Below are 144,179 nucleotides of genomic sequence, written 5' to 3'. Positions count from 1 at the left end.
AGTAAAAAACAAAACAAAATAGGAACAGATACAGCCTCCATGTTAACAATAATCATAATCATAATCATAGAGTGTTGGAAGAGACCCCTTGGGCCATTTAGTCCAACCCCCTTCTGCCTTTGTGTACCAAAAGCACAAGAAAAGTACCCCTGACAGATGGCCACCCAGCCTCAGTGTTTATTATTATTATTATTATTATTATTATTATTATTATTATTATTATTATTATTATTAATGTCACAAGTACCACCTGCCAGCAGTAAAGAACTGGTGGGAACACAAACCTGCAAAGGTCGTGGAAAATGAGCATGCAAAAATATTGTGGGACTTTCAAATCCAGACTGACAAAGTTTTGGAACACAACACACCAGACCTCACGGTTGTGGAAAATAAAAAAAGTATGGATTATTGATGTTGCCATACCAGGTGAGAGTCAGATTGACGAAAAACAACAGGAAAAACTCAGCCGCTATCAGGACCTCAAGAACCAACTGCAAAGGCTCTGGTATAAACCAGTGCAGGTGGTCCCTGTGGTGAGTTGCACACTGGGTGCTGTGCCAAAAGATCTCAGCCGGCGTTTGGAAACAATAAACATTGACAAAATTATGATCTGTCAACTGCAAAAGGCCTTACTGGAATCTGCACGGATCATCCGAAAATACATCACACAGTCCTAAACACTTGGGAAGTGTTCGACTTGTGATTTTGTGATACGAAATCCGGCATATAGATCTTGCTTGCTTTGTTATACTATGTCTTTGTGTCAATAAATAAATAATGAAGAGGGTTGGAAGAGACCCCTTGGGCCATTTAGTCCACCCCCCCTCCTGCCTTTGTCCACTAAAAGCACAAGCAAAGCACCCCTGACAGATGGTCACCCAGCCTCAATGTTAGTAATAATAATAGTAATAGTAATAATAATAATAATAATAATAATAATAATACTTCGAACAATATGAAGTGTTCGACTTGTGATTTTGTGATATGAAATCCAGCATATCTATCTTGTTTGCTGTATCATACAACGTCGTTGTGTCAATAATAATAATAAAAAGGGTTGGAAGAGACGTCTTGGGCCATTTAGTCCAACCCCCTTCTGCCTTTGTGCATCAAAAGCACAAGCAAAGCCCCCCTTAATAATTAATTAAATAATAATTAAAATACCTTTGTAAACACAAGCAAAGCTTTAGAAGGCAGGCACAGGGCGAGGGAGGAGGCGGGAATGGCTCATGCAGCAAGAGGGAGGAAGCAGGAAAGGCTCCAAAAACTTGTGCAGTGAGAGGGAGGAGACGGGAAAGGCTCCAAAGGCTTGTGCAGTGAGAGGGAGAAAGTAGGAAATGCTCCAAAAGCTTGTGTAGGGAAAGGGAGGATGCGGGAAAGGTGGCAGCAGCACACACCTTCCTCGGAAGAGGAGGAGGGAGTCACCACCACGGGGGCCGAATAAATGCCTTCGAGTGGCCTCAGGCCATAGTTTGCAGACCCCTGGTCAGAATGATGAGTTTCTTCAATACACTTTTATTGACCTTTCTTTGTAAAGTTGCAAGGCCCTAATATAGTAAAATGATTAAAACTGGAAAGCTCTAGTCCCATTAAATGATTGAATACTGAAAATACATACCTAGGATTGTTGTCAAAATCTTTTGTCCAGTTCGGTCTACTTAAAATCAAAATTAGAGGAGGAAGTGTTGCTTAACTCAGTTTTCCATCAACCAGTCCTAGCAGCAGGGCTCAGTGGTGAATCATGAAGAAAGCAAGTGAGTGCCAAAGTTTCTCTCCTCTCATGTCCCAGTATAAGGGAAATTGAGACCTCTATTTGACAATACTGTGAGTGTATTCGCACACTTCAAGTCACTTATAAACATGTCTTCAAGTCACTTATAAACATATAGTGACCTTATGAATTACTCAGAGAATAACTATTCATTACTTTGAAATATAGCCCATGGCACTTGGTGTTCCTTGGTGGTCTTCATGAAAATACTGATCAGGTTTGAACTTGCTTAGCTTCCAATATCAGATAAATCTAGTGCATTTGAGATGTTAGCTGCTGTGATAAAGGGATGCTTTTGTTCATGACAGAGCATGTTGTCAGTAAGCTGGTTTTAACATGTATTGTCTATGTAAAAGTCATGTTAAACTCAAAACAATAGATTAATGGTGATAGATATGGAACGTTAGCATTCACATGTGGATATTATCACCTCATACACCATGCTGAGAGAAAGGCAGGATATTTTTAAAAGTTTTTTTAAAAGAAAGAAAAAAGGTTTAGGGTTGGGAAATGTACTGCAGGTTGCAATCAACATATTAAAGTAGCTATCCACAGTGCTGTACCTTGAGGGCACGGCTGAGCACCTTGAATTAAAATACACACCTCAAAATCAGCATTGGCCAAGGAACTGTTCTAGGACCATATGTGGTCATCATAACTGTTCTTGCTTCCAAATCCCTTGCAATCTCTTTTATTTCCCCACCCACTCCCAAAGGAAAAAAAAAATAGAAAGACAAGTTTGAATTGGAACCTTCCAGGTTGTAGATCACCTTTTAAACAGATTTCAATGTCTCTCTTCACTGTAAAATAGATATATACCCGCTTGACTGTCTGTCTGTCTATCCCTGCATTCATCTATCTATTGATATTCTGATTCCTTTTTTTAATGCTCCATTCAGCCTGTGAAAGATTTCAGGAACAGAAAATTGTCTCCTTCACCCAGCACAGTTACCCTCTGAGTTCACTGGAGAAAAAAATAAATAAAAAAACCATGTGATCTTGGTATGTTGGGTGGGGACTTATGTGATTTGTCCTCAAAAAAAGTAATATTTTCAACCACTGAATATGGATTCCAAACAGATTAGGGCTGTATATATTAGCTTGTCCATATGTGTGTATTTATTGCTGCTTGACTATAGCACCAAACCCCTCGATATGAATTGTGTTAGAATAGAATACATGAACACAAGTTAGGACCTCATCACATTAGCCACCAGATTTGCCATGGATCATGGTAAATCCAGCAGAGCTTGGCATGAGGCATGGGGAACCCATTGTCCCATACCCCGCATCGCCTGGCTTCCTCCTTATTCCATCCCACGGGGGGGGGGGGGGGGGTGGAATGTCTGCTGCCCAGCTTTTCTACATTGTTGCCAATGCAATACGGGAAGCCTCCTGTGCTAAATTCAGTGGCGGAAGTGTACGACGCTCCCTCTTCACTTTTACCATGGCATGGGATCGGAGCCAGCAGGCTCTGTGCTGCAAGTGAAATATGACCATCATAGACTGCCGAATTTTCCCCATCTGATGAGGTGGCAAGATTGATATAACATATTTGCCGGTTTCACTCTGACCCTTAGCACACAAGGTCCATATGCTAAGTTCCCTGAGCTCTGTAGGAGGTTCCAAACAACATTTATATGAAGATGAGTATATCCCTTTGCCAAAGCAGGGTTCATGATCACATACAAGTATCTATGTGCCTCCAAACAAACATCACAGAAACCTCTTGTAGATTTCCCTCTCAACCAGGGAGATCAATGTCATTAGAGATGATGATGGTACATGGAGACACATCTCTCTTATTCACCTAGATAATGTCTGAATAAGGCTTAAGGGATAATGAATGAAAAAACTAACTTTTTCTGCAATGTCAATTCAGTCACAATATTTTTCAATGGAAACTATTCATGCATTGCATCAAATGCCATGACATAAAACCTCAAGGGATTAACATGTCATTGTGCCTGCATTAGCCCTGAGCTGTGACTAGAATTTAACTATAGAAAGATCATTTTAATGCTAAGAAACAGGAAAAACGTGTTTCCATCAACCATCTCTTTGGAAAGACAGTGCACTAAATGCAGGAGGAGCTGAATCTCTGAATATTGTTCAAGACTGTGGTAAATTGCCCTGCAGCCCTACTGGTCATTTCCACCTGCCTATGCTATATTATGATCTTGACTACCTTAACACAAAGATTTCATTTATCAACCCACCCTACTGGTATTTTTTAATGCGCTGCCTGGGTAATTGCCACCCAACCCCTGAAATGACAAGACCACACAATATGGGATTAACTATGGGCAACATTTTATTAATGTTACCTAATTAACCATTTTGTGACTTGCAAAACATTTAAGGGGCATGAATTTGGTGTGGATTAAGCCAAGACAGTGGTATTCTACGACCTACTCCTTGGCTAACATGGACAAAACACCTGGGGTTCCCAATGTAATAAACTGCACCATTTCCAGGCTGACTACTCAGTGAAACATAACTGAGAATTCTGCACCAACTCAAAAGGATTTATTGAGGCCCTGACAGATGGCCATCCAGCCTCTGCTTAAAAGCCTCCAAAGAAGGAGCCCCCACCACTGTCCGGGGCAGAGGGTTCCACTGCTGAACAGCTCTCACAGTGAGGAAGTTCTTCCTGATGTTCAGATGAAATCTCCTTTCCTGTAGTTTGTAGCCATTGTTCCGCATCCTAGTCTCCAGGGCAGCAGAAAACAATCTTGCTCCCTCTGCCCTATGACTTCCCCTTACATATTTATACATAGCTATCATGTCTCCTCTCAGCCTTCTCTTCTGCAGGCTAAACATGCCTAGTTCTTTAAGCTGCTCCTCATAGGGCTTGTTCTCCAGATCCTTGATCATTTTAGTTGTCCTCCTCTGGACACATTCCAGCTTGTCAATATCTCCCTTCAATTGTGGTGCCCAGAATTGGACACAGTATTCCAGGTGTGGCCTGACAAAGGCAGAATAGAGAGGGAGCATGACTTCCCTGGATCTAGACACTATACTCCTATTGATGCAGGCCAAAATTCCATTGGCTTTTTTAGCAGCTGCATCACATTGTTGGCTCATGTTTAACTTGTTGTCCACAAGGACTCCAAGATCTTTTTTACATGTACTGTTGTCGAGCCAGTATCTTCAGCAGGATGTTTGTGATTATCAACCAAATTTGTTTTTTTAATGATAACTTAATGATCACTGTTAATAATGATGATTTAAAGCTTTCCTTTATTGTATCCTGTTCCTGTTCACTCAGTGGCATACCCCACCCATTCATACACCAAATATGTACATATTTTTCAATTAATAAAAACCATGTTAGTCTGAAATATAATTTATGCAGTTTGACACAGTTTAACTGCCATGGCTTGATGTTATCGAATAATGGGAGTTGCAGTTTTAAAGGTTCTTTAACCTTCTCTTCTAAAGAGTGCCGGTATCACTCCAAATTATAAATCTCAGGGTTCCATAGCATTGAGACATGGCAGTTATAATGGTGTCAAACTGCATCAATTCTACTATATAGATGCACCCTTCGTATACAAAAACTTATGCTAACAACTACTTTCTCTCAGTTGTTCTCTAAGCCAGTATTTCTCAAACTCTGCTCCTCCAGGTGTTTTGGACTTCAGCTCCCAGAAATCCCAGCCATCTTACCTGCTGTTAGGAATTGTGGGAGCTGAAATCCAAAACATCTGGAGGAGCACAGTTTGAGAAACTCTGCTCTAAGCAGCTACAATATCCAATTGCTCTCAGATGATGTACTACTCCAGGCATCTGATGAAGTCAGCCACTGTCTACAAAAGCTTGTGCCAACGAAAACCCGTCAATCTCTAAGATTTCAGAAGCTTTTTTTCTGCAACAGAATTGAACAACTTATACCAATGGACACAAAATATCCTTGCTGACATCCCATCTGTTCCATGCACAGGTGCTATGGCCAATAGGTCACCTGGTGGCCAATCATTCTCGTGATGAAACTTTTTTTTTTTTTTGCTTAGGCTGGGTTAGCCTTCAGCCAAGTGACACACAGCCCACCTCTGAGGCTATAGTCAAAGTCTGAGCAGCCTGGTAGGACTTGCAATAATTTTGCTCTTCTGCCATAACTTTTGAGAACCAAGGTCTGCCTCCATTTCATGATGAGATAACTGTCTTCATGATGTTATAATATGTGGAGACATACAATATAGCAACCAATGCATTGTAAAAACTTAACGTTAACGATTTTTCAAAAGAAGGAAGGATGGAAAGATTTCCATACAGAGCTTTTCCAAAAGTAGTAGGGCTGCATGTAACTCAGTAGTTCTACCACCTTTGGTTAATCTTATTCTCAGGTAAGTGTTCATAAGAATATGCCCTGAACTCTGTTTCATTTTAGTATAGCAGGAAAAAAGCATTATTTTTATATTTCTTAAAAATTAACTCCTTCTGTTATCTAGTATTTGCAGTACAGACCGTCCTAATACTTCAAAGGTGTCCTCTGCGTCAGTATACAAAAACATCTTGTGTGTTGAAGCTGATGCTGTGCCTTGGGGGCATAATTGTATGCTTTTGGAAATTGAGACTGTTGTATTCTCTTGGCATCATTTTCAGTGTCTCGTAACGTTGTGGCAGCTCTGACATAAAGTGTGTCTGATCTCTTTTACCCTTCAGCACTGGAAAAGTTCAATTTATGCCTTTGCAGTTTCCCTGTTCCCTGATTGCTGTGCTGCCTTTTTCCTCCACCTGCACACAGAGATGACCCTTCCAGACACAGGTTTTTAACACACTTGACTATCACAGCTACTGCTGCACTCTGACTCAGAAGAGATTAGGAAATCAATTATTTACGCTACCTGTTGCATATAACAGAAGGCAACAAAGCTGTATGTCTGCTGTTGCTGTAAACATATTGGTCTATCTATGACAGCTCATAATGTTAGCATAGCTTGAGAATCTGATGATCTGTTCACATAGTTTCCTTTCACACATTGCACAGCATGGCACGAAATTTCAGCTTGTGTGCAAATAGATGGATGAAGGATTTCCTTATGTCCATACACCTTATGCATGCAATTCATGTATCTCCTTCTGGAACAGGTGGTTTAGAGGAGCCCATGACAGTACACAATATAGGCAGGCCCTGAGTCACAAACATCTGACTTACAAAAAAATTCATAGTTAAGAACGGGGGTGAGACAAGAGGAAGTGAGAGAAATCAACCCCCAGGAAAGAAAATTCTCTCCTGAAAGAGTTATCATGGGGAAAAGGTGTCTCCACTGAAACTTTATCACCAATCCTTGTTTCCACAACAAGCCAAGTTGGAACAGAAAGTGAGGTGAAATATTCTGTACAGGGGCACAGACAGCAAAAAAACAAAAAAACAAAAACACACCACAGGTGGGTGTTAACCCTTCCTTATGCTATCCAAAGCTTACACACACACACACACACACACACAGACAGAGAGAGAGAGAGAGAGAGATCTGGAGTTACACTTAAAAATGTACTCGATCTGACTTACATATAAATTCAGCTTAAGAACAAACCTGCAGAACCTAACTTGCTTGTTACTTGGGGACTGCCTGTATAAGAACACTGCAAGACATCTTAAAATTAATCAATAAACATCAAATGGGGAGAAATCCAGTTAAACCATCAACTCAAAAGTTATGCAAAACGCAACAAAAGCAGCTTTCCTGAAGCTTTACAAAAAGGGGCCTGATAAAACGTCAATAGAAGACAGAAAAAGGAAAAAGGGGACCAAGCCTTAGTAATAAGGCTTTTCTCCTGTACTCAGCGGCCTTGTTGTTTTTGATAACAGGTAAATGAGAAGGTCCTCTGCTAATGTCCTTAGAATGCATTTTTGCTGGTATAAAAGAAAACAACCCTCCAGGAAATTTGGGATCAAAACATTTAAAAAAAATTTTTTTTTTCTTTTCAGGAGCAACTTGAGAAACCGCATGTCACTTCTGATGTGAGAAAATTTACCATCTGCAAAGATGTTGCCCAGGGGACGCCCGGATGTTTTGATGTTTTACCATTCTTGTGGGAGGCTTATCTCATGTTCCCACATGGGGAGCTGGAGCTGACAGAGGGAGCTCATCCGCACTGTCCCTGGATTTGATCTGGCAACCTTCAGGTCAGTAACCCAACCTTCAGGTCAGCAGTCCTGCCAGCACAAGAGTTTAACCCATTGCGTCACAGGGGACTCCATTTAAAGATTAAAGCCAACACTTTAAAGTGAATGTTGTAAAACACTGGAAGCTGATACAGTATGAGCAGACTACCCAGCCATATTAATATAAGGGAGGCAGTATTCTGCATAAGCTGAAGCTCCTACATTGTCTTTTGTTTTAGTTCGTTTTTAAGGAATTTACCAACATTCACAATTTTTTTCTGCACAGCTGAGCTGGAAAGTCCATGGAATGAGGGAAAAACACAAAACTAAAAGATTTCCCCAGTGTTCAAATACCTACAAATCTTGCCAAGGAAACCCGTGATAGGTTTATTGTTGGATTTCCTTTATTTTGGTGCCTAGATAAAACATGGCTTTTTATAAAAGTCTTTGGAGTGTAATGAATTTATTTTACTGGATACAAGTACAGTGGGGGGGGGGGGGAGTATTTAGTCAGATACCAATTGTACAAGTTCTCCCACTTAAAAACATGTGAGAGGCCTGTAATTGACATCATAGGTTGACCTCAACTATGAGAGACAACATGAGAAAACACATCCAGAAAATCACATTGTCTGATTTTTCATGAATTTATTTGCAAATTATGGTGGAAAATAAGTATTTGGTCCATTAAAACATAGAGTAAAATCCAGAATGGATTCACTGACTAGTGGACATGGAAGTGACTGACCATCCATTACTTCGAATAGTTTGATTCCGAACTGTTCTGCTAGTTCTGGAACAACTTCTTATCATTTAGTGTACATTTCATTTACAACTCAATATTCTGTTGATTCCAGAAAAGTTAATCATGGAAAGAATAATTTTGTTCTGTGCCTACAAACACCTCTAATTTACAACATCAGACACAATCATTGCATCTTGTGTTCTATTGTCATGCTTGGTTTATGTATTCTACATGACAATTTTAGTAATACAGAATGAAGGAACATGTTCTGAACTTATAGAATTAATTTTTTCCAGTTAAAATATGCTCATGTAGGAAATATGCCATAACAGACAATATTGCTTATCATATCACTGCTCATCATAATACACACTCTAGTGTAAGCTTCCTAGAAGAAGTGTTACCCTGGGGAACATTTCTATTATAGAGAGATTTCTTTCTAAAGCTTAGCAAATAGTAGATGTTCAGAGCTTGGAAAATGTAGTATTGTGATTTAAACTCCCAGGGTTCTTGCTGACTGGAAGATTGTCCACATAATGAATTTTCCAAGCTCTGCTTAAGGACCAATAGTGATCATGTAGCACAGGGGCATATGGCATCTCCTTAAATGATCTTGAGCAGTGCTTTCTGGCTATGCAGACCAACTACCTATCATAGGAACTGATTGAAGACCACTAGAAGTCATGTTGCAGTTCTCACAATTTGCTGTTTAGCTTCTGTGCACACAGAATACTAGATTAGATAGTTTTGATATGAACCAGCTTGGCTCCTCTGCTGATATTAAGCTTGCTTACAAATTGCAAGATCTAGAAATTGCATACAGGGCATAAAAGTAGGGAAGGATGTAGTTATGAGTTGTCAAACCAGGACCATACCACGGTGCAAGTTTCCATGTCAAAAGTCTGGGACCTAGCTGCAGCAGCTGCTGCTGCTTCTTATGTTTATTATTATTATGTTTATTTATACCCTGCTTTTTCTCTACACAAGGAGACATGTTAGTGTGTGTGTTCTGGTGGATTGAGAGATGTATCATAACATTTAGCCATGGTGTAGCTAGGAAAGATTTCTTCCATGTACACACTCCAGCAGGACTCATATTCCTCCTTCAGTCCACTTCTCCTCTGCCTATAATGCCCAGAGGACAATGGGAAATGGCTGAGAAGCATCTGGGACAAAACAACAAAATCATCTTACAGTATCTTTAAAGGACTCCTAAGAAGTTCTGGAAGATGTCTTCATTATTGGGTATCAAGCTATATTTCCACAAACAGATGCTTTTTAGTTGTCCCCAGTTCTTCATCAGCCACTATATGGCAACAAAGGAGGGATGCTGAAGAAAGATGCATTGCTTGAACATTTTGGTCACTCTCTTTCTCCCTCTTTTGGCTAAGATCAATAATGCATTCCTAGTAATTCAGAATGGCTGTTTGCCATGCCTAAGTACAGCTAGTAAAGGTAAAGGTTTCCCCTGACGTTAAGTCCAGTCATGTCTGACTCTGGGGGTTGGTGCTCATCTCCATTTCTAAGCCGAAGAACCGGCGTCATAGTAGACACCTCCAAGGTCATGTGGCCGGCATGACTGCATGGAGCGCCGTACAACTAATTTAATGAAATGTTGCTTGCTCTTCCAATGTAAGGAAATGAAAAAGCTAAGTTGCAAAGATGTCTTACTCTTTGACTTTAGTGGATTTTTATTAAGTGATGTTCACCTAGGGAAAATATGCACAGGTTTTTTGGGGTTTTTTACATCTGGAGTTTTTCTTTTGGAAAGCCAATTCATATGTACAATGCCCTCTGCCCATATTTATGTTGTATTCATATGAGTGTGCAGTACATAAACATGGATGTCAAAACATTTCATTAACTATTATTCAGAAAATTAAAACTGCTATTTATATTATTTTAGAGTGGAAGTCAGCCTTTCTCTAATTTCTCATTGGAGGCATTCATTTTCTGAAGGAATAATGAATTAATGAAAAGGAAACTCATTTGGTGACTTCTCAAGCCCAATGATCTGTGTTTTAAAATATCAAGTGATTTTTTTCCAGTTCTTTTTTATTGTTATTATTGTTTAAGAAAAGCTACAATTATATAAACATATTCTATACATTTCCCCCTCTTTTATTTACATTCACCCCTGTGCTCCCCTTCTCCAGAGCCATCTCTTCTTCTGTAGTCCCACCAAAAGTTCAATTCTCAATTTGGAGGTAAATTCCTGTCTTCTTTTTCCAATAATTTTTCTAGAAATTTTCTCCAGATACTTTCGAAATCATTTTTCCCCATAATCCCTTCTTTACTTTTAAATTTGATGTTAGCTTGTCATTCAGTGCCATTCTCCAAACTTCTTTATACCATTCATTAATTTGTATTTTCATTTCTTCTTTCCAATATTTTGCAATTAGTAATCTAGCTGCTGTTAATAGCATGTCTATTAAAATTTTTTCCCTCTTTGAATATCTGGCCATTTATAGGGTTCTCCAAGTTTATCAATTAATGACTGAACTGTTCAGAAAAGAAAATCTGTAAGTGACCAAAGCAATAAGTAGCATCCCAGTTTTAGCAGCTTTCTGTGTCACTTAGCTCAGGTCTGTCTGCCAGTAACTTTGTACTGAAAGAAGAAAATACTGCAAAGCCCTTTCAGACTCAGATCCATCAAGTGTACCTTTGCCCTTTCAAATTTTTATGTTGTAATGATATAATAGAAACCGTGTTTAATCATCAAGATTGACATCTTAGAATGGAAAGACTTGTAAAAACTAATAAAGAGACAAGGTTCTTTTGTTGTTGTTGGTAGCTCAAATCAAGTCCAAAAATGTAGTTAGCTTTCAGCAGTGTTTGCAGTCAATCTGATGTCACTTCCCACCAGACATCTGCTTCAGAATTAATTTTGCTCCCATCTCTTTCTCATCGGTAAATCGCGTATGTTGTATCATAGTCCTTTTGAATTGCTTTGAGTTTCAGCCACCTATTTAATTTTTGAGTAGCACATGACAGGCCCTGAAACAAATACTAGGGCTGACTCTACACAAGGGCTGTATTATAGCTCCATTGCATTGTATCGGCTCCCCGGTTTGACAACTTTGCAGACACACAGGTATTTTTTTTTAATCCAAACTGATTCTAGAATACTCATTATCAAGCCACATTGGTGCAAGGGGACATTTATATTATATGTGTGTGCTAGCTATAATATTATATTATATCAGGTCATAGGACTACAGGAAATATGGGTGAGCGTTGTTTCCTGCAACACATATACATATTATTCACATATTCATTAATCAAGTAGCCATTGCTTGCCCTTTGTTCTGATTGCCCACTTATGCTTCTATAAGATAAAGCCAATATAGATGATGGAAGTGAAATGTTGACCAGTGAATTGGTATACATATGTGAAGGTTCACATACAAACACACACAAAGGAAAAAAGAGGCAACATCTTTGTTTCTATTGGCATTTTTTTTTAGATGCCAATACAAACAAGGGGGCTTTTCTTCTGTGGAAGCAACAAACAGGTGGTGGGAATAATTGAATAACCATCTGACCGAGGTGACCACCCACCAACCTAGGCTTCTTATCCCTATCTGATTTCACCGTAATCTCCATTTGGGGGGTCAAACTGCATTCTTCCCCAAAACATAAGTAAACCAGAAGATTTATTTCTTTAAAATGGTCAAAATCCTCCGGCATCAAAATATGCATTTTCACATCAGAAGTAGAAGAACAGTGTGCATTCCTACAGGACCTAGAGCAAAGTAAGGGCGCATTATTTAGCCTGAATCTGTTCAGCCTTGATTATACACTGGACATTTGCCAGCAAAGTCTTTGACTTTTGGCCTATAATGAGAGAGATAAGCATTAACCTGAGATCAGTGGGACTTACTGTATACTATGAAGAAATAACAAAAAATGATTTGGCATTTTTACGTTCCTTAGCTCTAGCTAAAATGAAGTCAGTGCCTATCTAATTATTTCAGTTCAGCAGGGTCAAAGTCCTTGTTTCTCTACAGAATAAGTTCTGTGAAACACACCAAGCAGATGAGGAAAATGGATTCTAAAGACATTATTATTCCAACTTAGTGCTTTCCATACCATGCCGGACTACGAATTCCAGAAACCCTATTGCCAAGATAGGTGATTAAGATGTCTAAAAGTTATATTACAGGATGTCTGGATCTAAGCATACGTAATATATTTGACACGCAGTGGGGGTTATCTTTAGCATCCCCATCCTCTGTACAACAAAAGTATTTTCAGTAATAATCATGAAATGAACCAAATAATAATGGCTAGAAAAGAAACACAAACAGTGAACATTATCTTTTACTGAACTTTGTATATACAGTGATGCCAATAAATATAAATAAATGAATAAACCATAAACTTGTCTTTGCAATTTCTTCCTTGCCTTTTTTCAATAGTCAGCCTTTGCCTCTTTCTCTTTCTTTCTTTTTTTCTTTCTTTCTTGCTTTCTTTCTTTCTTTCTAATAATATGGTGTTATTTACATATCTAAATGTTTTTCTTCCAATTTTCATATCTCCTCCAAGTTTAATTCAGTTTTCCGTGAGATATTTAGAATATGAATTAAATAGGGTGATAAATGCAGCTATTCCTGACCCCCACCCTTACAAACAATTCTGTTTTTCTATACTGCATTCTGACTTGACACTGGCCTAATTTACTGAACATAAACTATACACCAAGACAAATAATTTCTTTAAAAGTGATTCATTGCTCTTCATGAGCTACAGAAGCAAAAGTTTCATGAAAATATATGCAATACACACTGATTTTTTTCTGAAATTCTCTGGTGCAATCCATTATCCAGTATATGTTTGCAGTGTGATCACAAGTTCTACCTCCTTTGCTAAACTTAGCTCGGATATCAAGCAAGCCATACTTATAGGCCTACTGTGTGAGAGAATAGCCATAGAAATGCAAAATGCAAGTATCTCATTACATTCCAATAATCCTTCCATCATTCATATAGTCACCCATTCAGCCAACACTTTCCCTTGCATTTTTGCCCTAATGACTACACTGGGAAACACAATTATCATTGAATTAGATCTATCACTGGGCCCCTGGTGGTGGCGCAGTGTGTTAAAGCGCTGAGCTGCCGAACTTTCAGACTGAAAGGTCCCAGGTTCAAATCCCGGGAGCGGAATGAGCACACGCTGTTAGCCCCAGCTCCTGCCAACCTAGCAGTTCGAAAACATGCAAATGTAAGTAGATCAATAGGTGCCACTCCGGCGGGAAGGTAACGGTGCTCCATGCAGTCATGCCGGCCACATGACCTTAGAGGTGTCTACAGACAATGCCGGCTCTTTGGCTTAGAAATGGAGATGAGCACCAACCCCCAGAGTCAGACATGACTGGACTTAACGTCAGGGGAAAACCTTTACCTTTACCTTAGATCTGTCACTTTGTCACGCCCTGGCAGCGGAGCACTAAGAACCGACACATGGAGGCCAATAACAATCTAATATCTTTATTAAGGAAATATTATAGTAGGATAAAAACAAATAGAAAATGTAGTCCAACAATAGACCTTTCTGGGAAGGTCAAATATAGTCCAGAAATATATTGTCCAGTATATAATATTAGAGTCCAAAGTTATAATTCCAGAACCGAAACACACTCCACTTCAAAGCAGTTAGAGTGGGGAAAGTGTCCAGGAGTTTTTCTGAAGTTAATGTAAGTCCAAGGCAGGGAGTTGGAGACAAGACTGGATACTTGGCTCAAGATGCAAGGCTGGAAAACACGGCGAGATAGGTCATGAAACACGGCAAGGCAAGGCACGAAGGAACTGGAGGTTGCAGACTCAAACACAGTCCACACTTGGCTGGAACCGAAGTTAATCCTTAAGCTGATCTGTTGACTCCGCAACGCATTCACCAGTGCGGGGAACTTTTAAAGAACTTTAATCTTCCTGCAGAGCAGGTGTCCAGAGTTTCCTTTCCCAAGGGAAAAAGAAGCGAAACACATCTTCGTCCAGATGCGTTTCCTCCCTGAAAGCTCCCAGGGGAAACTAGCTAATTAACGTCCTGTCTGGTTGCTAATCTCGTGCTTCTCCTCGTTTGTTCCCTTTGGAAACGGCTCGCCTGATAGAACTCCCTTCTCGCAAAGGGGGGAGAAGCGCTGGGAAGAACTGGTTCAAGGTCTGTTTTAATGAGTTCTTGGCAAGAATTGTCCACAACAGGCATCTGGAATGGCTCCGTCTCCTGCTGAGGCGGCAAAAAACCCATGTTTTCATCATCATGATCCATGATGGTGCTGGGGTCAGAACTCCGAGGCCCATGGGGCATCACACACTTGTTTTTTTTTTGTTTACTAACTATTGGCATCTGAATCCAAAAATGACCCCAGTTTTAAGGTACAGAATACTCTCCCTTTGTGCCCAAAATCATACAAAATGTACATACAAAGGAAAATAAAGAAAAAAATACTTGACTATACTGTTTATTTAAAGATTTTTTTATTCACATAAAGGCTATATATTTTTACTGTAAGGCAAATTGTGTACAAGTGGTACAGTTCTGCTACCAAACTGTTGTGATGGAGTCTTCAAGTAGAGAGCCTACTAGTTGTATTGAAGAGGCAGGAAAACTGCTCGTGAGCAAGACTCTGATGAGGAGCAACAAAGGAAGAGAATCCGGGAAATACTTATGGAGCCCTCTGATGATGATACCTTTGAGGATTTTGAAGGGGATTGTGGGACTGGGAGTCAGGAGGATGGGATGTCAGACTCTAGGAGTGAGGTGATGGATTGGACTAAGGTTCAAGAGATCCAGGAGATTCTTGAGGAGCCCACAAGCAGTGGTACATTTGAGGGATGGCACGGAGAAGATACAGATGGATCCTGGGGAGTTATGGGTTCGGATAGAAGGTGGTCTGGCTGGAGAGATCATAGAAGGGCTGCAGCTGGAGGTGGGGCATTGGGTGACTCCAGCTCTGATGTGGATTTGCAGCAACCAGCTGTGGATGGGGCGTTGGCTGGCTCAAGTTCAGAGGAGGACTTGTAGATAAAAGTAAGTTTGTTGCTAATATAACTTTGCAATCAGCAGGGTGTTTTGTTGGGCGCTTTTCGGGATCTCTGTTTCAGAAGACGTGTTTGGAAGACTGCATTGGGATGTGTTAACCCGGGTTTTTAGTGGCAACGGGGGCTAGCAATGTGTGGGTTTGCATTGGATTGTCTTGTGTTGGTTTTAGCTGCCGGCTTGCCTCCGTCGCTTTGGCTCTTTGTGTTTACCTTGGACTGGAATTCGGTGACTGTGACTTCTTCCTGACGACCTGGACTGGAATTTGGTGACTGTGACTTCTCCCTGACGACTTGGACTGGAACTCAACACCTGTGACTTCTCCCTAATGACGCTGACCAGACATGGCAGCTGTGACTTCTCCTTTACGACGTGGTTTTGCTTTAGCAATGTTTTGGGGCATTGTGTGGTCGTTGGTCACTGGGTTACTGCTGGTAGCTTTCATGTGTTTGTTTAGTTCCAACCAGCAGGTTTCCAGCCCTTTTAACTAAGTTTGTTTTAATCTGGATTATTTCTCAGGATAATCCAGATTATATCCCAAGTTTGGGTCTTTTGAGTTCTTTTTGGACATTGTTACCTCACACTGAAGAGAAAGTGTTTTGAGGCTCCTTTTGGTTGTTTCTTAGGCTCTTTTGTGTTGTTTTTGCAATAAACTGAGTTGTTTATATTGGCTGGCGTCTGACTCGTAACACAAACATACATATTAAGGTAAAATTTGTGCTTATATTATGCCCCATTTTACATTGTCCTCCACCCTAATCTATGCTGTCTGATTGTGCACTTTTTCCATCAGCCTTACCCTCAAAACTGATTTGCACCAGTCCATCCATGTAAACCCAGGAATTGACAGTTATTTCAGGTTTATTGGTTGGTTTGATAGGTGTTTTATATTTTGTTATAATGTTCCTGTTTTATTCTGTTTTGTGCTATTGTCTATTAACTATGTTGATTGGACCCGTCCCCATGTAAGCCACCTTGAGTCCTTTTGGGGAGATGGAGGTGGGGTACAAAAATAAAGTAGTAGTAGTAGTTGTTGTTGTTGTTGTTATTGCTTCACTACTCTTTCTAGCAAAGTTTTCACATGCAGTCTTGATGCTAAGAGTTATGAATAATAATAATAATAATAACTTTATTTTTATACCCCGCCTCTATCTCCCCGGAGGGGACTCAGGGCGGCTTACATGGGGCCAAGCCCAAATAAAAACAGTAGCAGTATAAAACACAGCAATAGACAACAACTTGCACAATAAAAAAAAAATTAAACATTAGCCAATAAAAAACAAGAACTAATAAAAACATGGATTAAAACTGAGAGATTGTAAAAGTAGACTGGGTAAGGTGCACCATATAAATATTGTAAACACAAGGTGACTGATAAAGTGCTGCAAATTCTGGAAGTGCAAATTGGGATGGGAATAGACCCTGTGTCTATATCGAGTTGACAAAGGTAAAAGGTGCAAACCGGTACAAGAATGGTCACAGATACAGATTGCTTCTGGATTAGCAATCTTTATCTAAAGGCTTGAGTAAAGAGCCAGGTTTTCAAGCTCTTTCTGAATGCTACCAGGGTGGGGGCTTGCCTGATTTCCCTGGGGAGCGAGTTCCAGAGCCGGGGGGCCACCACGGAGAAGGCTCTCTCTCTCGTCCCCACCTACCGTGCTTGTGACGGAGGTGGGAGCGAGAGGAGGGCCTCCCCCGACGAACGAAGAGATTGTGCAGGTTCGTAGGGGGAGAGGCGATCACTAAGATAGGAGGGTCCCAAACCGTTCAGGGCTTTGTAGGTGATCACTTGCACCTTGAATTGGGTCCGGAAGGTGAACGGCAGCCAGTGGAGCTCCTTAAGCAGGAGGGTTGACCGCTCCCTATAATTTGCTCCAGTTAGAAGCAAGGCTGCCAAACGTTGAACTAGTTGGAGTTTCCGGGCCGTCTTCAAGGGCAGCCCCACGTAGAGTGCATTGCAATAGTCCAGTCTAGAGGTAACTAAGGCATGGACCACCGTGGCCAGATCAGACTTCACGAGGTAAGGTCGCAGTTGGCGCACAAGTTTTAATTGTGCAAAGGCCCTCCCGGCCACGGCCGACACCTGAGCATCAAGCGTCAGTGCTGAGTCCAGGAGGACCCCCAAACTGCGGACCTGCGCCTTCAGGGGGAGTGCGACCCCGTCAAGCACAGGTAGCCACCCAATACCCCGATCGGACATACGACTGACCTGGAGGACCTCTGTCTTGTCGGGATTAAGCTTCAGCTTATTCGCCCTCATCCAGCCCATCACAGCTGCCAAGCACTGGTTCAGTATCTGGGGGGCTTCCTTGGAGTTCGGTGGAAAGGAGTAGTAGAGTTGAGTGTCATCTGCGTAGAGATGGCACCGAACTCCAAAACTCCGGATGACCTCTCCCAGCGGTTTCATGTAGATGTTAAAAAGCATGGGGGACAGAATGGAACCTTGCGGGACCCCACAGGTCAAAGGCCAGGGGTCCGAGCAGGTGTCCCCCAGCTTCACCAACTGGGAACGGCCCTCCAGGAAGGACTGAAGCCACGACAGAGCCATGCCCCCAAGGCCCATCCCGGAGAGCCGTCCCAGAAGGATACCATGGTCGATGGTATCGAAAGCCGCTGAGATGTCCAAGAGAACCAGCAGGGTCACACTCCCCCTGTCCAGCTCCCTGCGGAGCCTTTTTGAATAGTCTCAAATCTGGTGCCAAATCATTAAACTCAGGCTGATTACATCCCTTACAAACAGAGTCATCTACAATTTCAGAATCTTAATTGCCAATTGTGAGGGAAGTAAGGTTGAACACAGTGAAAGCCACCCACTGCATGATGATCAGCCTCCTCCTATTAGTCTTAAATCAAGGAAAAGTTTTATGAGAACCACCACTCCTCTAAATGTTCCTCCAGCAACAGCAAGAATATCCCTGTGGGTAGCAAAATCAAACAATTCCAACTGGATACTCCCCCCCCCCCTCGAGGGTCTTCCTTCAGGGGCAAACCAAGAATGGGCAACTTGGAAGTCCCCGAAGAGACTCAGAAGTGGAGTTGGCAGATCAAAAGACAATCTGGCAAAATGGCACTACCTAGAAGAATCCTCCACCTTGTGCAACTGTGCAATAACATCTGTATGCTTGCTCACAATGTCCTGTCTCATTCACAGAGGAAGAACTGTTTAAAGTTACAGACAATGCAATCGCTGTTGCCCATTTTTGGTCTAAAACTATTTAGCTATTTGTGATTCCTTTATTTTATCAGTTTTTAACTTATTTATTTATGCAATGCTTTTGACACAGAATAAAATATAAAAATCATGTAGGCATGTTGCACCATGACAACTACTGAACTATGATGTGTACACAGAATTCCAAGTAAGATCTCACCAGGCAGAGCTGCCCTGTTATTTCCTGAAATCTAGATGACACTAGTGTTGATGTAGTCCAGAACTGCACTGGCTTTTTGGAATGTTGCATCACACTTTTGACTGAGGCTTAGCTTTTGATTCAGCTTTATTACTTCTGCTGAGATAAACATTTTTTCTAATTGATAAAATTCACACCCTTTCTGTTGGTTAGAGGAGGAATCTTGTCAATTAGTAAATATATTATTTCAATAAAAAGTAATTAGAAGCTTGCCTTCTTCTCTCATCTTCAAAAGAAAAGATTATTTGGGAATATATTTTCCAGCCTACTTAATTGCTTCCTTTGAGAGCACTGATTAGCCTTTTCTGACAGTTTAAATAGTGGAAGGGGGCTGAGATGGGTGTTATTTGGTGTTCACTAAGTGTGTATCACTGAGTCATTCCCACTTTCACATCAACATATCTCTCCCCTGCATCCTTTGACTAGTCTGTGCATGTGTGTGTGTGTATTGCAAGGTTTCAGCAACTTTCAGCAAAGCCCTAGAGGAATTAGTTCAAAATTGGCCAGCCTGGGAGACATTCAATTACAAATTGCTTTCAAATAGCAAAGCTGCTTATTCTAGCAAATGCATGTTTATGGCTGTTTTGCCTCACATGAGCTGAAGAAAGTGTATATGCAATCCAGCAGCTCCTCTTTCCTGAGAGAAGCTATCTGCTCTAAAAATTTCTAAGAAAATAATTGTAGTTCTTTGCCCACTTGAGCTATGGTTTCATTGGAATGTCTTCCGTTTCCCCTGGGGGTCAGGTCAGTCATCTCCGTAAAAACAAAGAGAAATAAAGAAACAATACCAAGAAGTAAATGTGGGGACAAAGGTAATAAAAGTCCCAGTTAGATGCACATGTGCACATACAGAGGCCATTCTGATTTGCAAATGATGACCATATTTACTTTCCAATGCCTACTCATTAAACCAAGGAAGGTAAACATAAGATATGCCATCTGAGAAATCCATGTGCTCTGTCAGATGAATTTCTCTACTAGAGGGGTACTATGGCCAAAAACAAAAAACAAAAACAAAACCACAAACAACCATGTAGTTTGAGCCTGAATACAGTGGGATCTTAAACATTAAGGGGGAAACACAAACATGGAATAATAACTTCAAACAATTGTAACACAGTCAAAATACTAGCATAAAAATTCAACACAGAAAGCCCTGGCCAAATGGAAAAGATTTTAGCTGAACTTATAACAATGTGATGAACTAATGTCCCTTGGAAGGGAAATCTAAAGATGGGGTGCCCCAACCTTTCTAGAGATTATAGGTGATGAGATATTTGAAGCCAGTTTAATAGTCTGTATAAGTTCATCTGAACCAGAGCAAATCTTGGATGTAATTCTCCCAAGCCACATTGATCTCTTTAACTTAAAGAGTACATAGGCAATAGTATGTTAACAATAGCATACTATTGACTTCCGGTGAGCCATGATGGCAGCGGCAGAACAGGTTTGCTGAGGGCTCCCGGCAAACCACCGCTTTCACACGATAGGGTTTGAGCTTTTAGCTCCCCAACAAATAATAAAAATAATAAAAGATAGGAAGGTGCACTCAATGGATGGCACATTTAGAGATTATTATACCAGTTTGTATAAAAAAAGAGAAGATAGACCCAAATAAAATATCCCAATTTTGGGGGGAACTTCAACTTCAAAAAAATCAGATCAACAAAGAGAACTATTAAACAAAAATATAACCATAGAGGAAATTAGGAAAGCAATAAAAACGATGAAACCTAATAATGCCCCTGGATCGGATGGATTCCCAGTTAGATTTTATAAAGTATTAGAGGATGAACTTTTACCATAGCTTCAAAAAATAATGAATGCAGCTTTAAAAAATAGAATAATTCCAGAATTGTCGTCCCATGCAGATATAATTGCTATCCCAAAAGTAGATGGTGATCCCACAGACGTAAGGAATTACAGACCTATATCTTTAGTGAACTCAGATTATAAAATTTTCACAACCATTCTGGCTAATAGATTTAAGGAATTTTTAAAGAATTGGATTGGCCCAGAACAAAAAGGTTTTCTCCCAGGAAGAAACATAAACGATAACGTCAGATGCATAGTAGATATTATTGAATACTATGAATTACACCATGAAAAAGAGATTGCCTTGCTTGCTGCAAATGCAGAAAAGGTGTTCGACAATTTGAATTGGACCTTTTTAAAATTATTACTGAAAGAAGTTGATATTGGATTTCACTTTCTAAATGCAATAGAGGCTATTTACAATAAACAAGATGCCAAAATAACGATTAATGGACAACAAACCAAGGAACGAGACAGGGTTGCCCTCTTTCACCTCTTATTTTTATTTTTGCTCTGGAAATACTTATTAGTAATATTCAAAAAGATAATGAATTAAAAAGAACTAAAATATGAGATCAAGAATACAAAATTCATGCATTTGCTGACGATATAATCTGTATTATTGAGGAACCCAGATATCAAATAACTAAATGGATCACTAAAATCAAGAATTTTGGAAACTTAGCAGGATTAAATATAAACAAACAGAAAATGAAAATATTGACTAAAAATATTACTAAGAAGAATCAAGAAAAACTTCAAGAAATTTCTGGAATAAAAGTGGTACCAAAACTAAAGTATCTAGGAATTTGGTTAATGGCAAAAAATGCCCAACTGCTGAAAAATAACTATCAAGAAAAATGGAGGGAAATTCAAAAAGACCTACAACAATGGCAATTTGTGAACATCTCCTTTCTAGGACACATAGCAGTGATCAAGATGAATATACTACCCAAATTATTATATCTATTTCAAAATTTACCTATAATTAGAAACCAGAATTTTTTTAACGATTGGAATAAGTAATTATCTAAATTCATTTGGAAAATAAAAAACCGAGAATTAAATTTAATGTGATGACCGATTCCAAAAACAGAGGGGGCTTCAGCCTCCCAAACCTAAGACTTTATTATGAAGCTTGCGCCCTGAAATGGGTTAAAGACTGGGCCACCCTAGCTAATGAAAATATTCTAACACTAGAGGGTTTTGATCTGCGTATAATTTGGTATGCTTACCAATGGTATGAGAAAAGATTAGTGGAAAAGAATTTTGGTAACCATTTTATCAGATCATCATTAATTAAAATTTGGGAGAAATATAAGAGAAATTTATACAATAAAACCCCATTATGGATTTTGCCATTGGAGGCAAATCAAAGGCCTATACTGGGATGGAAAAAATAGCCAAGTTACAAGGATGTATTAAAAAAACCAATGGAGATTATAATTTAAAAACTCAGGAGGAGATAAAATTCAAATACAAAAACCTTTCCTGGTTTCAGTATGCACAGATCAAAGAGCAATTTAATAGGGATAAACAAGTAGGCTTTTGTGAGGAGGAAGGAATATGGGATAAACTATTATTAATAAACAGGAAGGAAATATCAAAGATCTATAATGTGCTGTTAGATTGGTCCACCGAATCGGAGTTAGTGAAACAGTGTATGATTAATTGGGCAAGAAATATTGGGCGACCATTAAAACTTTCAGAATGGGAACAAATCTGGAACAAGAATAATGTACAAAAATTATCAAAAGAATTGCTGGAAATGTAGACTACAAGAAGGATCTTTCTACCATTTATGGTGGTCATGTGGGAAAATACAAAAAAATTGGAAAACGATTCATGAAGAGACACAAAAAATATTAATCAAAAAATTTTCGATGAAGGCAGAATACTATTTATTAGGGATCCTAGACCCATCATTAGAGTTGGAGACAAATGATGATAAATTATTTACATTTATCTCAACAGCTGCCAGAATGACTTTAGCAAAACGTTGGAAATTAGAACAGATCCCGCAGATTGAACACTGGTTGGAAAAACTGGAAGAAATAAAGAACATGGACAAATTGACCTTTTATTTGAAAGAAATTAGAGGTAAACCTATAAGAAAGACAAATTGGGAAAAACTGGACATATATATTAACAAAAGGATTGAAATAAAAGATGAACCAGGACAATAAAAGGATTACAAATTACAAAAATTCTACCCAAAGGGGAAAGAAGTTCAACCTATCCCCCTCCCTCCCTTTCCGTCATCCCTTATGTATTGGTACCATTCTTCCTTTTCCTTCCCTCCCCCCCCCCCACTCCCTTTCCCCCTCCCCATTAATACCCTCACGGTTACCCTCACTTGTAAACCCCGCTTTTAAACATGTATGTCTTGTAAACACCAAATCTTTAATAATTTTTTTTTAAAAAAAACAATAGCATACTATTGCCTATGTACTCTGTTATATAGATATCTCTGCTCTTTAAGTTAAAACCAATATTCTGAATTCTGCTTAGAATTTGTCCCAGAAGCTTTTCTAAAACTGTCAAGATATGGACCTTCTCAGTGACTGCTCCCAGAATATCAAGCTCCCTCCCTAGGGAGGCCAGACTGAGCAAATCCTTCATCTCCTTCCACATTCTTGTGTCCTCCAGTTTTTAGAAATGGAATGAGATTGTGTTTTAACGATATGCAATTTTGTTTTATGCTTTATAAAGTTTTTAATGACATTTAATGCTTTTCAAGTTTATAAATGGTTTAATTCTCTTTTATATAACTTTTTTTTATTTCTACTTTATTTTGTTTGTGGGTTTGTTTGTTTTTCAGTCTTACTTATAAATATGTTGTAAGCTGCCTTCGGTCTTATTATTTTAGATATGCAGGATATAAATGAAATTTTATCATAATAAACCCGATAATAAAGATGCTGCTGTGTTTTCTATTAAATGCAGTTAATGAATAGTTCTCAGAGGCAGTTATGCATCTTTAAATCCGGTTGGTTCCATGCACTTCTGAAATCATTACAAATTAAGAGTGCATAACTTTGACTGACTGGTACTTCATAACTCTTCTACATTCTACCCAGAGCTTAACACGCTGTTGATGCTCAATAAATGGTAAAACAATAGAAGAGGCTCATAAAGAACAAAAATTGATGCTGTTGAAATGAGGGAGCATCCCAAACTGCAACCCATGAATGGTTCATAATAGCAGCAGTTTCTAATATTAGCTTTGTGAGGTGGTTGAGTCTTAGTGTATTAAATGAGGTCATTTGTAAATGTGGCTTTGAGTTCATAATTTCTGTTTGAACCTGGAATGTCATGCTTAAATCCTGGAAAAGTGACATCCTCCTTTGAAAATGGTCCACTTTGAAACACCCAACTTTGTTGTGATTCCAGACGAACGGCAAGAGATCTGTGTTACACCCAGGAAAGCAGAAAAATTGGGTAGAAAGTCACAAATAATGTGGTGTGGTGACTATGTAGATTTGATTATAGTGGCAAGCAAGACTACAAATTGTCATGCAAATGGGTGGTTGTGCATTTTCCGGACTGTATGGCCATGTTCCGTCAGCATTCTCTCCTGAGGTTTTGCCCATGTTCCGTCCCCCAGGACGATGGTTTGCCTTACTTATTGGTCGTTTGTTTGTTTTCCCTCCTTTGCATTTTGTTTCGGCCTCTGGCTGCAAAAGCCCAGGAAAGGTGGCTTGAAGTCTGCAAGAGCTGGCTGCAGTTTTCTTTGCAGTGATTGGTCAAAGAGTGCAACATCTTAGGACCGCCCTTTTTACCAGGGTCTAGTCTCCATTTTGGAGTTTCATTCTGGCTATAGTCTTCCAACGTGCTGGAGCTGTGCAAAGCTAACTGGGACAAATCATCCTCAAAACCAGGCCAATCTAAGCCTATCCAAATTAGATAAGTATTGAATTATACTGATCTGGAATAGGAATTCTAGTTAGAGGAGCAGGGTTATTCTGTCGCTTCTAGAACTAATCTTTGCTGTAAAGATAGGGAAGGAAAGAGTTTCTCCTTCTAATATAGGCAGCGTGATTAGGGTATAGTGGTTTTATAATCACTTTTGCCTTCTGGAACCAGGGATAATTCTGCAACTAAAACCTATGGAAATTTGTTTCATTTTCTGCAACTTTAAGATCTGTGCCAGGTTTACAACCTTGTATGAATAAACATCCTTTTTTGAAGTTATCCAGACTCAGTCGTTCAATATCTATAGGACAGCTTATAGGGATTTGCAGTTCGCCCGGATAAAGGACAGCACGTTTCAGTTTTATAGTTTTTTATTGTCCGGCGGACGGCACAGTTTTGAGGTCGATCAGCGGTTTTTCCGCTTCAGCTAGCTTGCACGGCTTTATAGTTTTTTATAGTTTAGGAAGTTTTAGTATAGGCTGCGGCTTTTCCGCCTGAGCTCAGTCTGCATACCTAAAGACTCTACCAGCGTCTGAGGCAGTGGAGCCCGCTCTCAGACCTGAAGGAGTCAAATAGTGGGGCTCTATTTCCTTGCTATTTGGCTCGCGTGTGCGCACGTGGCCCAGTGGCTTTCTGGGTTTGCACAGGCTGTGCAGTTCCCAGCAACGTCCAGGGCTCCCTCGGCGGTAGACCTCGAGCCGCGGAGCACCAGCGACAGTTCTTTGGCTGGCTCTGAGGCGTGAAGCCCACCAGAACCAGGCTAGAACCTGGACAGGCCTGGCAACGCTGCTGCGAGTTCGGCCGGAGCACTCGGCCGGCTTCGACCTGCCTCATCGTCCTGCGGTGGTGACCTGCCTCATGGTCCGGCGGTGGTGACCTGCCTCATCGTCCTGCGGTGGTGACCTGCCTCATCGCCTGGCGGTGGTGACCTGCCTCATCGTCCTGCGGTGGTGACCTGCCTCATCGTCCTGCGGTGGTGACCTGCCTCATCGTCCTGCGGTGGTGACCTGCCTCATCGTCCTGCGGTGGTGACCTGCCTCATCGTCCTGCGGTGGTGACCTGCCTCATCGTCCTGCGGTGGTGACCTGCCTCATCGTCCTGCGGTGGTGACCTGCTTCATCGACCTGCGGTGGTGACCTCCCTTCACAGCGGGGAGGAGGCGTCTCTTCTCTCCTCCTTTCCAAAGCCAGCCTCGGTGCTCCTTCGGCGGCAGGCCTCGAGCCGCAGAGCACGAGGTGCTTGAAAATTTGGCGAAGTCGCCATTTTGGCAGTTTACGTCACTCGGGCAAGGGAGGTATCAAGTGGCAAGTTGCTGTCAGTTGGCATTTTGCAGCTTGCCCACTAAAATCTGGCGCCAAAGGTCACAATCTTTGTAAAGTATAGTTACTTAGTGATATATATTGCTATGGTTAAGTGTTGTGCATTGTATTATATGTTGTATTTGCTTTTGTTGTAAATTTACTTGCTATTAAGAATACATAATGTCTATGCAATTTCAAGACGATACAGATGGTATACCTCCTTCTGAGGCTGAAAGTAGGAATGAAAGGCCCCAAAGGATAAAGCACCCTTCAGCCAAGATGCTAGCCCATCTAATAGATGAAAAGGAGCTCCTCCATGTGAGGTTAGGTTCGGCATGGGAGCGAATTGTAACATTGATGGACAGAATTGAGAGCTTGGGTATTACAAGGGTGCCATCCATATTACAGACAGACCTTGAAGAGACCTTCGGTCTCTGGAGGGGTTTGGTGTCTAAGATAGTCCAGGTCCTCGAGCGCATTAACGCCAAGGATTCAGAGTTAGAAATAGTGAGTGTCTTAGCTGACACTAATGAGAAAGAAAATAAGGTGAGGGCAATTCTAGATGCCTTGGAATTTAGTTCTCCACCTGTTAATCTAAGGTCTGAGCCAAAAGGAAATCAGTCTTCCTTATGCAGCCATGAGACCAATCTTTTAAAATCACCTGCTGTGGCACTTAGTCTTAAGTCCAACCGCTCTAGCCAGGTATCTAAACTAAGGGAGTGTGCATCATCTAAACATAGCCACACTAGCAAGTCTTCTGCTGCTGGGAGTGCCATCTCTTCCCTAGCTGCCTTGCACATTAAGGAGGCTGCACGTCTGGAGCTAAAGAGCAAGGTAGCGGGGGCGGAGGCTGATGCTAAGGCAGCTGATCTCACCCTTCCCTTTAAAGAAGAAGAGCAACGACTGCAAATAGAACAGGCCCGTAGACAAAGCGAAATGCAAATGGAACAGGCCCGTAGACAAAGCGAAATGCAAATGGAACAGGCCCAAAGACAAAGCGAAATGCAAATGGAACAGGCCCAAAGACAAAGCGAAATGCAAATAGAACAGGCCCGTAGACAAAGCGAAATGCAAATAGAACAGGCTCGTATAGAGATGCTTAGAATAAAGATGGATGCCGCAGCCAAAAGGGTAAGGGCTGAGACTTTGGCCAAGGCCCTAATTGAGCCACTCACAGAAGAAAATGTAAGCCAGTTACCAATACAGGATCCTTCTGCCAAAGTGTTTGCGCACCTTGGCAGCATGAACAGCCAGTTTTCGGATGAGGAACAGGGAGACTTCTCTCCTTACCCAGAGCAGGGCCCCAAAGTCACTTTTGAATTTCCTGCAGAGCAGAGCGTCATAGCGGGGAGCTCACCCTTGCTCGAGCTACCTGTGCCTCCTGCTAAAACCCTAGGTCAGTCAATCAGGGCCTCAAGGCCGAGTGCTAGTTGGCCCCTACAGACAGCTGCACAGGGAACCATCGATTCGTCAGTGGTCGATGTCATCCCTCCAAGAGGCCAAAGGTTGACGCAAGGTACACGGTGGGAGTCCACTCCACAACAGCAAACTCCTCAATTGTTCCCTTCGACGCCAGAGTCCCAGCTTGTCTCCATCATCAGAAGCCCCAGAAGAGATCTTAAGGACAAGGGTGTCGAAAAGTTTTCGGACAAGCCTGAGGAATTTCTTCTCTGGAAGGCCACCTTCCAGAGAGCAATCAGAGACTTAAAGTTATTGCCTGAGGAAGAACTGACTCTTCTGGCTGCATGGTTGGGCCCAGCCTCATCCTCACAAGTTAAGAAGATCTACGCAGCCCACGTAGCCGATCCCGACAAAGCCCTGGAAAAGGCCTGGGCCAGGTTGCAGCAGAGGTATGGGGCCAGCACAGAGATTGAAGCATCTCTTATGGACAAGCTCCAAAGGTTCCCAGCTTTAAAACTCAAAGACTTCAAACTCTTGTGGGACCTTAGCGATCTCCTTACGGAATTAGAGTCGGCCAAGGAGAATCCAGAACTGCCCGGTTTGAAGTGCCTCGATCAGCACCTGTCCCAGAGGCAGATCTTGACCAAGCTGCCCTTCACTTTGCAAGAACGCTGGGGACAGGAGGTCTTCAACTACAAGGAGGCCCACTCCCAGGCATACCCTCCATTTTCTCATTTGGTCCAGTTCATCACCAGGGCAGCCAGAGAAAGGAATGATCCACAGACGGGCCTCCCCACCTTATACCAAGGGACCCAGCCAGAGAAGGCACCTAAAGTGGAGAAAAAACCATCCAGAGAGGCCAAAAGACCGGTTAGTGTTAAGGCTGTTGAAACTCAGCACAGGGCCAACGAATCCAAGTCAGAGGTGAAGGAGGTGCTCTGCCCCATTCACCAAAAGCCTCACAGTTTGGCCAACTGCCGGGAATTTGGCAAGAAGCCTTATAAAGAAAGACAACAGATTGTACAGAAGCTGGGCATATGTTTTAGGTGCTGTGGAGCAACTCTTCACTTTGCATCCAACTGCAAAGAGGACGTCAAATGCGCAAGGTGTAACAGCCTTAAGCATTGCACCGCGATGCACAACTCTGACGCTGTCTCCCGCGCCAAAGGGGACACGTCTTCCAAAGAAGGGTCATCTACTGAAGCCACCAACATGCAGGCCGCGTCACGGATGCAGGAGGATGCTCCATCGGTCGCCTGTACTGAACTATGCTCTGACGTGCACCAGTTCAGAGTCTGCCATCCCATCTGCCTAGCAGATGTATATCCAGCCAAGAGCCCTTGGCTTAGAAAGAGACTCTACGTGGCTTTGGATTCACAAAGCGACGCCTCCCTGGCGACTCCAGAGTTTTTCCAACTGTTTGACATAAAAACCCAGACGGTCGACTACACCATGTCCACCTGTGTAGGGAAGAAGAAGTTGCAGGGTCGCATAGCATCCGGCTTTGTTGTTTCCTCTTGTGACCAGAAGAGACAGTTCAAGTTGCCAGACCTGATTGAGTGTTCCTCCATCCCTCGGAACAAAAAACAGATTGTAACTAGAGAAGTTGTGGAGGCTCATCCACACTTGCGAAGGCTGAAGAACGCCTTACCTGCTTTCCGTCCAGATGTGAACATTGCCCTTCTGCTTGGTGCGGACTGTCCGAACTTGTTCTGTGTGAACGACCAAGTTAAAGGACCTCCAGGTGCACCTATCGCACAACAATTGCCATTAGGCTGGACAGTCATAGGCCCAGTGTGCATAAACAAGATGCACCCACCATCGTCGTTGGACTCCAATCAAGCACAGGTGCTTAAAGGTGGACGTCCTACACTTGTGCGCAGTTGCCTAAGTCATATCTCGGTCTACTGCCAAGCAATAACTCCAGAGTATTCCTCCATCTTCAAAGTCTCTGAGAGAGACGAAGCCACAGCGCTCTCGAAAGATGAGCAAAGGTTTTCGGACATTATGAATGCTCAAGTCTCACGAAGTGCAGAGGTGAAAGCCTGCAAGATGACCACAGAAATCAAGATGGGCCAAAGATCTTGCCTGGAACCACACCGTTTTGAATGTTTTTCGGAGTGGCACAGTCTTCTTAGAGCAGTTGCTAGGCTTATACATCGTTTAGCTTGCAAAGATAGTGAGCCTTTACAGGTCCAGGATATGATAAAGGCTAAGAGCGTCATATTCAAGTCAGTGCAGAGATCTGTTTTCAAGCAGGAAATAGCTAGGCTAGAGCAAGGGCTCAACATCCCTAATCAAAGTCTTCTAAATGAGTTAAACCCATTTCTAGACAAGGAGGGTATTTTGAGAGTTGGAGGAAGGTTGGCCAAGGCTAAACTCAAGGTGTTTGGTCCTTGGGAAATTGTTACCAGAAAAACCAGGGGTGGTGTTGTAAATAATAAAAGATGGGCGGTTTTGTTTACTTGTTTGTCAAAACGAACTGTCTATATTGAAGATGTAGAGGGAATGGACACTTCATCATTCATAAATGCCTTGAAAAAGTTTATAGCCCTCAGAGGGCCAATTAAGTCAATTTGGTCGGACTGTGGCACCAATTTTGCATGTGCAGACCTTAGCCAGCCACTTCTGGAAGAGGTGGAAGGCCGAATACTTAAGCCAGCTTCCAACCAGAAGACTCTGGCAAACCCCAAAGGACAATGTCAAGGTGGGAAACCTTGTGTTGCTAAAGGACAAAGACTTGCCCCGCTATGCCCGGCCTATGGGCATTATACTAAAGACCTTTCCTTGCCCTGATGGTAAGGTTAGAAAAGTTCAGGTAAAGGCTCATAGTAAGGACAAAATGTCTGTCCTAGACAGACCAACCAGCAATCTCGGGTTGCTTGTCCAAAGTGTGTAAGTTTTATACTGTTTTATTGTTGTATATACAAAGGTGTTTGTATGTTTTTGATTGGTAAATTCCCACATCCTGGGAATTTAAGCGGGGAGTGTTCCGTCCCCCAGGACGATGGTTTGCCTTACTTATTGGTCGTTTGTTTGTTTTCCCTCCTTTGCATTTTGTTTCGGCCTCTGGCTGCAAAAGCCCAGGAAAGGTGGCTTGAAGTCTGCAAGAGCTGGCTGCAGTTTTCTTTGCAGTGATTGGTCAAAGAGTGCAACATCTTAGGACCGCCCTTTTTACCAGGGTCTAGTCTCCATTTTGGAGTTTCATTCTGGCTATAGTCTTCCAACGTGCTGGAGCTGTGCAAAGCTAACTGGGACAAATCATCCTCAAAACCAGGCCAATCTAAGCCTATCCAAATTAGATAAGTATTGAATTATACTGATCTGGAATAGGAATTCTAGTTAGAGGAGCAGGGTTATTCTGTCGCTTCTAGAACTAATCTTTGCTGTAAAGATAGGGAAGGAAAGAGTTTCTCCTTCTAATATAGGCAGCGTGATTAGGGTATAGTGGTTTTATAATCACTTTTGCCTTCTGGAACCAGGGATAATTCTGCAACTAAAACCTATGGAAATTTGTTTCATTTTCTGCAACTTTAAGATCTGTGCCAGGTTTACAACCTTGTATGAATAAACATCCTTTTTTGAAGTTATCCAGACTCAGTCGTTCAATATCTATAGGACAGCTTATAGGGATTTGCAGTTCGCCCGGATAAAGGACAGCACGTTTCAGTTTTATAGTTTTTTATTGTCCGGCGGACGGCACAGCCCACATCTATGGCAGGCATCCTCAGAGGTTGTGAGGTATATTGGAAACTAAGCAAGGGAGGTTTATATATCTGTGGAAGGTCCAGAAAGAACTCTTGTCTGTTGGAGGCCAGTGTGAATGTTGTAATTAATCACCTTGATTAGCATTAATGGCCTTGCAAGCTTCATTCCTGCCTGGGGGAATCCTTTGTTCTGAGGTGTTAGCTGCCCCTGATTGATTCATGAATCAGCACAGAAAATACACAACAACCCAATGATTCCAGCCATGAAAGCCTTTGACAACACAATGTCATGCAAATGTACTGTCTCTAGCGTCAGTACAAGAATTTCCAGAAAGATGGAGTGAGAGAAATGTTTTCCTAGAAAGATGCTTTCCCTAGGTCATCAGAAAGCTTTTCAGTAAGGAATATTAACTGCAGAGAGGATGGTTAATCCTGCACTGTGGAAATGTTTTTTCTAAACCACATTGGGATTTTTGATTAGTTTACTTTCATAGCCGAGGACAATAGTGTCTCCTGTTTGAGGCCAGGGTGAGATTACTAATTGATCTGGAAGGATCATTTGTAATTGTGAACTACAGTGGCATTCCTGTGGATGAGAGCACTCATATGAACCACTGGTTTTAAAAAGAAGCATGTCTGTGTTGAATTCTTTCCTTCTGCTCCTGTACAACAGGGTTTTTTTCCCCTCCATGCTGCCAGTCTGCATTTTGTATGATCTGATTGTGGCTCTCTCTTGTCTTAGCTACAGGCTTTTGAAAGTTGCTCTCAAAAACTGGATTTTTCCCCCCAGTTCCAGCATGAAAAGCTGACCGAGTGTCTTGAAATTGTCTGGGAGACAAAGAGGGTGACAGCTGAGAAGATTTCTGTGCCTGAGCCCTGAACTGAGGAATTTAGCAAAGTCGTTTTGCTTTCGAAAGCTATTACATCAAATCCTGAAAATGTACAGTGAACAAAGAGGAATAAACCAACTTTGATGGGAAGAGTATCTGCTTTGTGAGATTGTATATGGTGTAGTTTTATGTGCAACTAGTAAAAGAAAAGTGCCTTGGCACTTCCAAGATCACCTGATTGTCTGAAGCAGGAACTTTGGTGAGCTCGTCACATTTTTTTATCAGGTGGACTGAAAGAGAAAGTGATAGACATGTATGTATTGCTCTGAGAGCACCTGATATTTCAACTTCCTTGAAGCTGAAAGCTTGTCAGTCTGATCAGTTCACAAACAGGAGACGAGTAAGAGCCTCATCTAAGCTGCTCTAAGTTTTCTATTTGTGTGGGATAAAGCATTATAAATAAAACAAATAAATATTAGGTGCTCTGGAGGATAACCAGAGTTAATAAGATAGCTAACTATAATGAGAATGCAAAACAAGAAATCCCATAAATTGCTAGAGTAAAAACAACAGCAACAGCACATGAATACAATATGAAATTTAAATATTTGCCTGAGCATCAAACCTTGAATAATAAACAGTTGCAGTGGTAATAAATAGAAAGAAAAAAGCACAACCAGATCATAATGGCTAGGGTTTTTTAAAGTGTAGGAGCAATTCAACTGATTTTAGGGAAGGCAGCTGTATTCTATATAACTTGAAGATAATAAAGATGATAATGACAAACATTTCTTAGAGATCTTTTTCAAGATGAACTAAAGACAACTTACAACAATATTAAAAATACCAAAGTTGCATCTCTCTCTAAAAAAGTTAAAGTCTGCTTGTCTTTTTGTCTGTCTGTACCAAAAGACTATTGCTAGGTGAGAATCCATTGGCCTTTTATGATGTCACTGGATTGGCTGTTGATAGGCAAATGGGCCCTCTGTGATGTCAGTGGGAAAGAAAGGTGACATGTGTATGTGGGGAAGGAAAGAAGGGAGGGAGGGAGGGATGGAGGAGCCACAAGGAGAACTTGTTGTCATGGAGACATTGTGAGGTAGGCCCTCTCAGAGCTAGAGAAAGAGGAGGGGAAGGAAGGAAGGAAGGAAGGAAGGAAGGAAGGAAGGAGCTGGTGTTGTCCATAGACACCTCAAAGTCATGTGGCTGGCACCTTCCCACCAGTGCCGTTACCTTCCTGCCAGACAGTACCTATTGATCTACTTGCATTTGCATGTTAGGTTGCTGCTAGGTTGACAGACGCTGGGACTAACAGCGGGAGCTCATCCCTCTCCCTGGATTCAAACTGCCGACCTTTTCAGTCAGCAAGTTCAGCAGCTCAGTGGTTTAATCTGCTGTGCCATTGGGGGCTCCAAAGGAAGGAAGTGGAAGAAAGAAAAAGGAGAGAAGAAAAGAAGAGAGAGAAGGGAAAAGGGGAACGAAACTATACAATTCAGTTGATTCAATAAAACTGGCTATGATAAATAATCAAATGCCTGAAGGTCTTGGCCTGGTGTCAAAACAATTGCAGTGTTGGAACCTGGTGATCCTCACTGGAGAATCATAGATTCATAGAATCATAGAGTTGGAAGAGACCTCATGGGCCATCCAGTCCAACCCCCTGCCAAGAAGCAGGAAAATCGTATTCAAAGCACCACTATCTGTGCCTGAGCCCTGAACTGATGCTCCACAATCAGGGAAGTCACTACAGTTCCACTGTTGGGGGCTCACCATCATCATCACTCCATTGTTTCTGAGTCCCAATAGATCCAAATGATTTCATTCAAAAATCCTTTTACAATCACAGTTGATTCCATAACATCCTTAGACTCAATGTATAAAACAGACAGTAGACTTCACTAAATACTTTTCTACTGGGTGACTGAAATTCCTTAGCTATTAGCTGTGTTTTGCTGTCCAGATGTCATGTTACCTAGTTAGTTGAATTGCATCAAAAGTATGGGCCCATGAAACCCTTATATTCATTTTCACATTCAGCTGACCTAGAAGCAGTTGCCAGACTTTGCCAATCTGTAACACTACAACGGCCCACCCCATGACAACACAAGGACCTGTTTCTGTTACATCACAATGGCCCATCCCCTGAAATCCCAAAGCATGGGATAGCTTTGGCCTGGTCTCTTGGTTTAATACCATAGTTTTGTACCTTCAAAAAGTCATTTCCACTGCATAGAGAAGCTTCCACCACTTACCAAGTTCAAGGATTTTCCATGAGAGAGCCAGCAATTCCCAGGATCCTTTCTGATTTGACATTTGAATTCCTCCCTGGGCCAGCCCATGAGTGGCCTTCACCCTAAAGTCTACCTTCATAGCCTGTCAAAACCAAATGGAAGTATTTTCAAAGTCTATATATGTCATTTGTCCAATGGCATTGAATGTTTGCCATTATATGTGCATTGTGATCCACTCTGAGTCCCCTTCGGGGTGAGAAGGGCAGAATATAAATACTGCAAATAAATAAATAAATAAATAAAGTGCTGCAATCAGATCAGTGAAAATAAAAATCACTGCATATTATTGGTCATGGGGTGCATTGAGAGAAGCTGTTCCTGTTGGCCCCCAGAGACTCCTCCAGTTCCTCTCTAATGTAAATTCTATATACCCAATAGTTTAACTGTTACTCCACAGTGAAAAAAATACCCTGGACATAATTCCCCAGCACTCAGATCTATGAAGGAAGATCAGGGAGGGCATCAGTAGTCATAAGTATGATGGCAGAGCTCTGCTATCATAATTACAATCATCATGCAAGATCTTGGCCATCCTTTTCATTTGGATGTGTTTCTTACTTGAACATTTAAATAAAAAAAACAGTTGAATGCAGTAATCTAAAATTGGATAAATTCTAAATCTAATTGCTATTCCCAATCAGAGTAGCCCCAACACTGATGTAAGATCCCCAAAATTCACTAACTTTACTTTACCGCTGAACTGCTGAACTTGCTGACCAAAAGCTAGGGGGTTTGAATTTGGGGAGTGGGGTGAACTCCAGCTGTTAGCCCCAGGTTCTGCCAACCTAACAGTTTGAAAACATGCAAATGTGAATAGATCAATAGCTACTGATCTGGCGGGAAGGTAATGGCACCCCATGCAGTGATGCTGGCAACATGACCTTGGAGGTGTCTATGGACAATGGCAGCTCTTTGACTTAGAAATGGAGATGAGCACCAATCCCCAGAGTCAGACACAACTAGACTTAATGTCAAGGGGAAACCTTTACTTTTACCTAGAATTTTTATTCAGGCATATGTTTTTGTTGTTTTTGCATAGCCATAGAATAGTCTCTCTCAGATGTTTAACCATTTGTCAATGGACAAAGAAAAGCTGGAGGACCTATGAGAAGGTTTGTCTGTCCCTCTTCCACATGTAAAAAGATCACCAATCTGGATTAAGCATGTTAATGTAATAGTGTTTTTAAAAAGGAAACATCTATCAATTTCTTCTGCTTTCTAAGAAAAGAAAGAACATGTTTGTTTGTTTTACTATAAAACACATTGCACTGTTGCTGACTTAATAATAACAGTTATGGCAACTTTTCAATCTGATCATATATGGCTTTATGCCTATATTTACAAGAAAAGAAAAAGCAAGATGCAAATCATGGATAGGGATGTAGAGAACACACTCTCTTTCACATGCAAACCTTTTCTCAGTGAGAAACAGTGTCTTAAAATTTTGAAACACATTGTCAAAAAACTGGCAATTATAGCCGATAATTTATATATATATTTATTTATTACTTCTTGGGCCGAAAATAACATGACAGGTGGTTTATTTTCCCACTCTCAATTTCTCTGCAATTTGCAAACTGCCTCTGCACAAAGCGGGTCGTTTTCCCCTTTGTTAAGCAAAGCACAACACAGAAAACCCAGCCAGGATTATTGACTAAAAGGACACAAACAACGCAACTTTTACATCTCTAAAAGGGCAGGGGAAAAGGCAGCAGCAACTGGAATTCATGTAAACATCATTTGTGTAATTTACACAAAAATCACTTTACGGATGCAAATATTGCTTCAAATATGTGAAAACCCCTCTGACATATCACTAGGCATAGGGAGAAAAAAAATCCAGTTTTCTATTTGTCTTGTAAGGATGGAATGCACAAGGATTAACATCCTTAATCCTGATAGATGGCAAGAAGGCTAATCAGTTTAGATTTGCGTAGTACATACTAAGAAAGTGTAGCAATCAGTGTTTGGAATTGCAAACTATTTTCACTCTGCTTTCAATCAATGAATTAGGGGTCCATCTAGATGGGCTACTTACTGCAGGATGGGTCTGGAGTGGCAATATTCTGGCCCCAGAGATGGATTAATTGCCTGTTTCCATCCTGCTACAATGGTGGGACGTTCTAACAGGGCCAAACCTGGTTTAGCCCCACTGAATGACCATTTTCACCTGTGTAATTTTTCTCTCACTGTTGAGTCAGCCACAGCAATTCAAAGAGCTCTTGGCCATCACTCAGCCCAATTGCCCATGTCATCAAAGACACCCATATGATTTGAAGAGGGGAGAGGGTTAAACATTACCAAAGGTACCATACTTCTCTCCACTCCACATGAAACCACCTGTCTGTTTTCCTTATATGTCAGTGTCTAGGTTTCCCTATTTTCATGTAAATTTGCAATGATCCTATATTGGCCTCTCCAGATAAACAAACACAAAATGAACAGGCAAAAATTACACATCCAGGAAAATTTCAATGTATATGTATACAATAATAGGAATATAACTGTCTTCAGGAAAGAGTGTACTGGAGCCAACTAATATTAATGAAATTTTGTGTTTAGTAGAGGAAGCTAAAATACAATGCTTTGCCATCATAAGTTTAATTTCATGGACAGAGTCTGAGAGAAAGGGGAATAAAAATTATTGGATCGCTCTGGAAATGCTTCTAAAATTCGAGTAGTATATGAAGAGTATATTCTCTTATAGTATAACCAGTGGTTGTCAACCTTCCTAATGCCATGACCCTTTAATAGGGACCCCCAACCATAAAATTATTTTTGTTGCTACTTCATAACTGTAATTTTGCTACTGTTATGAATCGTAATGTAAATATCTGATATGCAGGATGTATTTTCATTCACTGGACCAAATTTGGCACAAATACTTGATACGACCAAATTTGAATACTGGTGGGGTTTGTGGGCGGATTGATTTTGTCATTTGGGAGTTGTAGTTGCTTGGATTTATAGTTAACCTAGCATTCTGAACTCCACCAACAATGGAACTGAACCAAACTTGGCACACAGAACTTCCATGATCAACAGAAAATACTGGAAGGGTTTGGTGGGCATTGACCTTGGTTTTGGAATTGTAGTTCACCTACATCCAGAGAGCACTGTGGAGTCAAACAATGATGGATCTGGACCAAACTTGGCACAAATACTCAATATGCCCAAATGTGAATACTGGTGGAGTTTGGGAAAAATAGACCTTGACATTTAGGAGTTGTAGTCACTGGGATTTATAGTTCGCCTACAATCAAAGAGCATTCTGAACCCACCAACGATAGAATTGAGCCAAACCTCCCACACAGAACCCTCATGACAGGCGGAGAGATCTTCAGCCTTCTCTGACAAAGGGGTTCCTAAGACCTTCAGAAATATGTGTTTTCTGATGGTCTTTGGCGACCCCTCTGACACCGCCCTCATGACCCCCTCTTGAGTCCCGACCCCCAGGTTGAGAACCACTGGTATAGACAGTAACTAAGCACTTGTTCAGCTGTTGCACCTGTGCCTCAATGACAGGGCCTGAGTTCAAAATCTTTCTCTCCCCACTCCAAAGCTATACTACACATAAATAGTACCATATATGTCTCCATCAACAGAGGCATGGGGCCCTATTGTCAGTGCCATGCCTTCCTGAGGCTGCTTGCTCTAGCACAGAGGTCAGAAAGTTACTTTTAAATAAATATTTAGTTGTGTTTATAATACAGTGGCTCCAGTGAATAAATACCATTGCAGTTGCCAGTTTCTCAGAGGAAACCAATGTAATCTCTTTTAGTATTTTTTTACAGTTCGAATAGTACAAACTGTTGACTTGTGGTGCAAAAATGTTCCTCAACTCCTACTCCACCATTACTTCAGGACCCACCATAGAGCAAAATAAGGTCACACTTGAATCATGATATTTCTCCTTCGCTACTACGTTTCTAAAATCTAGATCAGATCTTTATAATTAAACAAATAAAATAAAATAAATAGCAATGAGAGTCACATTGAAAAAGTAGCAATGGGAGCCTTATTCAATTACAATAATAACTTGATCCCTTTGTTGCTGCAAGTCATTTCTGACTTCTTCTTCTTTTATTTTTTACCTGCCTTTCTTTGTGGTTCAATGCAGATTACTGAATAATTAAAACACACAAACATTGTAAAAATACTACAATACACATATTAGAATGTATTTCTATAAAATACATTTTAAAATACACAAAACAGAGATTAAACAAAGGACACACATTTAAAATTCATGCTTAAAGACTGGCTGGGTAGGCCTGCTGGAAGAGAGGTATTTCCATTGTTTTTAAATTCTGACAGCTCATCGTTCCACAGTCTTGAGGCAACCGATGAAAATGTCCTCTGGGTGGTGGTTGTCAGTTGAGTTCTGATAGGCTGGAGAAGATGCCCCCCAGAGGACCTAAGCAGATTGTATGGGAGAATTTGATCCTGTAAGCAGGGGAGGTTCAACCATGAGGCAAATTAGGCAGTTGCCTGTGGCGCCATCCTTTAGGGGGTGCAGTTGAGACACTCCCGCGTGTGCGCGCATGCGTGAATGCATGAGCGCTCACCCCACCTCCTCCTCCCAGGGTCGCTCCACTCGCCTTCAGCCTGGGCCTGCCTTTAGGCCTTTGGCCGTGGGCCCGCCTTAGGCCGTGGGCCCGCCTTCGGCGTGGGCCCTCCTTCAGGCATGGGTCCGCCTTTGACCTGTGGCTGCCTTTGGGGCCTAGCCCAAGGCTAGGCCTGTCTCTGGGGCCAGGCCCACCTCCGGGGCCAGGCCCACCTTAGCCCACACCTATGGCAGACACCCTCAGAGGTTGTGAGGTCTGTTGGAAGCTAGGTAAGTGGGGTTTATATATCTGTGGAAAGTCCAGGGTGTGAGAAAGAGCTCTTGTCTGTTTGAAGCTAGTGTGAATGTTGCAATTGGCCAGCTTGATTAGCATTTAATGGCCTTGCAGATTCAAAGCCTGGCTGCTTACTCCCTGGGGGCATCCTTGGTTGCGAGGTGTTAGCTGGCCCTGATTGTTTCCTGTCTGGATTTCCTCTGTTTTCAGAGTGTTGTTCTTTATTTACTGTCCTGATTTTAGAGTTTTTTTTTAATACCGGGGGCCAGATTCCCTTTTGGTGGCCTTTTAATTATCTACCTTGATATTCTGGGTTATATGGCTGTGTGGAAGGACCCTCACACAGCCATATAACCCATAATATCAAAGCAGAATAACCACACAATATCTGCTTTGAACTGGGTTATCTGAGTCCACACTATTCTAAATCCCAGTTCAATGTTTGGTGCTAAATTCGCAAATATAGTAATTCCTACATAACATTACCATGTATTGAACTGCTTTTTCTGTTGATTTGTTGTAAAACATGATGTTTTGGTGCTTAATTTGTAAAATCATAATGTAATTTGATGTTTAAAAGTCTTTTCCTTAATCCCTCCTTATTATCCAACATTTTCGCTTATCCGGTACTTTTATTTTTCACTGATTGGTTTGGGGAGCGGGGGGGGGGGGGAATTCTGTTCGCTTACACTTGAAAATTACCTAGGGCCGGCTCTGCCTGTAAGTAACCTGGACCCAAACTATGTAGGACTTTAAAAATCAAAAGCAACACTTTGTACTTTGCTCGGAAACTAATTGGCAGCCAGTGGAGTGACTTTAGGATAGGTGTAATATGCTTACTCTTAGATGTTCCTATAACCAACCTGGCTGCCATATTTTGAACCAGTTGGAGTTTCTGAACTCTGTACAAGGGTTGCCCAATATAAAGCACATTGCAGATGTCCAACCTGCGCATGCACTACTATCTCCAGGTCCTCCAAATCTAGGAAGGGGAGCAGCTGGTGTATATAGTGAACTTAACATTGGCAAGATTTGGTCTATCTTTGCTTTCATCTGAAGTTGAAACAGTGAGACCTGACCAGTGGATTTCCATAGCTGAGTGGAGATTTGATCCCTGGTCTGCAGAGTTGTAGTCCAGCACCAAACCATAATACCACACTGACTCCATTTATGCCTTTCTTATTTGAAAGATGAATTAATTACAAGATACCATTTTTAAGTTGCTTATTTCAAAACTTGTTAATATTTTGGAATGATATTAACATGCAAACCCATGGAATAAGGAGTGTGTCTGGTTGAGGTGGAGAACCTGTGTGTCTCCTGATATGGATGGATTCCATCTCAGTCAACACTAATTTGATCAAAGATCAAGGTGAATAGAAATTACACCCCAACATCTGGGAGAAAAACTAGTCTAGAGTAATCATATTTACAATATGGTTATGATTTCAGTTTAGATTATGGCACAGGACATGAGAAAGAACATTTAATTGGGTTCACAATGGAATAGTTTGTTTGAACCTATCCTCCACCAATAATCACTAAGGGTTTGTAAGTAACCAGTGACAGCTTCTAAAACAAGATTTCTGCTATAGTTTGTCCTCTGATAAGAGCAGAACCAAGATAACTTGTCTCTTCCCTGTTCTTTTTGCACCATTTTCAATTATGTATATTCTAAATATAAATGGAATTATAAACACTAAACTAACATGTGTGGTGGTGCCCTTCAGGGGACTGTGCCATCTTCAAAAAAATCTTTTTATGTCTGTATAACAACCAGAACTCCAGCTTGGGCTCATATTCAATTCCTATCCTTTTCCCATTGGCAAGTATTATTTTTAGAAAATGATTATTGAACTTCAGAGACACAAAAACTGTTTCTTTTGTGAGTGTTATCATGGCTGTATTTCCAGCTGACAACCCAGAGCCTCAAATCAGAGAGAGACAGGTGGTGTGTGTGTGTGTGTGTGTGTGTGTGTGTGTGTGTGTGTGTGTGTGTTTGTAGTGGTGGTACCATTGCAGAGAAGGGTGCCTACTATGTACTTAGTTTGATGTGGTGGGAGGGAGCAGTGTAAACTCAGATTCAAAGGGATGCTATGGGTTTCCCTGTAGGACTAGAAATTCTCAGCTAACACCTTCTGTTCCCCAGCGAACAGCTGAGACATGGTAGGTTTGGACTGCTAATAGGAATGTCTTTGCTTTCTGAAAGGCATTGTCTGTCTTTTACAATACAGACATATTAGTCTGCCCATTCTTGCAGCTTAATAAAGTCTGGTAAATAGGTTGCCTTGAACACAGGTTTTTATTTGGGTTCAGTAAAGCATTTTTGTTCTATGAGGGGCTGCCGAGAACCTGGCAATTGTCTGGAGAGAAACCCATCTCAGGGCATGTTCTTTTCCTCTTCAATGATGTTTTGAAATATCAAAGAGTAAATCTCATGCCCGGAAACACTGCATTTCAGTTTTTGCTGCTCCTTGCTAGATGTGTTTGTTGGTCTGTTGGAAGCAAAAATAAAAAGATTATGATTTATTACCTGTTTGAAATACAAAAATTAATCTTCAACATCCCAATGAAGTCGTTGTCATTGTTCTACTTTATTTATTAGGCATGATAATGACACACACCGCTGCTTTATATATGTTTTAACACAGGGACTGCTAACAGCAACAAAAATGTGAATGGGATTGTGGAGGTGCACAAATCAGCACATCCCATGATTGGTATGAGGACATGCCTTCTTCTGTCTTCAGAACTGGAGCATGGCAAAAGCAGCTCTACACATTGTGGAAAGAAAAAAATATTTTCCTCTATTGCCTGACTCAGTGTACTGTAGTGAATGTACAGATGGAGATTCACCACTTGCCAGACTTGCTATAGAGAGCTGCTGCCCACCACAGCCATTCTGTGTCTGGTGGAGAGCAGGAGAAGATGGGAGGAGTATTTGGCTATGGACCTATGGCCAAACAGAAAATTATCATCTGCTGAGGCCACTCGCCCCATTATGTATGCAGCACATACTGGTTAAAACAAAATACTATCTAACGGTGGTTCTCAACCTGGAGTCCCCAGATGTTTTTGGCCTTCAACTCCCAGAAATCCTAACAGCTGGTAAATTGGCTGGGATTTCTGGGAGTTGTAGGCCAAAAACATCTGGGGACCCCAGATAGAGAACCACTGATCTAATGCCTAAAAGAGCCCAAGGAAGCCTCTCATATTTTATTATTGGTCAAAGAGAACTTTCCCTAAACATTTGCCACAAATTAAGCAATAAGTATATCATAACGAAAATGTCACCATGTTTACAGCACAGTTTAGCCAACTATGTGATGACTTAAGATTGAGTATAATTATCTTAATGATTTTGCAACGTCATCACTTAACCACTATGCCTGTTCTGGAAATTTTGATCTTTCTAGTTATGACACAGTGGTGTTACATAAGGATATTTCTATCCCATGGCGAGAAGGAAATAGACTCCATGCAATTCCTTCATCCAGCCTCTCAAACACTTCAACGTATTGAAGCTGTAGAAGCTCACATTCTTACACTGAATTACAGTGTAAGATGGGAAAGTGTTACCATTATATTACATAAATACCAGGGTTTTTTTCACCTGGTATAAAGTAGAAAGACTTTCCCACCATTCTCAAATTTTACAAAAGATTGATATCAAACAAAGACGCATGGAGATCAAACCAGCTGCTTCAGAAATTACAAAGTGTTTCTAAGGGAGGAAAATAAAATAAGATATAAACAAGTTAAAACAAAGTGCTAGAGTGAGAAGATGACAATCAAGAACTAAGGCAAAGTGTGCACACTGAAAACTTGGAATTAAAGAGCACCTCCAGGTTTCTAAATGTGATATCTGTCAGTGCTTTTCTCCTTGAACTCTACAACCTTCAGACAGTTAACAGTATCCCAAGAATATAAACAACAATGTTCTTCCTGTATATTGCATTCAGTCAGATGTTTTGGTGTCAAGTGAGATATAAATGATCAAAATCTAAGGACGAGATGTCAGAGAAGATTAGATAAGGAGGAATTGTTAGATAAAATTAGAGGCTGAAAATGAGATTAACTGAGATAAAGGGGAAGCACTTTATCATGAAGAGTAATGGCCATAGCTCCCCAGTCCATTAACTTGAATGAATGACAGGGTGTGTTCAAACAGGAATCTGTGAAGTACCATTTAAAAGTTTCTATGAACTATAAACTTATATGCAATGAAGGGATGAAGTAAAAAAAAAAGAAGAAGCAATAAAAGAAACTTTATGTTTGTGATGTCTCATGGGCCATGTAGTCCTGTTCCTAGTATTATTGTGACAGATGAAGAGGAAAACTTGGATTTCCCACCGTTTCAGCCAGAATTGGAGCCCGTGCACCTGCAGGATATTTGCCCTCCAGAAGTCAGCCAAACAAGCCTTGAGCAGAAATCTCCCCCATTTTCTCGCCGGGATTATTATAATCAACAAAGAGGCGCTCGCGAGGCGACTCGCCGGAACGCCAGGATAGCTGCCAGACAATTAGCTGATTAAGTCTGTTTCCCTTGGGAAACTTTAAGGAGTCAAACATCTGGACACAGAATGGCTTTCGTTTCTTGTTCCCCAGAGAAAGTGCTCTTTGGCGGGAAAACAAGATCCTATTTAGGTGTTTGCTCTCGAAGAAAACCTTGCGGAGTCAATTCGTCAGCTCGTGGAGTGAGATCGTGTGTAGACTTCGTACTCCAGTTCCCAGCTCCTGAATCAAGTTCCCAGCCTTGCCTTGTTCCACGGATTTCTATGGACTCAGTTCTTGTTCCACGATTGCCTTGTTTCAAGTTGGACCTTGCCAAGTCTCAAGTCTTGCCTTGCCTTGCGTTTTAAACCACGGACCCTGTTCCTCGGATTCCAGCCTTGTTTTCCTTTCCTTCGGATTTACCTTAAGCCTCAAAGACTATGGGCAGTTCCCCACACTATTGCTTGCCAAATAGTGTGTGTTTCGGTGAAGTGGATTATAACTTTGGACTTTAATATCATATATTGGACATTGTTTTCCTGGACTATATTTGACCTTTCCTGAAAGGTCTACTTCTGAACTATATTCTACACTTGTTTTTATTGACTTTATATATTTCCTTAATAAAGATATTAGATAGATTCTGGCCTCTGCGTATGGTTATTGGTGCTCTGCAGCCTGGGTCCTGACAGTTTGACTCCGCCACCTTAAGCACCAATTAACCTAGGCCAGAATGTCTACTGGAACCGGGGCGGAAGCCCAACCACTCAGCTATACCATCGCCAAGGATGAAGTGGACAGAATCCGTGATATGCTCCATACGCAGGAGGGAGAAATACGGGGTTTGAAGGAACGCGGAACCCGTCTCCCTGCCCTGGCGTTACCAACCAAGTTTTCTGGAGAAGCTTCCAAGGTCCATGTTTTCCGTCGCCAATGCCAGGCATATCTAGAAGCCCGTCAAGCCGAGTTTCCCCAAGAAGACATCAAGGTGGCGTGGATCTACAGTCTCCTAGACGGGCCAGCGGCCAATTGGGCGACGGCGCTATTTGATGAAGCCTCTCCACATCTAAGTTCCGCGCAAAACTTCCTGAATCACCTTAAGGCGACTTGGGGAATCGAGGACAATTTAGAGGCGGCCAGCCACAAACTCCGGCGCCTTTTCCAAGGGGACAGGCCTTTGTCCCAGTACATAGCCGAGTTCCGAGTGCTGGCCCAAAACACCGGCTGGAATGACGTAGCCCTCAGGGGACAGTTTCGGGAGGGTCTCAACATCGAGATGTTGGAAGAAATCTCCAAGGTGGATCCTCCAAACTCTCTTGAAAGACTTATTGACCAATGTTTACGAGCCGAAGTCATGCTTGCCAACAGAAAACAGTGGCTCCGAGGCCAGAGTGGAAGAGCAGGAGTAAAACCTCCCGCTCCCGTCGGCATCCAACCACGTCCAATGTGGATATCCCCGCCACCAGCCCCATACCCCAGAGGAAGCGAGGAGGAGCCGATGCAGTTGGGCAATGTGCGCCCCAGATTAGATGTTGCCGAGAAGGCCCGCCGCCAACGTTTAAACCTCTGTTGGTACTGCGGGAACGGGGGCCACTTTGCCAGAGAGTGTCCAGCCAAAAGAAAGCCCGCCACCCGTTTGGCGGCGGCGTCCTCCGTGGAGACGGAGACAGCCGAGGAGGCAGGCGCAAAGCCGGCGGGGGAAGCCAGCGACCGGGCGTAGAGAGGCTCGCCAACCCGGTCAGAAACCCCACTCAAGAGCCGCCAACCGGGGTCCTATTTCTCCTAGTGGTCACCTTGTGGTCAGCGAAAAAAGGACCCGCCATGATCCATGCCATGATAGACTCAGGAGCAACAAACAATTTCATCGATAGAGAGTATGCCAGCTCTCTGGGATTACAATATCACGATTTCAAGAACGCCCGGGTGGTGCAAGCCATAGATGGCCGCCCCCTAAAGACAGGTCCAGTAAGCCAATGGTCTGAACCCACCAGAATGTGGATAAGGAAACACATGGAAGAGATTTCCTTCTTTGTGACCGAGGTTCCTCACTTCCCTGTGATTTTGGGAATTCCATGGCTGACACTCCACGACCCAAACATCTCCTGGACCAACAGAGAACTGCAGTTTGCTTCTAAATATTGCCAAAACCATTGTCTTGTAGCCAAGGTCTGCCATGCCACAGACGCTGAACCTATCATCACCTTGCCCAAGAAATACTCGGACTTTTGGGATGTTTTCAATGAAAAGGAAGCCGAGAAACTACCCCCGCATAGGCCCTATGATTGTGCCATTGACTTGGTGGAGGGGGCCCCGATTCCGCGAGGACACCTCTACTCCCTGACTGAACCAGAGCAAGAAGCTCTCAGGGAGTTCATAGAGTCAAACCTCCGCAAGGGGTTCATCAGACCCTCTCAATCCCCAGCTGCTTCCCCAGTAATGTTTGTGAAAAAGAAGTCAGGGGACCTACGCTTGGTTGTGGACTATAGAGCAATGAACAATATCACTAAGCGGAACCGCTATCCCCTGCCTTTGATCTCGGACCTATTAGACCGGCTTCGAGGGGCCAAGGTCTACACCAAGCTGGATCTTCGGGGGGCTTACAATCTAGTTCGCATCAGGGAGGGGGACGAGTGGAAAACCGCCTTCCAGACTAAATTCGGATTATTCGAGTCCCTAGTCATGAATTACGGTTTATGTGGAGCTCCCTCAACGTTCCAGCATTTTGTCAATGATATCTTTCAGGATTATCTAGATCGGTTCTTGATCATCTACTTGGACGATTTTTTGGTGTTTTCTAGATCACAATCAGAACATGAGAACCACGTCAGAATGGTGTTACAACGATTGCGGGATCATGGACTATATGCCAAGTTGGAAAAATGCGCTTTTGATCTACAAGAGGTAGATTTCCTGGGATACCGTGTCTCGCCACTAGGGCTCTCCATGGACCCGGCAAAGGTTTCAGCAGTATTGGAATGGCGGGCGCCAACCAACAAGAAAGAGGTGCAGCGTTTCTTGGGGTTCGCGAACTACTACCGCAAGTTCATTCCAGACTTTGCCCGCTGGTCTGACCCAATCACCAGCTGCATCCGTGGAAAACAGCCCTTCCGCTGGACGGAGCAAGCAGAGGAAGGGTTCCAGCAACTAAAAAAGTTATTCACATCCCAGCCAATTCTACAGCACCCTGATCCTAAAACCCCTTTTGTTGTACAGGCTGACGCCTCCGATGTGGCAATCGGGGCTGTACTCATGCAACCAGTGGGAGAACATCTTCACCCTTGTGCCTTTTACTCCCGTCAACTAACAGCCCCAGAGAGAAATTACACTATTTGGGAAAAAGAACTTTTGGCCATGAAGGCAGCCTTTGAAAATTGGAGACATTGGTTAGAAGGGGCCAAATTTCACATTGAAGTTCATACTGACCATCGTAATTTAGAACATCTAAGAACTGCCCGCAAGTTAAATCAAAGACAGCAGCGCTGGGCTTTGTTTTTTGAGCGTTTTGACTTCCAGATCAATTATGTAACCCCTGCTCAGACCAAGCAAGCAGATGCTCTTTCACGGAAACCAGAGTATGCTGCAGGGCGCAGAGAAACCTTCGAATCTCAATTGCTACAGCCTGAAAACTTTGCCACGCTCACAGTGGGAAACACCAAATCCACTACAGTTGAACCAACTCCCTCTACTCCAGGACCCCTTTGTGCTCAAGAAATTAGAGCCAGTCAACAAGCAGACGCCTGGGCTCAAGATCAAATTCGCCAAGAACTACGTTTCCCTTTCTCACTTAAGGATGGGTTATTATGCTACAGAAATCATGTCTACATCCCCCCAGGACCAGGCAGAGAAAAGGCACTTCGTCTGTGTCATGACTGCAAGCCAGCAGGGCATTTTGGACTATTTAAAACCATGCATTTGATCCTACGAGACTTTTGGTGGCCCAAGATCCGCAAGGATGTAGAGAAATATGTCAATACCTGCCCAGTATGTCAGCGTTCCAAGACAAGAAGAGAGAAACCCTCAGGACTATTGCATCCCCTACCTACTCCATCTCGTCCATGGGAGATAATTTCCGCGGATTTTATCACTGATCTACCACCCTCCCTTGGATTCACCACGATCCTAGTGGTGGTGGACCTTTTTACCAAGTTAGCCCATTTCATTCCCTGCGATGGCCTCCCCACGGCCAAAGAGACTGCAGATTTATTTCTGCAGCATGTTTTCAGACTACATGGATTGCCCAAGAGTTTAGTCACAGACCGTGGATCTCAATTCACCTCTCGTTTCTGGAAGGCACTACAAAAACTATTGGGCATAGACTCTCGTTTATCTTCAGCTCATCATCCCCAAACGGATGGGCAAACTGAGCGCACCAATGCCACTTTGGAACAATACCTTCGCTGTTATGTAAACTACCAGCAGGACAACTGGGCTTCCCTGTTACCTCTGTCAGAGTTTGCCTACAACAACGGTGTCCAGGCTTCAACCAAAGAAACCCCGTTCTTTGCAAACTACGGCTTCCACCCACGTTTCTTTCCTCCTGTCATTGAAACCTCAGAAGTCCCTGCAGCGGAGGACTGGCTGCAGGAACTCACAGCGGTGCAACAACTATTGCTCCAGCAACTGGACCAAGCCAAGGAGGACTATAAACGCCACGCTGACCATCATCGCCAGCCGGGCCCCGAAATCAAGGTAGGAGATCGGGTTCTTCTGTCCACTCGCTTTTTGCCCTCCCACCGTCCCTGCCGGAAGCTAGATGCCCGTTTCATTGGTCCCTATCCAGTGGTGGCGCAACTTAACCCCGTGACTTTCAAACTCCAACTTCCGCGCTCTATGCGCATTCATCCAGTGTTTCATTGCTCCCTGCTCCTTCCGGCAGATGGTGTGCGCCCTGATGCAGACCGGCCGGCCCCCACTCCTGTTTTGGTGGATGGGGAGGAGGAATTCGAGGTTCGGGACATTTTGGATTCTCGCTTCCACCGCCGCCGCCTTCAATATCTCATTGACTGGGTGGGTTTTGGGCCCGAAGAACGCTCTTGGGAAGACGCTTCTACAGTCCATGCCCCCGACCTAGTCTGCCGCTTCCATCAGGCCTACCCTGCCAAGCTGCGACCCCGCGACTCGAGGAGAGTGGCCATGTTTGAGGGGGGCCTTGAGGGCGGGGATAGTGTGATGTCTCATAGGCCATGTAGTCCTGTTCCTAGTATTATTGTGACAGATGAAGAGGAAAACTTGGATTTCCCACCGTTTCAGCCAGAATTGGAGCCCGTGCACCTGCAGGATATTTGCCCTCCAGAAGTCAGCCAAACAAGCCTTGAGCAGAAATCTCCCCCATTTTCTCGCCGGGATTATTATAATCAACAAAGAGGCGCTCGCGAGGCGACTCGCCGGAGCGCCAGGATAGCTGCCAGACAATTAGCTGATTAAGTCTGTTTCCCTTGGGAAACTTAAAGGAATCAAACATCTGGACACAGAATGGCTTTCGTTTCTTGTTCCCCAGAGAAAGTGCTCTTTGGCGGGAAAACAAGATCCTATTTAGGTGTTTGCTCTCGAAGAAAACCTTGCGGAGTCAATTCGTCAGCTCGTGGAGTGAGATCGTGTGTAGACTTCGTACTCCAGTTCCCAGCTCCTGAATCAAGTTCCCAGCCTTGCCTTGTTCCACGGATTTCTATGGACTCAGTTCTTGTTCCACGATTGCCTTGTTTCAAGTTGGACCTTGCCAAGTCTCAAGTCTTGCCTTGCCTTGCGTTTTAAACCACGGACCCTGTTCCTCGGATTCCAGCCTTGTTTTCCTTTCCTTCGGATTTACTTTAAGCCTCAAAGACTATGGGCAGTTCCCCACACTATTGCTTGCCAAATAGTGTGTGTTTCGGTGAAGTGGATTATAACTTTGGACTTTAATATCATATATTGGACATTGTTTTCCTGGACTATATTTGACCTTTCCTGAAAAGTCTACTTCTGAACTATATTCTACACTTGTTTTTATTGACTTTATATATTTCCTTAATAAAGATATTAGATAGATTCTGGCCTCTGCGTATGGTTATTGGTGCTCTGCAGCCTGGGTCCTGACAATGTTGTTGTTTTGTGCCTTCCAATCATTTCTAACTTATGGTGATTCTAAGATGAATCTACTTTAGTGTACTCTTGAAAATGTTTATTTGGTGAAGTAAAAGGTTTGCATTGCTTTGGAGGCTGAGAAAGTGTGACTTGCCCTACAAGACTCAGTGAGTTTCTGTGGTTGAAACAGGATTTGAACCCTTATCTCCCAGAGCCTATTCTAACATTCAAACCACCATACAGTGCTGGCTCTCAATTACATTAGTGTATTTCAGTACAGTTATACCTTGACTTAAGAGTTTAATTCATTCTATGACCGAGGTCATAACTCAAAATGCTCTTATCTCAAAGCAAATTTCCCACTGAAATGCTGTCAATCTATTCTGGGCCCCTGGGGAACCCCCCCCATCTTTTAATTACACATTTTAAAATAAGAAAACAAGAAAGTGTACATTATAAATAACAACTAATAACTAATGTATAAATACATGTTCATATGGAACAATAAAAAAGATCAACTTTAAAATGGTAGAAGCATAAAATTATGTCAAGGAAGCACAAAGGGAAGGAAGGCTGAAGGAAGGAAGATAGACACTTTTGAATTGTGGTGTTGGAAGAAAATTCAGATAATGCCTTGGACTGCAAGAAGATCAAACCAGTCCATACTCCAGGGTTAGGGTTAGGGTTAGGGTGACTGCTCACTGGAGGGAAGGATATTAGAGGCAAAGATGAAGTACTTTGTCCATATAATGAGAAGACAGGAAAGCTTGGAGAAGAGAATGATGCTGGGGAAAATAGAAGGAAAAAGGAAGAGGGGCAACCAAGGGCAAGATGGATGGATGGTATCTTTGAAGTGACTGGCTTGACCTTGAAGGAGCTGGGGGTAGCCACGGCTGACAGGGAGCTCTAGTGTGGGCTGGTCCATGAAGTCACGAAGAGTCAGAAGCAACTGAATGAATAAACAACAACAAGCACAAAGCACAAAGTGAAGAAGCAGAAGCATCATTTTCTTCATACTGCACTCATTCAAGCCTCCCTCCCTCTCTTGCTCTTTCCTCTTCTCTCCCTTCATGAAACCAAACTTACTAGGAATAAAAAACACACAAAATCAACTAACCCAAAGTTCCTCAAAGCAGACAGCAATCTTCCAAAGCAGTCAGCAGCATGGAGGCACGAGGCATGGAGACTGCTCTCTTGAAGGCCTATACTCTCACACTAGCGCTCCTTCTGGCACTAGCTCTTAACTCAAATTCTTGCTTGTATTTCAAATCAAACCCAAGCCAATCAATGGCTCTTAACTCAAAATGCTCTTAAGTTGGGATGTTCTTAAGTCAAGGCTCCACTGTATATGTTTTTGTAGACTATAGTCCACATGATTCTCGTCCCTTTTCCATTTTATGCACACAATAATAGGACTGCACTGATGCCAAACTTTTAAGAGCTTCCACAGAACTGTACAATTACAGAGAAGCATTTGTTGCACTTTTTTTTTTACTTCCTATGAATTTTACAAGGAATGGCTGAGGGAAATGGGAGATGAGGAGAGGAGTGAAACGCTGCAGAAGCGCTGCCTAAAATCAAGTCAGGTCTTGTGATGGATGAAATACATCTGACAATTAGTGCTGACAGAGTAAATTTAACTTTGCAGGGAAAGAAGAGTGACGTTTAATTATGCTATATGTGAACTGGCTTCTCAGAAGAGAATTCCCTCTCTGTCTCTCAGTGTTGATCTTTTATGAAACATTATCAACAATATTTTCTTTTTCTCCCCTGCGAAACAGGTTACATCTTTCCTGCTGTTTCTCCAGTATTTATGATGCTGATAGTTATCCTCTTTCCTGCGAGTTTTAAAAGAGAGAGAGAGAGAGAGATTGGAAGATGGAGAGGTACTTGGCAGCAGCTGTTAACCCACCTGCAGTGACAGCTTCTGTTTCATTTCATCTACTGAATCCTCAAGCCACCAGACTAATGTTTACTTGTTCACAATTAAAGGCACCACATGGTCTCCTGAGATCCACGGAGAAAGGAATGTCAGAGGCTTTTCAGCAGGAAGTCTAAGCAGCGTTCCTTGTTCTAATATTGGATCTCCGCTTAGCCAACAAATGCCCTGGAATGCTTACTTGACTCATGGCAGGGCAGGAGTGATGAGCCTTTGACTTGAAAATGCAAGGAGCTGCTCAAGAATAACACCTGCTTCTGGGCCCACACAGTTCTGACATATGGACATACAACACCCTTCCATGTACATCCTCATAAAAACCTATTGTTGTAAAAGCTGCTTTGGAGCATAAAACAAAAGTTACCAGATTAACCTAAAATACGTTCAATTATACAAACAATTTGAAATAAAATGTGCTTGTGAGCATGTTCCTACTTCCATCATTCTTCACTATAAATGGATAATGGATGGCAACATAATGTAACACAGAGATTTTGGACTACCACCAATAAAACTCATGTTTTCACTCTTCATATATAACAGACAAACAAGACACCCCTTCCTGACAAAATCTGAGGGAACAGGGATTTAAAATTGTAATCTGTTAATTAGCTGAGCATCCATCCATCAGTACTTACATTTTCACCTTTCTCACTTGCCTTTGCTATGAAAAATTATTTTTAAATATAATTCATTCCCATCCTATAATGTAGTATTTAAAAGTGGGACATGTTTTAATGCAACATGGTTGTAGGGCAATAGACTCAGGCAGCAGATGTTGGGAGTCATCAACAGTTGTTACTACAACTTTGTTACTCCAACCCTATGTATTAAAGAGCAAAGTTGTGTGTGTCAGACAGGCTGTTCGGCACCTGTTATACTAGCTTCTCACTTTTATGTATGCTGAAGTCCTCCATTAATCCCATTGCCAGTATTGATAAGGCTCACTTGTCAATCTAGTTGGAACAGGATTGGAGAAGTCCACCACCTTACCTCAGGAGAACCCTGAAGTTAGGTGCTGAATACGCTTCTCTCATAACTAACTAGCAACTACCCATATATCTTCTTTCACTAAATCCCCTTTATGGTAATATTCAAATCTACCTTTGTCTTCTTTTCCAGATACCCAAGTGCCAGCCCCCATTTGTTTACAATTTCTTCATTATTTCCTTCTGTGCTACTATTTGTCAGCTGAACTTGCTTTTCTCAATAGCTTTTCAATAGACATTAATACTTAAATTTAAATGTTCATATAGTAGATATAAGAGCATTCAAATTGAGGTTGGTGGTTTGAATCTGCAGGACGGGGTGAATTCCTGTTGTTTGCCCCAGCTTCTGCCAACTTAGCAGTTTGAAAATATGCAAATGTGAGTAGATCAATAGGTACCACTCCAGTGGGAAGGTAACGGCGCTCCATGCAGTCATACTGGTCATATGACCTTGGAGGTATCTTCGGATTATAAATGGAGATGAGCACCATCCCCCAGAGTCGGACTTGACTAGACTTAATGTCAAGGGGAAACCTTTACTTTTACCTAATAGAAAATATATACTAGTTGTGCAGATGTGTCAGCATGCAGATAAGCCATCATATATCAATTTTGATATTGATATGTTCATTCATTTGTTCAGTCAAGAAGGCACTAAAAAGTCTATACATAGAGTATTAAATTTAGTAATGGAAATCTAAGGTGATCAACATGTGTAACATTAACATTTCCCACAAATGTCAGTCAGAGATCTATTTCTTGGATCTAAAGTTAAGGCATAATAGAAAAGCTGAGGCCACAGAAGATTTGAGAGCAGATCCAGTCAGTACCCTCCCCTGTGAAGCTTCTGTCTTTTGTGTGGCAGGAGCTTGGATGTAGGATTGCTCATCCTGTAACCACTGAGACGGCTCCTGTACCAGAGTAAAATGTCATGGAGTCACTCTGAATATCTCTGAACTGAAACTAGCTGTTCCCCACAGTATTCTCAAATGAAATGGCAAACACTGCAAGGAAATGCACTCTGCAGAAAGAATATCTACTATAATTTTATTTGTGATAAATGATAAAGGCTACCAGCTCTTCTACTTCGAGGCAAAGGCTAAGCCTCAGAGAAGTCTTTAGAATGAAATCTTTCTGGTAGCATATGACATTATGGAACATTAATCTAAATTTTAAAAGTACTGTATGTACATATTATATATACCAGTAAGTTTCTTTTTAAAAAAATCAATGTTGTACTATGACAGAACAGTTTGACAAAGTATGTACCATTGGGCACATTCAACATTCAACACCCCCCCCCCCCCCCGAAGGCTCACAATAAGATATGGGGGCAGGGTGTTAGATATTTTATTACCTCAAAATGTCCTATGGAAAATGTGGATGAACTCTGCATCGGATTTTTCATGTTTCCCAAAAAGCCTTTTGACCCTCAATGTCTCTAAGGCAGTGGTTCTCAGCCTGTGGATCCCAGATGTTTTTGGCCTACAACTCCCAGAAACCCTAGCCAGTTTACCAGCTGTTAGAATTTCTGAGAGTTGAAGGCCAAAACATCTGGGAAGCCACAGGTTGAGAATGACTGCTCTAAGGGATGGGGGCATTTCCATTATGTTGGAGTGGGATCTAGACCAATTTAGGCTGGGTGAGACCTTTTTAAAAACATGCTTCTAAGCTTTCACATCACACATGCCAAATTTTGGACATGAAAGCCCAGATCAAATTGAAAGAAGTGTGAGAGTAGGATTCACTATTATCCATGGTTTCATGTATCCACATGGATGGAATGAGTTGTGTTGGAATATATCCTCAGTGGATGCAGGTTCATACTGTATGAACATTAATGTAGGAGGGAAAATATTGCAACTTTGACTAAACTGGAATGGAACAAGAATGCAGGTGGGACTCTTGAAACACAGTGAAAATGAGGCAGAGATTTCCAGTGCTCAATATGGATACATCAGCTAATACAGTACTAGTAGCTAGAGATAATAGACTGAGAGGAAATTTAAGTTAGTCACTTGATTGCCAAGTCTAAGTTAAAACTTGGAGTCTTGAAATATCATGCGTGAAATTATTTCCTGTTATCTTTGAATTTTTATGAAGGAATTTGTTTCAGCCAATTGCCACATGCTATGTTCAAAGCTTTCTTTGTAAGCAGCCACACCGCTTAGGAATTCTGGTTTATTGTTGAGAAAGAATACAGTTGCAATGGAAGCAGGCAATACTATAAAATTACATATGTTAGATGTTCATTTTCTCTCGACTAAGGGAAAGGCTAAAAAGATGTCTATAAGGGAACGTTAACAGCTGCTCGTTTCTCTCAGTGGACAAACAGATTAAGATGAATTCCTCCGGCACTCCTAATGAGTATATATAAAGAAAGAATTTCAGGAAATGGTGGCATCTGTCATAGTTGATGCATAGCGGAGAACCTCCACTTTCAAATTAGACTGGAATTGTTGAATTTTAATAAGGGTTCCCCCCCCCCCCCACAAATATATGTTATGCATGCAGAAAAAAACCCATATATCCAGTTGGAGATTGATGTGGCTTGTTTTTAATGCTCCCTCATGTCAGTTATCAAACTCTTTCATGACATTTAGAAAGCTCATTTTTCTGAGTGTTTGTTCTCCAAGATGTCAACAAATAAAACTAGCTTGGTCATAAAAAGTTTCAGGGCAAACCAGGGTATACCATGAGAAATTAAGTTGCCTCTTAGAGAACAATTTATATAGGATATACATGCACACACTTACTGGATTGTGCATAATACAGTTCATTAACCACCCTTCAGGCTGACTAATTGTGCCAGATGGTATAATTTTTAGGCGTACTTGGTTTTCCATTAATTATCTTATCCTAATATTCACCTGGTAGGATGGGGACAAGAGAGATGCATTTCCTCATTTAAAGATGGCTTAGAATGAAAAGGTTGAATGAAAGTTAAAGTACATTTTGAAAAGTAAAACTCTTGATACATTATAATAAGTTCAGATTATTTAGTCTGGACTAATTCCCATCAAAATTAGTAGGTCTTAGTTTGTTTATGATTAATGCATTTTTAAAAAAAGAATCATAACTAAATGTAATTACATCATTGTTCACCCTGCACATTTTTGTTGCTTAAAAGTGATTCCATGAGTCTATATGACCCACCCTACTTCTAGAGCTGACACTTTAAAATATTGTTAGGACTATGTGGCTTATAGTGGCATCTAGCCCTTAGGTTCTCCCTGGATTGCCTTGAAGTTTGAAGATATCAACAAAAATATGCAACTTTTGTCAGTGTTTTATATTATTTGGGTCATTTCTTAAGTGAAAATGAATAAGTGTTTGCAGGAATCATGTCCCATCTGTGTTTAACCAGCAGCAATTAAGACACCTGCTTTAGATTGAGGGCTATTAATAGAGTCTGAGTAAGTCTTATGTTAGTGTTGTGTGTTATAGTAGTGTTGTTAAAGTGTTGTATGCAGGTGTGTTGTTAAAGTGTTGTGATGGTGTTGTAAAGTGCAGTGTTGTAGTGTGTGCTGTGATGGTGGCAAAGATGTTATTGCTGCTGAAGAGCTACTGAAGTGAAACCGAAGAGAGGTTTGAAGACGGAGAGTCCAGAGACCACAGAGGTTAAAGCTTCAAGATAAGAAAGCTTTGCCTTGCTGCTGATAAAAGCAAAGGACTGTGTTTTGTATGTTTTGTTTATATAAATCTTTCTTTACCAAAGGACAGTTTTGTTTTGGAGTTATTCTCCTTGGACGAGGGTGCAACTTCCGCAGAAGGGGTTGAGAGTTTGGAACCCAATTGGCTAGCTGCGACAACTTTTAATGAATTTAATTAATGTTATTTAATTTAATTTATGTTTAATGTTATTAACAATGTTTATGAACATTGTTATATCCTGCTTTATATTTGAGGATTTTTCTGTAGTGCACAATATAATAGAACACTTTCAAATAGGAATAATTTCAAAAAATCCTAAAAAGTGTTTTAACCTTTTCACATTTTTAAAAAGACGATGTAAAGCTAGTTTAACCAAATTAAAATAATGTAAGCTATTACAAATATACCAATTGGATAAAACTAATTAGGTCCCCAAAGTTTTAATAAAGAAGTCATAACTTGGCACAGGAAGGACATCAGTTTTGTTGCCAATGAGGACTCTAAGGGCAGGGTATTCCATAAATAGCATTCCACAGCAAAGAAGGCCCATGGTCATGTCTTCCCACAGTACATTATCCCCACCAGTAGGATGTGAAGGAAGATACTGACAATCCAACCTTGGCTTTTGGCTGAAAAAAATGCCTCAAGATGGCATATTTGAGTTGTGAGGACCATACTGCTGCCCATTAAAATCGGCATAGGTCTACATTCCTAAGTATCAAGGCAGGTTACACAATCTTCATGTTTTATATAATTTAAAAATCTGGATTCTCCTTCTCAACATGCTTAAAGTATCAGTGGGAAAGAGAAGAGCCATAAAGTGAGACTTAGGCTTGTGCACAGATTTAATTTGGCCAGTTCCCTTTGGGTAATCCGGCTGGTCCGGCTTGTTCGGCTGGCTGTAACGGCAAGGGCTCAGCCTCCATGTTTTCTTTGGTCTCAACAGAACAGCAGCTGCCTTCAGTTACAAGTGGAGTGTGAGAGGGAGGCAGTTGCTAGAAGGAAAAATGTGAGGAAGGGATGGGGGAGGCACCACTCCAGTGCCTGCAAAATCAAGCAGAAAGAGAGGGCTTTTTAAAGGAAGCCCAGGTAGGATAGCTCTTCCTTCCTTGGGGAGTGGGGAAGCCTCCTTAAAATGCCTTGGAAAACTGCCTGCTGCAGGGAGAGGTGCCCATGCCTGCAGCTCCTGTCTCTAGTAGAAACATCTCTAACTAAGCATTAAACTTGGTCTCCTCTACAGACAGAAGGGAAAGGATTGCAGAAAGAGTAGTATCTTAACTCTGATACTTTTAATCCGGGTCTTAAAGAAGGATATAAGTACAAACGATGCCTAAAATGATGTGAAGGGGAGCCTGGGAAGTCCCCCCATAATGGGCCTAATAGAAAATGAATCTTTTGGCTTTCCAGATCAAAAACAGATTTCTGTTCTCCTGAATTTGGGAAGCTTCCAAAAAATGGATCCCCCCCACAGAAATTCGGGACACGGAAATGGATAATTGTTTACCCAAATTGCACAAGCCTAATGAGAATGCCAAATAATTGTCATGACTTCCCAGCATTCTGCAGTATTCCTCAGTAAGAATCTCTCAGTATAGAAATAGCATCATACACTGAGGCAATTTGAACAGAGTTAATTTTCTCATGTATGATGAGTATGTTTATGTTAAGTATTCAATAAAAAGAAGGCTAGAAGGATAGCAAGAATATATTGGTGGAAATGAAAAGGTTAAATAAATGTTTGAAAAGGGAAAAGACAAGAGACAAAAAGGGAAGCCAGTCAATTAGGAAAAACTGGACTATGAAGATAGGCAAAAATATAACTTAAGGATATGTGGTTTAATTGGATGGTTCTTTCATCAATGTCAAGAATAAATATCTTTACCTCTATTGTGTGAACAGTTTTTGGATTCAATTAATCACCTAATGGTCAATGTAATGGTGATAAGTTTCTTTGAATTTACTAAACTGGTCTTTGGGCCAAAAACATTCAGTCTGCTCCACGGGCTGTGGCTGAAATCCTATCAGCTTTGTAGAACTTTCCAAAGCTTGCCTTTGAGAATCTCAAGTCATATTACACCATGATGAAGCAGCAAAGTAGGAAACCATAGAGAAGAGGAAGATAGAATCAACAAAAAAATAGCAAGATGCAACAAAGAGCACAGGAGTAGTGAAAAGACCCAACCAGAAAATATATGAGGAGTTCCACAAACAATACTCTCATAATAAAGTTTCTATTATTCATAAAATAGTTACTAATACCTACAGATTTTCTAATACCTCATTTAAAGTTATTAATCAGGCAGTCTCATCCTTAAGCTATTGATAATGAAAAGGGAGAGGAAAACACATAGAGAAAGGAGGTAAAAGAGAAAGAGAGGGGGGAGAATTTAAATGTAACCCACACTTGCTCCTTCATGGTTGGCATTCATCAGACTGGCACCAAAATTGATATCCATTTGATTAATTTCACCTCTTATTCAGTCACAATGACAAGATCCTTATCAAGTCTTCCCTCCCTGATAGGTGGGTATGCCCAATCGTAGTTGTAATATCTTCACTGTTCTCCATCAGTTTCTCTTTCTAGTTCCAGTAGCAATCTAAGCCGAGTTCAGTTGCCTGTTGCTACTTGTCCTAGCAGCTAACCTCATCATTTTGGAGCATTAGGCTCCAATTTGTGATAGACAGAAGAACTGGAAACAGAAAGTGTGTGTCGATGCAATAGGTACCTCTTCCACGCAACTCTCCAGTAGAGAATCCTATTACTAATAATGGTCCTGAAGCTGTTAATACTTCTTTCTTCCAGCCGCGAACCAAAGTCGAGAGCATTGGACCAAAAGATTAAACACTGCCTGCTTGTGCAGTTCAGAAGTCACATCATCAGAAAACACATGCATTAAAATACTATTGGCCAATTTGAAGCAGTTGAAGGAAAGAAAGGCTTTCATCTCTGCAGTTAGGTGGTGGGAAAATCTTGAACATGATGGCCAAAAATGATTTGGGTTTGGGAAAGAATTACTCTTTTTTGATAAAAAGCAAAAGAGAGTAAAGAAGCCAGTATCAAGGCAAGAATAACAGTTAATTTAAAACATTCTGAGAAAATGGATGGACTACTTCCAATTTGCAGAAATTTTATAGATTTTAAAAATTATAGAAATTTAAGGATTTCTTTATCTATAAAATGTCTGCAACTGTTGGCTATGGGGAGAGAAGGGTTGTTTTAACTGAGAAGGGAAGTGAGGGAGAGAAGAATTGTGTTACTGGTTTCATTGGAAACTGTATTACATGGGTGGAAAACTGCAGAAGATCTGGAGTTTGCCCTCATTGCATCTTTTCACACAACCAAATCACCACCGGGCATACCTGCCCCCTTCTATGAACCTGAAATGGCTAATTTGGGATGGGCAAATATGATGCAAAAGGAATATTTTATAAAAGAGCCATATTCCTGCAGTAGATTTTGGAAGCACAGTTTTCCATCTTGTGTAATTAAAAAAAAATCCCATGGATCACCCTCTGCTACATAATACAAATAACCACAATGTACACTTATTACCTTCCTAATATATGGCACTTTTATGATATTAGTAATCCCCGAACTCAATAGAGAGACAGAAGGGTCTCTCAGGAAGAGTACTGTGAAGTGAAGACTGCATTAAATGTATCTTGTTTAAGAGGAAATCAAGGGCCTCTTGATTTAATATACATTTGCTATCATTATTCTAGAAAATATTGGAAATGGCAACATGTTCTACCTTAAGAAACATGTCTTAAATCATAAGTAAGATAATTGCTTATTGGGTAAATCTAAATCTAAAGGATAACAGAGAAAATCAAGATTCCAAGGTTTGCAAGAGATATAAATTAAGGGACTATTTATAAGGATAACAGAGAAGATCAAGATTCCAAGGTTTGCAAGATATATAAATTAAGGGACTAGAATATATAAGATAAAAAAGTCAAATAACTGATTTCAAATAGAGGGGTCACTTATTTCAAAATAGTCTACATAATGTGGATTATGAATATGACTTGTGATATATTGTTGCTATTCTATGATGATATCATTAAGCTAGCTGTTTATATGGGCATCTGTGGGGTAGTCGTGATACAGTAGAGTCTCACTTATCCAACATAAACAGACCAGCAGAACGTTGGATAAGCTAAAATGTTGGATAATAAGGCGGGATTAAGGAAAAGCTGATTAAATGTCAAATGGGGAAGGGGGGATGGGAGGTATGGGGGGTATGGGTTAAAAGGGAGAAAGGGGAGGGATGGGAGGAGCGGGAGGGAACAGTTAAGAATAGAGAAGGAACATTGGTTAAAATCATGAGGAGACTGTTAAAAGATCAAACCAAATATGATGGATGAACTAAATGTTATGTCAGTAAATACAAATGGTCTTTCAACACCGATTAAGAGACACAAATTATCCAAATTGTTAAAAGAAAATCAAGTACATTTAGCGTTATTACAGGAAACACACACAAAAAAAAGGATAAATCAAAATTGATAAATGATAGAAACTGGGAACTACAGTTTGAATCGAGGGGTACGAGCAAATCCAGAGGGGTAGCCATACTTATAAAGGACAACCTAAATTTTGAATTAGAAAAGGTCATTAAAGACATTGAAGGTAGATTTATAATGATAATTGGTAAAATAAACAACACCCAGGTATCCATAGCAAGCGTGTATGCCCCTAATCAGAGACAAGCCAATTTCATAAACAAAATCTGTGCAAAAATAGGAAAACATGCGGTAGGAGATATAGTAGTAGGTGGGGACTGGAACCTTCAATTGCACAAAAAAATGAAGAACAAAGTAACAGGGAAGTCAGGAGGGAATTGCAAAATAAATTTCAGAAAGTGGAACCTAATAGAGGCTAATAATAGAATAGGGGAAAATTTGGACATCCCCACTTTTTTCTCACATAGACATTCAACCTTCACTACTATAGATTATTTTCTGGTAGGAATTAATAATGTAATGCCAATAAAAGAAATACAAGTGGGCAAACAATGGCCAGGAGATCATGCACCTCTATATTTAAAATTGGGAAGTTATAACAGAAACACAGTAAAAAAATGGAGATTCATCCAAAAGTCTCCTATAAAGAGACAGATAGAAAAGAGATAAAAGACTAAATTATTCAATATTTCAGTCTGAATAGAACCCCGGGAATGAATGAAAATATAGTTTGGGATGCCTTTAAGGCAGTAATCAGAGGAAAATGTATCACAATTGAGAAGTGCATAAATAAATAAAGGAATCTGTAAAGGCAGTAACAAAAATAATTAAAAAATTTGAAAAGATTTCAGGTCTCGCCATCAATATTGAAAAATCAGAAATTTTACATAAAAACCTAAATTGGAAGGAGCTGAAAGAAGTTCAATCTATCCTAGGGGTGAAATTGGGGGAAAAGAAGTTAAAATATCTAGGTATTTACATCCCAAAAAACCTAAATAATATAATTCAGACAAATTATAACCAATTATGGAAAAAAGTAAGTAAACAAATTAACGAATTGAAAAAATGGAACTGGGACATTACAACTAGGTTAAAAGCATACAAAATGATGATACTACCTAAATTCTTGCATCTATTCCAAACTCTTCCATTTAGTATCCCCCCTAAAATAATTAAAAAATGGGATAATTCAATAAAAACATGGATAATTGGCTCTAGCAAAAATAGAATTTCAAATTTAATATTCTTCAGTCCACAGGAAAATGGAGGCTGGGGAGCACCTTGCCTCCAAAACTATTTTGAAGCTTGCCAATTGGTCAGGCTACTCGAACTTGACATTGGCGAGCCCAAAAGGTGGGCTAGATTAGAGAAATTAACAAATGGATGGGAATATGGATCATGTTTAATGGGGAAAATAGGAAAAAAAATTAAAAAACTTAAAAGGAGGTCCTTTGACCTCAACAATGACATGCTGGGGAAAATGGCAAGATAAACTAACAATAAATAAAATAGATATGTTCCCAATAGGTTCCATAGAGAATAGAAATCCCCAGTTATATGTTAAAGAAATTGAAACAACACGGCATAACAAAGATCCAGGACATACTAAAACCTGACAGAACAGTAATGCAATGGGAGGAGCTAAAAGATAAATGCGGTCACAGAAATTGGTTATTATGGAGAGGGTTATCTAAAAGGTTAACAGAATGGAAAAGCAAGGAAATCCCAGAGACAGATCTTGATAAAATAATAAAATGGAAAGCAGATAAAGATAAAGGAACCATGGGATACATTTACCCTGGGGTATTTGAGTCCTTAGGATATGAATACACCATGCCTGGAACAACATCTGCAATTGGCCACCTTGATTAGCATTGAATGGCCTTGCAGCTTCAAAGCCTGGCTATTTCCTGAATTAGAATTACAAAGAGTTAAGTGTCAGGGTAGAGTCACTGGGTAGATCAGGCATGGGCCAACTTAGGCCCTCCCTCCAGGTATTTTGGACTTCAACTTCCACAATTCCGGACAGGCTTCCTTTTCCCTTTGCCTTTCCTTTTCGACTTAAGCGGCTGAGGGAGAAAAGGAAAGTTCCTGAGGCTGTTAAGAATGGTAGTTACCAACTTTCTACTAATTTACACTGCAATGTACACTGCCAGGAGGGGCGAGATGTGGCTGGTGCAGGCCAGAAGCGGTGCTTGATAGGAAAAGTCTGTGCTGGCTGTATCTCGCCCCTCCCAGTGAGCACCCGGTACACGCTCAGTGCGCAGAGAGACTCACTGCGCGATGCTAGGTAGCAATGTGCAGGGGCCTCTCCATATGCCAAGTGCTTGCTGGGAGGGGCGGGACATAGCCAGTGCAGACTTTTCCTGTCAGGCACAGCGCCCAGCCTGCATCAGCCACGTCTTGCCCTTATCAGTGAGCGCCTGGTGCATGGACAGGCTTGCTGTGTGTTGCTACCTAACATCGTGCAGTGAGCCTTTCTGCGTACTGAGTACTGACTGGGAGGGATGAGACGTGGCCGGCGGAGACCTTTCCAGTTGTGCACAGCATCCAGCCTGCACCAGCCATGTCTCACCCTTACCGGCAAGTGCCTGGCATGTGGAGAAGCCCGCAGTGCATTTCTGCCTAGCAACGCGCAGCGGACCTCTCTGTGCACTGGGAGCTCGCCAGGAAGGACGAGATGTGACTGGCACAAACTTTTCCTATCCAGCCAGCATCTGGCCTGCACCAGTCATGTCTCACCACTTCTGGCTAGTGCCCAGCAAGTGGAGAGGCCCGCTGTGCGAGAAACATCTGTGGACCTCAACAGGTGTTGGATAATGCAGAATGTCGGATGAGCGGAGATCGGTTAAACAAAACTCTACTGTACTTCAAAGTCCCCTGCCCCCATCATTAACATCTATCTCATTTTGAATAAACCCAAAATAAAATTTCACTCCAGTTTCATATTTTTCAAGTATGACATACACACTTCTGCATTTTATTGTCTGAGTACACTGCGTGCTCACACAAGAAACCAAAATTACTACAATTTTGTCTTGCTTTCAATAAACCAGTATGCTGGTCCATCTGCGGATCAATCCAAGGGCAAGGGAGAGCAACTGTTTGCATAATAGTTTATTTATCTGCTAAACCCATCATAGATTTTCAACCCATTGTGTTTTTATTATAGTATCAAAACCCAGCATGACTCAGCATTCTCACATGTCTTTCTCTGAAGAAGCCAGAGACATAACCTATGGTTTATTCCAACCCAGAGGTATGTAACTGTATTTGCAGGAGCAAATTATTGCCCCATGTCACTCTGACGGTCTTCATACATGGCCAGACTTTAGTACAGCTGATAAATCACCAGCAGCAATAAGATCTACCAACCAAAAGGTTGCCAGTTTGAAGCCCGGGTCAGGGTGAGCACCTGACTATCAGCCCAGCTCACTGTTTATCTAAGCAGTTCAAAAACAGCTTTGAGCTGTAAGCAGAAAAATTAGGTACTGTTAAAAAGCAGGGGACGTACTTTATGACACCATAAAAGAGAAAGACCAGAAAATGCCTGGCGGCTAAAAGGAAGGAGGAAGTCCTGATGGCTCTTTGTTATACAGGATGGAGTGACAGCACCCCCTGTGCCTGGATTAGAGCACAACCTTCATGGCGGCAAAACTGGATGTCGACACAACATATCTCCTTAATGCTGGCTTCCCAGTGACAAAGGACTCTTGCCACACCCTGGACTCTCCACAGATATATATTCTTTCCTTTCCTTACCTAGTTTATTCCATACCTCACAACCTCTGAGGATGCCTGCCATAGATGTGGGCGAAACGTCAGGAGAGAATACTTCTGGAACATGGCCACACAGCCTGAAAGACATACAACAACCCTGTGATCCCGGCCATGAAAGCCTTCGACAACACACCTCTACGGGGAGAAATTGTTCCAAGACACACGGAGATTGAAAAAACTAAGGACCAGGAAAGCACATCTGCTGTGCTCCCTGACCTTCTTTCTACGCTGCAGAGACACAGATACCATCCCACAATTTCTTGCAGCCAAAAGGACCTTCAAAACACCACAGGCTCATCATATTTACAACCGCCTGGAACGCAACCTCTTAAGAGAGAGAATCCACACCATCCGCAAAGAACTTGCGAACACAGACAAACACAGAACTTGCAAACACAGCACCTCCATATCAACATCAGCCAAAAGATGAATACCCAGGACTGGGATAAAATAGACAGCCTCACCTACAAAAAAAATGGAGAAAGAAATGGATCTCCACACCAAGAGACAAAAACAAAAATTTGACAAATGCCGTAAGCAACAGCCAAAACCAGAACTGGATAAATCACGGACCATCATCAACCTGACTGACAGACAACTCACTGAAGACCAAGTATCCATTCTAGCAAAAGGAGGAAATTTTGCGGTCACCACCACCAGGATCCCACTGAACTGAAACTGGCCCCACAGTTTACAGAAAACCTACACACAAAGATTCATAAAAACTCCAACCATCACCCAAGTCAAAAAAGAAGCACAATCAAAGCCCTGACAGGCCGTGCACAAAGAATCTGTGAACCTCACCTCCTCCAAGGTGAACTAAACCACCTAAACTGGGCTCTACAGGCCAATGGATACTCCACCACAGACATCAGAAGAGCTGTAAGGCCAAAAACTATGAGAGTAAAGACAAAGATCCACTCAGAGGAAAGGTGTTCTTACCATACATCAAGGGAACCACTGACCGCATAGGCAAACTGATGAAGAAGCACAACCTACAAACTATCTACAGACCCACAAAGAAAATCCAACAAATGCTATGGTCAGTGAAGGACAAGAGGGATCCTCTCTCCTCTGAAGGAGTCTACCGGATACCATGCAGCTGTGGACAAGTCTACATAGGGACCATCAAACGCATCGCCCAAACAAGAGTCAAAGAACATGAAAGGCACTGCAGACTAATTCAACCAGAGAAATCAGGCATAGCAGAGCACTTGATGAACCAGCCTGGACACAGTATATTATTTGAGAACACAGAAATGCTGGACCACTTCAATAACTATCATGTCAGACTACACAGAGAAGCCATTGAAATCCACAAGCATGTGGACAACTTTAACAGAAAGGAAGAAACCATGAAAATGAACAAAATCTGACTACCAGTATTAAAAAACTCTAAAAATCAAAACAGTAGATCCAACACTCTGAGGGCAAAGGACAGCTAATGACTGAACAAAGGATGCCCCCAGGCAAGAGACAAAACCTTTCCAATGCTAATTAGGGTGATTAACTGAAACATTAATGCTGGCTTCCCAGTGACAAAGGACTCTTGCCACACCCTGGACTCTCCACAGATATATATTCTTTCCTTTCCTTACCTTGTTTATTTCATACCTCACAACCTCTGAGGTTGCCTGCCATAGATGTGGGCGAAACGTCAGGAGAGAATACTTCTGAAACATGGCCACACTGCCCGAAAGACATACAACAACCCTGTGATCCCGGCCATGAAAGCCTTCGACAACATACCTCGAGAAATCAGATCTGACCATGGTGGTCCATGCCTTAGTTGCCTTTAGACTGGATTATTGCAATGCGCTCTACATGGGGCTGCCTTTGAAGACGGCCCGGAAATTACAATTAGTACAATGCTCGGCAGCCAGGTTTCTAACAGGAGCAAATTACAGGGCGCGTTCAACGTCACTGTTTAAGGAGCTCCACTGGCTGTTGTTTATTTTCCGAGCCCAATTCAAGGTGCAGGTCATTACCTACAAAGCCCTAAACGGTTTGAGACCCATCTACCTTCGAGACCGCATTTCCCCCTATGAATCCTCATGATCTCTTCGCTCGTCGGGGGAGGCCCTCCTCTCGCTTCCACCACCCTCGCAGTCGCGGTTGGTGGGGACGAGAGAGAGGGCCTTCTCCCTCGTGGCCCCCCGGCTTTGGAACTCGCTCCCCAGGGAGATTAGGCAGGCCCTTACCCTCCTTTCCTTTCGGAAGAGCCTGAAAACCTGGCTCTTCCAGAAGGCCTTTGATGATTGATCCTTGTAGGATCTACTTACTTGCCTACTAAGCAATTGTCAGGACCCTGGCTGCAGAGCACCAATAACCTTACACAGAGGCCAGTCTCTATCTAATATCTTTATTTAAGAAATATATAAAATCAATAAAAACAAGTGAAGAATATAGTTCAGAAGCAGACCTTTCAGATGAGGTCAAATATAGTCCAGAAATGTATTGTCCAATATAAGATATTAGAGTTCAAAGTTTTAATCCACTTGACCGAAACACACACTTTGCCAAGCAATAGTGTGGGGAAATAACAGAGTCTTTAAAGTCCAATGAAGCTTGACAACAAGGCTGGAAATAAACTTGATTCTTGGCTAGATCCGTGACTGAAGACGAGGCAAACATGAAGCATGAAACAGAGTCCGTGGTAAAACCGTGAGACGGGGCAAGGCTTGAAGCTTGATCCGGGAAGCAAGGAACTGGGATTACGAAGTCCACACACGATCTCTCTCCTCAAGCTGATCAATTGACTCCGCAAAGAATCCCTCGCGCCAAACACCTATATTGGGTCTCGTTTTCCCGCCAACAGAACTCTTTCCCTAGAGAACGAGAAGCGAAACCCAACTCTGTCCAGATGCATGACTCCTTAGAATTTCCCAAGGGAAGCAGACCTAATCAGCCATTTGTTTGGCAGCGATTCTCAGGCTTCTCCGATTAGCCTCCCTGACTCCTCTATCTTTAGAATAATTTTCCCTCCTGGGAAACGGGGGGGAGTTCTGCCCAAGGCCTGTTTGGCTGAATTCTTGAGGGCAAACATCAACATCCTGCAGGTGAAGAGACTCCGGCTCTTGCTGAACCGGCGAAAACCCCATGTTTTCCTCTTCGTCTGCCACAATAGTACTAGGAACAGGACTACAAGGCCCATGAGTCATCACAGCAATAGACCCTCAAGTATGCTTTCTCAGGATTACACTTAGCACTTTAATTACTACACCAGCTGTGTAATTACCCCTCCCTGATGACTTGACGTTTTTTCTGCACCTTGGCCCAGATCTTTGGATCCAACTCATAATTTTAACATTTTATTTTGTATATTGACCTTTTATGACTGTTTTTATCCATGTTGATGTTTTATTGTTGGTTGATTTGCTTGTTGTTTTGATTTTGATTTTGTGCTGTTGTGTCTGGGCATGGCCCCATGTAAGCTGCCCCGAGTCCTTTCGGGGAGATGGGGCGGGGTATAAGAATAAAGTTGTTGTTATTATTATTATTATTATTATTATTATTATTATTATTATTATTATTATCTCCTTTCTGTCTAAATAAAGCATTGTTGTTGTTGTTGTTGTTGTTGTTGTTATTATTATTATTATTATTATTATTATTATTATTATTATTATACATTGGCCATCCTGGAAATGAAATTATGTCATTTCCATTTTAGTTTCAGTTCAGAATTGGTTGAATATATTTGTTTTGTCGTGTATGGGGGAAGAAGAGATCTGGTAAAGGTAAGAGGGGTGCTCACTGGGACAATTTGAAGTCTTTGATTTTAGGTATCCCTATTCAGAGGACCTTATTCCTGATTTGTTTATGTATTACTGTTGGCATTGAATGTTTGCCATTGTGTATTTTGTAGTGAGCTGTCCTGAGTCCCTTTGGGGAGATAGGGTGTGCTATAAATAAAGTTTCATTTCATTTCATTTCATGCAGAGCACAAAATGAAGATTGGCCATGAGTGTACCACATGGACCACTCCTCCCCATCTCTGTCCTAAACCTGGGCTGCTTGAATTTTTTCCACTCATAACCCCTTTCTGTCTGATAATTTTTTATGAAGTCCCAGGTGTGTGTGTGTGTGTGTGTGTGTGTGTGTGTGTGTGTGTGTATATATATATGAAATCAAATCAAACCTTTATTGATAATAAACATATTTTTCAAGTTTTTTGAAACAGGCTAATTTCCCTTTTTATGGAGTAGAGCTCAAGCCTTTTCTGCAGAGTCCACTGTAAACATTGCATGGGGCTGCTAACAGATGTATGTAAAAGGGTGGCATTCAGGAATCTTTTACTCTTGCCAAAATTTTAGTGCCTCAACATTGATCTAAAGGGACCCCATTTGGGGTTGGGATCAACGATTTAAGCAGCAGTATTACATTGTTACCTGCTCCTGCTTATAGTGGGAATAATTGGAAGCATGTATGATCACTGAAAGTATAGGTTCTCTAGAATGTGTACATTCGAACATTTAAAAGCTGAGAACCATTCAAGAGCTATACGTGACATTTGAAGTCGAAAATTATGTGAGATTCATGATGGGGTTCATTGGGGCTGGAATTGAGGCTGGAATGAATAGTATTAGTAGAAAATTGCAAAGGGAATTAGTAATTTTCTTTAATTTAACTCTATTACCATTAAGGATTGCAAATAATTTACAATGGTCTGCATTTTAGCTTTAAAATGTCAGAACAGGAGCTTTCCCAAGCAGTAGTGACTGAAGGTGCAGAGGTCCAAGCGTCGGGACCTGAAGAGTTCCAAGTGTGCTGCATTCAAGCAATGGGAAAATATATCTAACCAACATTGAAGAGAAGAGTACAGAACTCAGTATCTAAACTAATGATGCTTGAGGAGTCCCATTATTGTGAATGATAACATGAACTTCTTACACTACTATTCACTGACTTCTGCATTGCCCAAATATTATGGCACAGTTCTCAAAGCATGTTTCAAAACTCATTTAAAGGTGTATTTTGAAGTAAAATACACATAGATGCATGTGTCCTGAAGGTATATGTTCAAAGGTATATTTAAGACTGGATTTGTACATTTTTAAAAAGACACAGGGATATAGGATAAAGTAGACTTGGGGGTTTTCTACACCAATGGAAAAAACCCAGACTCACATTAATTCCACCACTTGCTTTCTGCATGACACATGGGGAATTCCAGTGAGTATCCCAGGTTTTCTGACATTAACCTGACTTTGCCAGATTTTAGACAAAGTTGGGAATACTCTGGAGTTTGAAGGAATCCCCGGGGTATCCTGGGGCTTCCTGGCTGTCTGGACAGCTGCATTAGGTCTGTTTTGGCCCTATCCTTGGTCCAGATGGAAACTTCTACCATCCCCCTTTCTTTGCACTGATCAATGAAAGGGAAGGAGATTACTCATCCTTGTGTTGCCACAGACACACAGCTCTATGCAAGTGTTTTTCCATTGTGGTCATGTTTACTGATGTCAGAATAGGGAGCCTGTGCAACCAACAAGAAGATTTTATTTTTTCATGTCAGGAGCAACTTGTGTTAATGGCAAGTGTTAATGGCTTTAATTATGTTTTAATTGTATTTTAATGTGTATTTAAATGACTTCCTTCGTATTTGTTTTAAAGGCATTGAATTATTGCCACATTGTTAAGCCACCCTGAGTCCCCCCTGGGGTGAGAAAGGCAGGGTAAAAATATAGTAAGTAAGTAAGTAAATAAATAAATAAATAAACTTGGGAAACTGCAAGTCACTTCTGGTGTGAGAGAATTGGCTGTCTGCAAGGATATTGTCCAGGCAGTGCCTGGATGAATGGATCTGTTACCATCCTTGTGGGAGGCTTCTCTTATTTCCTACATGGGGAGCTGGAGCTGACTGAGGGAGCTTACCCATGCTCCCCAGGTTCGAATGGCTGACCTGTCAATCAGCAGTCCTGGCAGCACAAGAGTTGTGCCACGAGGGGCTCCACAACAACAAGATGAAAGTTGATTTACCCAATCCTTGTTGATGACATATGTTATGAATCAAAAAACATGATTACAATAGCCTGGTGCCTACACAAATATCTATGGCTGATGGGGAGCAATTGAATAACATGGAGTACAAGGTGATGGCTCAGCAGGGCTGATGTGGTCTTAGCACAGCTGTATAGTTTGGATAAATATAAATAATAACTTAATTTTTATACCCTGCCTCCATTTCACCGAAGGGACTCGGGGCTGCTTACATGGGGCCAAGCCCAAATAAAAAAAGAAAAACAAAATAAAAAAGGCACAGTACACAAATGGTTAACAAAGGGCTCCGGCTGTGGCGCAGGCTGGAGAGCAGCTGCAATGAATCACTGCAATGAATCACTCTGACCAGGAGGTCATGAGTTCGAGGCCCACTCGGAGCCTATGTTTGTTTGTCTTTGTTCTATGTTAAAAGGCATTGAATGTTTGCCTATATGTGTAATGTGATCCGCCCTGAGTCCCCTTTGGGGTGAGAAGAGCGGAATATAAATGCTGTAAATAAATAAATAAAATATATAAAGGGACCTGCAAGAAGAGAAGCGTCGTCAGCCGAAGTCCAAGGTCAAAGCAGGAGGAATTCAAAACAGCGTTGCTCCAGTGTCTGCAGAAGCAGTGTCTTTAGCCAAACCGGTTCAGATCCAAACTGCAGATCCAAGTCCAACGCCGAACATGAAACACGCAGCAGTAAGACTACAAGAAACTTTCCTAATACACAGCACCCAGCACACGAACACACATCAACACCTTGCCTTCTGCAAAGACTCCTCATCCCTGAACCCACTTTGATCAACAAATCACCATCAGAAGATGAACTGACCACTGCCCCATCACCACCCCCTGGAGCTGCTCCCAGCTCTTCAAGTGAATTCTCTTGACTCTCCCTCCAATTCCTCCATCTACTGTCAAGACTTAGATTCCCCCAAGAATCAGTTGGATCCCCTGATTGCCAGTCTTCAATCCCAGAGAACCCCATAAAGGTATCACTAGTTGTTGGTGCCTCAAAAATAGCTTGCACTTCTCTTATCTTAGTCCAGTCTATGGTGTCTCCTTCTTCTCCTTCACTCATTGACCCATTATCCCCAGAGAATCCCTCAAACGACTCTTCATCTGTAGGTGATGTAAGTATTTCCCGGATCCTCTTTCTCTGCTGCTCATTGTCAGATTCCTGCTTCCGAGTAACCCTTTTTCCCCTCCTGGCACCCATACTACTGTTTGTAATGTTACTCACAGGTTTTACTACAACACAAAGGGTCTGAAAAATTCTCAAAAGCAAGCTCAATGGAGGCAACACCATCAAGGCCATAAACACCTGAGCCATACCTGTCATAAGATATACTGCTGGCATTATAAATTGAACACAGGTGGAACTGGACAATTTGGACAGAAAAATAAGAAAACTCATGACCATTCATCATTCACTGCACCCTAGCAATGATGTTGACCGGCTATATCTGCCTAGAAGATCAGGTGGCAGAGGACTCTTACAAGTAAAACAAGCAGTCAAAGAAGAAGAACATGCCCTGGCAGACTTTACTTTACTTAGGCGATCCCTCGTAGCTCGAGGATGATTGTCTTCCATCCTTGGTGTCTTGAGGGTGGGTTCTTAGGTGGCTGAAGAGACCTATTCTTGACCCGCATATTCTCCTGCAGTGAGGACATCGGTTTCCAGGTGGAAGGCGGTCCCGGTCGGGGTTAGCTTGAAGCTCCTTCCTCTTGGCACGTTTCTCCCTTAAGCCCTCCATTCGTGCCTCTTCGAACTCCGCAGCACTGCTGGTCACAGCTGACCTCCAATTAGAGCGCTCAAGGGCCAAGGCTTCCCAGTTCTCAGTGTTTATGCCACAGTTTTTAAGGTTGGCTTTGAGCCCATCTTTAAATCTCTTTTCCTGCCCACCAACATTACATTTCCCATTCTTCAGTTCGGAGTAGAGTAGCTGCTTTGGGAGACAGTGATTGGGCATTCGGACAATGTGGCCAGTCCAGCGGAGTTGATGGTGCAGGAGCATTGCTTCAATGCTGGTGGTCTTTGCTTCTTCCAGCACGCTGACATTTGTCCGCCTGTCTTCCCAATAGATTTGCAGGATTTTCCTGAGGCAACGCTGATGGAAACGCTCCAGGATATGTAAAGCAAAGTGAAGAAATTGCTTTGATTGAAGTCAAAAATCAGAAACTCCTCAAAGCACAGCACACAAAAAACCAGTACTAGAAAACCTCACTACAAACTAGAGCTGACAGCTGGCACAACAAAACATTGCATGGAAAGTTCCTTGACAAAATTGAAGGAAAAGCTGACAAGGAGAAGACCTGGTTCTGGCTCACAAATGGGCCATTGAAAAAGGAGACAGAAGGCCTGATCCTTGCAGCCCAGGAGCAAGCCATCAGAACAAATGCAATTAAGGCCAAGATCAAAACAGCTGATGACCCAAAATGCAGACTGTACAAGGAAGCTGACGAAACCATTGATCATATCCTCAGCTGCTGTAAGAACCATCCTTTAAGAAACAATTGAAAACCTGGATGTTTGGGCTGGCCTTTGGAGAGACAGCCATTGGATGACCAGCCTCATTATAATTCTATTCTGAATGTTATTAGGCTCCTTTCATCGGGGTATTTTAATCTAATGATTTTATCTTGTATTGCTGCTATAGTCCCCCCCCCCCCACACACACACACACCTTTGAAATTGACGGATTTGCATTGGTGGTTGTTTGATATTATTACTGTTGTATAAACCTTTGTTTTAACTTCTGTTTTATCATCTTCTTGTGTTTTAAACTGTGTATATTGTTTAATGTATTTGCGCTGTTACTTTTGTAACGTTGTGAGCCGCCCGAGTCCCCATGGGGAGATGGTGGTGAGGTATAAATAAAGTTTTATTATTATTATTATAACTATGTGGCCCAAATGATCCATTGGAATTTATGCCTCAAGTACCACCTCCCAGCAGTAAAGAACTGATGGGATCACAAACCTGCAAAAGTATTGGAAAATGAGCACGCAAAGATACTGTGGGACTTCCGAATCCAGACTGACAAAGTTCTGGAACACAACACACCAGACATCACAGTTGTAGAAAAGAAAAAGGTTTGGATCATTGATGTTGCCATCCCAGGTGACAGTCGCATTGACAAAAAACAACAAGAAAAACTCAACTGCGATCAGGACCTAGAATCATAGAATCATAGAATCATAGAATAGTAGAGTTGGAAGAGACCTCAAGGGCCATCTAGTCCAACCCCCCGCTAAGAAGCAGGAAATCGCATTCAAAGCACCCCCGACAGATGGCCATCCAGCCTCTGCTTAAAAGCCTCCAAAGAAGGAGCCTCCACCACGGCCCGGGGGAGAGAGTTCCACTGCCGAACAGCCCTCACAGTGAGGAAGTTCTTCCTGATGTTCAGGTGGAATCTCCTTTCCTGTAGTTTGAAGCCATTGTTCCGTGTCCTAGTCTGCAGGGCAGCAGAAAATAAGCTTGCTCCCTCCTCCCTATGACTTCCCCTCACATATTTGTACATGGCTATCATGTCTCCTCTCAGCCTTCTCTTCTGCAGGCTAAACATGCCCAGCTCTTTAAGCCTCTCCTCATAGGGCTTGTTCTCCAGACCCTTAATCATTTTAGTTGCCCTCCTCTGGACGCTTTCCAGCTTGTCAGCATCTCCCTTCATCTGCGGTGCCCAAAACTGGACACAGTATTCCAGGTGTGGTCTGGTCTCAAGATTGAACTGCAAAGTATTCCAGGTGTGGTCTGGTCTCAAGATTGAACCTCAAGATTGAACTGCAAAGACTCTGGCAGAAACCAGTACAGGTGGTCCCGGTGGTGATCGGCAAATTGAGTGCCGTGCCAAAAGATCTCAGCCAGCATTTGGAAACAATAGACATTGAAAAAATTACAATCTGCCACCTTACTGGCATCTGCATGCATAATCCGAAAATACATCACACAGTCCTAGACACTTGGGAAGTGTTTGACTTGTGATTTTGTGATACGAAATCCAGCATATCTATCTTGTTTGCTGTGTCATACAATATCATTGTGTCAAATATAATAATATAATAACTTTATTTTTTATATCCCGCCCCATCTCCCCGAGGGGACTCAGGCGGCTCACATGGGGCCAAGCCCAACCATATACAATAAAATACAACAATATAAAATACACAGTATAAAATATCACAATATAAAATGCATAACAATCAAAGTAAATCAGCAATACAACTTCTACAGAGTAAAAACATGGCCATTAAAAGAGGCGATATCATGGCACTTCAGTCTATGATCTTGGAGAGGAGGGAAGATTATAGTTGTACAACGGATTAGAAGAGCTAATGTCGATGTTAAAGATGTTAAAGGGCATGGGGGACAGAATACAATCTTGCGGGACCCCACAGGTCAATGGCCAGGGGTCTGAGCAGGTGTCCCTCAGCTTCACCAACTGGGATCAGCCCTCCAGAAAGGACCGGAGCGACAGCAAGGCCTTGTCATCCAAGAAACCCTGGAGCTGCGAGGCAACCACCCACTCCAGAACCTTGTCCAAAAAAGGGAGGTTTGAGATTGGACTGTAGTTGTTTAAGATGGTGGAATCAAGGGAGGCCTTCTTCAATATTGGCCTCACTATGGCCTGTGTTTAAGGCTGGATGGAAATTTACTTTATTCCAATGAGGCACTGATTATCCTCACAAACCACTCTACCAACCCTCCTCTGGCTAATATAATTAGCCAGGAGAGGCAAGGATCCATAGAGCAAGTGGTTGCCCTCACCTCCCCAAGGATCTTGTCCACGTCATTAGGTTGCACAAGCTGGAACAAATCCCACAAGACCAAACAGACAGATGCCTCAGTTACCTCATCTGGCATTGCATCAAGACTAGCATCCAACTTGAGGTGTATCTGAGTGACTTTGTCTGCAAAATGGTGCGCGAACTCGATGCACTGAGTTGCCAAGTTTTCAGGCAGTCCCTCCCCCTCAGGAAGGTGGAGAACCTCCCCGGTGACTTGGAACAGCTCCAAGAGTCTATTTGTTGCAGACACTATGCGGGCAGTCGAGAAAGCCTTCCTGGCTGCCTGCAAAGCTGTGGAGTAGGCCTTGCTCGGTCAGGGAGCAGTCAACCCCCCTGTTTAAGGAGCTTCATTGGCTGCCATTCACCTTCCGGGCCCAAAATAATGCTGTAGTACAGACATGGACAAATGTCGTCCCTCCTGGCTGTTAGGAATTGTGGGAATTGCAGTCCAAAACACCTGGAGAGATTAAGTTTGCTGATGCTTGCTGCAGTGGTGTAAGGTAAAGCTAAAGGTTTCCCCTGATGTTAAGTCTAGTCGTGTCCAACTCTGAGGGTTGGTGCTCATTTCCATTTCTAAGCCGAAGAGCCGGCGTTGTCTGTAGACACCTCCAAGGTCATGTGGCCGACATGAATGCACGGAGTGCCGTTACCTTCCCACCTACTGATCTACCCACGTTTGCATGCTTTCGAACTGCTAGGTTAGCAGAAGCTGGGGCTAACAGCAGGAGCTCACCCCGCTCCCCTGATTCGAACTGCCAACCTTTCAGTCAGCAAGTTCAAGAGCTTGGTGGTTTAACCCGTTGTGCCACCAAGGGCTCTAAACTGAAATCTGAACTGTCACACCAAACAATTGGATTGGAGCCAAAATTTATATATTTAGATGAGTGTGAAATATGAAGGACATTATCGCTTTTATAAGTAGTCCTCCCTACCAAGCTTTAAAAATTGCCACTTCAAATTAGTGAACAAAGGTTTAGACACTTACACATTATTTTATAAGAAACTTCAAGAACAGAGAATATGCATTAAGGAGCGGCTGTAGAAAGGGCTTTAATATGCAAGAACATTTAAATTCCAAATTTTCATTCCTCACCACTGCTTTCTTATAGAGTGCTTGAGTGAAGAGCAAACTGTGGGAGCACCAGCCTGCACTGTAAACATATCAAAAGGAATTGGATTAGCAAGATCTTTCTTTGCAATATACAGCCTTTCTTCCTCATTTGAATAGCAATTAACCATTCCATGCAGTATATTTTTCAATGACAAAAGGTACCTAACGGCCTTGACATCCCTCTTGAAACAGTACAATATATTTTGGAACAAGCAAGTCTGGGTAACTAATAGTATTTTTAAAATGTCATTTGGAGTTGTATGCTTTGCAAGTTGACGTGGCTGTTGCTAGGTTTGCCTCTCAATGCTATGGCAACAGTCATGCAGCGAGGCTCGGTGGGAGATGCCCACGTGGTTTGTTGCCGAAGACATGACGTCCTTGGTGTTAGCAGGCCAAGGTTGTCAGTTTTCCACCAAAAGGCCTGACTATTACAGTCAAAGACTGTTTTAAAAGTTCACTTCTTCAAACCCACCTGTCTGTTTGTTTATTTTTCTGATTCTCCAGGGAGTTGAAGTACTAGCTGTGTTTCTTAACACTGCTGGAAAAAATAAAACATTTTAAAAAGAGTCACAGGCACTTACTTTTCGAAGAAAAAGTGTGGAGTGGATCAAAGGAAATGTAGCATTTTTTTCTTTCAATGGATTCTTATTTATGACAAAGTGTAGCTTGTTGTTAAGAATAATGACAAATATTTTGAGAAGCACTTTCATGTGATCACACAATGTAATTACAGGGGATTCATCAGGACAATGTCCCTCTGGTTTCTTCACAAAATTTCTCAGTATGGGCTTGACACAACTGCAAATGCTCATCCCTCCAGTTTATTTGGTGCAGAATTTTTTTTAAAAAACCCTGAAGTATATAACATTAGTTTTAAAAGAAAGGTTTTAAAAGAAAAGAAAATTCTATTGCCTCATAAAAATCAATATCCGCATGATTAATAATAATAATAATAATAATAATAATAATAATAATAATAATAATAATAATAGCTGTGCCATACAATAAAAATGATAATGATCATGATGATGATGGTTATGAGACCTTGGCCTGCACTTGAACACAATCAGCGCTGGCAAAATTACCACCTGCCAGCTGTAGAAGGCCACCTTATTGGGATCAGCACGCATTATTTGCCTATACATCACACAGTCCTAGACACTTGGGAAGTGTCTGACGTGTGATCCAATACAACAGCCAGTAGAGTGTCTGCTGTGGACTCATTTTGTTGTGTTTCAAATAATAATAATAATAATAATAATAATAATAATAATACCAAAACAATAACAGAACAAAATGGAACTGATGGAAATAACAACTGAAATGATCAGCAAACGAGTGCAAAAAGTCAAGAACTGGACATCGCCTGGTAGTGATCAACTTCATGGATTTTGGCTCAAACATCTGATTAGTTTACATGGAAAAATGGCCCAACAATTCAATGAGATGCTGCAGAAAGGAAGTATCAGTGAATGGCTAACAACTGGAAGAACATACCTGATACAAAAGGATCCAGCAAAAGGAGCAGCACCAGGAAACTACAGGCCAATAACGTGTCTGCCCACTATGTTTAAACTACTGACTGGCATCATAGCTGATAGAATTTAAGACTATCTTGAAGAAAAAAACATCTTGCCAGATGAACAGAAAGGCAACAAACGGAAAAGCAGGGGCACAAAAGACCAGTTATTGATTGACAAAATGATTCTGGAGAACTGTAAGAGCCGAAAAGCTAATCTTCACATGACGTGGATTGACTACAAAAAGGCCTTTGACTCACTCCCACACAGCTGGATCATCAAGTGCCTGGACGCCATCGGGATTTGTAAAACAGTTGGCACCTTAATTGAAAACATGATGGAGCACTGGAAAACTGAACTGTTTGTTGGAAATGAAAGCTATGGACTTGTCAACATCAGGAGAGGAATTTTCCAGGGAGATTCATTGTCCCCTCTGCTTTTCATTATTGCCATGATCCCTCTGTCAACAATCTTACAAAAAACAAATCTCGGCTATCAAATATCTAAGAATTCTCACAAAATTTCACATTTGATGTACATGGATGACCTTGTCAGGACCCAGGCAGCAGAGCACCAATAACCATACACAGAGGCCAGAATCTATCTAATATCTTTATTAAGGAAATATGTAAAGTTAATAAAAGCAAGCGTATGAATTAGTCCAGGAGTAGACCTTTCAGGAAAGGTCAAAATTAGTCCAAAGAAGCAATGTCCAATATGAAATATTAAGGTCCAAAGTTGTAATCCAATAACCGAAACACTCACTTTGCCAGGCAAAGTGAGGGGAGATGACAAGGTCTTTTAGTCCATGAACTTGAACGAGGCTAGGAAGTAACTTGATTCTTGGAAAAACAAGGCTTGGATACAAGGCAGCAAGGAACGAGGAGCAAGGACAAGATCCGTGGTATTTACTTGGCAAAATCCGGGAAACAAGGCAAGGCTGGGTCTTGGAAAGCAAGGCAAAATCCGTGGAAGAACAAGGCTGGAAAACGAAGGCTTGAATCAGGAACAAAGGCTTGGAAGCGGAGTAGCTGTCCACACACACTACTCCAGTTGCTGACGAATTGACTCCGCAAGATCCCTCCGGGAGCAAGGAACCTAAATAGGCCTTGTTTTCCCCACCAGAGAACACTTCTCTGGGGAACCAGAAACGAAAGTCAATCTCTGTGTCCAGATGTATGACTCCCTAAAATTTCTCATGGGAACAGGCTTTAATCATCTGAATGCTTTGCTGCTATTCTCAAACTCCTGCGATTAGCCTGTTGCACTCCTTTCTGCTGGAGAATGTAATTACGACGCGAAAAAGGGGGAGAACTCGACTCCGGGCTTGTTTGGGAGATTTCTGGAAGACAAGCCTCCTGCAGGTGCAAAGGCTCAATTTCTGGCTGAAATGGTTCCCTTTCTGGCTGAAATGGAGGAAAACCCAAGTTCTCCTCTTCGTCAGTCACAACAGCACTAGGAATGGGACTACATGGCCCATGAGTCATCACACTATCCCCCTCCTCAAGCCCCCTCTCAAACTGGGACTCTCTCCCCGAGGCGCGAGGCCGCGGTTTGGCGGGATAGGTCTGATGGAAGCGGCGGGTTAGATCAGGAGCATGAACCGTGGAAGCGTCTTCCCAAGAGCGCTCTTCGGGGCCAAAACCCACCCAGTCAATGAGATATTGTAGGCGGCGGCGGTGAAAGCGAGAATCCAAAATGTCCTGAACCTCGAACTCTTCTTCTCCGTCCACCAGAACAGGGGCGGGGGCCGGCCGGTCTGCATCAGGGTGCACACCATCCGCCGGAAGGAGCAGGGAGCGATGGAACACTGGATGAATGCGCATAGAGCGCGGAAGTTGGAGTTTGAAAGTCACGGGGTTAAGTTGCGCCACCACTGGATAGGGACCAATGAAACGGGCATCTAGCTTCCGGCAGGGACGGTGGGAGGGCAAAAAGCGAGTGGACAGAAGAACCCGGTCTCCTACCTTGATTTCGGGGCCCGGCTGGCGATGCTTGTCAGCGTGGCGTTTATAGTCCTCCTTGGCTTGGTCCAGTTGCTGGAGCAAAAGTTGCTGCACTGCTGTGAGTTCCTGCAGCCAGTCCTCTGCTGCGGGAACTTCTGAGGTTTCAATGACAGGAGGAAAGAAACATGGATGGAAGCCATAGTTTGCAAAGAACGGGGTTTCCTTAATTGAAGCCTGGACCCCATTATTGTAGGCAAACTCCGACAGTGGTAACAGGGAAGCCCAATTGTCCTGTTGGTAGTTTACATAACAGCGAAGGTACTGTTCCAAAGTGGCATTGGTGCGCTCAGTTTGCCCATCTGTTTGAGGATGATGAGCCGAAGATAAACGAGAGTCTATGCCCAATAGTTTTTGTAGTGCCTTCCAGAAGCGAGAGGTGAATTGGGACCCACGGTCAGTGACCAAACTCTTGGGCAATCCATGCAATCTGAAAACATGTTGGAGAAATAGATCTGCAGTCTCTTTGGCCGTGGGAAGGCCTTCGCAGGGAATAAAATGGGCTAACTTGGTGAAAAGGTCCACCACCACTAGGATCGTGGTGAATCCACAGGAAGGTGGTAGATCAGTTATAAAATCCGCAGAGATTATTTCCCATGGGCGAGATGGGGTAGGAAGGGGATGCAGAAGCCCTGAGGGCTTTTCCCTTCTTGTCTTGGAGCGCTGGCATACTGGGCAGGTGTTGATATATTTTTCTACATCCTTGCGGATCTTGGGCCACCAGAAATCTCTTAGGATCAAATGCATAGTTTTGAATAGCCCGAAATGCCCTGCTGGCTTGCAGTCATGACACAAACGAAGTGCCTTTTCCCTGCCCGGTCCTGGGGGGATGTAAACATGATTTCTATAGCAAAGCAGCCCATCCTTAAGCGAAAAGGGAAAATGTAGTCCTTGGCGAAGTTGGTCCTGCGCCCAGGCATCTGCTTGCTGACTAGCCCTGATTTCTTGAGCACAAAGGGGCCCTGGAGTAGAGGGAGTTGATTCAATGGGAGTGGATTTGGTGTTCCCCACTGTGAGCGTGGCAAAGTTCCCGGGTTGTAGCAGCTGGGACTCAAAGGTCTCCTTGCGTCCTGCAGCGTATTCCGGTTTCCGTGACAGAGCATCTGCTTGCTTGGTCTGGGCTGGGGTTACATAATGAATTTGGAAGTTAAAACGTTCAAAGAATAAAGCCCAGCGTTGTTGTCTCTGATTTAGCTTGCGGGCAGTTCTTAGATGCTCTAGATTCCGATGATCAGTATGGACTTCAATGGGAAATTTGGCCCCTTCTAACCAATGTCTCCAAGTTTCAAAGGCTGCCTTTATGGCCAATAGTTCCTTTTCCCAAATGGTGTAGTTTCTCTCTGGTGCGGTCAATTGACGGGAATAAAAGGCACAAGGATGAAGATGATCTCCCACCGGTTGTAGGAGTACAGCCCCAATTGTTACATCGGAGGCGTCCGCCTGCACAACAAAAGGGGTTTCAGGATCTGGGTGCTGAAGGATTGGCTGGGACGTGAATAATTTCTTTAGTTGCTGGAACCCTTTCTCTGCTTGATCTGTCCAGCGGAAGGGCTGTTTCCCACGGATGCAGCTGGTGATTGGGTCAGACCAGCGGGCAAAATCTGGAATGAACTTGCGGTAATAGTTCGCGAACCCCAAGAATCGTTGCACCTCTTTTTTGTTGGTTGGCGCCCGCCATTCCAATACTGCTGAAACTTTTGCCGGGTCCATGGAGAGCCCTAGTGGCGAGACGCGGTACCCCAGGAAATCTACCTCCTGTAGATCAAAAGCACATTTTTCCAGCTTGGCATAAAGTCCATGATCCCGCAATCGTTGTAACACCATTCTGACGTGGTTCTCATGTTCTGATTGTGATCTAGAAAACACCAAAAAATCGTCCAGGTAGATGATCAAGAACCGATCTAGATAATCCTGAAAGATGTCATTGACAAAATGCTGGAACGTTGCGGGAGCTCCACATAATCCATAATTCATAACTCGGGACTCGAATAATCTGAATTTAGTCTGGAAGGCGGTCTTCCACTCGTCCCCTTCTCTGATGCGAACTAGATTATACGCTCCCCGAAGATCCAGCTTGGTGTAGACCTTGGCTCCTCGAAGTCGGTCTAGTAGGTCCGAGATTAAGGGCAGGGGATAGCTGTTCCGCTTAGTGATATTGTTCAATGCTCTATAGTCCACCACCAAGCGTAATTCCCCTGACTTCTTTTTCACAAACACCACTGGGGAAGCGGCTGGGGATTGAGAGGGTCTGATGAATCCCTTGCGAAGGTTTGACTCTATGAACTCCCTGAGAGCTTCTTGCTCCGGTTCAGTCAGGGAGTAGAGATGTCCTCGCGGGATCGGGGCCCCCTCCACCAAGTCAATGGCACAGTCATAAGGTCTATGTGGGGGTAATCTCTCGGCCTCTTTTTCATTGAATACATCCCAATATTCTGAGTACTTCTTGGGCAAGGTGATAATGGGTTCAGTGTCTGTGGCATGGCAGATCTTAGCTACAAGGCAATGGTTTTGGCAATATTTTGAAGCAAACTGCAGTTCTCTGTTGGACCAGGAGATGCTTGGGTCGTGAAGTGTCAGCCATGGAATACCCAAAATCACAGGGAAATGGGGAACCTCGGTAACAAAGAAGGAAATCTCTTCCATATGTTCCCTTATCCACATTCTGGTGGGTTCCGACCACTGACTTACGGGACCCGTCTTGAGGGGGCGGCCATCGATGGCGTGCACCACACGGGCATTCTTGAAGTCATGATATTGTAATCCCAGAGAGTCGGCATACTCTCTATCAATGAAATTGTTGGTGGCTCCGGAGTCTATCATGGCATGGACCATGACGGGTCCTTTTTTTGCTGACCAAAAGGTGACCACTAGAAGAAACAGGACCCCGGTTGGCGGCTCTTGAGTGGGTTTTTTGACCGGGTTGGCGAGCCTCTCTACGCCCGGTCGCTGGCTTCCCCCGCCGGCTGTGCGCCAGCCGCCTCAGACGTCTTCGTCTCCGTGGAGGACGCCGCCGCCAGACGGGCGGCGGGCTTCCCTTTGGCTGGGCATTCTCTGGCGAAGTGGCCCCCGTTTCCGCAGTACCAACAGAGATTTAGGCGTTGGCGGCGGGCCTTCTCGGCGGCATCTAATCTGGGACGCACATTGCCCAACTGCATCGGCACCTCCTCGCTCCCTCTGGGGTATGGGGCTGGTGGCGGGGGTCTCCATACTGGGCGCGGCTGGACGCCGGTGGGAGCGGGAGGTTTCACCCCAGCTCTACCGCTCTGGCCTCGGACCCATTGTTTTCTGTTGGCAAGCATGACTTCAGCTCGTAAACATTGATCAATGAGTGCTTCAAGAGAGTGGGGAGGATCCACCTTGGAGATTTCTTCCAGCATCTCAATGTTGAGGCCCTCCCGAAATTGTCCTCTAAGGGCTACATCGTTCCATCCAGTGTTGTGGGCCAGCACTCGGAACTCGGCTATGTACTGGGACAAGGGTCTGTCCCCTTGGGAGAGGCGCCGGAGTTTGTGGCCGGCTGCCTCCAAATTGTCCTCGATTCCCCAGGTCTCCTTAAGGTGGTCCAAGAAGTGTTGCGCTGACCTTAGATGTGGGGAGGCTTGGTCGAACAGTGCCGTCGCCCAGTTGGCCGCTGGCCCGTCTAGGAGACTGTAAACCCACGCCACCTTGATGTCTTCTTGGGGAAACTCGGCAGCACGGGCCTCTAGATAAGCCTGGCATTGACGACGGAAAACATGAACCTTAGAAGCTTCTCCAGAAAACTTGGTTGGCAACGCCATGGCCGGGAGACGGATTCCGCGTTCCTTCAAACCCTTTATTTCCCCATCCTGCGCATTGAGCTTATCACGGATCCGGTCCACCTCATCCTTGTCGATGGTGTAGCTGATCGGTTGGCCACCCGGCCCGGCTCCGGTAGACATTCTGGCCTAGGTTAATTGGTGCTTAGGGTGGCGGAGTCAAACTGTCAGGACCCAGGCAGCAGAGCACCAATAACCATACACAGAGGCCAGAATCTATCTAATATCTTTATTAAGGAAATATGTAAAGTTAATAAAAGCAAGCGTATGAATTAGTCCAGGAGTAGACCTTTCAGGAAAGGTCAAAATTAGTCCAAAGAAGCAATGTCCAATATGAAATATTAAGGTCCAAAGTTGTAATCTAATAACCGAAACACTCACTTTGCCAGGCAAAGTGAGGGGAGATGACAAGGTCTTTTAGTCCATGAACTTGAATGAGGCTAGGAAGTAACTTGATTCTTGGAAAAACAAGGCTTGGATACAAGGCAGCAAGGAACGAGGAGCAAGGACAAGATCCGTGGTATTTACTTGGCAAAATCCGGGAAACAAGGCAAGGCTGGGTCTTGGAAAGCAAGGCAAAATCCGTGGAAGAACAAGGCTGGAAAACGAAGGCTTGAATCAGGAACAAAGGCTTGGAAGCGGAGTAGCTGTCCACACACACTACTCCAGTTGCTGACGAATTGACTCCGCAAGATCCCTCCGGGAGCAAGGAACCTAAATAGGCCTTGTTTTCCCCACCAGAGAACACTTCTCTGGGGAACCAGAAACGAAAGTCAATCTCTGTGTCCAGATGTATGACTCCCTAAAATTTCTCATGGGAACAGGCTTTAATCATCTGAATGCTTTGCTGCTATTCTCAAACTCCTGCGATTAGCCTGTTGCACTCCTTTCTGCTGGAGAATGTAATTACGGCGCGAAAAAGGGGGAGAACTCGACTCCGGGCTTGTTTGGGAGATTTCTGGAAGACAAGCCTCCTGCAGGTGCAAAGGCTCAATTTCTGGCTGAAATGGTTCCCTTTCTGGCTGAAATGGAGGAAAACCCAAGTTCTCCTCTTCGTCAGTCACAACAGCACTAGGAATGGGACTACATGGCCCATGAGTCATCACAGACCTGAAGCTATATGGGAAAACGGAAACTGAAATCCAGTCTCTGACCAACACTGTCCGAATTTTTAGCACTGATATCAACATGGAGTTTGGTTTGGACAAATGTTCGACAGTGGCATTGAAGAAGGGAAAAATCATTGAAAGTGAGGGCATAAATATGCCCAATGGCCAAACAATAAAGTGTCACCAGCCAGAGGCCTATAGATATCTGGGCATATTACAGCTGGACAACATCAAGCATGAACATGTGAAAACTGTGGTCAGCAAAGAATACACACAAAGGGTCAGAAAAATTCTCAAAAGCAAGTTCAATGGAGGCAACACCATCAAGGCCATAAACACCTGGGCCATACCTGTCATAAGATATACTGCTGGCATTATAAATTGGACACAGGCGGAACTGGACAATTTGGACAGAAAAACAAGAAAACTCATGACCATTCATCATTCACTGCACCCTCGCAGTGATGTTGACCGGCTATATCTGCCTAGAAGATCAGGGGGCAGAGGACTCTTACAAGTAAAACAAGCAGTCAAAGAAGAAGAACATGCCCTGGCAGAATATGTCAAGCAAAGTGAAGAACCTGCTTTGATTGAAGTCAAAAATCAGAAACTCCTCAAAGCACAGCAGACAAAAAACCAGTACAAGAAAACCGCACTACAAACTAGAGCTGACAGCTGGCACAACAAAACACTGCATGGAAAGTTCCTTGACAAAATTGAAGGAAAAGCTGATAAGGAGAAGACCTGGCTCTGGCTCACGAATGGGACCCTGAAGAAGGAGACAGAAGGCGTGATCCTTGCAGCCCAGGAGCAAGCCATCAGAACAAATGCAATTAAGGCCAAGATTGAAAAATCAGCTGATGACCCAAAATGCAGACTGTGCAAGGAAACCGACGAAACCATTGATCATATCCTCAGCTGCTGTAAGAAAATCGCACAGACAGACTACAAACAGAGGCACAACTATGTGGCCCAAATGATTCATTGGAACTTATGCCTCAAGTACCACCTCCCAGCAGCAAAGAACTGGTGGGATCACAAACCTGCAAAAGTATTGGAAAATGAGCACGCAAAGATACTGTGGGACTTCCGAATCCAGACTGACAAAGTTTTGGAACACAACACACCAGACATCACAGTTGTGGAAAAGAACAAGGTTTGGATCATTGATGTTGCCATCCCAGGTGACAGTCGCATAGATGAAAACAACAGGAAAAACTCAGCCGCTATCAGGACCTCAAGATTGAACTTCAAAGACTCTGGCAGAAACCAGTACAGGTGGTCCCGGTGGTGATGGGCACACTGGGTGCTGTGCCAAAAGATCTCAGCCGGCATTTGGAAACAATAGACATTGACAAAATCACCATCTGCCAACTGCAAAAGGCCACCCTACTGGGATCTGCACACATCATCAGAAAATACATCACACAGTCCTAAACACTTGGGAAGTGTTCGACTTGTGATTTTGCGAAACGAAATCCAGCATATCTATCTTGTTTGCTGTGCCATACAACGTCGTTGTGTTGATAATAATAATAATAATAATAATAATAATAATAATAATAATAATAATGAAATGCTAAGCTAGATGTCGCAGCCATAATTTCTGTAATTCTCAAAATGGGAATTGAAAACTAAATCACTCACTGGTAGGATTGCTGGTACCAAGCTATAGCTAAATATACATACTGTAACAACAACAGAAAACCTCAAAGGGCAGTTTCTATTTCTGAAAACATAAAGGATGGCTGCAAGTCAAATGTTTGTCTGTTGCCTTCTGTGAAGCACACAGGTTCCTGCATATATTTTAATCTTTTATCCAGAATGTTACAATGGCCAAGGCAGAACTAGCTATTTTCAGCATGTAAAAAACATCTTGTGCCTGCATGAACATAGCTTTTTGGAAAATGTGTTAAACCTGAAAGATTACATGATGCTTGTTTTTAAACTGACATAATGAAAGCAATTATCTAGTTTGTCTGCTTTTGAAGTAAGTATAAATTGCAAGCTTAACTTTTAACTGGAGGACACTTTTAATCTATATTTGGGTTGCCTAAATGAGTTTCTAGAATACCTCAAAAGTAAAGTCATTTACATGCAATTATATTGTATTTAAGGTTATGAATGTATTAACCCCAATAATGAAATTCAAAACACACACCCTCCTTATATCAAGGCATGCTTTTTCAAAATGCTGATAGCTTCAACTGGTTTAACCCCAGTGCTCTTCAGGATAATGTCAGTGTCAGATTTCTTCTGCATTCATTTTATTCACCATTTTATGAAGTGTGTGGTTGCCTAGGAGCGATTGTACTCAATCTAATATTTGTTCTCCAAAATTCAACCATATTTTTTTGTCATGCTTGGTCAGTAAGAGATGCTTGAAGATTTGTCCATCCTATTGTTCACAATTATCTCTGGGGCTCATCTACACCGTGCACATTAGCTCAGTGTAAATCTGGTCCAGAATATTCTGGAGTTTCAAGCACGCTCTGAATCATCGTCTGACTTTGACTGAAGCAGGGCAAGTCAGTTTAAAGTATTGTAAATAAAGCTAGCAGTCCATTCATGGTGAATAATGGGTTTGGGGCCCATGTCGACAAGCCCTAATGAATATGCAATACATGTGTAGGAATCAGCTGAATAATGCCAAGTCACTAAGGAAGTATACTTTGGACTTCTCAAAATAGATGTGCTGCAAAATTGAAACTATGTCATCATTATAGTGCAGTGGTGGTTAGAGTATGGAGGGATGGGTGTGATGTTTTGTGATGTGTGCCATCGAAAGCTTTTAATTTTGTTGTACAATTAACAATGACAATATAGTTATTCTATTCTAGTCTGTTCTGGAGATTAGGAACTCTTGACAAAATACTTGTTTTCCTAAGTAATAGTTAACCTTCACCAGATTTGTTATCTCAGGTGGACTTCACCACCATCACACTTTCTGTAAATTTGTGGGTTTACACATGAGCTCATGCATATGCACATGGACACACACAGAGGGTAAGAGGGAGAGTGTCCTTCTAAATATAGAATATCTGGCTGATGGATAAAAAAGATGAAACCAATTCATCTGATGTTCTTGCAACAAAGAAGCAGCTATTGTCGTCTTGCTATGTAATTTACAAAATGTGTATTATTTGTGGGGAAAAATCTCTCTCAGAACTGACAAAATACTGGCTGGCTGAGATATGATTTGTGACTTCGTATGTGTCATTTTCTTGGTCATGTCAGATCAAATTCAATATGTTCCTCCATAATGCCCCCTCCCCAAACTAGTTATCTGTTTTCTTAACAGATGTCCCTCCTTATAAACCTATATATAAGAATACGGAGAATGAGGAATATCCAGGCAGCTTGTGGGAATTGTCAAGATTTTTAGCCTTCTCTACCAAAAAGGTGCTGGTGCCTTACCAAACAACAAAACCCAGGATTCCATAGCATTGAGCTATGACAGTTAAAACGGTATCAAACTCCATTAATTCTAGAGCGGGACATGCACCTTTAGGACGTCATCACATTTGACAATTTCAGTGTTCTAGGACGCTTCCAGGATGCTGAGAGGGTGGAACTTGTCAGATCCCAGCAGACAACACACAACTACTTCCTGTGGGGCTATATCCTTCCAACGTCAAGGAAGCATTCTAGGTGGACAGCAGGGGAAAACATCACCCTGCACCCACATCAGCTCTGCACCCACATCCCATGGGGGAAAGCATTGCCACCCAGCTTACCTCTTCCACGTTGCTCAGTTTTTGTCATTGAGAACATGGGAAGCGCCGATACAAGTGATGTAGGTCATGCAGTGATTATTTTCTCCACTGCCCACCAGATTCACCACACCGCATGGCAAATCCCCCTCCTATCACCCACTTTTTGGAACTCAATGTGATGAGGTCCCAAGCTTCAGGTCATTTGAGTGTTTAACAGGCAAAAGCTACATTGAACTGAAGCCAGAAGGAAATGGATAATGATTACAAATCAAAAAGTAATGGGAGCAATGTGTTTTGGGGAAAGAGTTTTGTATGTCACTCTTTGGGCTCTAACCCATATTGAGGCAGATTAGACATTCTAGTTTCCCAGAGAAATGCTTTGCTATTGAAGACACACAGAAATAGACCTAGTACATAAACATTTTAGAATGTTATTTGAAGAACTGTAAATATTGTCCTTGGTTTAGAAAGGACACAAGATCCCCATGAAAGTGAAAAACTATGAAAAAAATGTGTGTGTGTGTGTGTGTGTGTGTGTGTGTTTTGTTTTGTTTTTTTACTTGAGAGAATACCTTTCTAGGAATCTTTAGGTCCTCTAGCAGGACTCAACAATTAACTTCCAGAGGAAGACGTAGAGATTCCTAGAGAAAATATTTTAATCAAACCCAGAGCTAGCCAAATCCACAAGATTCAAACCCACAAAGCATCTTTAAAACATGGTATGGTTACACATCATTTTTTTCAAGACAAGCCATTCACCTCATGTGAACCTATGTTCCTTGACTTGTTGGATATTGCAGAATAGCCTTGACTCTGGCCACGGAAGCACTCCTTTGCTTGTTGAACATTTTTATATCCCATGCATGACAGTTGAATTCTAATTTATGGATAAAAAATATTACAAATTATGCTGGTTTTTTAATTGCCTGGATATGCCTCAATTTTTGTATTTAGCAAAGTAATAGGACACACTCATAAACTTTGTGGGTTAACTATGGCTTAACAAGTCTAAGAGCAGAGGTTGAGAAAATTACCTTTTGGGACTATAACTCCTCAAATCTCCGACCACTAGAGACCATGTTGATGCCAATAGCTGGTTTCTAAGATCTGTGACTCGAAGAGGCAACTTTTCTAAGTGCTGCCCTTAGAACAGAATAGAATAAATCCAAATTTTAAAGGGTCAGAGCAGGCAGGCTTCAAGTCTGGGGGAAAGAGAGTTTATGATGATGAGTTTGGGCAGCAGTGTACTCTGCCCCGTTGCATGAATGAACAGCTTCAGATGTCTTTTTGCTGACTGTGCGCTGCGTCAGCCATCTCTGATTAGGTTAGTCAGGCAAGGAGCTGGGATCTTTTGGTCTGCGCAATAGATCTCTCACATTTAATGAGTGAAAACAGATGCACAGGGTGAATGCCTCAGTTTACTTTTCCTATTTGTGTCATTGTTTTGTTCCTTTAAAGAAAAAAAAATAGGACAAATAATCACATGCCCTGCCAATGTGTTTATTTTAAATTAACTTGTCACTTGTACACATTAGAAAAGTAGCCAGAAAGGGAATGTTTACGACCCTCTGAACCTTTATTTTCAATGCCCCAAATAATGAGGAGGGTAACGCATGACCATTTACTTGGCAGTTTTTCCTTCCCTGCTATTTAAACACTTTGCTCTTCTGTCCAGTGCTTGAAACACAATCTGTGAAAAGAACTGAAATAATTCTTTCAACTTTCCTATGGCAACCTTATGCCAGTGTTTATCTTTGCACAACTGTGGGTTCTACTTTCCATGTTTACAGTACCCATGGCAATAGACGGCATGTCAAATAAAATGCTATGTCCTTGAGTCATGCTTCATGTAAATGAAAAGAAACACCATTTATTTAAAGTTTCTGTTTGTCCATCCACCCAGATATTAAAAAGTATGTTTGTTGCGGATTCCAGATAATCAAGATTTCCTCATGAACTCTGAATTTCTAGCAATAATTTTAAAGAAACTTCTTCCTGGCAGAAAATCATAGTCATGGCAATACAGAACTTAGAAGTAAGAACTTACTAGTCACAGTTAGAACTCTATCCTAAAGTGGAGGTGGGGAAGCATATTACCATGACATTATGTCCCATAGTTTTATAAAGGATATAATTCTGTTTCTCATTCCTCCTCACACGTGTCTTTTCTTGCTAGTTTTACTGAAATTACCTGTTTTCAGATTTATCCCACAAACCAGTGTAGTCCCTGAGCACTCCCTTTTAAAATAAAAAACCTTGGGAAAAAGCTTATGGGATATTTGACTTTACCCTCAGATCCCGTTACTCTAGAGTAGACCCAAGCAGCTGATTTTAAGTATGACATCACTTGAGGGGAAACCTGACTTTCCTCTTGGATCCAGCAACTCTACAGTACACCCAAGCATCTGATCTTAAACCAGACACTACTTGAGAGAAAACCTGACTTTAAAAATTACCATGCCAAGGTCATGAAGCAAGTTCTTGGAAGAGAAATGCCAATGCTTGGTAGCAGACTGCCCAAAAGAACATCCCTGTTCATTGTCATTGAAATGATTCAACCTGGCCAAATTGGACATCTCCTATCCCACCTATTTGTGGGTATTTTCTCCAGTTATATCCCAGTTCCTGAGTCTAGAAGACGATTTCTGACCGTTTTCTTTTCCCCTCACTTTTTTTTGGACTGTTTCAGATGTTTCCCTAATGAAGTATGACGGAGCTGACTGGAAACTCCCCTGCGTGGTGGAAAGGGGTCCATCATAAAATGTACCTTTAATGGATTCTAAGTCAGTGGTTCTCAGCTTGAGGTCCCCAAATGTTTTTGGCCTTCAACTCCCAAAAATCCTAACAGTTGGTAAACTGGCTGGGATTTCTGGGAGTTGTAGGTCAAAAACATCTGGAGACCCCCAGGTTGAGAACTACTGTTCTAAGTGTTTAGATACATCGGGGGAGGGGGGGGAATCCATTTGAAAATATGGATGGAAACAATATCATTTTAGTGGTAGTTCTTTCCAGCTACCCTTAAAAGCAATTAATATTTTTAATGCTATTTTAATGTATTTTACAGGGATATTTTACATTTTTAACTCTAATGAGAGCAAGAAGCCATACACTGAATAATGGAACAAGTTATTTATTGAACCTTGTAACACTGTGATAGTAATAGTATGTGAGCACATCAACAAAATAATACAAATTAATTATTCCTAAAAAGTTATTTTACAAGCACTGATTACATTCAGGTTTCAATCACGAGCCAATTATGCTACCTGATTGGCCAATAAAAGAGAATAAATGCATAAGAAAGCTCTCTTCACTCTGTTAATACCAGCTGGTTTTGAGATAGAATTTAGGTATTTTTTCTTTTTAGGGATTTTTTTTGTTGCTGTTCATTACATTTTCATGGTTATTCTTTCATGCTTATTTCCTCTTTGGGTAATTTTTTTAAAAGTAAAGTTGTGCATGAAGAACAGAGTAAACAAGTTCAACTGTCCAGTCACACCAAACATGGTTCAGCACCTCTGAGCAGCCACACTAGGGGTCCCCTGTGTCACAACTGTCACCGATCATGACATACCACTAACCTACTCCTTGATGCTTTGGATGATGACACTCAGAGCACCATAACACTGAGGGAGATGGGGGGTGGAGGTGGAAAGCTCACCTCTTGCTCTGTTGGTGCAAGAAAAAGAAGATAGGGGGCATGTCACGGCAGCGACAGCTACAATATGGAGGGGGTGACAGAGAACTGTAATCCCATGTCAGTGGGCTGCCTGAACTTTGGGCATGTGGGATGGCTGTGAAGGCAATGACTGAAGATTCTGGTTAGGAATCAGGCCAACTTTCTTCACTGGCCCAGAAATCAGGTTTTCTCCCAACTTACTGTAGTTTAAACAGGGGGAATGCCATGTTAAGGCAGTCTTGCCCCAGGTTAGTATTTAACTGACATAAAGCTGATCCACTTACAAACCGACCTAAGTGGTCAATGTAGATTGGTGGTTCTTAACCTGTGGGTCTCCAGATGCTTTGGCTTTCGACTTCCAGAAATCCTAACAGCTGGTAAACTGGCTGAGATTTCTGGGAGTTGTATGCCAAAACACCTGGGGAGAACCACTGGTGTAGATGAACTTTTGTTTTGGTAACATTGTTCCTCAAAACATTTAGATAATTATATTTCTCTTCATACAAGGACCACTATGACCTTGATAGCTGTTTTCTTTAAGAATTCAGTGTTCACTCTGTTCTTCATGCATTAAAGACATTACATATTAAAGGCATTATGAACCATATTAAAGGCATTTGTTTTTCTCTACATTTCCCATGTCCATTATTGAGTGACACAGACTGAATGTCTCATGCGTATTGGATTAGCATAATTTCCAGTTCAGTTATAATTTCTGAAATGGCTTATTTTTGAAAGAGTAAATAATCATATGCATTACTGTCAGGACCAGTCCTACCATTAGATAGAATGAGGTGGCTGACTCAGGCAGTAGGTGTGCCGTGCCATAAAAGATTTGCAAATGACAGTTATTTACTTGACTGTGTGTGTATGTGTATGTGTTACTGTTAGGGAAGAGAAGAGGTGCTCATGAGATTTTTCTGTCCAATCTTTCAAAATTATTTGGTTGGCTTTGGATGCTATCCATCTTGACCTGATTCATCAAATCCCATAAAGTTTCATAGACATAGAGCTATAGCATTGGTCTGTGCTTAACAACAAGAGTAAAAACTATGTCATCAGAAGGTAAGGAAAGTTCTTTATGTTATGCTTTGAAAGTTACCTGGATTGTAGTGCCTCCAGATGCTTATAATAAATAAGCTCAGTATTTACAAACATTAGAGCACATTTTCTTCTTGGGTCCTTTAGCCTTTTAATCATAAGATATGTACCACTGTAAACATTAATGGATACAATATGGAATTTATTTAAGGTTTCTTAAATGAGTAGTAAAGGTACTACTCATTTCCCCTGACATGAAGTTGGTGCTCATCTACATTTCTAAGTCGAAGAGCCGGCATTGTCCGTAGACACCTCCTGGGTCATGTAACTGGCATGACTGCATGGAGCTCAGTTAACTTCCTGCCAGAGCGGTACTTATTGATGTTTTTGAACTGCTAAGTTGGCAGAAGCTGAGGCTAACAGCGGGCGCTCATTCCGCTACCCAGATTCAAACCACTGACTTTTTGGTCAGCAATTTCAGCAGCTCAGCAGTTTAACCCACTGCGCCAGCGGGGGCCTCTTCTTAATTGAATAGGTCTTATTAAAGTACTTGTATTATTAATTATTATCATGTCAAGGTAAGGTTTCAGGAATGTGTGATCTTTAAAATACTTGCAGAATACTCATAAGGTTTTATAAATATTTGCAAGGGAAATTTACAATTTTGAGAGTACGTGTGAGAGGAAAAAAGCTAGACAAACTTAAGTATTTGCCAAAATAGTTTCAATTACAATTACAGTTTCTTTGCTTTTCTCTTTATAAGAAATAACTTGTTGCTTTCTTTTTGTATTTCACAAATTGAATTTTACAAGCTACTTTCCTGTGGAACAAATCACAATCTCCACACATCCACCTTCATTGCCATAACATTCAAAAAGGAGCACAAGGTACCAGCAAGATGCACAATGTGTGCCAGCACAGGAACAATGTGATATTTTATCTCCACCATTCAGTGTATAAATAAAGAAAGAAAAAGAACCATGCAATTGTACCACAAAAGGGGTGGAGTTACAAAGCTTAAATAAGTTACAATCACAGTGAAATGAAGAGCTTGTCTAATGTCTACACTAGTTCTAAAATCTGAAGTGGATGAAAAGTCACCTGGATGTCCAAACAATTTCTAGGGACTTCTTGTTCTCAGTGCAAGTTTAGCCAGAGTGAACTTGTTTAGCTCTGAACTAAGCAAAGTCAAGTAAGCCTATACCATCAAACCTGCGCTGCCTCCCATTACAGTAGCTTGAGGGCATCACTGGGTGCCTTTGCTGCCTTTGGTAACATCCGCAAAGGCGACCATGTACTCAGAGAGAAGTGGGCAGGCAGAGGTTTGTCTTATGAATAGTTTGTGAATAGTCTTTGAAAATCGACTGTTTTGAGAACTTTCTTGCAACAAGAAGAAAATTATAAATGTATTTGTTCATGCCTATGAGAACTAAATTTACCATGATCTACATCCATTAAAACAGTGGTTCTCAACCTGGGGTTCCCAGGTGTTTTGGCCTGCAACTCCCAGAAATCCCAGCCAGTTTACCAACTGTTAGGATTTCTGGGAGTTGAGGGCCATAAACATATGGGGACCCCAAGTTGGGAACGAATGCATTAGAAAAATCATATGGTGAGAAATTGACATACATTCTTACCAGAGATGTAACAACATTCACTGAATGGTAGGAAACATGTTAGGATTTTTGTAAAATATGCTGTTACACAGAAAGCAAGTCTGAATTTCTTCCTCCTCTCATTACTATTTTTTTAAAAACAACAACAACAACAACAACAATAATAATATTTTGTAGTTTAGGCTATTTACTTCTTAGGCTCCTTCTACACTGCCATATAAAATCCAGATTACCTGCTTTGAGCTGGATTATATGACAGTGTAAACTCATATAATCCAGTTCAAATCAGATAATGTGGATTATCTACTTTGATAATCTGAATTATATGGCAGTATAGATCCAGCATCAACTATCATTTTACGCCTCTGTAGAAAGGGGCTATATTTGCTGAAAGTGAACAGAGTTCAGAAGTCAAAGGAGTGTAGCTGTGTAGCCTGCTGTGATGTGGAAACACAAGGCGAAGTGCATTTAGGATCTGTCTACCACCATGCCTGCCTCTTTCTTCACTGACACTTGGAGGTGGAAGATTGAGCATCAATCTATGATTCACTTGCTGAGCAATGGCTTACGTATTTGTTCTGGATCAGGCTTATCACCTCTTAACTTCCTGTAAGTTCTCTTTAGACCTGACATAGGACATTCTTTTGTAGGCTCTTTAGATGATTTCTGTCAGCATCAGTGCTGACAGCTTGGTTCATATCATTTTGCATCCTGCACAGTATGCCAGACATAACTTGCATCATTCCAAGTTATTGTGGAGGAAAATGGTGGATGTCACTACTAAAGAATGCTTGCAAAAGATCTGGAAAGTATCACTCGCAGGTGTTTTCTCAAAAGAGATTGTAATAGTGTCCTTTAATCTTCTCAAATCTTTGTTTCTCTGTGTAATTTAACTCATTTGTAGATTTTTCTATCTAGTTCTCCCACTACTTTTCTTTTAGCCATGATTTCATATTCAAATGCTGGTGTACTTGAGGAAGAAACAAGCTGTCAAATAGTGACACATTCAGGACCAACTGGCCATTATGTACCCCCTGTATAATAACCAACCCACATTGTGGAAACTGGATATCATATTTTATGGGGCTGAAATTCCTATTTTTGGTCTTTGCAGAACCATGAGGTTTAATCCTTCTGCAATATATCACCCTCCAGTATCCATGCAAGGATTTCTTTTTGTCATACAGAAGTGTCAAGTTGTTGATGGATTGAAATGTCCTAGTTCCTCAGTTCAAGAGTTCTTGCATCTTTTATCCAGACAGTTCTTTTAAGGGACGTTAGTAATATTGGAGAGAAATATTACAATATGTAAGACTTGTGTCTCCAACAAAGAACATATATTTAGATCGACCAATAATACTGGCATTAATGCCACTGTGTGTAGACTACGGGGTTGAAAAATAAAGTTGTTTCAGCTCACTTAAGGAGGTAGTCTCTAAATCATCTGGAGACTTCTGTCTGGTAATGACAGCATGTTTCTGCCAATTATATGAGACAAATAAAGTCAAGGCAGTGTGTGAAGTCTTGAAACAATGGCACAGCTGCTCCTGCTCCTCAAAGCTGAATCCAACCACACCTTGCAAGAAAAGGAATGCCACACACAAACCCAGTTTTAGCAATGGCCCTATCATGGGAAGATTAAGGTAATATCATCCACCAAACCAATTATTTCTCCTTATTTTAAAGAGCATTTTATAGAGAGGAATTTTCCTGACTAGGAATGAACTTGATTTGATATATATGGCCATTTTACCATTTGTGCTTTATCCTGAGATGGAGGACAATAACACTAAGTCCAAGTTCTAAAATTACCTAACTCGATTACTTAATTACCATTTTCTTAAAGATTAATCTGTATTTGGAATAGAAGATTTGCTTACTGGAGAAATATATCAGTATGGTTGCCAGTTGGTAGGGCCTGAAAAAGGGGCTACCCTTGGAGCAGGAATGAGGATTTTCACTCTTTAAAATCTCCGAGGTTTGGGAGGGAGTGCCCTCAGGATGGCCTTCCAGTTATGATCAGCCAAGAAGTGCAGTCAAAGAATTTTGGTGGCCTTCAGGATCCTTGATTCCCGTATGTCTTTGGAGGTGGTGAGAGGAAGTGACACCTGGCCTAGGGACTGTTCTCACTAGGTAGCTAATATACCATGAGTAAAGTCTTATATATTAAATCCCCTTAACTGTGTGTTTTCCTTCACAGTTTATTCCAGAAGTTCTTATAAACAAATAGGTCAGGAAATTGAATCTTTTAATACCTACTAGAGGGTGAAAAATCTCATGGCAGTAAGTCATCAGTTTTATAGGGTATTTTGTTAATAATGAGGAAAAATAATGTAATACTTTTTGCATTTTGACTCATGAGTAAAATGACTCCACAGAAATAAGAGCGTGCCTTAGGTCAGTGGCTATCAACCTGTGGGTCCTCAGGTATTTTGGCCTACAACTTCCAGAAAACCCATCCAGTTTACCAGCTGTTAGGATTTCTGGGAGTTGGAGGCCAAAACATCTGGGGACCAACATGTTAAAGAAATTGGAACAACACAGCCTAACAAAGATCCGGGACATATTGAATCCTGACAGAAAAGTAATGCAATGGGAGGAGCTAAAAATAAGTGCGGTCACGGAAATTGGCTATTGTGGAGAGGGTTATCTAAAAAGTTAACAGAATGGAAGAGTAAGGAAATCCCAGAGACAGGCCTTGATAAAATAATAAAATGGAAAGTAGAGAAAGAAAAAGGAATCATAGGATACATTTACAAAGTAATCACAGGAAAACTATAAATATAAAAAATACCTTGACAGAAATCTGGAAGGAGGAACTAAGTTGTAGTGCGTGAGAAATAGACAACTGGATAAATTCAATTAATAAAATAAAACATTTAAAGATAAAGGAAATTCAATGCAAAATCCAGACAAAATGGTATAGAACGCCTGTGCAATTAGCTCATATAACCATAACTTCCCCAAAACAATGCTGGCACAACTGTGGGAAAACCGGAACATACACCCACATGTGGTGGGATTGCGAAAAAATACAAAAGTTCCATAAAACAATTAAGACAGAAATGGAGGAGCTATATGGGATAAAAATAGACTGGAACAAGAGACCATTTTTCCTCCAGAAAATTGAAGGTGAGGGGGGAACTAAAAATGGGAACGATAAATAAATTATATGTTAGATGCAATTAAAGCCTCAGTCACCCTAGGCTGGAAGGACCAAAAGAAATGGGACATTAAAACATGGTATAAATATTTAGCAGACTACATCCTCCAAGACTACATTAGCGAAAGGAAAAGTTACTATAGAATGGGCCAAATCAGAAAGTCATGGGAGGCAAAATGGAAAGACTTAATTTACAGAATAAAGGGAAAAGACAAATATAAGGAAATAAACAAGATTATCCTCATGATCGAATAATCGTAATAAATACAGGAAATTTGCAAACTGTTCCCCGGGGAGGGGAGGGAGGGAGAAAAAGGGGGAAGAATATAAACATGTGTCACCAATGGAAAATGTTCTGAATGTTTATATAATTTTATGTAGCACTATTTACAATAAAAATATATACAGTAAAAAAAACATCTGGGGACCCGCAGGATCCACTACTGTAGGTGCAAACGTTTCCCCAGTAACAGAAACAGAAACAGTAACAGATATCTGGTCTAAATACTTGCAGTTGGTTTGGACGGGGTTCTGTAGGACCAACTTTTTTTGGTCTTTGCGGGGCTCAAAAATACAGATCTTATTTCTATCTCAACTAGGTCTACAAGTCTTTGCTTATTTTATTCTCAAATGTAAGAATGAAAAATATCAGACTTTCTTCCCACCTGATGACGTTATTAGAGCCTTTTGTGCATTTTCCAATTGTTTTCACATTTTGGATTTTCTGTTATACAAAATCCAAAAAGGGTTTTCACATAACATATAATTAGAATATAGAAGTGTATTTGTACAAAATTCAGTAGTTTTGGCTCATGATGCTGCTGGTGAAAAAACATACCTGTCTTTTCTCATGCATGTGCAAAGAATTCCACAGCATTTATGAGGCATGTTTCCATCTACTTTCTGTCAGAATGAGAAAAATTGCTCATAGTTTTCCATCTCCAATGTCAACCAGGGAAATTCTTCTCCCCTAAGACAACTTCTGGTCTGAGATCGTAATAAACAAATTCGTTCATTCACACTAAGTCTGAAATAATATAGGTTTCTTAGGAGGACTGATGAAACAAACTGAAGTCTAAGGGCAGATCTACATTTTTTGCATAACCAGGGCCAATCCAAATAAATAGATTGACAGAATCAACAAATGTGATATATCAATTGATATGTTAATTAAAAGAAAGTTAACAACTTTTTGTAAACCATATTTTCAAACATATTTACCATAAAAAAGGCAAGGTATTTGAGAATCATTGTGTTTCAGAAAGGCAGCAAATGGTTTGGGAACTAAGTCACAGTAGTAACATAGCGCCTTGTGAACACTGAATCTGAAAACATTTGTAGCTTAAGGATAAAGCATGTTGACAACAGAAGATTTATGAGTCCTTCTTTCATATGGCAAAAAGAAAAAAGGGTAATATATCTTAATCAGGGGTAGGTGGATCATGCCTTATAGAAATCATTTACCAGAGGCCCGACAGCACCTATCTTCATAAAAACAAACTTTCATTAAACACAACCTATTGGATATATGCATAAGAGACAAAGAAAACTGAATAGTTAAATTGCATGTTCTCCTTGGTAACCATAAACAAAAGGGATTATATTCCAAAATAATGGGATTGCCTTATTTTCAGAGCTACCAATAAGACTATGCTTCTGCATTCCTGGGTATGTCATATGCCATCCCTTAAAGCATTATCTTCTAATAATCACGGAATCCTGGAATCATTTTCCCATATTCTATGTGTGCTTTAAAGCAGTTCTATAAAACTGCTTTAAAACCTCTTGAGATACAGAAAGAAAAACTAACTTTAACTAAAGAAACCATGTTGTGTTCCTCAGAGAATAAATTATATTGGCCCATTGAGTTAGAAGTGAGGACAGGGAAGATGCTTCTGTGGAGGAAAATGCATTTCATTTTTTTAGCCTTCATAACTAGATGATTTTTAAAAAGTGGAATTCTAAAGTGATGGAGAAAAACAGTAAGCAAGTGGTATGTTTGTCTAAACTATCATATGAGAAAGGGAACAATGAGCAAATGCTGCCTTTTTTTTTTACAAGTTTCAAGGTTGCTCTAGTGCAAATGCCATCACATCACTATTGAAATGGGATAGAACATTTACTATTGCAATTTTACTTTAGGAGAATAAAAGAGTCTTCTATTAAGGAAACATTAGACAAAACGTACTCACAAATTATCATTGGGGGGCATGACTTTTACCTCTAATAATAACAACAACAACAACAACAACAACAATATCCTCAGCTGAAAATCGCACAGACAGACTACAAACAGAAGCACAACTATGTGGTCGAAATTATTCATTGGAATTTATGTCACAAGTACCATCTGCCAGTAGTAAAGAACTGGTGGGATCACAAACCTGTAAAAGTATTGGAAAATGAACACCCAAAGATATTGTGGGACTGTTGAATGCAGTCTGACAAAGTTCTAGAAAACAATACACCAGACCTCATAGTTGTGGAAAAGAAAAAGGTTTAGATTATTGATGTCGCCATACCAGGTGACAGTCGAATTGATGAAAAACAACAAGAAAAACTCAGCTGTTATCAAGACCTCGAAATCGAACTGTAAAGGCTCTGCCATAAACCAGTACAGGTGGTCCCGGTGGTAATCGGCACACTGGTTGCCGTGCCAAAAGATCTCAGTCGGCATTTAGAAACAATAAATATTGACAAAATTACGATCTGTCAACTGCAAAAGGCCACCTTACTGGGATCTGCATGAATCATCCAAAAATACATCACACAGTCCTGAACGCTTGGGAAGTGTTCGACTTGTGATTTTGTGATACGAAATCCAACATATCTATCTCATTTGCTGTGTCATACTATGTCTTTGTATCAATAATAATAATAATAATAGTAATTTATTTGTATTCCACTCTATCTCCCCAAGGGGACTCAAGGAAGATTCCAGCAAACACAAACACAAGGCAAACATTCAATGCCTAGAAACAACAAATGCAGATAAAGGTAAAGTCTCCCCTTCCGGCTCTGAGTAGTGGTGCTCATCTCTGGCTCTGGGGATTGGTGCTCATCTCCATTTCTAAGCTGTTGTCCATAGACACCTCCTAGGTCATGTGGCCGGCATGAGTGCATGGAGCGCCATTTATCGTCCCGCTGAAGCGGTACCTATTGATCTACTCACATTTGCATGTTTTCGAACTGCTAGGTTGGCAGATGTAACACCCCTAGACTGCGTGAGCACTGGAAACCAACACAGAGGCCAATAAACAATCTAATATCTTTATTAATGCAATAAAAGAATAAAACAAAAGTATGCAAAGTATATAGTCAAGCAATTGTCCTTTGAGGAAAGATCAAAAATAGTCCAAATAAATGAAGTTATATGTCCAGTATTAGAGTCCAAAGTCTACAATCCAATAACCGAAACACACTCAAACTCTTTGGAAGTTTGAGTGGGGAAAGAGCAAGGATTCACCGGGAGATTCTTGAAGTAAAGTCCAGACAAGGATTCGAGGCTAGGCAAGGTAATTTGTGGTGGATCTGAAATGCAGTCCAAACTTGAACAGGAGTGAAAACGCAACTCCCGGTCTACTTGTGAGTAAGCGCACCGAAGGGCCGCTTAGGAGCTAGGAAACAAGGGACGATGTTCTTCTTTGATTAGTCATGTTGACACCGCGATAGGGAAAGCTCAGTACAGAACTTTTATGGAAGTTCAAGAGCTTCCCCCAACAGGTGTTTAACTCCCCAATTCTTCCCAGAGAAAGTAGCTGTTTCAACATGCCTGCCTCCCCGAAACTTCCCAAGGAAAACGGTTTAATTACAATCGTCTCTCTCCGCTAATTTCGCACTTCGTCTCAGAAACTGCTTATGGGAGCGATTGTGATGCCCCATGGGCCTCGGAGTCCTGACCTCAGTGCCATCATGGATCATGATGATGAAAACATGGGATTTTTGCTGTCTCAGCAAGAGACCGTGCCATTCCAGATGCCTTTTGTGGACAATTCTTGCCAAGAACTCATTAAAACAGACCTTGAACAAGTTCTTCCCAGCGCTTCTCCCCCCTTCGCGAGACGGGAATTCTTTGAGGCGAGCCGGTTCCACAGAGCGCAAACAAGGAGAAGCGCGAGATTAGTAGCCAGACAGGGCGCTAATTAGCTAGTTTCCCCTGGGAGCTTTCAGGGAGGAACGCATCTGGATGAAGATGTGTTTCGCTTCTGTTTCCCTTGGGAAAAGAAGCTCTGGACACCTGTTTGCAAGAAGATTTGAAGTTCCTTAAAAGCTTTTCGCATGGGCAAATCTGCGCGGAGTCAACGTGTCAGTTGAAGGATTAACTTCGGTTCTAATTAAGTGTGGACTGCGTTTTGGGTCCGCTATGTCTAGTCTCTCCGTGCCTTGCCTTGCCGTGTTCTTGACCGGTCACCGTGTTCCCAGCCTTACATCTTGTGCCAAGTACCCAGTCTTGTCTTCAGTTCCTGCTTTGGACTTACTTTGAACTCCAGTAAAACTTTGGACGCTTTCCCCACTCTAACTGCTTGGAAGTTGAGTGTGTTTCGGTTTTGGAATTACAACTTTGAACTCTAATATTATATACTGGACAATATATTTCTGGACTATATTTGACCTTCCCTGAAAGGTCTATTGCTGGACTATATTCTCTACTTGTTTTTATCTTACTATAATATTTCCTTAATAAAGATATTAGATTGTTATTGGCCTCCGTGTGTTGGTTCTTAGTGCTCCGCTGCCAGGGTGTGACAGCGATGTGTTTTGAGAAAGGACTACCTATCAAACACAACACTTTCCGGGGAACCAGGCTCTGTTTCAAGGGCGTCTGTAATTGGCTTTGGCACGAAAATGTCAACAGGGGACATCTGGAATGGAACAGAATCTTGCTGAGATGGGAAAAAAACCCATATACTCTTCAGTTTGATCTATGATGGCTGCGGAGTCATGGGCCAAAGGTCCCTGAGACATCACAGCAGAAGCTGGGGCTAACAGTGAGAGCTCACCCTTTCCCACGGATTCGAACCGCCAACCTTCCGGTCAGCAAGTTAAACAGCTCAGCGGTTTAATCTGTTGCGCCACCATGGACCAATAGAGTTCTTTTTTTTTCTTCGTGCAGAATTGGTCCAACACAATTTGCAGACTGGGAGAAAACAGCAAACAGTAGTCCACTGTAGTAGTAAGGTCAAGTTGTCTCATAAGCACTTTTTTCTATTTCTGGTAATAAAAATACAGGAATATATGAAAGAAACAGCAGTTTGCTCCCTTTTCATAGCATCCCAATTTAGCTGATTTGAGAACTCACAAATTTGAGTGGGCATTTTCTATATACACATATGAGTGCTCAAATGCCAGTAATAGCCAACAGACCAAAGTTAAAGCTCAAGATAAAACTAAAGTTGAACTGTTCAAAATAGAGTCAATGAAACATAACTATTCAAAGCAAGAGCCAATGAATATAGGGAAACTGAATAGTGAAGCCAATATTCAGGATACAAAAGCAGAATGGAATGTATGGTAGCAGGGATAGATCTCTAGTAAGAGTACATACTTAACTTGCTTCAAACTTCTTTCTTGTGGTCTCCAATAGAAAACATATTGGGGATAGAGCTTGGAAAGTTACTTTTTATGACTAATTATGACTTCTTACAGTATTTAAGAAGTAACTAATAATCATTGTTAGACAATGAATTACAAAGTTTAAAAAGTAATATATGGTATTGTTCTTTATCTTTCCTGGTTTTTTTTTTTTAAAAAAAATGGATTTTTAAAAGAACAGCCTTTAAGTTGTTTTAAAGGTATCTTTGAAAGTAACTGGAATGTCACTTATTACTCCAACAGAGTGATTTCATTCTCACTTGTCACTCTTCTTTTTGAAGTGTGATTTATAACACCTTTGTTGCCAACAGAAGTAACTACTCATGGGTTTGTACATTACTTGTAATGAATTTCTATCAAGCTTTGTCTAGGAATGCTCTCTTCCTTAAGCTTAGGAGAACAGCCATGAATTGTTCAGAGTAAATTAGATTTGGCTAGAATTCTCCAACTGTCTGATTGCTTAAAAGGCATGTTCAGAGCAACTAAATAAATGATTGGCAATAGAAACAAGGAAACAAGGACAGCAGGTTGATGCAATCTGGAGCATCTTCATATTCAAGCATTGTGAGAAGTGGGTGGAAAAGCATCAACAATAATTTCAGACTGAGAGATATCAAGAATAGGAAGTTTGTTTAGCTTCCCACTAGACAGGAGGCTATTAAGCTGGAAACTGATCAAAACTTCAGAAATGCCTGGAAACCTCATAGATTAGGAGATTAGTTTCCTGCTGGCTGGCTCATTAGAAAAGCCAGTTGCACTCAATATGCAAAAGTAGCTCAAGTCTGCCAGAAGAAAATTATCTTTTCCATTCACATCTGAGATGGCAGTAACTGTCCCACAAAGAGGCTGAAGCCAACAACCACCTTACTAGAACCATTGTTGATCCCCAGTTATCACTTATCATTAAATAGTTAATTTTCATTATCCCCCAACCTTAACCTCTCTTCTCTGTGAACAATTTTAGCTGCTAGATATCCAATGAATTTAGATGTCTCTGCCTTCATACTGTGAATGGACACACTTCCCACTCCTTAAATGTTACTGAATTATCTCTTCCCCCATTATTATGCAGGCTGGTTGGAGTTGAGGGAAAATGGAATCCCTGCACCTAGAAGGTCACAAAGTTCCTGCAGCCCATTCAGAAGAATTGACATGTACATTTTAGATAATTTTGTAGAGGTGGGAAACACCTTACTGCTCTTTAATCTGAATATTGCCCAATGCTTTGGATTTTCTTGACCCTATGACACATTATTTTATCTCTTTCTTCCAATTAATCTGTGTCTTGACCCACATTCTGTTTATGTATTCTGTTCTGCAAATTTGTTACTATCCAGATATCTGTAGGCAGATGCTCAGCTGAAGGGATAGTCTTTTCTAAATGCCATGTGGCCTTAAGTTAGTGTGTGGTAGAGGTCTTTATCATCAAACAAGTGAAGTCTATGAAATCGCTCTTGTAGATCACCTTTGCATTCAGATACTTAAATGCTAATTTTGTTCAATTATCTTATCTGCATTGTACCAGAGCATATAACTGCTATCCACTTGAATGAGAAGCAATTTATCTTGCCTTTTAAAACAAAGTGCAGGATGTGGTATGGAATTACAATGGCAGAGAGACAAGAAGAGAACTAACAGGTAAAATGGTTTCTTTTTAGTTTTTATTCTTCAGTAGCTTAAAAAATTAAGTATTATAGTTATTGAACTCTGATATTGATGAGCCCATCTCATCCATATTGGTGGCCCACACTCCACCTCATGATCGATATATCCCAGACCTGCTTATGTGATATTTCCTTTCCTTGCCAAGTTGTAAATTTCTCTCCTTGAAGATGGGAGAATTTTGAGGAAAACATGTGTCCCTCTTTTTCATTCCTGGTATAGAATAAGATGGTGATTTGGGTTTTAGGTTCAGATATTGCCCCTGTGAGCCAACATGACAAAGGGACATAAGTACTGTTGTGTGTAATTGTGTTTTTCCCCGCAGGGAAAGGAAATGTTTTCCCCTCACCATTACCTTTTTCTACTTACCTGCTCATGCTTGAAACATTTATAATAATTTTATTTTTGTATCCCACCACCATCTCCCCAAAGAGACTTGAGGCGACTTACATGGGAACAAGCCTGGTCAAACATAGTTAAAAATATAACACTGTAAAATTTCTAAAAGCAAACATAATAAAACAACATAAAACAACAATTCAATAAACAACCAATAGCCTGACATAGTAATCAATATAATCAATACTAAACTCGGGAGGGAGGGGGCAGGTACAATACAGTTGCAAAGACAGGGTTGATGGATAAGGTGCAGGATTCAGATGATAAATTAGGGGTAGAAGGGCAATACAATTTAGAACACTATAACTATAGGGCAGGGAACAGTGGAAAAGTGCAGGAGCAAGACATTAAGTTATGCCGGGGGGGGGGGGGAGCAAAATTTCCTTGTGAACTGTTTAATCAAAAACACAGTGTACAGGACATAGATAACACTGGCCAACACATATTTTGATGCCTCAAATGTTAGACCTGTTTCTGTGTGTATTTAATCTGCTGATTTTTAAAATTGCACCAGTTTTCCCCTATCAGCTGTATACACAACATATGCCCTATACCACTCTTCATTTGCTTGTCCATAGAAACCATGACAACCATATCCAAGAAACTAGAGCTGATGCGGTCTATCCAATATAGTTTTCTGAATCTGCACTCTAATCTCAGGAACAGCCTTCAAAACCAAGACTTTTTGTTGGGCTAAATAAATAGCTCTCTCATCTAGGATTTTGCTTTTGCATTATATATCAAAGATTTCATGATTATATGTGAAAGCACTTTCATGATTGCCATTTTGCTGTCTGCCTCCAACAACTACCATTCTTTTCATACATATACTTGTCCTTTTCCAAATAGGTTGCAAGACCGTATTATGATTACCTAAGTGATGATATTGCAGCTGTAATCCATGAAACCGCATGAGTCAGACTCAACTTTAAAACAAAAAATCACAGTTTTTCAATCAGCAACCTTTTGTCTGGGTTAAGTCTAGATGACTTCTTATTTTCTAATAGCATGTGTCCATAGTGTCTTCAGTTGATGGTGATCCTACAGATGTTCTATTCTTTCCAGAAGAGAATTGAAATTTTAACCATTCTGCTAAACGAATGGGAGAAATAGAAACTCCGTTTTTGCCTGAAGGATCATAGCTAGATATTTTTGACATCATGGGTATATTTTTAAATGAAGCTACACTCCCATTACTCTTTCCAGTATTAAATAGAAATGATAGTTTTGCAGTTTGAGTAAATGTGTTTGGGCTGGTTTCTTACATGAATTTCATTTGTTAATTTTTTAAAATGATTGCATCTTGCTTTGCTATTGTTGAAAATCACAGGGCATGGTGCATTCCCCACAGAGTGCATAGAAAGTACAAATAAGTTTTCTTTGACTCTGGTGAACCTGTCACCCTACTGGCAGTATATGCTCCACAGGGTTAGAAGAGGCCTCAGGGAAGGGCCTATAGATACAGAAGAGCTTATCTTTCTTTATGTGAAAAATAAATTACATATTATAAAAATCTCCAGGAAACAGATATGGATGTGATGGTTACTAAAGTAAAGTTTCATGAGGGTTCAACTCTCAGCATCAACTACTGGTGGATAGTTATTGTGAGGGGAAAACTTGTGTGGAATTGTATATTATAAACCTTTTCAGAGAGGGTAGTAATTGGGGTAAATTACTATTATTACACATTTAATTTCCTTCACAGCTAGGACTTAGTAATAGTTGACACCTCGAGGATGGTTTCAATGGAACTATATATGCATCACAATAAAACACATTTTAAAACGTAGTTTTATTGTTGAAGGCTCTTTTAAATGCCAATGTCAATGGGATGTGAAATGTAGCCATGTTCAAATGCATTTCATTTTTTATAAAACTAATGTTAGCACTAAGGTAGGAAATAAAAGCCTTGTTAGTTCTTAATAAAATTGCATTTTACTGCACTTTGCATCCTGCTCACAACAAGTATTATTCTGAAACCTGGTAGTTAAAGTATTTTAATAGTAAGTACTCCACAGAATACATCTGGAGTCTGTATCCAATAGCATGGAAACATAAGCACCTTAAATGTGGAACATGCTGATTACTCATCAATGCAACATAACATCTTTGAAGGAACAGAAAGAAATGGATTGAAATTAGAACTGAATGTTTTTGTAAGCAATATGTAATTATATGTTGGAGACGGAAAAGCTGCATTATACCTCATTATTAACATTGGGTAACGTAGGGCACCTTTCTTTTATATTGCTTTCAGGAAACTGACTTGCAATTGCTTCACAGGTATACAGCTTGACAAGTTTTAATTGGTTGTACATTTTTTAATTTTTGTTTTTTTTTTTAAAAAAAATGTCATTGCCACATTTTTGTCAATAATGATAACCTCTTTGGCAAAACCATGAAGATAATAGGAGAAAGCAGAAGGAGCACAATTTTTAGTTGATTTGTGCTGGAGAATGGTAGTAAAAAGAGGACTGTTGACGTCAACATTTCTTTACATGGTTCTGAGAGACTCTGACTATGTAAAACAGAATACTTGTGTATCCTATTTAACATTTGCAGATTGAACTTTTGCAGATCCTATTAATATGGTCTCTCTATGAATTTATAGGTCGTCTAGCACAACTCTATGACCAGTATCTAACAGACATTGACCATGAATTCACACTAGAAGTCCTAAAGATTCCTAGAGATAAAAAAAATCATTTTCTGTTCATGTTTTTTATTCATTTTCTCTGAGGGACCTACACCCTCAGCAATTGTGGAGGTTTGAGTATAGATGAATTTCTGAACTTTATTTTTTCAAAGGAAAATGTGATGGCAAAGGCAGAAATAGCATGAAAAGAATAGGGACTGGATCCTACACCAATGATAAAAGTGGCTGGTGAGGAAAGCTATCTGCTCTCCCTTTTCCTGTCTGATTTTCCATTCCTTGTATAATTAATATAGAACATGGCAAAAATTACCTATTTTCTTTTACGTATGCTCTTGCCTGTTGGCTAGACACAGCTACAGATGAACTGAATTCTTCCCCAGCATACACAGTACAACAATGTCTCCAAGGCACCAGAGACTTCAAGGCAAGCAGGGGCACAAGGCTTGAACTCAAGTAGGAAAGATCCCTTGGGCCAGCACCACTGGGGATCCTTTCTGTGGAGAAAGAGCATGAGTGTCTGTGGATGTGAAAGTTTCAGAAGGCTTGACATTAAATACTTGCAGAGCAATAATCCACAGTCCAAGGCCAAGTTGGTAGTCCAACAGACATGCAAACCTTAACAGAATAACACAACAGAGAAGCCAAATTTCTGTTCCATGGCCGTAAGCCAAATACAGGCAGTCCCCAACTTATGAACAAGATAGAATCTATAGATTTGTTCTTAAGTTGAATTTGTTTCTAAGTCAAAAGGGATACTTCTAAAAAAACTCAAGCCAGTTGGATGAGGAGGAAGGGAGGGAACTTGCTGACAGGCTCACTCACAGTCCTTCTCAGTCAACACTGGGATGAGGGGCGAAGGAGCCTATCACCAGCTGTTCATAAGTCAGATATTCATAACTTGAGGACTACCTGTACCAGAATATCCAGAGTACAAGGTTGATTCAGAATCTGTATTTGAGGACCAAGGTAAGTACAGGGTTCAGGAAATAAACGATAGCAAGTGTCCAAGGTCTCTAGAACGGATGTTGCAGCCAGCAATAAGGTACCAGGTTTGGATTCCTTAAATCCTAAGTCCACAGGGGTTACTTATTGCTGGCTCTCTTCTCAGCTAGTCTCAAGGACCTGCATAGCTGGGACCTCTCTCAGAAGCTGAAACAGTTGACTCTTCCTCAGCTTGCTAAAATGAACTCACTCACATTTGTTCTGCAGGCTGAGAAATAGTATCTCCTTCCATGGGTGCTGCTTCAAAGCTTGGCTGAGGGAGCTGCTGGGCACTGCTGAGCTCCAGTTTGTTCACTGAGCCTTCCACCAGCATATCCTTGTACACATTTACCAAGCTGTCCACCACAGGGGTGAGCTTGCATGATCACAAAGCCAATTTGACCAGCCACACATATTGACTTTATTTGATTACATATTTGTATTTTCCCTTAGTCTATTTTCTTTTAAACCATTTTATATTATAGATAAGTCTATCATGAAGACCATTCTTCTTTTTATCAGGAATTTTGTGAAATTTGTCCAGTTTGTTTTGTTTTTACCCTCTCTTATTTTTTGTGTTAGATTATCCATTTGAATCTAATTTTCTTCTCAGTGTTGACAGTGTTTTCCCTTCTTAAAGACAGAGCCTTTCTTACCTAGGATAACTGCTTGACTGTGTGTCAGTTTATTTCTATTTGTCTTATCACCTATATGAAAATATGTAGAAAAATGACAGACTGATTATACCAAATGTACCTATGTCAATTCGTTTAAAAAAAAATAAGTTAAACTTCATTAGAATTGCTAAGAAGAGTACTAGAATTTATTAACTAATTTCCCTCAAAGCAGTATAGGATGTCTTGTTATAAAATGCCAAGTGAAGAGCAATTGAAAATGCTTACTACTAAATAATTAACCACTTGAGCAAGCACATAAGAAGAATATGGTGATTTTATTAAATGACAGACACAGATATACTAACAGTTCCACAATGAATTGTGTGTCATTGATGTGTATTTGTGTCTGTGTGTGAATGGTACCAAAACAAAAAATGCTGAGTTAAAGTTCCATTAAGGACAAAAGAAATAGATTACCATAAAAGAGGTTTGAGACTGATTTGTCATCAATTATCAATTAATGAACAAGAAAATTGCATAAGACATAGATATCAAAAGGACCCAAAGTATAGATGTCTCATTAAATAACTAAGTTTGATTAGCAAATTTTATTTGAGGTGGAATTTTCTTAATGATTTAATCTTAAATTATAAGTACCCATTAGGCTTCTGCATGGATTCAGATTGGTCGGTTCCCTTCAGCGAATCTGGGCTGTTCAGCTTAGTCTGGCAGCCATAAAGGCAAGGAGCCATCCACCATGGTTTTTTGTTTGTTTGGGTTTTTTGCCTGAAACAGGACCGTGGCACATAGTCAAAACACATCAATAGATGCCCATCCGGCCTTTGAAAATAATAAAAATACCCAAAATAAATGTTGGAAATGCATCTGCAGCACATTGGATAGGGAAATTTTCAGAAATAAAGGACATGGACAGACTAACATTTTATATGAGGTAACTAACAGGGGAACAAATTAAAGAAATAGACTGGAAACATTTTAAAGAATATACAAAGGTAAACTGAAGAAGATAGAGCAAGAAAGAAAAAGTACCTAAAAATTTCAAAGAAATAGGGGAAAAGACAATGAATCACTAACCTTACATAGTTGGTGGATTGAAGATATGAAGAATATAACACGGCAATGAAGAAGAATGAAAGACCAAAAAACACTACCCCCTCCCCCCCTCGTTTTCCTCCACAATCTTTTCTTCTTCTTCTTCTTTCTTATTCTTTTCTTCCTATACACAACCTCACCCATGCCCCAATCCCCCCCTTTATTTTTATATGTAAACTATCTAGAAAAGTTTAATAAAAAGACATTTAAAACAAAAAACACCCCAACCTTGAGCCAGCTTCTAATTGGATTTTAGTGCCTGTTTAAAAGGGCCCTGGGATAACCAAACTCTGAAATAGACTCCTTAATGTTCACTAGCACTCATTAGTATAAAACACAAGGTGAAAAAAACTCAGAATCAAAGCACTCCAGCAATTCACACATGTGTATTACAGAGAGTGAAGTTGAAAAAAAAATCCCCCAATCTGTAAAATTTTCATAGAACAGATACTGCAGACCCTGGAACCTGTTTGAAGCCAGCCTTGTGGTGCCTGTAAGCACCATTTAGGCCTTGCAACAGTTCCAAAACTTCCCATCTAATCACCCTCACATTGCAGTTAACAATAATAAATAAAATCTGAATTCAATCTACTCTTAGTCACATATGTTGCTGGTTCTCTGCATGTGGCAATGCTAAAATTAACATCAAACACAGCACTGTATTCTACTCTGCATTGTCAGTGAGACAATTATTTATCAACAAATTTATGTTGACACAGCTTCAATTTGTTAGGTGTGAAAACATGGGGCTTGTTTGATTATAGATGGAGCAACAAACAAATTGGGCTTATTTCTGTAGCATATAGTTGTCACTATTCTGTAGCTTTAGACTGTAAAGATAAAAATTTATTCCATATTTCTAGTAGTATATATATATATATTCAGTCACCAGAAGTGTAGAACGTTGCAAATCTTAATCCATCATCTGATTTGCTTGCTGGCACATACTTCAGTAATACACTTTGCCTTGTAAAACATGATGGCTTGTAAAATCTCCTAGTGACTTAAAATAAAATACCCATGAATGTCATCATACTTGGAAAGTGGAAAACAGGCGAGTTTGGAGAAATGGCGAGGAAACAAACCTATCCATCTATGAAGGTTTCTGTTATCAAACAGTTCATATTAAATTCTCTGTAAAGCTCAAACCGTAAATAGAATAATAGCATGAGAAATGCCACAAAACGTTATCCAAATATTTGCAGAAAGACACCATTACTACAATATTTTGCCCTCTACCTACTGGCCAGCTGTTGGGACCAAGATAGGTTCTGTCAGTTTGTTTTTACTTGAATTTGTTTGTAAGTCAGATCAGGTCCATTTTTGAGTATAACTCCATATATATGCTTTGGATAGCATAGGGAAGGATTAATACCCGTATGGTATTTGTTTTGCTGTCTGTGCCTCTGTTCAGAAGATTTCACCTCACTTTCTGTCCCTGTGATAATTGGATTTTGAAGAAAAAAAAGGCTTGTTTTAGAAACAAGGATTGGTGATAAAGCTTCAGTGGAAGACACCTTTTTCCCCTCCAAGGGGTAGAATAATAATAATAATAATAATAATAATAATAATAATAATAATAATAATAATAATAATAAAACAACTTTATTTCTATTCCGCCCTATCTCCCTGAAGGAACTCAGGGCAGATTCCAACAAACAATGGTATACATTCAATACGTTCAAAAACAGATAAATATTGTCATAAAATCCCAACAAGACTCCACATATGAATAGAGCGTTACAAACCCAAAATCAAATTAAACCTAATCTCAGTGAATTGAGTATAACATTAATAACCTAAACCAATATAATCAAACTGATTCAGACAAAAATTATATAGTGACACAAAATCTAAATAAACATTCACAGTAATTTAAAAAGCCAACAGAAGTTCAACAGAGGTGTGTTGGTTGGATTATGTGGCCTACGGTGATAAATGGTCTGACATAGACTGACAGAACCCAGATACAGCATAGTTCTTAATCAGGATCTGGGAGTTGGTTCTCATTAATTTATCCTCCATATGCTAATGAGCCAAAGTAGGTCTTTAGTTGTTTTTTGAAGGAGATGAGGGAGAAGGCCAGCCTTATTTCTTTAGGAAGGAAGTTCCAGAGGTGGGGTGTGGCCACAGAGAAGGCCCTCTCTCACACACTTCCTGTTGTCTCACCCCCATTCTTAACTATGAGTCATTTGTAAATTGGATGTTTGTAACTCAGGGATTGCCTGTACTGCCACAATCATATCTCAATAACTATTTCTTCTGTAATTATAAACTTGTTGCAATTGCGACTCTGAAAGAAATATAAGCAAAACTTCAACATCCATGCTGAGACTGAGTGTAAATATGTATCTTAACTCTTATTTTTAAAAAAGAGTGGTAAAAGGTAAGAGTTAGGTTCATTCCTGGACAACCTAAAAGAAGCATTGACCCCCTTTACCTTTGCCATTGTAAAACCGCTTCCAACCTTTTTGCTTGTGTGGAAAAATGGTGGTTGTAGCCAGAGCCGGCCCTAGGTATTTTTCAAGTGTAGGCGAAAAGAATTTTGGCAACCCCCCCCCCCCCCAAAAAACCCAATCACTGAAAAATAAAAGCATTGGATAAGCGAAAATGTTGGATAATAAGGAAGGATTAAGGAAAAACCTATTAAACATCAAATTACATTATGATTTTACAAATTAAGCACCAAAACATCATTTTTTTACAACAAAACAATAGAAAAAGCAGTTCAATACATGGTAATGTTATGTAGGAATTACTATATTTGCAAATTTAGCACTAAATATTGAACAGGGATATAGGGCAGTGTGGACTTAGATAACCCAGATAGCACTCAGTATTAAAAAAAAACCCCTCTAAAATCAGGACAATAAATAAAGAACAACACTCTGAAAACAGAAGAAATCCAGACAGTAAACAATCAGGGACAGCTAACACCTCCTAAAAAAAGATTATCCCAGGCAAGAAGAAGCCAGGCCTTGAAGCCACAGTGCCATTAAATGCTAATCAAGGTGATTAATTACAACATTCACACCTGCTTCAAAGAAGAGTTCTTTCTCCCACCCTGGACCTTCTACAGATATATAAACCCCACAATCTCTGAAGGCCCCAAAGGTGAGCTCATGTGGTGAGAAGGTGGTCTCACGCCGGCTGGAAGGCCCAGCGCGGGCACCGGGAGGTCCGAAGGAGAAGGAGGCGGAGAGTAGCGCCCTCCTCCCACGACGATGGCGCCCCCGGGGCGATGGCGCCACAGGCGAGTGCCTAGTTCGCCTTATGGTTGGACCGCCTCTGGTTGTAGCTCTTTGGCGCTTCCCTTTCCAGGAGTGGTGAGAGTGTAGTGGGGACTGGTGTTTCTTTTAGCTTCTTCCATGATGGATTACCCTCTCGGCTTTCACAACTTCACTCAGAGTAGGGGGAGGTTCCTTTTTTTGATAAGAGTTCACCTTAACTTTTATGAAAAAAGGAACCATTCATTTCTCAGAGTGGCAAATGGCCTTTTTGAATGCCTGGGTGGGAAAATAGCAAGAGAAGTTGCCAGGAATGGCTGCCCTTCTGAGGCTTTGCTGGTAACACTCCCTCTCTGTAGAATAACCCTCAACTTATCCAGGGATCACTCTGAATTCCCAACTTTGGCCCCAAATTCTCAACTTTTATATGAAGTCGACTTATACATGAACATAAATGGTATGTCATGGGAGGCATATTCCCCTATTGTCAATTTTTGGATCCTAGCATAAATCCTGGATTTTGGAGACTAGCCACAAATTTCTTACTTGCTTCATTTTTGCTGACTATGGATAACGATAGTAGCCCACCTCACCATAGTCGTGCAGTAACCATACACACAGGGGCAATAGTTTGTGGCCCTCAGAATGTTGTTGGGTTGCATCTCCTATGATATAGGGCAGTGGCACAATGGGTTAAACCCTTGTGCTGGCTGGACTGCTGACCCGAAGGTTGGGTTGTTGACCTGAAGGTTGCCGGTTCAAATCTGTGAGATGGAGTGAGCTCCTATCTGTCAGCTCTAGCTTGTGGGGATATGAGAGAAACCTCCAAGCAGGATGGTAACACATCCAGGTGTCCCCTGGGCAATGTCTCTGTAGACGGCCAACTATCTCACACCAGACGCAACATGCAGTATGTTCTCAAGATGCGTCTGACAGGTTAAAAAAAAAATCTCCTATGATCATTCAATGCTGGCTATTCTGATAAAAAATAATGAGAGTCATAGTCTGACAAGATTTTAGAGGATAGACCACAAGTTGACACTTGGCTTTTTTAAAGCTGTGTGCGAACATAAACTGTGCTGTATAATATGCATTTGAGTAACATTCAATTTATCTTGAGTCATCGTTTCCTTTTTAATTATTATAACTATTATGTTGATTCTATTCCATCTATTCCTTAAAAACAGAGACACAATTATTTGAAAACTTCTTACGTTTTCATTCGCTATATGTGTTTATTTATAACATCGCATCTGCAAACTTTATGAAATATGAGACCTGAATCGTGTCGCTGAGTTAACTGGCTATGATTCATTCTGAACAGGCTTCTTTGTATTTCAATCTGTGACCAGAATATCCGACAGAAAGACAAGCATGATGAGTCATTGTCATAAAATCCCACAAGAAATGGATAGGTGAAAAATGGGTTCAGTTTACATTTTATAACTTACCTATTTCATATCTCCTAAACCAATATGCAGACGGAAATGAAGCTATATGTCAATATTCATACTTTTCTGAACTTTGCAATGCATTTTTTCAATTAAAAACAAACAAATGTGCATTTTTGGAAAGAAAAACATAAAAATGTGTAAATTAGCAACAGTAGCATATCAAAAATAATTACAATAGAGAAAATTACTTTTTAAAATGCATGTATCAGGAAGAGTTAGGAGAAATAGCATAAATGTGCACATGTTTAATCAGGGGTTTTTCATATAAACTTATGCAGAAATAGAGTAAGACAAACTAAAGTTTAGGGATGCGAAGAAGACTAAAACTGAGGATATATGTAGCAGGAATAAAAGCTTTTATCTGACCAGTCAATGGCTCCAGAAGCTCGCTCTTATGAAATAATTTGCATTTCAATATATCAAAATCAAACGTTCAGGTGCTGTACATGAAACATTAGCTGCTTCAGTTTATATGATCACTGTTCTTCCTTGAAATATGCATGTGCTTTTACTAGTAACACATTCAGGTACATTTCATGATCAAGGCGCAGCCTCCACAATACAGGAACATCTCAAAAGTTTGTACCAGAGCTGGTAAACTTGGTGATTTACACACGCAGAAAGAATAGCCTAGAATAAAGGCAGCCAGCTTATTCTAAGGAAGAGGCTACCTTGGTTGTAAATGCATGGATTATGAAAAACAATCAGTGCAGGTCCACCCACAGCTGAAGTTAAGGTGAGCAACACCACAAGAGTTGCTTCCAGATGTTGCCACAAGAGGGAATCCTGAGCAAATGTTTGGAAAAAGAGCAGCCCAAAAACCAAGATAAACTGTATACTTGGAGAGTACAATGCACTGCATATTACACTAAGTTATTAACTTCAATAAGCAAGGGTTTTGGGCAATAAAAAGTTAAAGGGCAAACATATTGTTCCATTTTAGACACATTCTAGATCTGCTTATTTATTCCTTTTGGCATGAGAAAACACAAGAACAGGCAAAATGTGATCAGCACACTGGGTGCAGTACCTAAAAACCTTGGCCTGTATTTGAGAAGAATTTGCGCTGACAAAATTACAATCTGTCAGCTGCAAAAGGCCACTCTACTCAGATCTGCACGCATTATTTGCCGATACATCATATAATTCGAGATACTTGGGAAGTGTCCGACGTGTGATCCAATACAAAAGTCAGCATAGTAATCTTTTTTTGCTGTGTACTAATTTTGTCGTGTATCAAATAATAATAATAATAATAATAATAATAATAATAACAACAACAACAACAGAAGTAATTACGTGCACAAGTAATATACATTACAATATTTATCCAAACCCTTCCACACAATCCCCTCAGCAACTTAAAATATGACTTCCCATTCTCCCAACTAAGAATACAAATACAAATAAGTCTTCCTTCTTAATTTAATTTTACTATACACTATCCTCCTGATTTTGCTTTTGTCCTATGCATTTATTTGGCTAGTCTTTGTGTTTGTGCAGTGTATCTGTGTTTGCCCATTGTAGCTTGTAACTGGTATTTCTTTCTCCAGCGTAGATTGCAAAAGGCACCCGGGAGAGAAACCTGCCTGTCCTCTTCTAAAAGGTCTGTGTCTTCATAACTTGTTTGAAACCTTATTTTTGAAAGTCTGGGGCAAGACGGCACCTCATCCCCTCCAATATTTCACAGATGAAAACTGGGACATGGGTGGTTGAACAACACCAGAGAATTAAAATAGCAAAAGATATTAACAAAGGATGAGCACACAAGTTAGTAAGATGCCTTCCCTTCTTCTCTTTACCCTAATCAGCTCTTTGAGAATATATTTAAGAAAGTACATATTTAGGGAGCGATGTTCCTTCAAACACTGAGGTGTCAAGCTGTAAGAGCTATAAATGGCCACACAAACTGAGACTTATTTTAGCATGCATAGCTAATTCATGGAGGTAAAGGCTAAATGTATAGAACTTTGCCATTGTTATGCATTAACCGACTGAGAGTCGTAGCTCAAACCCCTCGTTGTAGAAGATGACTAATGATGGTATAAGAAAAAAAAATTGTTAAAGCCCCCTGATCTCCTCCACAAGAAATTTCTGCCAAATGTCTACAAAAAATTGAAAAACACTCATATAGGGTTGCTATGAGTTTTACAGACTGTATGGTCATGTTCCAGAAGCATTCTCTCCTGACATTTCACCCATATCTATGGCAGGCATCCTCAGAGGTTGTGAGGTATATTGGAAACTAAACATGGGAAGTTTATATATCTGGAATATTTAGGTTGGGAGAAAGAACTGTCTGTCTGTCGGAGGCAAGTGTGAATGTTGAAGTTAATCACTGTGATTAGCATTTAGTGGTTTTGTAGCTTCAAAGCCTGGCTAATTCCTGACTGGGGGAATCCTTTGTTGGGAGGTGTTAGCTGACCCTGATTGTTTCATGTCTGGAATTCCCCTGTTTTCAGAGTGTTGTTCTTTATTTACTGTCCTGATTTTAGAATTTTTAAAGTACTGGTAGCCAGTTATTGTTCATTTCCACAGTTTCCTCCTTTCTGTTGAAATTGTCCACATACTTGTGGATTTCAGTGGCTTCTCTGTATAGTCTAACATCAGGGGTCCCCAAACTAAGGCCCGGGGGCCGGATGCGGCCCTCCAAGGTCATTTACCTGGCCCCCGCCCTCAGTTTTATAATATAATATATTGTATATACATATAATATTGATAATAATATTATAATGTAATACAATATAACACTAATAATAATACCATATAATAATATTAATTATATATTCTATATTACATATAATATTACTAATAATATTACAGTATAGTGGTATAGTTCAATATAGTAATATATAATGCTAATATTGTGCTATGCTAATAATATAATATATTGTATGTACATATAATTTGTAAACCACCCTGAGTCCCCTTTGGGGTGAGAAGGGTGTGATACAAATGTAGTAAATAAATGCAGTAAATAAATAATAAATAAATTTTAGACTTAGGCTCACCCAAAGTCTGAAATGACTTGAAGGCACACAACAACAACAACAACAACAACAACAACAACAACAACAACCCTAATTAACTTGACTATCTCATTGGGCAGAAGCAGGACCACACTTCCCATTGAAATCCTGATAAATGTATGTTGGTTAAAACTGTTTTTTATTTTTAAATATTGTATTGTTCTTTCATTGTTGTTGTTGATGTTGTTGTTTTTGCACTACAAATAAGACATATGCAGTGTGCATCGGAATTTGTTTGTATTTTTTTCAAATGATAATCCAGCCCCTCAACAGTCTGAAGGATTGTGGACCGGCCCTCGGCTTAAAAAGTTTGAGGACCCCTGGTCTAACATGATGGTTGTTAGCGTGGTCCAGCATTTCTGTGTTCTCAAATAATATACAGTGTCCAGGTTGGTTCATCAAGTGCTCTGCTATGGCTGACTTCTCTGGTTGAGTGAGTCTGCAGTGCTTTTCATGTACCTTGATTGTCATTTGGACAATGCTGTGTTTGGTGGTCCCTATGTAGACTTGTCCACAGCTGCATGGTATACGGTAGGGGATCCCTCTGCTGAATATAGCATTTGTTGGATTTTCTTAGTGGGTCTGTAGATAGTTTAGAGGTTGTGTTTCTTTATCAGTTTTCCTATGCAGTCAGTGGTTCCCTTCATGTATGGTAAGAACACTTTTCCTCTGGGTGGATATTTGTTTTTACTCTCATAGCTTGTTCTTGACCTTGCCTTTATCTGAACTTAATAAAAAGAACTGTTTATGATTAACTGCTTTTTAAATTTTCCTACCCAAATTCAGAGGCAACATATTCAACTGTCAATTAACTCTTACCACTAGGAAGTTTTTTCTTAGTGTTTAGGTATAATTTCTCTACAGAATTTGTATATATTTCAAAATGAATAGTTGCTGAGCATTTAAATTAATCACCGGCTACATTTTCAAATCTGTCTTGTGTGTCCATTGCTTGGTTGATATTTTTTTCTTTAAAAACTACTCATATATGAGAAGAAATGCATCTATGATTTTAAGCAATGTTATTCATTTACTCATGCATTAAATTACTTTCCTCCCTAAAAATAACTCTTGGATATTAACTATACTGGAATGCTAATAGAATGTCAAGGCTGAATAGTTAAAATTTCAAAAAATGTTAAAGTCCAGGTTGGCACAACTATATTGGCTTTTTGACTAGTTAATCTTTCTGTCTTTTGTTTCTTTTTATGTAATTTGAAGCAATTTTAATTTTGTAGAAATGCAGTGTTTCTTTTTAAACTGGTATCTACATAAATCAAAGCTTTAATAATTGGAGCAAATATACAATATAATGTCCATAAACATATCCATTAAAGTTGATCCCAAATATTTTTTCTGTAATAATTACCAATGACAATGATTTTTTATTTCGGGAATGGCCTGATAGACCATCTACCATGCCATTCCACATTTTAATATCTTCCATGATTAACAGGCATGTTTGGACCTTCTCAGACAGATCAAAGTAATACAGCAATATTTGCTGAAACTAAAGCTCCAACTAGTCTGGGTCTGCATTAAGAGTACCACAAAGACCAACACAGTAGCTATAATTGCCTTTGTTGCACTACATTTCTTCTTCTTTTTTTTTTTGTGGGTAAACAGTTTATTAATGAAACGTTACATAACAAAACAGCAAATTATCGCAAATATAGTCAGATAACAATCATTTTGAAATGTACATGCATATCTACATTAGTCAACCAGCCTGCCAATTCTAACACAGTACATATTATTATCTGTTACTCAAAACATATAGAACTGCTCTTTCCACATGTCATCCACCACTCTCAATCCAGGTTTCTATTCATTTTTACTTTTTTTTTAGAAATTAAAAATAAGAGTTTACCCTAATATTCAAACAAAACAAAAACATACAACGTATTACACACAACAAACCCTGCACGCACCCAAAACCCCTATCCCACATAAAATAAAACCCCTTCCCCACACCCGTGCACCCTTCACCATGACTTCCAACCCTGAAGCACTATGAAGCCTTTAAGCCAATTTATATATCCTTGTTAATAGTAACCCTAAATTCCTAATGGAACTCCTCTATGTTACTGACTCCTTATTTAGATATGCTATGGCCAGCTTACATGTTTCTAAAAAGTCCTCATTACTTTTGTTCTTCCTATTGTTGGTAAGTTTGGCCATTAGCATATATTCCCGCATTCTTTCTCTCCAATCCTTTTTAGTTAAACCTTTTTCCCCTTTCCAGTCTTTGGCTATGGTCAATCTTGCTGCCGCAAAGCTATATTGGTATATTTCTTGGTCCTTTTGGTTATTGTTTTCTCTATGTAGACCTAATAGACACAATCCTGGGCTTTTTTTAATCTTATTATGTAGCATTTTATTAGTCTCTTTAATTACCTTGTCCCAAAATGCCTGTATGGTCATACACGTCCACCACATGTGGATGAATGTCCCTTTCTGTTTCCTACACCTCCAGCAAATACCTTGTTGTGATTTATCTATTTTTGCCAATGTTGCTGGGGTGATATAGCATCTATAAAACATTTTATATTGATTCTCCCTAATTGATCCAGATATTGTGAATTTGAATTCTTTGTTCCATAGGTACTCCCAGTTATCCAATTCTATTGGCCTACCTAGGTCCTTGGCCCAGGATATCATTACTGTCTTGACTGTATTATCCTCCATATTATAACTTAATATGTATTTGTATAATCTGGATATTAACCCTTTATTTCCCTTTTCCCATATTCTTTCCAGTTCTGATTTTTTAGTTGCGAAACCAACCCTCATATCTTTTTTATATCTTTCATGCAATTGGTGATATCGAAACCAATCATTAATCTCCAATTCTTCCCGCCCTTTTAATTTCCATTCTTCATTTTCTCTAATAAGGTATTCTTTATATGTTCTTGTTTCTACACTTAAGGCTGGTCTTATAACTGCTTCTAATGGCCTCAACCAAAGGGGTGTTTTCGGTTCCATACCTTTTCTATATTTTTTCCAAATGTCTAATAGTCCCCCTCTAATTATATGTTTATTAAAGTCTTTATTTAATTTGTCTCCATCGTACCATACATATGCATGCCAGCCGAATCTTAATTCATATCCTTCCAAATTTAATAGGGTCTTATTTTCTAATTTTATCCATTCCTTCATCCAGGACAGAGCTGCAGCCTCGTAATAGGTCCTTAGATCGGGTAAGCTTAGCCCCCCTCTTCCTTTATCATCAATTAAATTCCGGTATGCTATCCTCGCTCTTTTTCCAGCCCAAATAAAATCTGTAATCTTTCTTTTCAATTTCTCAAAAAAATTTATTCCTTTGATAATGGGTATATTTTGAAACAGGAATAGCATTTTGGGGAGTACCATCATCTTTATTACTGCAATTCTGCCCATCCATGTTAGTGGGATTGTTTGCCATCTAGTAAGATCTTTTTAATGTCTTCCCATACTTTGACGTAATTATCCTGGAATAAATTGATATTTTTGTTTGTGACCCATATACCTAAATATTTTACTTTTGGGATCACCTCGCAGTCTGCTGCGGCCTCCAGTTTCTTACAGCTTTTAGCATCTATATTTTTTTACTAAAAACTTAGATTTTTCCTTGTTTATAATAAATCCTGATGTCACCATGTCTTTGAATAATGTCCAATACTTTTTTAATACTTTGTAGTGGGTTAGTTAGAATACAGACTATATCGTCTGCATAAGCCCTAATTTTTAGTTCTTGGTCACTGATCTTTAAACCCGTAATTTCCTTCTCTTCTCTTATTCTGACATTTAAGATTTCCAGACCCATAATAAATAATAGTGGGGACAGCGGGCAACCTTGTCTGGTCCCTTTTTGTATGTCGATGTAATCTGATAGTTGACCATTGATGTTTAACCTTGCTCTTTGATTAGTGTATATAGCCCCTACTGCCCTTTTGAATTGGTGGCCAACTTCAAATTTTTCTAACACTTTTTCCAAATAATCCCATCTAACATGGTCAAAGGCTTTTTCTGCATCAATAAAGAACAATGCCAAATCTCTATTTGGGTCTTTTTCTGCTACTTCCAGGGTGTTCAATATCAGTCTGATGTTTTGATTTACTTGTCTTCCTGGGAGAAACCCCACCTGGTCTTTATGAATGATCTGTGCTAGAGCTTGCTTAATTCTATTTGCCAATATAGTGGCAAATATTTTGTAATCGCAGTTCAGCAATGATATTGGTCTATAATTTTTAATTAAGTCTAAATCTTTATCCTGTTTAGGGACTAAAACAATTATGGATTCCTTCCAAGATTCTGGAAGTTCCCCCTTTTTCAAGACCACATTCATCACTGACACCAACTGTGGTACTAGCTCTTCCTTAAACGTTTTATAGTATAGGGTCGAAAGTCCATCTGCCCCAGGGGACTTATTTACTTTAGCCATATTTATTGTCCTGATTACTTCCTCTGGTGTAATTTGTTTGTCTAAGTCAGCTTTCATTGCTTCTGAAATTTGTTCTAAGTTTGTCTCCTCCACATACTGGGAGATTGTCTTAATCTCCCCCTGAGTTTTTTTGTATAAGTTGGCATAATATTCTTCGAATAGTTTTTGTATCTGTTGTGAATCGGTGACAGTTTCTCCTTTATTTTTTATCCTCATTATCAATGGTTTTTTCTTTGCATCTTTTATTTGCCAAGCTAATAATTTCCCTGGTTTGTTTGCATTTTCAAAAAAGTTGTATCTATTATACATAACTTTCCTTTCTATTTCACTAGCAATTAGCTGTTCGTATTGTTGGTGCAATTTTTTTAGTTCACCTTGTAGTCTTGTCTTTGTACCTTTTTCTTTTTCTATTTCTAATTCCTTTGTCCTGATTTTTGATAACAACTCCAGTTGGGCCTTATTTTTTCCTTTGTACCAGATCGAGTTTTGTTGTATCAATAACCCTCTAATTACTGCTTTACCAGCGTCCCAGACTATTCCCTCCTTCATTTCTTCTTTAGCATTGTCCTTAAAGTAATTATTAATCCCCATTCTAATTTTTTCCCTATGTGACTTGATTTTCAAAATATAATCATTCATTCTCCAGGCTCTGTTTCTTTTATATCCCACTCTTAATTTCATTAATATCGGATTATGGTCGGCTAATACTCTTGGTAATAATTCAATCTTCTCTGTTTTACCCACTAGTTCCTTAGTGCCAAATATCAGATCAATTCTTGAGGATGTGCCATGTCTATGTGAATAGTATGAATACTCTTTCCTTGTTGGATTGTGGACTCTCCAGATATCATAAAGTTCCCAATACTGAGTTTCCCTTAGGAAGGATCCTGGGAGTCGGCCTTCCTTCCTGTCCTTTTTAACTTTACTATCTCTGTCCTCTTTGGGCACCATGACTCCATTAAAATCCCCCATCCATAACATTTCCTTTTCCCCATATTCTGCTAATATACGTGTCAATTTTTTATAGAACAATTTTTGTTTGTTGTTTGGTGCGTAGACTCCAACTAATAGTACCGGGGCTTTTTGTATATATACTTTAATTATTAATATTCTGCCATCCTCATCACAGAATATTTTCTCTGGTGCCAGATCTTTTTTTATATAGAAGAGTACTCCATTGGTCTTTTTACTGTTACATGCTGTGAATAAATGGCCCAGCCTTTCTCTTTTTAACAGGTGACTATCCTTGTATATCAGATGTGTCTCAACCAAACACACTATGTCTGATTTGATTTTCTGCAAGAAATGAACCACTTTCTTACGTTTATAGCCATTATTCAAACCGTTAATGTTACAAGACATGATTTTTAAATTTTGTACAGACATTTGAATCTACTCAATCCCATCCCCCCACCTATTCCCCATCCCAGTCAGCAAAAGAAACATATTGTATTTCCCAATAATCAGTTCATTACTCTTAATGTCCCTTTATTTGTTAGTCTGTTCCCCCACTTTTTTCATCTTCTTCCACTTCTTCAACTTCATCTTCCTCTTCTTTTTCTTCATCTGTCTGGGTGCCCTCCTTCTCATTTTCCTCCTGCTCCTTCTGCTTTCGCTCTTTCCTTTCCTGTGGCACCCCTTTACCCCTTCTGTGCCCCTGGCTCTCATCGCCTGCAAGCTGTTGTTCTCCCCCCGGAAAGTCCTGGGCATATTTCCTTAGGAACTGTTCAACCTTCCCTGCATCTGTAATATAGTGTCTCTTTGACTTATGGTAGAAGGAGACACCCTTTGGGAAGAGCCAACGAAAGGGGGTGCCTTTGTTCTTCAGTTTAACCACCAGTGCATTGAATTCTTTCCTTTTTCTAAGAAGCCTTCACGGGATCTCCTTCATCATTAATATTTTCTTTCCCTCAATCACAATTGGGGTTTCATATTGTTTTTTCAGCACTATCTCCTTAAATGTTTTGGCAACAAATTGTACTATACAGTCCCTAGGTACTTTTTTTTGTCTTGCGAAGGCTGAGTTGATTCTGAAACAAGACGAAATTGAAGCATGAATAATGTCCAGATCTTGCTCTTTCAGCAGCCCTGCCAACATATTAGCAATGAAAGAGATGAGACTTTCTCTTTCCAGGCCCTCCTTAAGACCTCGTATCCTCAAAGAGCACTCACAGGCTTTCAATTCTTGCATCGCTATGGCATCTAAGACCTGTTCATGGTGGTCTTCATAGGTTTGACTCTGCTCTTCCAGTCTTTCCACTCTTTTTTTTAACAGATTTTTGGTCTTTGTCCAGTTTTGCAAGTTTATTGTCCATTTGGTCTTGCCTATTAGCAATTTTTTGTAAGTCCTGCTGCACTGCTCCTATTGCTTGTGTCAGATTTTCAAACATTGATCTAATCTCCAGGAGGGTTTGGTCTGGTGCTGCTGCTGCTGCTGCTGTGGAGACTTGTTTTTTTATTTTTTCAGATGCTGCAGGGACTGTGGCATAAGATGATATCAGGCCTTTCATCCCCGGCCCCGTCACTTTGGGGGAGCGTTTATCCATTTTTTTCCCCACTCCTTTTTGTATCTAGATCTTGACTTTTTTTTCCTTTTCCTCTCCTTCTCTCTCCTCCTTCTTGCTCAAGGCCGTTCAAGGCCGTTCAGTTCTGTAGACAAAACAACTATTCCGGAGAGTGCTGCTTATAGGAATCTGCCAAGATGGGTGGTGGTGGGGATAGGTATAGTTAAACCTCAAACATAAGAGGAAAACAGTGTCTTTTAATCCAATTATTATTCTTCTGAATCTTAGTTCAATTAAAGTCCTTGCAACTATACATCTTCTGGATTGGAGACATCTGGATCAAGCCTCCTATCAGACATGGTCAGTAGCATGCATATTCATAGTCTTTGTTACGACCTGCCTCTTTCAGCACAGTATTACAGTGCAGCTTTTAAACTTTGGAATACAATACTTTTAGGCTCTTGTCTCTCAAGGAGTTAGCTTAGCAAATTATCTTATCTCCAGCAGGAAAAGTCCAAGCTTTTAATTGTCAAAGGAACTTATTTATAGCTTCAGTGCTCAGTGCTAAATCAAATAAACGTAAATCATGTGCTTACTTAAGAGAAGAAGAGTTGGAGCCTTATGCGGAGAGATCGTGGAGACGGGAGGATTTCTCTGTGCCTTCGAGCTTTCCATTCGAGATGCTCTTTGCCGGCAGACACTCTCCTCTCTTTGTCTCGCCCAAAGATGAGGAATTTGAGGGGTGAAGATAACCTTTCCCCTCACCGTCTATCTCCGATGCACGGAGCTGAGGCTCCATGCGGCTTTCTCTCCTCAGCTCCAACCGGAAGTCCAAAAGCTACATTTCTTCTTAAAGGTAGTAATTTTACATATTTTTTTCCCACTGTGAGAAAGTATTTGAAAAGACTGCAGTCTTTGAAAGCTATTCACAATTCAGAAATAACTCTGTGAAAAATTCACATGTGGCTGTTTTGTGCAGAAAAGAGCATTTTCTGCATGGGAAATAATAATTCAATGTAGAAATATTAATTCATGTACAGAAAATGCTGCTTTCTATACAAATCAACCATGTGCAAATTTCATGCAAAACATATCTTCAATAATATTAATTTCTGCTCAGAAAATAGCATTTTCTGCACAAAATTTAATATTTATGCATTGAAATATTATTTTCAACAGATACAATGCTGCCTTATATGCAAAAAGACTATTTTGTGTGCAAAGCAATCATGTGAAAATTTTGCATGGAATGTGTCCCAAACTGAAAAGATTATGGCCAGTCCAGGATTATCAGTTTTCCAACAATTGAAAATCATGGATGTTTTCCCAATTTTCTGAATGCTTTCAAATACTCTTTCAGTTCCCCGTTTGCATCCTGTATGACTAGCAGCCTTTGCTTCCTGCTTAATTCAAAAAATGGAAACATCTCCCTAAGAGTAACTCTGTTCATAGGTCATGAGACATTGTTCCATTTAAGGTCTTTTTTCATGGAATTTTTCAATATTTTTTTTAACAAAGCACCACTAATTCTCAGGGCTGATGTCCAGGATTGCTAGTACAAATTACCAGGAGCTAACTATCTTGCATGGAGCTAACTGTCTTTAGGTCTTTCTACACTGACACTATAATGCCCTTAGAGACACAATAGCCCAAAATATAATATTTTTTAAAATTTTGGCAGGAGCAGGAATAGCAACTTGCCAAAAGCACAACAAACCATTTGATACAATTAAAATTGTTGTTGCACCCTAGCACTCTTTCACCCAGCACAACACCAGAGTCTAGTGATCCAGTTATAAAATGTTTATTAAAGAAAGTATAGAAAAAGGGGGAAAGGGTATAATCCAAAAGAAACAACCAGAATATAAAATGCAATATACAAAATAAGCCAGAGTTCAGAAGCAGTAATCCATAAATGCCAGAATCAACCCCAAAACCAAGGAATTAATCCAAGGTATTTCAATGAACATAAACACAGAACCTCTCCAAGGTAAATTCTCCAAAGGTACATAACCATAAACAAGAACATGAAACAGGAATCTTGACAATACAGGAACCAGGAACTTGGAAACATGAACAGGAGACCAATCCCCATTAGCAACGTTGTCTCCTCTCAGATGTTTGAAGCCAAACCATTTAATTTAAGCCCGTCCAGGCACCCATGACATCATACCTAACACACCTGGACTTCAAGGTCTTATCTCAAATCCGCTAGGAATATTTAGTTTGTCTACTTTTCATGTCCTACATTCTTAAGTCTAATCTACATTCCCTTGAAACCTCCTCGTTTTCCCAAGGTCTTTTCTCAAGGGAACTGGTACCTTTCAGTTCCCCCTGTTGCCTGGGAACAATCTGAAGAATTCCAAACATCAGCCTCGTCTGCTGGCAATTCCCCATAAACACTCAGAGACACCTCATTTTGAAACCCATCACTCCCCTCATCTTCTGAACATTCAGAAAAATCCTCTGATGCTTGCCAGACTACTACAATGGTCTCAAATGTTGTGAAGCCTTGTTTGTTGCAAGATCAGTAGGTGCCCACTATCCTTTTCTCACCTTTCAAGACCCTGATAACTATTGTAGCATATGAAGCAGACCTATATAAAGCCCTGTCTCAAGTCTCATAAAAGGCCACAGTGCTACCTTGCTCTGAAAGTTCTGGCAATAATGGAATTTGATATGGTTTTAATAAATCTATCTCATGGTTGCCCAACCTCAACCAGTCAGCTTTCATTGTTGTTCTCCTTGCATCACTAAGCATTATATACATACCATACTTTCAGTATTTGTATTACTGCAATGTCTTTTTTATCTCATCAAATCTGTTAAACAGGTGCAGCCAAGAGTTGATATACAAGAAGAGCTCAAAATATGTGGAAATTGTAAGTGTAGACAAATATATATTACCCCCAATTAGGTAATGACTTGTTCTTTAAAGCCAGATAAAGCTGGTTTGAAAATTGGGGTGGGGAACATAATTCATAAATTCTTAATTTGATGACTGGAAATTATTCAGAAAGCATTTGTAATGGGCATTTTTCTTCTTATCCATGGAGACAGTGACTAATAATCAAAATGCTTTCACGTGTAATATGTTTGCCTGACATAAAATTGGTCAAATGAATTATTTATGAAGATTAGCTGTCTAGATCTTTTCCCGGAAATAAGCTGTTGTAAGATTGGTTCCAGAGACAATCAAGAAGAATTTAACTGCTGGGATGATCTAAAGCTTCATCTTATTGTGGCTGTCCATGTCTCTACCTTTCAGTGTGCACAATTTTCTTCTTTCATATTAGATATTAATGATATTATCTACATTGTGCTCCAAATGGTTATTGCATTTTAGTGGTACCTGTCAGCATACCTGTACAAGCTCACATCAAACAGCTATTAATTTAACAATTCTCAAATAAAGCAACACATGTATTTCCAGTCTTCCTCAGAAAGTAAGTCTCCTATGGTAAAATGTCAAGGATTCTGGGTATCTAATTATTTAAATAGTTCTTCTCCACCTAGTATTGTAAGTTCTCAGGGAGGCATACAATTACAATAATATATATGATTTTAAACATCCATATAAAAATGTTAAAAGATAAAATTGCATTAAAGAGATCACTATGTTAAACCAGAAAATTATGTACATGTACTTAGTTTCTTATGTTTTAAATTAAAAAAAAACAATTTTTCAGTTTGGCACCTAAGGGAATCCAGGGATGCATATCCCTTAAGTAGGGATGCAAATATTGGTTTACTTTATGTACATAAATATGTATATAAATAATTTCCAAAGTTTCTTCCTGACACGTACGATTATAAGAGTTTCTGTAGGCTTTCTAAATTATAGTTTTGCATCTTTATGCCCACATACACAGACCATTTGTACAAAGAAAAACCATACTTTTGTTTCCAAAACATGAACTTTGTGAAAAAAATACAATCTTTTCCAGAAAATAACATTTATTTTGCACAAAACCTTACTCTTTTTTGGAAAGTTCTTGGAAATGCTTGTGAAGAAGAAATCTAAATTGAAGATTTCCTCAACATGTCATCTCAACACTACAAGATAGCGTATTTTTATCTCTCTAATTCAATGGGCAAGTGTCTTACTCTCATTTACACTGACCATTTAGGCTGGTGTCCATATGGATCAGCCTACAAGTACCTACAAAACACATGCAGGCTGATCCAATTTAACCTGGTGAAAGCTGCTTAATTAGTCTGCACTCCAGATCAAAAAGAAAAAAAGAAAAACACTGGGGAAAGCCTGAATCCTGCACCAGGATTTAGGCTTTTTCCTGCATTCAGACAGTGCCGACACCCACCCTTAGTGGTCCCTGAGCTCAGGCAGCCTGGAAATGTGTGATGGCTGTTCCCACTCTATTTCTGCCAGTTACAAGGACAGCAGGATGTATTACATGCTCAGTAGCCTCTCTTCCTGGTTCCATACCATGTGATTGGCAAGGTAGACTAGAAGGTGTGTGTGTGGGGGGAGGGGTGTTACTCCTCCCAGGCTCCTTTGCCAGTTTCATGGTACAGAACCAGGAGGAGAGACTGCCAACCATATGGTAGCCCCTCCTGTCATTCTTGTAACTGGTAGTTATGAGGTGGGAGAATGGGATGGAAAATGGACCCTGCACAGCAGCACCAAAACACCTTTAGAGTGTTTTGGTAGTGTGGATGCCCTCCCGCCACCAAGGCAACTCACGATACCCTTGTTGGGTCACGAAGTGGGCTGGAACCAGCATTTTGCATGCCAATTCCTACTCGCATTATGCAGCTGTGTAGAACCACCCTAAGATAGGGCTGTCATAATTTTGATTAAATTAGAATTCCAAGAATACTTGGGCAATGTCATGAGTTGCTGTAAAACACAACCAATTATGATACAATTATAATATCTGATATTGTTAGAATAGGCATATCTTCTCACAACTGCTTAGCATCAGATGGCTAGAAAACAAATAAGTTAAACCCATTAAACACTATATTTTCTCACACCACAATAATATTATATTACCAACGTCAAAGTCATATTATCCCATCCTATGCTGAATCCAGTTAGTTATACGTGTAGTAAGTCCACTGAAATCAATAAGACTTGGTTTTGATATGATTGTATCTGGATTCAAGCTACTATAAATTAAAGCATGCATCAGCAGCAATGTCCTCGAGACTGAAAAATGCTTGTGTAAATTTTAGATGTAATCTATGATTGGCCTTCTACAGGTGTGTATTTAACTTTTGAGGGTTTGATTATCCTTGAATTATATTAATATTGTCTAGGATTCTCTAGGTGTTCCAGCACAGCTCTATCATCAACACTCAAGGACCTAAGATTTCTGTAGAGTTTTCTCTCAGGTTAAAATATATTTTTGGTTAAAAGCAAAATCACAGTCTTTCCACTTTTTCTGGGGTCCTGTCTCCTTAACCACAGCGAATGTGGAAGGCTGGCTGTATTTCATTTTGGCTTTATATGCCACAGATTTCTAGCAGTACCCCTGTATTACCTCTTCCTATAAAAGAGTTGTAATGGACTATATCAAAGGCAAAGGACTATATCAAAGGCACAGCATTCTGTTGTCATAGAGATTCTTATGGGAAGCCCACTAGCAAGAGTTGAGTGCAACAGCATTCTCCTGCTTGTGGTCTCCATCAAATGATACTAGAAATAAGACTGGCTTTCTCGGTGATTTCACAGAGTCTTTCCCTGCCCCCAAATGTCTTTCCAGAAACAGGCAAAGTCTGTTTCAAACAGGAGGCTTTGGGAAATAGACTGGTTACAATAAAAGGGCATTTAATAGATTTGTGATGTTCTATTATTGATATACATGCTTTTAGGTGTCTTTTAATTCAATAATATTTCAATATTGTATTTCTTTTTAATTGTATTTTAATGTTATACCTTTTTGTATTCTTACCTGTATATCTCTAGTTTATGTTGTGAGTCAACTTCACTTCCTGTTTTGGGGAAAAGCCCAGACATAAATCAAATAATATGAATACTACATATTTATATTATTTGATTTATGTCTAATATTTCCCTTATTAATAAGGTATATTAGAAAATAAATAATATATTATATTATGCATATATACAAATAATATAGCCATCTTGAATAGTAGTCATTGATAGCCTTAGTATGATTTTCAGGTTTCAGACCTCTGGACAAAGCCTCAGAGCCTACAGATAAGAGAGGTATCTCAGAACTAACTGCACCAAAGGAATAGAAAGTTTGGTTTTTGTATGCGATGTAGCTTTGGTGCCAGGACACCCAACTCTACCAATTCCCAGCTAACATTTGGGCTCTTTGGTTCAATTTTAAGAGAGGTATATGTGTGCTTCACTTGTGCAATACCCATGCATAAGGAAAAAAGGAGCAAGGAAAAGAAAGCAGCCAGAAAAATGCAGTCAAACATTTTGGCATCCATACACTGGTGTACAGAACAAGACAGGGAATTTTAAGCAGTGTTGTTGCACAAGTTCTGCTGGCAAAAAGATCATGGTTTAGAACTACTGCAATCAGCCTTCCACAAACTCTAGTGTATAAAAACTTCCCAAATGCCATATATCATATAGGTAACCCTGTGAGCACACAAGACCTAGTACAAATAATAAAGATGCTCATGACACTGCAGTGCTATAGTGTCTCTGCTGCAGCTACTAGGAATATTTTGTTATCACAAAGATCCACACCGGTTAAATCGTAACAGCATATCTCCTGGTTTTTGACCCTGAGAGTCTGATGCTGCTAACTTGCCATTCCTGAATGTAAGACTAGATTTACACTGCCCTATATCCCAGGATCTGATCCCAGATTATCTGCTTTGAACTCAATTATATGAGTCTACACTGCCAAATAATCTGGGCTAAGCAGAAAATCTGGGATCAGATCCTGATATATATAGGGCAGCCTAAGATAGGTGTAATAGAGTCTTTTGTGGAATGTCATTCATGCTTTGACATCACATATTTATTGAGCATTCTTTTGAAGGTCCCATCAAAAGTCTCTATACCTTTCATAGACATCTTTAGCAGAGTACTTAGTAAGCCTTTCACTTTGTTTTCCTAACATCCCCACACTGTCTTGCTTTTTGGATTGCAAACATCCTTGATGTACAGTTTCATCGTAAAAATGTTTTCGTTTTCAGTTTATAGTGACCAAAAACACCACATCACTTTAATTCTACACATTCTGAATTTCAGGAATGAATGCAAAAAACAGTTTTTTTATTTTTTGGGGGGCTTACAATTAATATTCTGGTAGCCATGAAAAACGAGATGGCATTATATTTGATGTAATGCATTCCCGCCCCAAATGGAGTTCCACTCTTCTATTTCTGTTGCTAAGAGAAAAGGGATTGTTGCCAAGTAACAAGAAATACTGTCCAGAACGTACAAATGTGTTCTGTGTCGCATATCAAATGGAATATCCCCTTATTCTCCCCAACAGTTATCAAGGACAAGGACAGCATCAGTGATCATCATATACAGAATGGCAAAGAAGCACTGTATGGTTCTTTCTGATTCTGTAAGACCTGACAGGAACATGATCTGCTAGTAACCCTACTGAGAGATGTGCATTGTTCAGTAACTAACCTGGGAGTAAAGCTTTTATAATGATAAATGGCATCACTATTTATCAGATTGCTGAAGAGAGTTAGTGAGCCATTGGCATGGTTTTCTGCATAAATGCTCCAAATCAATGAATCATTTACACATTTTCTGAAGGTTTCAGAGAGGGGCTATTTCAATTCATATTGCTTCAGAGGGGGGCCATTTGATTCATAATTCATAGTTACTGAATCATACAAATCTCCCAAATTATGAAACAACTTCTGAAATTTTGCACACCCCTAATACACATCCATTGCTCTTCTTGGGCAGCTTTGCATTCCAGATTTAGGTCTGGCTCCCTTTGAAGCCTATCAGCAAATAACTTTTCTCAGGAGTTTTCTAAGCTTTCTTTCTTAGTTTTAAGATCCCAACCCCAATTTTGAAATCAAGAACTGGCAACCTTGGGCATCATATAAGGGGGAACATCAAAAGTATACTGAATGAGGACATGTAAGCCTCAATGCCAAGTGGGTCTGCCCTTAAATGCATTCCAAGGAAAGTTTCCCATAGATGAAAGTTTACAATATGATTTTATGATTTTTTACTTGGAAGAAAGGCTCAAAGTATACATTACCCCAAAGACACAGCTGCTACCATTTGCCTTGTCTTCCTCTTTCTTCTATAAGTTTTGTAAAACTTGTCAGAAATGATCTAGTTGGCCTTCCATATGAGAATCTTGAGAAGTAAGCCTCTGAGATAAATGAACAAAAAGGCAAGAAATGTAAAGATTTGAACAGAATAGTGACATTCTTGACAAGGGTGACCATATTCTTCTTTAAAGAGGGCATCCTCTATTTTAAGTGAGGCCAAGAGATAGTCCTCGTTTTAAACGTGTCCTTTATGTAAAGGGCTAGTAAGTCCAAATCAGCTTTATAGGTAAAAAAATATAAAGAGGGACAGACAAGTGCACTATTATTTCACATATTTCAGTTGCTTACATTTAAGCCTGGTTGCAGTAGCATCAATACATTAGTAGGGGATTGTAGTGTAAGGCTATTCCAAAGGCTTCACCATGAATTCAAATTAGAAAAGGGATTGAAATAAGTAATTGGGATGGTTACATGGAGATGCCCAGGGAGGCAGTTCCAAGAATACATAGGACAAGAAGAGGAAAATCATAGAATCATAGAATAGTAGAGTTGAAAGAGACCTCATGGGCCATCCAGTCCAACCCCCTGCCAAGAAGCAGGAAAGAGGCAGAATTATTTCAGAAGCAGACCTTCAAATAGCTGAAAGTATTGTATAAGCTGGATAATGAAGGTTGGAGTGTGTTGGGGCACAGAGAGTGAAAACAAGGCTATGGAGGATTTTTTCAGTAGAAGATAATTCAGAAGATTATGCCCAGTGTTGCACAAAAGAGAGAGCAAATTTCAAAGAAAAGAAGGGGACAGGAAAATGTCTTCTCGTGATGATGTTTCTCCCTACAATGATTTTAATTTCCAACATGCTTTTTATGTGCGAGATCTTAGAATAACTGTTATCTGTCACATTTGTCTTACCAAGTGGGATGTTCTCTGGCCCTTCATTTTTCTTAATAATCCACACATTATTTCCCATGTTGCCTGTAGAAATCAGAAAAATTGCTTGCTTCTTATAGCTTGCTTTTGCTTATTATCAAAAAACAGTCCACCTGTTCTGTCCAGATGGTCCACCCTCTGTCATTGCCTATTAATTAATAAGTGTTTTCATTTGATGGAAATAGGAGAAATACCCAAATTTGGATTTTTGAGTCCAGACAGTCATCTTTTAAAAATATTTCTTCTTTTATTGTTTTTGGAGGGATGTCAATGTCTGCTTCCTACTGACAAAAAAACACAATCTAGTATACTTTCTAAATGATGTATGACATGTATTCTTGAGATTCACTTAATACAGGGAAAGTATTTGCAGCAACTCACTTTCACTCTCTCCAAACAATCATTGGTCTTACCTGGATCATTGTGATGCCTCATGGGCCTTGTAGTCCTGTTCCTAGTGCCATCGAGGCAGATGAAGACGAAAACATGGGGGTTTCGCCGGTTCAACAAGAGCCGGAGTCCTTTCACCTGCCGGATGTTGATGTTTGTACCCAAGAATTCAGTAAAACAGACATTGGGCATTGCTCTCCTCCGTTCCCTAGAAAAGAATCCTATTGTGCTGACAGAGGAGTCAGGGAACAGAATCGCAGGAGTTTACGGATTGCTGCCAAACAACAGGCTGATTAGACCTGCTTCCCTTGGGAAATTCGAAGGAGTCTTGCATCTGGACAAAGTTGGGTTTCACTTCCCGTTCTCTAGGGAAAGAGATTGTTGGCGGGAAAACGAGACCCCAATATAGGTGCCTGTCGCGGGAGAATCTTTGCGGAGTCAACCGAGCTGCTTCAGGAGTGAGATCGTGTGTGGACTTCGTAACCCCAGTTCCTTGCTTCCCGGATCAAGAATCCAAGCACTGCCTTGCCTTGCTGTTTAACCACGGACCTTGTTCTAAGATTCACTGTTTGCCTTGTTCCTAGTCACGGACCCTGTTCCACGTTTCACGTTTTGCCTTGTTTCTAGTCACGGACCTTGTTAAAGTACCAAGATTATTTCCAGCCTTGTTGTCAAGCTTCCTTGGACTCCTAAGACTCTGGCTTTTCCCCACTCTATTGCCTGGCAATAGTGTGTGTTTCGGTATTGGATATAAACTTTGAACTCTAATATCATTTATTGGACATTGCATTTTTGGACTATATTTGACCTTATTTGAAAGGTCTGCTTCTGAACTATATTCTTCACTTGTTTTTATTACTTTTATATATTTCATCAATAAAGATATTAGATAGAGATTGGCCTCCGTGTATGGTTCTTGGTGCCCTGCTGCCTGGGGTCTGACAATCATAAGACTAATTTAAACATTTGTAACATCATTTCTGCAAAATGTTTTTTGAAGTTAAAGGAGGTTGTAGTGCTTTGTGGGATGAGGATTCAGGGACCACAAGAGTGGGGTCTATCTCTGGTTTTATTTTTAATATTTATTGCAATTTATCTCATATGAGTTTTCTCACCCCCTGTCACGCCTGAGGCAACGGAGCACCAAGAACCGGACACGGAGGCCAATATCTATCTAATATCGGGGGGAGCTGCGCATGCGTCAACGAGAGTAGACGTGCCTAATTGCTCTCCTAACTATAAAGGCAATTAAAGCCTCAAAAAGCCCATAAAGGGTCATAAATCTCTCCTTAACTGGAGTCCGGATCAAAGGAGAAAAGAGAGAAGGCTGGGAGGTCACAATCAAAGGTGACTGAAGCCATAAATCTCAGAATCCAAACAGAAGTTCGGACAACTGTGAGTATGGCGGACAGAAAGGAGAAGGAAGGGGAGGAAGAAAAATTGAACAAAATTATAACTACATTGGAACATCTTAAATTAAACATGGAGATTTTTAGACAGGGAAATGAGCAGACAAGAGAGCAAATCACACAAATTAATAGCAAACTCGGGCTGATAGAGAATAAAGTGGAAGAATGCCAAGAAAAGTTTAAGGAGGCAGCAGCGGAGATCAGAAGACAAAAAGGTGAATTAATCACTCTGAGAGACATTAATAGAAAACTTCTAGATAAAGTTGCTGACCTCGAGGACAGATCCCGAAGAGCCAATCTGCGTTTGAGAGCAGCAGGAGAGAGTCTTCAGATAAAGGAGAATCTGAAGGGAGTTATAGCTGAGTGGCTTGCAACAAATGCTCAGGTCCCATCGCAAGGAATCGAGAGGATACATTGGGCTTTCAGAGGAGGCAGGAAACCCAAGGATATTTTGATACGGTTCACAAGGGAGGCTGAAAGGGACATTGTTTATCGAAAATTGAGGAAAATGAAGAACCTGACCTTGGCTGGCAGTAAAGTATGGCCACTCCTGGATTTATCTTCAGAGACATTGGGAAAGAGAGCAGAAATGAGGGAAATTACAGGAACTTTGGAAAGGAAAGGACAACGTTATACCTGGGCTTTTCCAGCCACCCTAATTGTATATAAAGACAATAAATTATATAAAGCTTCCGACTTGGAAAGTGGGAGGAAAATGCTTAAACAGTTAAAACTGGATACAGACGGAAAAGAAACAGACGGTCTGGAGGAGGAATCAGATAAGACCAAGGACAAGCCGACTGGACAAGAAGCATCGAGGGAGCTGGAGACTGCAGAGAGAGGCGGACCAACAGAGACAGACTTACTTCAGAGTCTATTTGCAATGGGAGATCCAAAGGACAGGGAAGAAAAGAGAACTTTAAGGAATTTGAAGGACCTGGATTTAGAACAAATTAAATCTATAGAAAAACAATTAAGAGATCTTAAAAAACAGAAAATTAGAGAGGAGAATAGAAGAATTGAAACGAGATCTAGTACAGAGACTTAAGAATGAACAGCCTAACATTTGTGGAATAATGAAATTTGGACAAATGGGGTTAAAGGGGTAAAAGATGATGCAGGAGGGGAGAGCAGTGGATGGCAACGCAGTCACCGGTGGGAGGGAGTCTGGGAATGGAAGAGAACAAAGGGAAAACTCTTTCAGGTCTCCCTCTGATGGGAGGAGGGAGAGGTCTGGACTCTGGGGGGCATGGGGGAGGATGGGAAGACAAGCAGACAGGGGAAAGAAACTACAGGAGGGTAAATGCAAATAATACCTGGTTATGGGTGAAGTAGTAATAATGTCTCATAATGTTAATGGTTTATCAACTCCACAAAGAAGGGCAAAAGTTATGAAAATGGTAAAGGATTATAAAGTTGGCATTCTGCTTTTACAAGAATGTCATAAGAGAAAGGACCATACTCCATTATTTAATGATAGGATTTGGGGACAGGTGTATGAATCGAGAGGTTCAAATAGAGCACGGGGTGTGGCAATTTTAATTAAAAATACAATAGACTTCCAAGTGGAAATGGTAAAAAGGGATTCAGATGGGAGATGGGTAATGATTAAAGGGAAAATTGAAAAAATTAGAATCACTTTAGTGTGTATATATGCCCCAAACAAAAATCAAAAAAAGTATTTAAAAAAGCTATTTGGGGAAATTGATAAGTTTGCACAAGGAGAAGTGTATTGTGCAGGAGATTATAACCTGGAATTGGTAACAACAAGGCAAAATAGTAATAGAAAGTTAAATATAAGGGAATACAACATGAATGATTTATTAGAAGGGGAACCAGAGAATAATAGATGGACATATTACTCGGGAAGACATGACACATATAGCAAAATAGATTATATTCTGGGGAAAAATACAAACCAATCAGTGATTCTAGAAGCAAAAACACTTCCAATACATTTATCGGATCATGCACCATTAAGAGTAAAAGTAAAATTAGAAATAGAAAGAAAAGAAAGAACCTGGAGATATAACACAGTTTTAAACAGTAGAGAGGAAGAATATGAAACAATTAGGAAAGAAATAAATAAGTATTTTGAGACCAATGACAATGGACAAGTAACTAAAGATATAATTTGGGATGCAAGTAAGGCAGTGATAAGGGGTCACTGTATAAGTTTAGAGGTAAATCTTAGAAGAAGATGGAGGAATGAACAGGATAAGAGAATAAAAGAAATAGAAACCCTGCAAGACAAACATAAAAGGACTAAGGATAGACAGATTTGGAGAGAGCTAAAGGAGAAAAAAAACCAATTAGAAGCATTTGAGGAAAGGAATATAATAAATAAATATCTATACGTTAAAAGCTATTCCCAAAGTTGGAATATAAAATCAATGAAGAGGATGGCTTACTATTTGAAAAAGAAAAAAGAAAAAACATGGATAAAGAGATTGAAAGATGAAAATGGGAAAGAACAAGAGGAGCAAAGTAAGATTAGGGAGATAATGGCAAAATATTATAAAAATCTATATAAGGAAGAGAGGGTAATGCAAGGGAACTTAAATATCAGAGAAAAAATTGCAGAGGAAGACAGAGAGTTATTAAACCAACCAATAACGCAAGAGGAAACAATAAGGGCAATTAAAGGGTTAAAGGGAGGCAAGTCACCAGGGCCAGATGGATTTCCAGCAGAATATTATAAAGCATTTATGGAAGAGTTGGCACCACACCTAACAGAATTGTTCAATGAAATATACACTAAGCAAAAAGTCCCCCTAACATGGAAAGTATCAGAAATTATAACTATACCCAAAAAGGGGAGAGATTTAACACAACCAGGGTCATACAGACCCATTAGTCTATGCAATCAAGATTATAAAATATTTACAAAAATTTTAGCAAAAAGATTGGAAACAACAATGCCAAAAATAATCAAAGAGGATCAATATGGATTTGTGAAGGGAAGAAAAATTGGGGATCCAATAAAAAATGTAGTAATTGCAATGAATCATGCAAATTCGAATAAGAAAAAAATGGGAATTCTCAAATTGGATGTTTACAAAGCATTTGATAAAGTCAATCACAATTATCTGTTAAGATTATGTCAACAGTTGAATATGGGGGAAAACTTTTGCAAAACGCTGCAACAATTGTACAGCAACTGTAAAGCAAAAATAAGGGTGAATAATGGAAGGACAGGAGAGATACCAATTTTAAATGGTACAAAACAAGGTTGTCCATTATCCCCCACTTTATTTGTAATAGCGATAGAAATGCTAGCTGAAAGTATCAGGAATAGCACCAATTGGACAGGGTACAAAATAGAAAAGGGAGGAGGACAAAAGGAAGAAATAAGGCTTAATTTCTTTGCCGATGATGCAATGATTATTACAAGTCAACCGTTAATTATGGTAAAAGATATTATTAAAAAACTGGAAGAATTTAAAAATATATCAGGACTATTCGTTAATATTAAAAAGTCAGAGATACTATGTCTTAATACCCCACCAAGGGAACAACTGGAGATTAGGAAAATATCAGGGTTAAGATTAGGATTAAAGAAGCTGAAATACTTAGGAGTATGGATATATAAAAACCCAAAGAGTATAGTCAAGGGGAATTATAAACAAAAATGGAAGGTAATAGAGAAACAGTTTAAGAATTGGGAAGGAAAAACATTAACAAGAGTGGACAGAATAAGGGCACTAAAAATGTTCATAATACCAAAATTGACATATTTATTTCAAACATTACCGAACACAGTAGATAGGAAGACACTAAAGACATGGGACAGGAGAATAAGAAAATGGGCAGTCGGAGGAAAAAGGCCCAGAATAAGGGACAAATGGTTAAATGCAAAAGAGGAAGAGGGAGGCTGGGGGATTCCAAGTTTAGAAGTCTATCACGATGCGTTTCAAATCCAAAGATTATTGGAAATACAGTATACTAAAAAAAAATGGGCAAATATGGAGAAGATAATAAATAATACTAAAGAAAAAGAAATAATATTTAGGGAATGGAGTAGGAGAGAAGAAGCAGAATTTAAGGAACCTTTTAAAGGAACAATAAAAGTGTGGAAAAAAAGAAAGAAGAAGCTAAGTCCAGGCAATGAGAATAAGATGGCAACTATATGGCAAATTAATTACAATAACAACGAAATTATAGGCAGAACATTGAGATCAATTGAAAGTAGAGGGAAAAGGTTAGTGGAGGATTTGTACACAATAGATGGAGACCCTGTAGAACAAAAAGAAATTCAGAATTGGATAGGATCAGGGAATTGGATTCAAAGCTGGGCTATAAGACAGGAAATTTTTAGATTGAGAGAAAAAATTAGAGAACAGGACAGTCCATTTGAGAAGGCGATTAGGAAATGTTTGAGAGAGGAAAAGAAGGTGGCAGGAGATTTGTATGAACAAATTATAACGGTAAAAGAAGAAATAGTAGAGGAAATTTTCCAAACATGGAGAATGGACATGGAAATTGAGAGGGAAGATATACAAAGGGAAATAAGTAATATAGCAAAAGAAAAGTACAATGTATTAAGGGAAGCAAGAAGGAAAATGTTACAAAAATGGTACAGAACTCCTGCACAACTTTCACGGTTTTTACCAGGGATGAAAGATAGGTGTTGGCACGGTTGTGAACAAAGAGGGGTGTTCAATCATATGATATGGGAGTGCGATCGGGTGCAAGAATACTGGAGAATGATTGAAGGAGAAATCAATAGAATGCTAAATCTACAAATAGTAATAGTTAATAGAAATGTACTACATGCAAGGATAACAGAAGTGAAGAATATACAAAAAGAAAAAATGATTGACAAATTAATAGCATGTGCACAAATTGTTTTAGTGAGCGGTTGGAAAGATAAAACAAAATGGACTCTGACGAATTGGTATAAGTATATAATTGATATGTTAAATGTAGAAATCACAAATTGCAAATGGAATAATATAGATAAAATTGAAAATATTGCAATAATCAAGGGGATGTGGGAACCAGTTAAGAACTATTTAGAGAATGTACTAAGATGTGGAGTGGAAAAATTAAGATTGAGATTGATATTTCAAATGTAACTTCTGTAGTTTGTTGTATAAAGTGTATGTACAAGGAGGGGAGGGTGGGAGGGTGGGAGTGGGATAAGATGACAAAACAACAATAAAAAAAATTTAAAAAAAATATCTATCTAATATCTTTATTAAAGAAATATATAAGAATAATAAAAACAAGTAGAAAATATATTCCAGAAGCAGACCTATCAAATGAGGTCAAATACAGTCCAGAAATATTTTGTCCAATAAATGATATTAGAGTCCAAAGATAAAATCCAATAAACCGAAACACACACTATTGCCAAGCAATAGTGTGGGGAATTGTCCAGGATCTTTCAAGGTCCAAGGTAAATCTACAACAAGGCTGGAAGCAAAGCTTGATTCTAGGAACAAGGTCCGTGGCTAGGAACGAGGCAAGGCAATTCTTGGATTCTTGGATAGGCAAGGCAAGGAAACTGGATTTGCGGACTTTGCCAAGTCCACACAAGGCTGGAAACACGAAATCACTCCTGAAGCTGCTCTGTTGACTCCGCACGGAACCAACCGTGCCAGGCACCTATATCTGGGTCTCGTTTTCCCGCCAAGCAGGTGTCCAGCGTTCTCTTTCCCTAGAGAACAGGAAACGAAGCCCAGCTTTCTCCAGATGTGAGACTCCCTAGATTTTCCCAGGGGAAACATGGCTAATCAGTGTCTTGTTTAGCTGCAATTCTTAAGCTCCTGCGAACCCGCTCTTTCACTCCCCTGTCTGCTGCAAAGGACTGTCTCCTAGCGAAGGGAGGTGAGAGCTGTTCAAGGTCTGTTTTAATTGGTTCTTGGGCAAGAGTATCAACATCGGGCATCTAAAAGGATTCCGGCTGTTGTTGCTCCGGAGAAAACCCCATGTTTTCATCCTCATCTGCCACAGTGACACTAGGAGCGGGACTACAAGGCCCATGAGGCATCACACTATCCCCTCTCCCAAGGCCCCCCTCATTCAGGCCCATCCCCCGAGATCCACCGGGCCGCGGCTTGGAAAGGTAGGTCCAGTGAAAGCGCCGAACTAAGTCAGGGGCATGGACTGTGGAAGCGTCCTCCCAGGAAGGTTCTTCCGGTCCATAACCCACCCAATCAATCAGATACTGGAGGCGGCGGCGATGAAGGCGAGAATCCAAAATGTCCTGGACCTCAAATTCTTCTTCTCCGTTTACCAAAACAGGGGCAGGGGGTGACCGGTGCACATCTGGGCGCACACCATCCGCCGGAAGAAGGAGGGAACGGTGGAACACCGGATGAATATGCATGGAACGAGGAAGCTGGAGTTTGAAAGTCACGGGGTTGAGTTGCGCCACCACTGGGTAGGGACCAATGAAGCAGGCATCTAACTTCTGGCAAGGGCGTTGGGAGAGCAAAAAACGAGTGGACAACCAAACCCGATCTCCTACCTTGATCTCGGGCCCAGGCTGGCGATGGCTGTCAGCGTGGCGTTTGTAGTCCTCCTTGGCTTGATCAAATTGCTGATGTAAAAATTCTTGTACTGCTGTGAGTTCCTGTAGCCAATTCTCTGCTGCAGGAACTTCCGAGGCCTCCACAACGGGAGGGAAGAAACGGGGATGAAATCCGTAGTTTGCAAAAAACGGGGCTTCTTTAGTTGAATTCTGGACACCATTGTTGAACGCAAACTCCGAAAGAGGTAGCAGGGATGCCCAATTGTCCTGTTGGTAGTTGACGTAACAGCGGAGATATTGTTCCAGAGTAGCATTGGTGCGCTCAGTCTGTCCATCCGTTTGAGGGTGGTGAGCTGAGGATAAACGGGAGTCAATGCCCAATAGTTTTTGAAGGGCCTTCCAAAAACGAGAGGTGAATTGAGATCCTCGGTCTGTGATCAAACTCTTGGGCAGGCCATGTAAACGGAATACATGCTGAAGGAATAGGTCCGCAGTCTCCTTGGCCGTAGGGAGCCCTTCGCAAGGAATAAAATGGGCCATCTTGGTGAAAAGGTCCACCACCACTAGGATCGTGGTGAATCCAAGGGACGGTGGTAGGTCTGTGATAAAATCCGCCGAAATTATCTCCCATGGGCGAGAGGGTGTGGGAAGGGGATGCAAGAGTCCTGTTGGCTTCTCCCTTCGTGTCTTGGAGCGCTGGCATACAGGGCAGGTGGTGACATAGTTCTCTACATCCTTGCGGATCCTGGGCCACCAGAAATCTCACAAAATCAAATGCATGGTTTTTAACAGTCCAAAATGTCTGGCAGGCTTGCTGTCGTGGCACAAGTTGAGAGCCTTCTCTCTTTCGGGCCCTGGAGGAACATACACATGGTTCCTGTAGCATAATAACCCATTCTTAAGTGAAAATGGGAAATGTAGTCCTTGTCGAATCTGTTCCTGGGCCCAGGCATCTGTCTGTTGACTGGCCCTGATCTCCTGGGTGAAAAGAGAGTCTGTGGATGTGGATTTTGGGTTAGGCG

General features: G+C 40.6%; 1 long non-coding RNA gene across 1 annotated transcript; it reads right to left on the bottom strand.

Moving 5' to 3' along the window:
• Positions 1 to 41,466: 41,466 nt before the first annotated feature.
• LOC134297400 (uncharacterized) lies at positions 41,467 to 90,375 on the bottom strand. The gene is made up of 2 exons (XR_010004122.1): positions 89,627 to 90,375; positions 41,467 to 41,678 (listed from the first exon to the last, which is right to left on the bottom strand). It is a non-coding gene; the product is annotated as an uncharacterized LOC134297400 (long non-coding RNA).
• Positions 90,376 to 144,179: the final 53,804 nt, after the last annotated feature.

The sequence above is a fragment of the Anolis carolinensis genome, chromosome 3 (assembly GCF_035594765.1).
Source record: "Anolis carolinensis isolate JA03-04 chromosome 3, rAnoCar3.1.pri, whole genome shotgun sequence".
Lineage (NCBI taxonomy): Eukaryota > Metazoa > Chordata > Lepidosauria > Squamata > Dactyloidae > Anolis > Anolis carolinensis.
The sequence above is the reverse complement of the archived record's forward strand: the minus strand, read 5'-3'. Positions and strand labels throughout refer to the sequence as shown.